Source organism: Urtica dioica, chromosome 7 (genome assembly GCF_054948205.1).
Source record: "Urtica dioica subsp. dioica isolate 48M chromosome 7, U.dioica_male_clone48M_v1_H2, whole genome shotgun sequence".
Lineage (NCBI taxonomy): Eukaryota > Viridiplantae > Streptophyta > Magnoliopsida > Rosales > Urticaceae > Urtica > Urtica dioica.
In genome coordinates this window covers 38,760,395-38,904,573 of record NC_142762.1, presented here as the reverse complement: position 1 = coordinate 38,904,573, position 144,179 = coordinate 38,760,395, and the positions used below count along the sequence as shown (strand labels likewise).

General features: G+C 33.9%; 12 protein-coding genes and 1 long non-coding RNA gene across 18 annotated transcripts; 7 read left to right on the top strand and 6 right to left on the bottom strand.

Annotated features, from left to right (window-relative positions):
- Positions 1–11,715: 11,715 nt before the first annotated feature.
- On the top strand, positions 11,716–18,076 carry AST56 (STAS domain / Sulfate transporter family). Its single transcript, XM_089619448.1, has 12 exons — positions 11,716–12,244; positions 12,327–12,375; positions 12,450–12,657; positions 12,911–13,094; positions 13,341–13,406; positions 13,530–13,760; positions 13,870–13,996; positions 15,766–16,052; positions 16,825–17,018; positions 17,127–17,212; positions 17,334–17,410; positions 17,518–18,076. Exons 1-12 carry the CDS (start codon positions 11,915–11,917, stop codon positions 17,668–17,670), a joined length of 1,992 nt encoding a protein of 663 aa, XP_089475574.1. The 5' UTR covers positions 11,716–11,914; the 3' UTR covers positions 17,671–18,076.
- Positions 18,077–19,686: 1,610 nt separating this feature from the next.
- On the top strand, positions 19,687–21,548 carry LOC149391416 (zinc finger CCCH domain protein). The gene is made up of 3 exons (XM_089620538.1): positions 19,687–19,882; positions 20,792–20,927; positions 21,264–21,548. Exons 1-2 carry the CDS (start codon positions 19,775–19,777, stop codon positions 20,924–20,926), a joined length of 243 nt encoding a protein of 80 aa, XP_089476664.1. The 5' UTR covers positions 19,687–19,774; the 3' UTR covers position 20,927; positions 21,264–21,548.
- An 8,992-nt stretch (positions 21,549–30,540) lies between these two features.
- Positions 30,541–31,373, bottom strand: LOC149391415 (uncharacterized). Its single transcript, XR_016300340.1, has 4 exons — positions 31,203–31,373; positions 31,076–31,105; positions 30,955–30,985; positions 30,541–30,831 (listed from the first exon to the last, which is right to left on the bottom strand). It is a non-coding gene; the product is annotated as an uncharacterized LOC149391415 (long non-coding RNA).
- An 11,696-nt stretch (positions 31,374–43,069) lies between these two features.
- On the bottom strand, positions 43,070–46,883 carry LOC149391414 (agamous-like MADS-box protein AGL104). Its single transcript, XM_089619987.1, has 12 exons — positions 46,699–46,883; positions 45,768–45,821; positions 45,623–45,655; positions 45,428–45,476; positions 45,264–45,325; positions 45,127–45,154; positions 44,938–44,999; positions 44,729–44,828; positions 44,579–44,629; positions 44,390–44,490; positions 43,986–44,190; positions 43,070–43,234 (listed from the first exon to the last, which is right to left on the bottom strand). The coding sequence occupies exons 1-12, from the start codon at positions 46,881–46,883 to the stop codon at positions 43,070–43,072; spliced, it is 1,095 nt and encodes a 364-aa protein (XP_089476113.1).
- A 5,299-nt stretch (positions 46,884–52,182) lies between these two features.
- Positions 52,183–53,337, bottom strand: LOC149391413 (Heavy metal transport/detoxification superfamily protein). The gene is made up of 2 exons (XM_089620306.1): positions 52,943–53,337; positions 52,183–52,852 (listed from the first exon to the last, which is right to left on the bottom strand). The coding sequence occupies exons 1-2, from the start codon at positions 53,097–53,099 to the stop codon at positions 52,557–52,559; spliced, it is 453 nt and encodes a 150-aa protein (XP_089476432.1). The 5' UTR covers positions 53,100–53,337; the 3' UTR covers positions 52,183–52,556.
- An 8,405-nt stretch (positions 53,338–61,742) lies between these two features.
- On the top strand, positions 61,743–62,917 carry LOC149391412 (large ribosomal subunit protein eL30). The gene is made up of 5 exons (XM_089619250.1): positions 61,743–61,880; positions 61,980–62,085; positions 62,208–62,309; positions 62,582–62,650; positions 62,752–62,917. The coding sequence occupies exons 1-5, from the start codon at positions 61,860–61,862 to the stop codon at positions 62,790–62,792; spliced, it is 339 nt and encodes a 112-aa protein (XP_089475376.1). The 5' UTR covers positions 61,743–61,859; the 3' UTR covers positions 62,793–62,917.
- A 5,619-nt stretch (positions 62,918–68,536) lies between these two features.
- Positions 68,537–69,806, top strand: LOC149391411 (large ribosomal subunit protein eL30). Its single transcript, XM_089619251.1, has 5 exons — positions 68,537–68,653; positions 68,753–68,858; positions 68,981–69,082; positions 69,362–69,430; positions 69,534–69,806. Exons 1-5 carry the CDS (start codon positions 68,633–68,635, stop codon positions 69,572–69,574), a joined length of 339 nt encoding a protein of 112 aa, XP_089475377.1. The 5' UTR covers positions 68,537–68,632; the 3' UTR covers positions 69,575–69,806.
- A 19,518-nt stretch (positions 69,807–89,324) lies between these two features.
- LOC149391410 (uncharacterized) lies at positions 89,325–90,038 on the top strand. The gene has a single exon (XM_089621188.1). It carries the CDS (start codon positions 89,328–89,330, stop codon positions 90,033–90,035), a length of 708 nt encoding a protein of 235 aa, XP_089477314.1. The 5' UTR covers positions 89,325–89,327; the 3' UTR covers positions 90,036–90,038.
- Positions 90,039–100,686: 10,648 nt separating this feature from the next.
- On the bottom strand, positions 100,687–105,036 carry LOC149391409 (uncharacterized). The gene is made up of 5 exons (XM_089619986.1): positions 103,969–105,036; positions 103,717–103,815; positions 103,306–103,620; positions 102,366–102,567; positions 100,687–102,254 (listed from the first exon to the last, which is right to left on the bottom strand). The coding sequence occupies exons 1-5, from the start codon at positions 105,034–105,036 to the stop codon at positions 100,687–100,689; spliced, it is 3,252 nt and encodes a 1,083-aa protein (XP_089476112.1).
- A 3,695-nt stretch (positions 105,037–108,731) lies between these two features.
- Positions 108,732–111,672, top strand: LOC149391408 (Galactose oxidase/kelch repeat superfamily protein). Of its 2 annotated transcripts, none has more exons than XM_089619161.1 (2): positions 108,732–109,025; positions 109,832–111,672. In XM_089619161.1, the coding sequence occupies exon 2, from the start codon at positions 109,944–109,946 to the stop codon at positions 111,354–111,356; it is 1,413 nt and encodes a 470-aa protein (XP_089475287.1). In that variant the 5' UTR covers positions 108,732–109,025; positions 109,832–109,943; the 3' UTR covers positions 111,357–111,672. The 2 variants fall into 2 exon arrangements, with proteins under 2 accessions (XP_089475287.1, XP_089475286.1); XM_089619160.1 differs by having other exon boundaries at positions 108,733–109,025; positions 109,866–111,672.
- Positions 111,673–115,087: 3,415 nt separating this feature from the next.
- Positions 115,088–116,732, top strand: MUB6 (membrane-anchored ubiquitin-fold protein 6 precursor). 2 transcript variants are annotated; one of them, XM_089619163.1, is made up of 4 exons: positions 115,088–115,213; positions 115,311–115,531; positions 116,146–116,313; positions 116,433–116,732. In XM_089619163.1, exons 2-4 carry the CDS (start codon positions 115,402–115,404, stop codon positions 116,462–116,464), a joined length of 330 nt encoding a protein of 109 aa, XP_089475289.1. In that variant the 5' UTR covers positions 115,088–115,213; positions 115,311–115,401; the 3' UTR covers positions 116,465–116,732. The 2 variants fall into 2 exon arrangements, with proteins under 2 accessions (XP_089475289.1, XP_089475288.1); XM_089619162.1 differs by having other exon boundaries at positions 116,429–116,730.
- Positions 116,733–117,090: 358 nt separating this feature from the next.
- Positions 117,091–126,745, bottom strand: LOC149391406 (sporulation-specific protein). 4 transcript variants are annotated; one of them, XM_089619157.1, is made up of 12 exons: positions 126,728–126,745; positions 126,463–126,516; positions 125,667–125,801; positions 124,724–124,924; positions 124,503–124,625; positions 124,302–124,339; positions 124,105–124,219; positions 118,647–123,689; positions 118,369–118,512; positions 118,098–118,199; positions 117,874–118,016; positions 117,091–117,784 (listed from the first exon to the last, which is right to left on the bottom strand). In XM_089619157.1, the coding sequence occupies exons 3-12, from the start codon at positions 125,742–125,744 to the stop codon at positions 117,502–117,504; spliced, it is 6,270 nt and encodes a 2,089-aa protein (XP_089475283.1). In that variant the 5' UTR covers positions 125,745–125,801; positions 126,463–126,516; positions 126,728–126,745; the 3' UTR covers positions 117,091–117,501. The 4 variants fall into 4 exon arrangements, with proteins under 4 accessions (XP_089475283.1, XP_089475282.1, XP_089475284.1 ...); XM_089619156.1 differs by lacking the exon at positions 126,728–126,745 and having other exon boundaries at positions 126,463–126,674; XM_089619158.1 differs by lacking the exon at positions 126,728–126,745 and having other exon boundaries at positions 125,667–125,814; positions 126,463–126,671.
- Positions 126,746–136,846: 10,101 nt separating this feature from the next.
- LOC149391405 (aminotransferase ALD1, chloroplastic-like) lies at positions 136,847–140,870 on the bottom strand. The gene is made up of 8 exons (XM_089620593.1): positions 140,811–140,870; positions 140,569–140,685; positions 140,416–140,478; positions 139,088–139,192; positions 138,861–138,911; positions 138,410–138,736; positions 137,727–137,933; positions 136,847–137,213 (listed from the first exon to the last, which is right to left on the bottom strand). The coding sequence occupies exons 1-8, from the start codon at positions 140,844–140,846 to the stop codon at positions 136,920–136,922; spliced, it is 1,200 nt and encodes a 399-aa protein (XP_089476719.1). The 5' UTR covers positions 140,847–140,870; the 3' UTR covers positions 136,847–136,919.
- Between the last annotated feature and the right edge of the window lie 3,309 nt (positions 140,871–144,179).

Below are 144,179 nucleotides of genomic sequence, written 5' to 3'. Positions count from 1 at the left end.
ATTGCAGCTGTACAAACCTGGAAGTGTATCTAGGGTTTCCTTACCCATTCTCGCAAGAATATAACGCAATAAAGTCACCAGGAAGACAATGTGGCAAAATCGGAAACTTGCCAGAAATACTGTATGCGCATAGGAGGAATGATGTCTTATCAGAAGTTGGAGCATGAAGACCGACATCTTTCCATACAACTTGCACAAAAAATAAAGCCAACTTATAACGTAACAACAATGGCATTGGCGATTATCTGATGTTTACATGGTTGTTGTAAGTATTCAATTTTGACTAGTCTTTATACAGTCGCTAACATCTTCGAGCTGAGGTTATCATACCTCAACTTATGGTCTTGTTAGTTTCTCATTCGGTATGGTGAGTAATTTTTTTTTTTTGCTCATTAACTTTCAATGATAGTTCGGTACTAAATAGGACCTTAGTCCTTGTTCATTTGGAAAAAAGCTCGGAAGACTTGTTGTCGATCCAAGAAGAACGCGAGGATCTCGAAGACTTTAAACCAACGTGCAAATTCAAATAGCGGGATTAACTGTGAGTAAATTATAATCCTTCTATTTAGAATGTTCTTATTATTTTTCATTTAGTATAGTTCATCGATTGTTTAATTAAAATAGAAACTAGATCTCCTGTTCGTGTTTCCGTAGAATCTAAATCATTTAGAATTCTTATTTTCCGCATTAGTGAAACACGATTAATTTCCAGCATAAATTTCATGTAGGTGCCTTCTACTATTCCTTATGAGTAGACACCTAATATTCAAGAAATTTCATATTTGTGTCTTTTACTTTTTAAATGTGGTAATAATACTCAATGTTTGATCAAAATATTATTTATGCACTAAAAAAAAAATTATTTGGCAAAAATACCACATATTACGTTATAATGAGTCCGTTACTACTCGGACCGTTAAGTTCAAACATAAATTTTAACGGTAAAGTACTTACATGTAACTAAATTTGAAACTTTGAGTATTTTTGCCCAAGAAAAAAAAAAGAATAAATATATATGTAGTGTTTTGTCTAAATATTGAGTATTTTTGCCACAATTTCCCCCCTTTTTAATTATGAGTAGAGACATTATATTCATGAAATTTCATCCAAGTATTTTCTATTCATACCATGTTGAAAAGAGACTTGATATACATGAAATTTCACCCAGGTGTGTTATACTCTTACCTTGTAAGTGAGACTCCATATTCATGAAATTTAGTTTACGTGCTTCTATTCATGCCTTACAACTAGAGACCTTCATAAAATTTCATCTAATTGTTTTCTACTCATACCATATCGATTAGAAACTTGATACACATGAAATTTCATCTAGGCATATTTTACTCATGTTTTACAAGTAGAGACTTTGTATTCATTTTAGGAAAAATGGTATGAAATAGCCAATTCAAACTATGACTTTTGCAAAATAGTCATAGTTTCATTAGATATAGCAAAATAGCCAATTGAGAGCACTACGACTTTTAATCCTGCCTCGATTAATTTTAATCTAGCATTCATAAAGCTTATATTTTGTTTTTATAGTTCGTTGAGATTAAATTTAATCCAGCCTAGATTAATCTTACTTTGGCTAGTTTGCTTATGGTTGACAAACTATGGCTATTTTGCAAAAGCTTAAGTTTTATTTGGCTATATAGCCGCTTGAACCTTCATTTTATTTCATGTACAATATTTTCTTATTCCTTTATGCCATACACATGCTATGTCTTGGTGCATTCTTAAGCTGACCACATACTATTTATGTGTGCTCTTTCACGTTGACCATAAAACTTAGACTCCGTTTGGAACCTGGAAAATAAGAGAAAAAGTGAAAATAATAGAGAAAATGAAAATGTGAGAGAAAATAATAGAAAAAATCAAAATTCTAATTTTGTTTGGAAGTCATGGAAAATATGAGAGAAAATTGACGGGAAAGTAACGATGAGACCAGAGACGGAGCTAACTCAGGTTCATGGTGGGCTCCAGCCCCTCAATTTTTTTTTATTTACATTTTTTGCCCATTTTTAAAAAGTTTTACATTTTTTACCCTAAAAAATTTAAATTTTGACCCATTTTTAAAAAAATTCATTTTACCATGATTTTTTTTAATTAGCCCCCCTAATTTTTTTTATTTACATTTTTTGCCAATTTTTAAAAAGTTTTACATTTTTTACCCTAAAAATTTACACTTTTGACGCCCCTCTAAATATTTTTTTTCAAATAAGCCCCCCTATTGAGCTTTTCTAGCTCGTTCCATGGACGAGACACACAAATGTGATCCTCTCGTAGACAAATTTTGAGAGATTCTCATTTTCCATTTGATTTTCGAAGGAAAATGAAATCCTCATTTTAGTTATACATATTCCCTCGCATTTTTCATCATATTTTTTTCCACCATATTTTCCTCAATCCAAACAACCTAAGTAAAATACGAAGGATTTCTATTTTCATTTCCCTCTTATTTTCCTGGTTCCAAACGGAGCCTTAGTCTTGGTGCTACGTACTTATGCCTAGCACCGATTGTATTTGTGTACTCTTTCACGCCGAGCACAAAAACTTAGTCTCGGTGATCTTTACGGAGAACACTCACTATGTCTTTGTACTACGAAGAGCACCATATTATGTCTAGTGCTCTTAGTGCTCTTTCATGTCGAGCACAAATTAAGTCATGGTGTCCTTTACGCCAAATACCGACTATGTCTTTGTACTCTATACACCGAGCACAGACTAAGTCTTTGTGCTCTAAACGCCGAAATATTGATGGAAAATTTGTGCTACAACATTTCTCTCAAAGGAATAAACTCATATATACCAGCTAGAACACGCCGACTACATAAAGATTTAGGTCTGATATTTATCCATATAAATGATATGTATCTAGTTACAAGGAGAATAATTAAATGGTGGTGATATTGATCATAGATGAGAAGCATAACAAGTGTATAATGGGTGTGTCCCATTCTCTATATTCTTGCTTGCCTTTTATATTGCTTGATTTAATAGAATATGAGGTTGATCGGATCCATGTTCACACTTATATCCTGGTACCGTTCATTTTGTGTGTATTGGAGTTATTTTGATGAATGACCGACTTTCGTGGGCTATTGACGGTTATATGATGTTCACGTTCTTGTTGTAAATATTCGATTTGACTAATCTTTTTATGAGTTGCTAATTTATTTGATAATCTCAATTCTGTCAAGACGTCAACTTATGATCTTATTCGTTTCTCATTCGGTATGATAAATATCTTTTATGCTCAATACCTTTCAATGACAATTCGATATTAAATAGGACCTATTCGACTATATCTAAGTTTTTCCCTTTATATATATATATATATATATATATATATATATATATACTAAAAAAAAGTAAGTATTGCTCCTTTTCGTTAATTTTATATATATATATATATATATGTGTGTGTGTTTGTATATATATATAGGGAAATAGAAATTATTGAATTCATAGAGTTTTTTTGTAACTATTTGTTCGTATCTATTGAATTTATAGAAATCCAATGATAGCTGATTCTTATATGAATTTATTTACAATTTATTTAAATTATTAAAATTAGAGAAACGATAAGATTAAGAAGTGAGGTCTTATTCATCAAACTTTAGGGAAATATGAATTATTTTCAGAGTTTTTTTTGTAACTTTTTGTTCGTATCTATTGAATTTATAGAAATCTGAACAATGACAGCTGATCTAATATGAATTTATTTACAAATTATTTAAATAATTAAAATTAGAGAACCGATAAGATTAAGAATTAAGTGAGGTCTTATACATCAAACTCGTATATTAATACTTCATAAAATAGTGTAATAATAGACCGACCTTCAGTATGTGTCAATGTCTATTAATTTTGATATGACAACAGAACCTTAGAAAGAGTCTAAATATCTATCTATATATATCTATACTGAGCCAAACTTTATTCATAAAAAAAAAAAAAGCGGAATTGATTTTTGTCCCGGGTCACGATGAGTGACGATCCACTCACGTGTTGACACGTGGCAACGAATTGTCACGTGTCAACACGTGAGTGGATCGTCACTCATCGTGACCCGGGACAATAGCAGTACTCTAAAAAAAGACATGACCAACTATTAAAGAAATTTCCAACTTAGAGTTGTTTGGTTTGTGATTCCAAATTTGTTTTCTATTTTTTAATTCTAAATTCTAGAAAATATTTTTAGAAAACATGTTTGGTTATAATACTTAGAAAACAAATTTAGAATCATGTTTCTTTTTCTTTGAAATTTGTTTAGAAAACAACAAACAATGAAAAAGTGTTTTTTTTTTATTTTATCTATCTCATATTTTAAATTAAACTCTAAAATAATTGAATGTAAAACATAACCAAACAACATTTTAAAATATTCTAAAACGTAATTCTAAATCTGTTTTTTAAATTTAAAATTAGAATAAAAAAATAAAATTTTAAATTTTTTTTTAGTATACTAAAACAAACAGTTCATATTGTCTTCATTAATAAAAATGCTAATATTGTCTTTAAAAGAAAATCCAATTCACAGATCTATATCTAGTCTATTAAAACGGGAATGATTTATTTTGACACGACTCACGACTCACGATTTTCCCCTAACAAAAGTGATAAACATCAAAAAATCTTTAAAATTGTTCCACTTGTCAAAAGCTGTGTTGATCGTCCAAATTCGTGAGGGCGCTGAATACCGGTTCTACTATTAAAATCATTACTCTACTACAGGACGAGCTAAGGAAATAAAGAAAAAAGTCGGTAATTTTTAGGGTCGAGCGAATGAGATCATGAGGACCTAACCCTACTACTTTTGACTTCTTCTTTTTTTTTTTTTTTTTTTTTTTTTTTTTTTTTTGTTGTTGTTGTTGTTGTTGTTGTTAATATTGCACAAGATTGCGTCCCGATTCAACTCCATCATCTAACGATACATAATAAATTTTTCTATCTAAAGGGCATGTCTCAAACTTATTTTGTCCTTTAATGTTATACTTTTTCATGAACACTAAAGGTGAACACAAGAATATATAATTAGAAAGATAATGTCACTTGCATGAGCTGACTTCTACTTATAATATGTTGCAAATATAATCAATTTCAAAGTTGGCGATTTTGAAATATTTGGGTACACTTGATTATATTGGAGAGCGTACATTCTGGATGATCATCACTCGATGTATGTCCTAAAAAATATATTGGTTACTACTTCTAATCATTCTACCTTCAAAGGCTCTACAATTATCACGAATCTGTAGCCAAAACCGAACCTTGGCTTACAACATCATAGATCATGATGTGTGTGTGTGTGTATATATATATATATATATATATATATATATATATATATATATATATATTAAAACACCAAATAATTTTGAGTCACTTAAGTGGTAACTCTTGAATTGTTCGCTTCGGAGTTCGGACTAAACTGTTTGAGCTTAGCACATACAATAAACATACGCAAGATTACGCATGCGGAATCCCATTACATTAGCAATATATGTTTGTTGATATGGAAGGAAAAGAGGGGATATACATGGACAAATTATGTTGTGGAAAATAATTTATTGTATTAATTATTAATATGAAGGATAGAGAAATAAATTGGAGGATTAAAAGACCATCCTTCCAATTTGAATTAATTGATTGATAACGACAAAAATAATTATTTGAATTAAATTACAACTATATTACATTTCCATTTATATAATAAAATAATCGATTAGACCACTTCAAATGTCAATATTGTTATTTAACCAACATTTCAAATATAGATGCTCAATCTGACGTGACAAAATTAATTTTTGGTATATTTTAGATATTTGTATACCATTAATTTACTATTTTGTAAAATTAAAAAACGTTGGTTATTTATCATGATTTAAGTTTGTACGTGCCTAATTAGCTACAGAACTCTATAATTAACTATCAAATTTATAAGTATCTAAACCACCAAAATTTGGAGATTTTCTAAATAGCAAACGTTTTGTAAAATTTAAATAAATAACCATTATAGTGATGTGGCATTGTTTAAACATATTCGCCTTTCATTTATGCCCTTGGAGTTTGATAGTTTATTTACAATTATTTACAACTATTAACATTTTTTGTTGTTTTTTTGTTAATAAAATCTCATGGCTATTTACTTCAAATTTATCAAAGATTGGTTATTTGGCAAATTTTGATTTTTCATATGACTATATATTTAGAGAGCTCATTAATTAGTATATAGAACTAATTAAGAATAATATAATAATTTTACTTTTATAAAATTTAATCATTTCTTTCTTTTCTTTCTTCATTTACTCCAAAGAACAAGTGGTTGAAATTATGATTCGTACCTCCTATTATATTAATCAATGCACTTAAATTTTGATCCCTCCGACCAAAACTAAGGGAGCCCTTACATTATTGCCTTGTCATTAAACTATGCGATCACTAAAAACCTCCAAACATCTAGCTTGCGTGACACTATAAATCCTGTCTATGAGATCTCTTCTTGCGTGAGCATATGGATTTAATCCACCGAGACAACAATTCGTCTCCATTATTTAATATTTACAATAAAATTTTGTAATATAAATTTAAATGTTCAATATAATCAAATATATGATACGTATGAATGAAAAATAATCAACAAAAAATTTTAGACAAGGTTGCAAAAAGCATATGGTTATTATCTAGAAGTTTACAATAAATTGTGGTGTGTGTGCTATATATTGGTAATCTGGTATGACAGAAATGTGATGGAGACCCAGGGGATATTTGTGATAAACTCGCAGTGTAGCAAGGAAGAATAATTGGCACTTCATTTATGAGCTATTATAGTCAATTTGATTACCCAAATGAGACTATGTGGAATATGGTCATGTTAATGTCTCTCTCCTTCTCCTTCACTAATACATATAAAAATATAGAACATTATTAGACGTATTTATATATATATATATATATATATATATATATATATATTTGAGGACCGTCTCCCACGATATATATATATATATATATATATATATATATATATATATATATATATATATATATGGAGGGGACGTTTGGACATCCTTCTCAAATCTAATCTATAGACTGATTTTGGTACATTATTCACATGACCTTACCCAAATTCATTGGTTTCGTTGGATATGAGTTCGGTATCTTCCCATTCATAAAGCTGTAGTATAAACACACTTTTCTTAAGATTCCATTTCATGTCATACTTTCTCTTAATATGTTGTCCATTGTCTGAAATAATTTCAGCATACCACGTGTCATCTAATATTTAATTATTTATAGTACAGCTTTTCAACAGTGCACATATACACGGACTCTAATTTATGTTTTTAGAATTGAATTCCCATATAGCATTTTTCATTTCAACATTATTTTATATTCGTACTACTAATTAATAATATACATATAACATCACTGGGAGGTGAGTGAAAAATCGTTATTATAGGAATCACGGATACTATGGAGAAAATTCACTATATATAAACATTATAATAAATCACAGCTCCACTACAAAAATAAGAGAAGTAAGAAACTTTGTTTACTTTGGAAATGCAATCTGCAGAATATTATTATGTACACTGAAATCGGTACGGCTATTCTAGTGGACCCCCGAATTAAAATACGATAGACTTTTAGTAGGATGTCTCATGTCTCGAGCCGAATTACGGACTCACATAGAGAGTTCCTCATATGCTATGTATGTGACGAGGCGTTCTATGGGAGGTCGCAGCCTCATGGTTCGTTTTCAAAGTATACACTGAAATCGGTACGGCTACTGTAAGGGACCCCGAATTAAAATACGATAGATTTTTAGTAGGATATCTCATGTCACGGTTTAAATTAAAATACTAATAACTGGTTCATGCATTTTTACTGCGTATGTTTTGTGAGTTATTGTTATTCTCGCTGAGCGTTAGCTCATCTATGTATATCCGTCCGTGTTGTAGGTAAAGAACATATGAACAAGTGAGGAAGATGGATTAGCGGCGGCGATAGCGAGAGAGTTGGGTTATGCTTGCCGTTTTCGAAAATTAAAGACTTCCGCTTTGCTTTCAGTTTTTAAATAATCCAAACCCAAGGTTTTATTTTTCATGGTTTTAAGTTACGCATTTCAATTCCGTTAAAGGTTATGACTTTTTTTATGGTATTATTTACAATGGTATTTCTGTGGTTTTAATTTCGATTATGCAACTTCGATTGTTTTTTGTTGTTTTAGTTCATCAAATTTTTAAATGAAAATTTATTTTTAGGTCATGAGTTTTCAAACTTTATATTTCAAGTTATGTTTTTAAAAAAAATCTTCAAATTTTCTAAAGGCTTAAAAAGTAAGATAAGTAAGACGGTTATTTATCTAAGATTTATCAAACGTTGACTATTTAGCAATGTCAAACGTTTAAGTTGGCTATTTTTCAAATTTTCTGTAAAATAAATAAAACACAAAATACATGTGGATGAATGGATGAGTAGAAGGCATTGGCAAAAGCTTCGCAAAACTCTCCTATGGTCGGGATTCTAAGAATTACGTACGATCTTCCAGTTCACTCTCTTCACTAATCACACTCACGTAATATTATTGCTAAATCTCTCTCGAGCACTTATGTCAATATCGGATTTTTATCTATATATCTCAAACCCTAAAAAGTACGATAAGCATTACAATCGGGAGTGTACACACGATTCTGTAGCAGCCTAGCTATCTCTTGTCTTAGGAATATACTACAGTGAAAATTATGCACGATTATTTATTCTCTCTCGAGCAACTAAACAATCCTAGAAAACATGTATAAGGTCGGGAATCTCACACAAGAGCATTAAGCATGAATTTAAATCAAGTGATAGAAAAGATGAACATAAAAATACTTCAATCGAAATAATGAACCCATAACCATATATAATTAAGCAAGTCATCACCCTCTCGGAAATTATATCATGGCGACGAGAGCAACTGACGAAGAAAATAAATAAACTAAAACTATGAAAACCAAACTAAAATAAAAAAAACATAAATGAGAGTTCCAGTGATAAAGATAAGAAGATGAAACGCAAAATTGTGGTGGTCGCGACGACGACGAACGGTGGTGGAACGAGTCTTCTTCGCCGTTTCTCTTTCTCTCCCAACGAGCCAAACAGAAAAACTAAAACTAAAATCAAACATAGGTTATGTTTATGAGGGTTACAATTATTATATATGGTTTTTAGGTTTATTTTTGGAGCCTTTAGGACCATTAGATTTGATCCGACGGTGTAAAAAATTTCAAAAATGTAATTTTTGTCGAGCTGAAATCGGGCCCGCGCTACGCGCAGAGATTGCAACTAATGTGCGTGTTACGCGCAATGTCTGCTGGAGAACTTGCCGGAGGCTCTACGCGACACGCAGACCTCTTTCTCTTCGTTTTGAGTTGTCTAAAATTTCATTGTTTTGATGCCCCGTTTGCTTTGTAACTTCACAATATGCACCAGTCACATATTAAACACCACAAATCGCTCTCAAACCTATAAATGACTCAAAAACTACTAAAAAAATCAAACGCACACGAGAACTCATGAGATTCAAGCCGAGAAAAAAGAGTTTGACGCATATAACATGAACTTATCACATTTGTGCTACCATGTCGAGTTACAAATCCAGAGTCCATGATATGGCTTCGTCACGCCCATTTCTTGTTGAACTACTTAATCGTATCGATCTGTGAGACTATGCTAGGTCATATCAACCACTGCCTTCACACCGCTAATGCTTGGACAGTAATCGGCAGAATTTTCCACACAACGTCAAAGCCAAGGTTTCTTGTTGTAGGCATTGAAGAAATGTAGTCTCGGTATAAATGAGTTTATCCTCAAGATGAAGATATTAAATCTAAAATGACATACATAGCTCGATTTCGACATCAACAAATACAATATATACTTTTTTTTTAATCAGTTCTTTTTTTATTACTATTTTTATACATACATGCACATACAATTTATACTTACCTAGAACATTTAAGCTCAAATTACAAAGTAATTCGTTAAACTTTAAATAATGAAATAAATTACTATATCGGGAGATTGAACATATGCCTTCATGCAGGATGAGATCTTATAGGTAAGAGGTAGTGTCACCCAACTTAGGTATGGTTGGGGCAGGGACAGAGGTAGCTTGAGCCCAATAGGGGCTCAAACCCACCTCAAAATATATATAAATGTTTTTTTATATATTTTTTTTACCTTTTTTTTTTATATTTTTACCCCATAAAATTTATAAATCAGCCCCCTAAAATAAAAAATAAGGTAAATAGCCAACTAAACGCTTGGAATTGCTATATAGTCAACGTTTCGTAAATCTTAGGTAAATAACTATAAAGATGAGGCCTAATAAATGGAAGTGGTTATTTATCTAAGATTTACGTCTGTAAATATATGAAAGTGACTATTTACATAAGATTTACGAAACGTCGGCCATTTAGCAATGTCAAACTGTAAATGTGGTTATTTACCTAATGGACCCATAAAAAATTCATTTTAGCTCCCCTAAGTTAGGAGTCTCGCTTCGTCCCTAACTTGGGGTATGATATTTTTCTTCTAGAATTTGTAATATTGAGCCGATTGGGAATCATAGACGAGTAGGAGTGTTTTGACGTAAACAAAAGTATTTGATTTTTCTAGAAAACAATTATATGAGTTTTTATAAGGAGTACGCACTGCATAAAATTGCATTTTTTTTTAAAGAATGTTCTAGATTTGGTTAAGGTTTTTCCTAGTGTTTCTTTAGCTTGGACCCCGAGATGTAACAACGGGACTGCCCACAATTTGCGTAAATGAGCTTTTCGTATGGATTTGTTCTCAAAAGGAGACTCCGGCCCTTGTCCGGAATCACATTACGGAGGAAGCCGATTAATCCGATGGGTGGGGTGTTTTTCTTTCCTCTATCGAACTTTCCAAAAAGGAATGATTCGGAGATGTTTTACTGAGGCCCATTTTTTAAATTTTTGTTGTGAAAAACATGCAGATGCATAAAAAAAGGACTCCTATAAAATATATCGAAAAATTGGCTATTTCAAGTGCCGTGGACTATCTGGTAAATACATTGGAGATCGATTTGGACTAAATTTCAAAATAAATTTTAATAAATATGTGGTCTATGGACACTAAATCTTTTCAGCTTCGAATTGATCAGCAAATTATGACATGGTCTATAAATTATTGCTAACTAACTAGATATAAATGGATGTAATAAATGGCTTGGGAGCAATTGTCTTATATATAATATATGTATCACTGCCCCTTGGATACTTCTATATTATATCCAGCCGTGTACTACCAATAACTCTTTTAGCTTCCAAACATTATAACTAATTGGCGATGACACAATATTAGATTATTATACAATTATTTTCTATTTTATGCCCTCGTGTATAAAAGACCTATAAATATAATGATAAATAATTCGGTCAATTGTGTGGGTAACGATATTAAATAAATCGGATAAATTCCGGTAGTAAAAAATGAAAAAAGAATTATATTCCTTGTATTCTATTGCTTTAAAGAGCTAGACCATGATGTCACTAACTTTAACTTTTATAAAATAAAAAATAAAAACAAAAAACATTAATGGTGCTTCAAGTTTTCAATGATTGCATTTTTTTTTGTTTTTGTTTAGTAACCACGGTTATCTATAAAGAAATATTTAAATGTCTTACACACAGCCTGGACGATCTTGCATTGTATGAATATAAATGTCAGACAGTGAATTGAAGTTGATGTCTGCCTAGAAACAAAAAACCTCACTCTCAGCTAATCTGGATTCTGGAACATCTAAGGCTATCCATATGGCGTATATATAAAGTCAGTAAATTCGAGACTTTGTTCTCCCAAACACTTCAAAACGAAAACAAAAAAGTTACAATAATTGATGGCTACACAGCTGGGCTCAGTGGAGCTTCAACAGGTCGGCGGCGTCGAAGATGGCGACCTCGATCATCACCGGCGGGCTCGCGAGCTGGTGTTGGACTCGGCGGACCCGCCGTCGATCTTCCGGGAGGTTTATTCGGCGGCGAAGAGCAAGGTTTTACCGGGGAAAACCAGCCGGGGGAAGAGCCGGAGCAAGACTCGCCGGAACCGCGTGGCTTCGTTCTTCGTCACTCTCTTCCCGATCCTTCGGTGGGGACGGAGCTACAAGGCCTCCATGTTCAGGCACGACTTGATGTCCGGTCTCACTCTCGCCAGTCTTTGCATTCCTCAGGTCATATTATTCATGATCGTCAAGTATATATACATATTTCATCTCAAAATTCTAAAAACTAATATATTTATTGTTTGTGCAGAGCATTGGGTATGCAAATCTAGCGAAGCTTGACCCCCAGTACGGTCTTTGTGAGTATTATTACCATTGCTATATCTGTAGATATACATACCTGCCTATATTGATGATCAAGTTGAATGTATAGATACGAGTGTGGTACCGCCTTTGATCTACGCTTTAATGGGAAGCTCGCGAGATTTGGCGATTGGTCCGGTGGCTGTGGTGTCGCTGCTTCTCTCTTCTATGGTCCCTGAAATTCAAGACCCAGAAACTAATCCTCTTGCCTACGCTAGAATCGTTTTCACCGTCACTTTCTTCGCCGGACTCTTCCAAGCCGCTTTCGGCTTCTTCAGGTTCTCTCTCTCTCTCTCTCTCTCTCTCTCTCTCTCTCTCTCTCTCTACATGTGTATACATATATATATGTGTGTGTGCGTGTGTGTGTTTGAATAATTTGTCATGAAATGCGATCCTTGATTTTCGGGCGGGGGGTTTAAATTATTTCGTAACATCTGGGTCCAAATAATAAATTTGTGGCGGAGTATGAGTAATATTGTACTTAAATTAGTATTATGTAAGATTAAACAAATAATGATAAAATGTGAGCAGGCTAGGGTTTCTGGTGGATTTTCTGTCGCACGCGGCGATAGTGGGATTCATGGCCGGAGCGGCCATTGTGATTGGTCTCCAGCAGCTTAAAGGTCTCATCGGAATCACCCACTTCACTACCAAAACCGACGTCGTTTCCGTCATGAAGTCCGTTTTCCATTCCATCTTCCACGATTCGGGATCGGTATTTAATTTTTCTACTTTGTCTATTATCATTATTACCATTACTAATGTTTCTATATTAATTAATTATTTCGGATATTGACGATTTACCATCTATATTAAATAATATATATATATATATATATATATATATATATATATATTGATGGTTATTGTTCGCGTTATTATTTTGGGTATTATTTTGTATCCGCTTGCTTGACGAATAATTGAGTTTATTAATTTATGCTTATTTCTCGTGATACCACAGTTACACCCTCTCAACTTCGTCATAGGCTGTTCCTTCCTAATATTCCTTCTAGTTGCCCGGCAAATTGTAAGCAATCAATCAATATTCCTGACAGTTTTTTATTTTTTTATTTCTATTCTAATTTACATTAAAATAAAAATCCACTCGTGATTATAACTTTTTTTTTATATTTAATTATGTATGTTCCAGGGAAGGAGGAACAAAAAGCTGTTCTGGTTACCAGCACTAGGGCCACTAATATCGGTGATATTATCAACACTAATCGTCTACTTAACCAAAGCCGACGAACACGGCGTCAAAATAGTAAAACACGTCCACGGAGGCCTCAACCCAAGCTCGGCGCGTGACCTACAACTCGCTGGCCCGCACGTGGCTCAGATCGCCAAGACCGGCCTCATTTGTGCCGTCATCGCTCTCACCGTAAAATAATTAACTAAAAATACAATATTAATTATTCAATACATATATATATATATATATCATATATGTGTATATGTATTGACATAAGATTGATGATGATGATGATCAGGAGGCGATCGCTGTAGGTCGGTCATTCGCTTCCATTAAAGGATACCATCTCGACGGAAACACAGAAATGGTGGCCATGGGATTCATGAACATCGCTGGCTCCCTCTCCTCGTGCTACGTGGCAACAGGTGACGCATTACACGTCATTTCTCTCTCTCTCTCTCATTTTTTTTTTCTCCTGATAAAAGTGAATCTCTATCGTGGATGGTGGTGGTAATTAATGGTGGTGGATCTCTGGCCCACTTAAATGATTTCAATATTGACGTTGAATATATCCCCACAAATGCTCTAAATTCTAATCCATACAAATTATTATAATTAGAGAAAATTGAGGTATAAATATTTAATATTTTCATAAATATAAATATGTACTTAAATAATATTTTTTTTATTCGTGGTAATAGTGGGGATCTCTGGCCCACTTAAATGATTCAATTATGAGAAATTGTCCTATTTGTCACCAATTTCATAACATTTTCTCATTTTCCACCAAAAGACTAATTTTTCTCAAAATATCATCATCTATGTCAACAATGTTGACATCTATTTTTGCCCTTCACTATGAGATGTCAAACTAGTAGCAAATGGGGCAATTTCTCTTCCATTATTGACGTAATCTCCACAAATCCTCTAAATTCCAGTCCATGCAAGCTATTATTATAATTAGAGGAAAGTGTGGTATAAATACTTAATGTTTTCGGAAATATATATTTAAATATTTTTTTTTTAATTTTCATGGTGAAAATATTCCAATTGCACATTTAAATAAAATCAGTCAAATTTGACGTGACTGCCTCAGATTAAACAAATAAATAGTTTTTTTCTCCTTAAAAGTAATTAAAACATTAATATAATTCTTATAACAAAAATATTAATTAAATATAACTTTAATATTATAATTCAGCAGTAACAATATTATTAAAAACGTTTTTAACAATAAAAAATTAATCAAGCATTTTTCTAAAAATAATATAATTAATGCTTGATTAATTTTAAGAAAAAAATATAAAATCATTTTTATAATAAAAAATTAATTGAGTATTTTTCTAAAAATGAGATTATAAAAAAATATTAAATTATTTCTAATATTAAATATATTAAGTCGTTCATTTTTATAATAATTAATACAAACATCATAATATTAATGCTTGATTAAGTTAAGTAAATAAACATTTAATTATTTTAATAATATTATTAATGGCTTCTTATATTATAAAAATATTTTTTAATTATATTTTTATTATTAAATGATATTATTAATGTTTAGCTAATTTTAAGAAGAAAAAATATTGAATCGTGTGTATTTCAGTAAAACTGAACTTACTTTTGATTAACGGTGTAACATAAATTTAACATAGGTATTTTTTCCCCAAATAATAGAATAAATATGTGAGTGTACGTTTTCGAAAAATATTAGGTATTTATGCTCTCATTTTCTACAATAATTATTATTACCGTGCGTTGCACATTATCAGATAGGAAAAAAAAAAAAAAAAAAAATTTACATATGGCTCTTCAGTAGGTAGGGGCTTCTACATATTTGTTTTGAAGCAATCTGTGTTCTCGACTTAATTATAAATATTAGCTCCCAACTAATACTAGGTATATACTAAGTTTTGGTATAATTGAATCTTTATCAACTTCAGTGAGGACTCACTATAATTAGATATATATCATATGATGACTAAAAATGTATGCCACGACACGAGTTTAAGATTATCTAATATAAGTCCATATGACAGTATGTGTTTTGCTTAACCATTACATACTATTTTTTGTAATATTTTTTCAGTCTAGGCAACAACTATTATCTAATCACGGTAATCACCAACAATGTAAATTTATAATAATGTAGCCCTCACTGATCCAGTGAAGTTTGTTGGCTTTCGTCACACAGGCTCGTTTTCGAGAACAGCGGTGAATTTCAGCGCGGGGTGTGAAACAGCGGTTTCAAACGTAGTGATGGCTTTGACTGTGTTGGTGTCTCTGGAGCTTATGACGAAGCTTTTGTACTACACTCCGATGGCGATCTTGGCCTCTGTGATCCTCTCGGCTCTTCCTGGACTGGTCAACGTAGCCGAGGCTCGCCATTTATGGAAGGTCGACAAGCTCGACTTCCTCGCCTGCGCCGGGGCTTTCTTTGGTGTCCTTTTCGTCTCTGTCGAGATCGGCCTCCTTGTCGCGGTAATTATCATATTCACTAAATACATAATTTTTATTAATTATTACGTGAAAACACACACTCCTAAATGTGGATAAGTTTAGCAACCGAAAAAATGAACATATATTATACAAGGTTTAAAAAAAATGAACATTGTCTTCAACTTGCAATAAGGAGACAGAACAATGTCACGAGCCACAAGCCATAGTCGTACCATAGTACCATACATATGTGTGTGTGTGTGTCAGTGTGTGTGTGTGTGTGTATATATATATATATATATATATATATATATATATATATATGAGCATATTATTATTATTGTGTAAATTAATTCTGTGGTTCATGGTGAGAGTAGTAATAATTCGACGCATCGTTGTCCGGTGGGTGTATGTATGGAAGGAAGGCTCCACTCTTTAGTGGATTCTCTGAGTTTTTTTTTTTTTAATATATATAACAGATGTATAGTTTTGTAATATAACCGACTTTCTGATTAGTAATAGTAATGGATCGTACACCGTTGACAGTTGACTTATAAATAGCCTAGTTATAGATCTAGACCCACACCACCCACTATACATGGATAAGAAGATATCATATATAATATTAATAATCACAACCATATATCACAATTCTGCATCGCATAATGATTTTGTCAGGTCAGGGCCAGTATGGAAGAAGAGAAAAGAAAAGAAAAGAAAAAAATCACAAATGCAATTTTCGTAGTATATATGTATATAGAATATATATATATATATGGTATAGTAATAATTGACGACGTCACGGGCATTGCAGGTGGGGATTTCGCTTGCAAAGATATTACTTCATGCAATAAGACCGGGAATAGAGGTATTAGGGATAGTTCCCGGAACAAACATATATTGTGAGGCCTCTCAATATCCCATGGCCTCTAAGCCTCACGGCGTCCTCGTCATCCGAATCGAATCCGGTTTGCTTTGTTTTGCCAACGCCAATTTTATCAGACACAGGTTAATTTCTCATATACCATGCATATTTTTACGTATACAAAATACATTACTATTAAATTTTATGTCAATTATGTCCTCGTATTTATGTTGTTTTTGTGTGGGGTTTAGGATAATGCGGTTGGTCGAAGAAGAAGAGGATTCATCGGAAGAGACTGTGAAAGCAAGTGTTAAAGTTGTGGTTCTTGACATGTCAAGTAAGTATATATATATATATATATATATATATATATATATATATATATAATATAAAATATTTAAAGTAAATAGCTGAAATAAAATACTTATTATCATGTAATTTATTTTTACCAACGACAGGCGTGACAAACATCGACACTTCTGGGATCTTTGCCCTAGAGGAAGTGCAAAAGAAGTTGCTCTTGCATGGCATAGGAGTACGTAACATTCCAAATAATAAGTTCAACACTATATATGACTTGTACATCTATAGTTTCACTGTGATACTAATATGGTTGCATGGATATCTATTATATTTTTGCAGTTAGCACTGGCAAGTCCAAAGTGGCAAGTGGTTCACAAGCTGAAGCTAGCAAATTTTGTCGACAAAATTGGAAGAGACAGAGTTTATCTCACCGTGGCCGAAGCCGTGGAAGCTTGTCTTGGGGTGAAATCAGGCCACCTTATTACCTGCTGATTATATATATATATATATGCACATAAATTACAAAATATGCCCTGATCAGCCCAAGTTGTGTAATATATTAATAACTAAGATAATAAACATCAGACCGTTGATGTGAGAGAGCGTGTAGGTCTCACTTGTCAGTGGGTCCCATCTCTACAGACTACAAGTGAGTCAGCGGCCGCTGACCGCCAGTGAGGATTAGTAATATGCTCTATTAATAATGCCTTGCTTGTTCCACGATCAGTCACACCACATTGTTTTCATCACACAAACATGTACGCCCTATGTAGTATGTAGTATCAATATGAATGTAACTTTGTTAAGTCTTTATTACAGTACGGATCTTTAACATACGTACATATTTATCAAGAACGCGGTCAAATCTGATATACGGCAAGAAATCAATGATGAAAATAAGAAAAGACACAACCGGGCGAAAAAATCACACGTGTTTATGTTCATGTTGGATATCGATCCTTTGTGGTATGGATTTAAATTTGGCAAAATAATTGTAATTTGTTCGAGATGTTCCGCAACAAGCTGTTCAAGACATCAGATTACTCAAGTCATATGTCCTTTTCGTGCGAATTGAACAATACCCGATCTACCAAATTCGCAGAAGATTTTCTTGCTAACTCTTTTAGGATTTTCTTTTGAGTCTTATTTTTGAACAATAAGTCTCTTTGCTTTTATTGGAGATCTTCACCGACAACTTGTTTGAGAAATATTTATTGTAAAGAGAAATATCTATTATTACTGATGTGTTTACTTGTTAAGAGTCTATAATGTGTGACTTGCACTTATCGATGAGACAATCTTTAGAAGAGGGAATCTCTACAAACCACTGTTTATAGTGAACTAATTTCGTCCAGCAAAGGAGGTCTTATAATCTTCTTGTTGAGGGCTTTGCATGGATACAAAATTATTCAAGATCAATGGTTTACGTGAGTTACGCATTTTTATCAAGGAACTAAATGCCGCCGGATTTCCAGCCGAAATTCCATTTCGGTGGGTCAACGGCCGACGAAGAGCAAGTTTTTCGTTTCGTTTCGTCGTTTTTCGCCGAATATCATCGTTTAATAAATAAGCAAAATTTGAGTGAGATCTGGGATTTGAACTCAGGAGCTTTGATGCATACGTCCAGACGTTTACCACCACACCAGACAACACCTTTGATTATATTATGCAGATTTAATATATAATATGTATCTCATATATATTAGAGATATATGTATAATATATATTAGAGATATATATACATATGTATATAAACATTTATATAATTATATATATATTGGTATAAATACGTTGAAATTAATATTAATGAGAGTTTTTGATATTATGTTTGTGTAAAAATATTAAATATTAAAAATTATAATGTATAGTTAGTATAAATTTTAAAATTTGATACAACTATATATATTTGATATAAATATAATTACAAATTATAGAGAGATATATATATGTATATACATATTTATACAATTATATTTATATATGTATTTGATATAAATAATTAAATATAATTACGTTGAGATTGAATTTAATAAATGTATTTGACATTATATTTGTGCAAAATAAATTAAATATTAAAGATTATAAAACATAGTTAAAAATTGAATATATGTATATATATATATATAAATAACATATTATGCAACATTATTTCCGTTCGGTTTTCCGTCGGCACGTCGGTTTTCCATGGAAAACGGCATTTGAAAACGGCATTTCACTTGCCCTTTTCCACAATTTTTCCGTTGGATTTTCCATCGGCATGACGATTTTCCGTAAATCAGGAGGGTCGAAACGGCAACGAAAACGGCATTTGATTCCTTGATTTTTATAGAGTGAGTAGAGAAAAAAAAATGAGAGAGTTGTCAACTATTTTACCAAACAAACGACCCTTTCTTACATTTTTTTTTGTTTTTTCTATCTGCCGTTACTTTAAGTTGTCGTTTCTTCTTCCAACGCCGTTTTAATTTTATTGTCGTATCCTAAGCTCTCACCGTCGTTTCTTAATATTTGTCAGAGGTCATTTTTGTCCATTTCCCTTTTGTAGCGTTTGACGCTTCATAGATACAGAAGAGAGGCGAAATTTCCAGAGAAGACGATTATGGGGGCCGAAGATGTTGAAGAAGTCAAGGAAATCAAGGCCGTTCCAAACCCTGGACCAAACTCCACCATCACCGAATCCCAGTTTCTCTCATGGAAACGCCAAAAGGTTTTTAGTTTATTTTTTATTATGCACTTGATCAACTTTAGGGATTTCATATCAATTAAAAGCTCCAATTGTTTTAAGATATCTTAGCTAGGAAATTTCCAATCCCAAATTGTGTTGAGGCGAGTGATAAATGATTGTTAAACTGTACTGATGGATAACATACTGTTTACAAATATGTTCGGTAATGAAGTAAACCATTGGGGGTTTTCGGTTTAAAATAAAAAATGTAAATAAAGCTTCGGTTTTTCGGTCGCCTCTTTTAAAGATGTGAGTGATTAAAGGCATTTAGGCCATATTGCTTGGTAATCAAATAAAACCAACATGATGAAATTGTTTATTCGTTCTTTTGGTTTTCGTCAATTGGTACGGAGAGCAAATACAAAGACCAGGTCTTGAGTTCTAGTCACACCTGAGATGAAATTCCTTCCAAAAAAAATAAATTGGTACGAATCCCAAGGAGTTCGTCTAGTGGTCGAATTTTCCATGGCCTCGTGGTCTTTAGTCCTTAACGATTGGATTTGAGATCATGGGACCGGAAAAATCTTAGCTAATTGGTTTTGCTTTCGAGATAGAACCTCGTTAACCCAATTGCGTAAACCTTAACATGGTGTGAACCCTAATGAAAACCTCGTCTGAATATGAGATCCGATCTTAGACGAGCTAGCCCAAATGAGTTTTCGTCTACCATTTAATAGGGCTATGTTAATTGATCACACATAAAAAAATGATGACATTGAAAATAATTACATTCTGTATATTGCTTTTGGCCTTCACTCGAGCTGAGTTTGGGTATTTTGACATTGTGCAACCTTGTCCCTCGAGCGTTAATAATCAGTGAGTTTTAGCTGTGGGAACATGGTAAACTTGTATTAGGACGATGTTATTGTTTACACGAATATTGTTTCGCAGGACTCAGAGGCATCGAGTAGAAGAGCCGAGGGTGCGAGGAAACGAGAGGAAGATATAGCTTCTGGGGCAGTGCAAATGAACGGCCGTGAACTTTTCCTCCACGAGCCTTGGGTTTTTGACGATTCTTGCCACTGAGGTAACTTTCCCACGTGTCTCCGCAGATTAAAAATTTGAAATTTGAGAACTTGACTGATGGCATTGTTCATCTGATGACAGAATTATCTCCGTTGTCTGTTTTAGAAATGGGAGTCATATATTGTCTTAGTTATACAACATTTGGATAGAGTCTATTTGTGTAGGTGTTTTTACATGCATCTGTACTACCTGTTTTATTCTCGATTACAAACGATGAACATGAAATTGAGGATTTTTCATATTTAATTGGAGCTTTGAGTCAAAATTTTCTTTCCGAAAGAGAAGTTTAATGAAATTACAGGCGTGTTAATTATGTTATCATGTTTGTTTATGGCAGGTGCTTTTGGCCACCAAATTCATCGACCTAGGGGCGACCATTACGGACACAAATTAGGATAAACTATCTTTTTTTTTTTTTTTTAATTATTCGTGTTATAATATTCCAAAATTCATTGCTATACTTATATTTCTACTTCTCAGATTGATGTCTTCAATCGAATATTTTCCTTCCGTTGATTTGAAGTTGAACCACTGTATTGTGCATCCATTATTACTTCCGTCTTGTGTGAGCCACACTAAATGTGTACTAATAAAAGTGATCTAATTACTTCAGTGATCATCATAGTAATATACTTCTTTTCCTTGATATTGATTCAAGCATCTCAGCCGCCATTATTCATGAAAATAGAATTGGTACTTTTTTTTTTTTCTTTTTCTTTTTTGGTAACATAACTTTTTCAGCATGGCAAACAAAAACTCAAAACTCGATCCTCTTTGCAGCATTAGGCTTAGGCCGAGACTGTGGCTGTGGATCAGGCACCCGAGCTTGGCTTGTAACTGCTCGGAGATATGTACACGATCAAGTTAGACTCGCAATAGTCAAAATTTATAATGATTTGGCTTTTTAGCGTAAATAGTATGTGAACAATTATGCGAGTGACATTTTGGTCTCATAACTGTTTTTATGGAGCGAATTGGACCTCAAGATGATGATTTTGTGAAATTTAACCCCTAAAAAACTCAAAAACATTTTACAAATTAAAATAACGTCATTGAAATAAAAATATTACACTAAAATCTATATTAAAAATAATGTTTATTTAGTACTTTTAGGGTAAAAATACAATTCAAATAATTTATTTTATAAAATAGGCCTTTAAAATTAACAATTTATTAAGTTTCTAAATATATATTTTAAGCTATCAAGGTGTTGAAATTTATTTAACGAATAAAGTTATCATTCAATAATTTGAGGATAATAATTTTAAGGGAAAATATCAAGACTATCCTTCATGTTTAATCGAAATGCGAGATTTATCCCCTCTATTTTTAGAAATATCAGACATATCCCTTCAGTTTAATATAAATGACATATACCTCCCCTAAAAAATATTATATTACAAATATCACCCTTTTCGTTTACTTTTTACAAAAAAATAATTTGAACTCCCCAAAATACCCTTAATAGAATAAATATTTATTTACTATTTTATTAAAAAAAAAAATCAAAATCTCTCATTATAAACCACAAAAAGAGCATGTGATATATTTCTACTTCTCAGATTGATGTCTTCAATCGAATATTTTCCTTCCGTTGATTTGAAGTTGAACCACTGTTATTGTGCATCCATTATTACTTCCGTCTTGTGTGAGCCACACTAAATGCGTACTAATAAAAGTGATCTAATTACTTCACTGATCATCATAGTAATATACTTCTTTTCCTTGATATTGATTCAAGCATCTCAGCCGCCATTATTCATGAAAATAGAATTGGTACTTTTTTTTTTCTTTTTCTTTTTTGGTAACATAACTTTTTCAGCATGGCAAACAAAAACTCAAAGCTCGTTCCTCTTTGCAGCATTAGGCTTAGGCCGAGACTGTGGCTGTGGATCAGGCACCCGAGCTTGGCTTGTAACTGCTCGGAGATATGTACACGATCAAGTTAGACTCGCAATAGTCAAAATTTATAATGATTTGGCTTTTTAGCGTAAATAGTATGTGAACAATTATGCGAGTGACATTTTGGTCTCATAACTGTTTTTATGGAGCGAATTGGACCTCAAGATGATGATTTTGTGAAATTTAACCCCTAAAAAACTCAAAAACATTTTACAAATTAAAATAACGTCATTGAAATAAAAATATTACACTAAAATCTATATTAAAAATAATGTTTATTTAGTACTTTTAGGGTAAAAATACAATTCAAATAATTTATTTTATAAAATAGGCCTTTAAAATTAACAATTTATTAAGTTTCTAAATATATATTTTAAGCTATCAAGGTGTTGAAATTTATTTAACGAATAAAGTTATCATTCAATAATCTGAGGATAATAATTTTAAGGGAAAATATCAAGACTATCCTTCATGTTTAATCGAAATGCGAGATTTATCCCCTCTATTTTTAGAAATATCATACATATCCCTTCAGTTTAATATAAATGACATATACCTCCCCTAAAAAATATTATATTACAAATATCACCCTTTTCGTTTACTTTTTACAAAAAAATAATTTGAACTCCCCAAAATACCCTTAATAGAATAAATATTTATTTACTATTTTATTAAAAAAAAAAATCAAAATCTCTCATTATAAACCACAAAAAGAGCATGTGATATATTTCTACTTCTCAGATTGATGTCTTCAATCGAATATTTTCCTTCCGTTGATTTGAAGTTGAACCACTGTTATTGTGCATCCATTATTACTTCCGTCTTGTGTGAGCCACACTAAATGCGTACTAATAAAAGTGATCTAATTACTTCACTGATCATCATAGTAATATACTTCTTTTCCTTGATATTGATTCAAGCATCTCAGCCGCCATTATTCATGAAAATAGAATTGGTACTTTTTTTTTTCTTTTTCTTTTTTGGTAACATAACTTTTTCAGCATGGCAAACAAAAACTCAAAGCTCGTTCCTCTTTGCAGCATTAGGCTTAGGCCGAGACTGTGGCTGTGGATCAGGCACCCGAGCTTGGCTTGTAACTGCTCGGAGATATGTACACGATCAAGTTAGACTCGCAATAGTCAAAATTTATAATGATTTGGCTTTTTAGCGTAAATAGTATGTGAACAATTATGCGAGTGACATTTTGGTCTCATAACTGTTTTTATGGAGCGAATTGGACCTCAAGATGATGATTTTGTGAAATTTAACCCCTAAAAAACTCAAAAACATTTTACAAATTAAAATAACGTCATTGAAATAAAAATATTACACTAAAATCTATATTAAAAATAATGTTTATTTAGTACTTTTAGGGTAAAAATACAATTCAAATAATTTATTTTATAAAATAGGCCTTTAAAATTAACAATTTATTAAGTTTCTAAATATATATTTTAAGCTATCAAGGTGTTGAAATTTATTTAACGAATAAAGTTATCATTCAATAATCTGAGGATAATAATTTTAAGGGAAAATATCAAGACTATCATTCATGTTTAATCGAAATGCGAGATTTATCCCCTCTATTTTTAGAAATATCAGACATATCCCTTCAGTTTAATATAAATGACATATACCTCCCCTAAAAAATATTATATTACAAATATCACCCTTTTCGTTTACTTTTTACAAAAAAATAATTTGAACTCCCCAAAATACCCTTAATAGAATAAATATTTATTTACTATTTTATTAAAAAAAAAATCAAAATCTCTCATTATAAACCACAAAAAGAGCATGTGATATATTTCTACTTCTCAGATTGATGTCTTCAATCGAATATTTTCCTTCCGTTGATTTGAAGTTGAACCACTGTTATTGTGCATCCATTATTACTTCCGTCTTGTATGAGCCACACTAAATGCGTACTAATAAAAGTGATCTAATTACTTCACTGATCATCATAGTAATATACTTCTTTTCCTTGATATTGATTCAAGCATCTCAGCCGCCATTATTCATGAAAATAGAATTAGTACTTTTTTTTTTCTTTTTCTTTTTTGGTAACATAACTTTTTCAGCATGGCAAACAAAAACTCAAAGCTCGTTCCTCTTTGCAGCATTAGGCTTAGGCCGAGACTGTGGCTGTGGATCAGGCACCCGAGCTTGGCTTGTAACTGCTCGGAGATATGTACACGATCAAGTTAGACTCGCAATAGTCAAAATTTATAATGATTTGGCTTTTTAGCGTAAATAGTATGTGAACAATTATGCGAGTGACATTTTGGTCTCATAACTGTTTTTATGGAGCGAATTGGACCTCAAGATGATGATTTTGTGAAATTCAACCCCTAAAAAACTCAAAAACATTTTACAAATTAAAATAACGTCATTGAAATAAAAATATTACACTAAAATCTATATTAAAAATAATGTTTATTTAGTACTTTTAGGGTAAAAATACAATTCAAATAATTTATTTTATAAAATAGGCCTTTAAAATTAACAATTTATTAAGTTTCTAAATATATATTTTAAGCTATCAAGGTGTTGAAATTTATTTAACGAATAAAGTTATCATTCAATAATCTGAGGATAATAATTTTAAGGGAAAATATCAAGACTATCCTTCATGTTTAATCGAAATGCGAGATTTATCCCCTCTATTTTTAGAAATATCAGACATATCCCTTCAGTTTAATATAAATGACATATACCTCCCCTAAAAAATATTATATTACAAATATCACCCTTTTCGTTTACTTTTTACAAAAAAATAATTTGAACTCCCCAAAATACCCTTAATAGAATAAATATTTATTTACTATTTTATTAAAAAAAAAAATCAAAATCTCTCATTATAAACCACAAAAAGAGCATGTGATATATTTCTACTTCTCAGATTGATGTCTTCAATCGAATATTTTCCTTCCGTTGATTTGAAGTTGAACCACTGTTATTGTGCATCCATTATTACTTCCGTCTTGTGTGAGCCACACTAAATGCGTACTAATAAAAGTGATCTAATTACTTCACTGATCATCATAGTAATATACTTCTTTTCCTTGATATTGATTCAAGCATCTCAGCCGCCATTATTCATGAAAATAGAATTGGTACTTTTTTTTTTCTTTTTCTTTTTTGGTAACATAACTTTTTCAGCATGGCAAACAAAAACTCAAAGCTCGTTCCTCTTTGCAGCATTAGGCTTAGGCCGAGACTGTGGCTGTGGATCAGGCACCCGAGCTTGGCTTGTAACTGCTCGGAGATATGTACACGATCAAGTTAGACTCGCAATAGTCAAAATTTATAATGATTTGGCTTTTTAGCGTAAATAGTATGTGAACAATTATGCGAGTGACATTTTGGTCTCATAACTGTTTTTATGGAGCGAATTGGACCTCAAGATGATGATTTTGTGAAATTCAACCCCTAAAAAACTCAAAAACATTTTACAAATTAAAATAACGTCATTGAAATAAAAATATTACACTAAAATCTATATTAAAAATAATGTTTATTTAGTACTTTTAGGGTAAAAATACAATTCAAATAATTTATTTTATAAAATAGGCCTTTAAAATTAACAATTTATTAAGTTTCTAAATATATATTTTAAGCTATCAAGGTGTTGAAATTTATTTAACGAATAAAGTTATCATTCAATAATCTGAGGATAATAATTTTAAGGGAAAATATCAAGACTATCCTTCATGTTTAATCGAAATGCGAGATTTATCCCCTCTATTTTTAGAAATATCAGACATATCCCTTCAGTTTAATATAAATGACATATACCTCCCCTAAAAAATATTATATTACAAATATCACCCTTTTCGTTTACTTTTTACAAAAAAATAATTTGAACTCCCCAAAATACCCTTAATAGAATAAATATTTATTTACTATTTTATTAAAAAAAAAAATCAAAATCTCTCATTATAAACCACAAAAAGAGCATGTGATATATTTCTACTTCTCAGATTGATGTCTTCAATCGAATATTTTCCTTCCGTTGATTTGAAGTTGAACCACTGTTATTGTGCATCCATTATTACTTCCGTCTTGTGTGAGCCACACTAAATGCGTACTAATAAAAGTGATCTAATTACTTCACTGATCATCATAGTAATATACTTCTTTTCCTTGATATTGATTCAAGCATCTCAGCCGCCATTATTCATGAAAATAGAATTGGTACTTTTTTTTTTCTTTTTCTTTTTTGGTAACATAACTTTTTCAGCATGGCAAACAAAAACTCAAAGCTCGTTCCTCTTTGCAGCATTAGGCTTAGGCCGAGACTGTGGCTGTGGATCAGGCACCCGAGCTTGGCTTGTAACTGCTCGGAGATATGTACACGATCAAGTTAGACTCGCAATAGTCAAAATTTATAATGATTTGGCTTTTTAGCGTAAATAGTATGTGAACAATTATGCGAGTGACATTTTGGTCTCATAACTGTTTTTATGGAGCGAATTGGACCTCAAGATGATGATTTTGTGAAATTCAACCCCTAAAAAACTCAAAAACATTTTACAAATTAAAATAACGTCATTGAAATAAAAATATTACACTAAAATCTATATTAAAAATAATGTTTATTTAGTACTTTTAGGGTAAAAATACAATTCAAATAATTTATTTTATAAAATAGGCCTTTAAAATTAACAATTTATTAAGTTTCTAAATATATATTTTAAGCTATCAAGGTGTTGAAATTTATTTAACGAATAAAGTTATCATTCAATAATCTGAGGATAATAATTTTAAGGGAAAATATCAAGACTATCCTTCATGTTTAATCGAAATGCGAGATTTATCCCCTCTATTTTTAGAAATATCAGACATATCCCTTCAGTTTAATATAAATGACATATACCTCCCCTAAAAAATATTATATTACAAATATCACCCTTTTCGTTTACTTTTTACAAAAAAATAATTTGAACTCCCCAAAATACCCTTAATAGAATAAATATTTATTTACTATTTTATTAAAAAAAAAAATCAAAATCTCTCATTATAAACCACAAAACGAGCATGTGATATATTTCTACTTCTCAGATTGATGTCTTCAATCGAATATTTTCCTTCCGTTGATTTGAAGTTGAACCACTGTTATTGTGCATCCATTATTACTTCCGTCTTGTGTGAGCCACACTAAATGCGTACTAATAAAAGTGATCTAATTACTTCACTGATCATCATAGTAATATACTTCTTTTCCTTGATATTGATTCAAGCATCTCAGCCGCCATTATTCATGAAAATAGAATTGGTACTTTTTTTTTTCTTTTTCTTTTTTGGTAACATAACTTTTTCAGCATGGCAAACAAAAACTCAAAGCTCGTTCCTCTTTGCAGCATTAGGCTTAGGCCGAGACTGTGGCTGTGGATCAGGCACCCGAGCTTGGCTTGTAACTGCTCGGAGATATGTACACGATCAAGTTAGACTCGCAATAGTCAAAATTTATAATGATTTGGCTTTTTAGCGTAAATAGTATGTGAACAATTATGCGAGTGACATTTTGGTCTCATAACTGTTTTTATGGAGCGAATTGGACCTCAAGATGATGATTTTGTGAAATTTAACCCCTAAAAAACTCAAAAACATTTTACAAATTAAAATAACGTCATTGAAATAAAAATATTACACTAAAATCTATATTAAAAATAATGTTTATTTAGTACTTTTAGGGTAAAAATACAATTCAAATAATTTATTTTATAAAATAGGCCTTTAAAATTAACAATTTATTAAGTTTCTAAATATATATTTTAAGCTATCAAGGTGTTGAAATTTATTTAACGAATAAAGTTATCATTCAATAATCTGAGGATAATAATTTTAAGGGAAAATATCAAGACTATCCTTCATGTTTAATCGAAATGCGAGATTTATCCCCTCTATTTTTAGAAATATCAGACATATCCCTTCAGTTTAATATAAATGACATATACCTCCCCTAAAAAATATTATATTACAAATATCACCCTTTTCGTTTACTTTTTACAAAAAAATAATTTGAACTCCCCAAAATACCCTTAATAGAATAAATATTTATTTACTATTTTATTAAAAAAAAATCAAAATCTCTCATTATAAACCACAAAAAGAGCATGTGATATATTTCTACTTCTCAGATTGATGTCTTCAATCGAATATTTTCCTTCCGTTGATTTGAAGTTGAACCACTGTTATTGTGCATCCATTATTACTTCCGTCTTGTGTGAGCCACACTAAATGCGTACTAATAAAAGTGATCTAATTACTTCACTGATCATCATAGTAATATACTTCTTTTCCTTGATATTGATTCAAGCATCTCAGCCGCCATTATTCATGAAAATAGAATTGGTACTTTTTTTTTTCTTTTTCTTTTTTGGTAACATAACTTTTTCAGCATGGCAAACAAAAACTCAAAGCTCGTTCCTCTTTGCATCATTAGGCTTAGGCCGAGACTGTGGCTGTGGATCAGGCACCCGAGCTTGGCTTGTAACTGCTCGGAGATATGTACACGATCAAGTTAGACTCGCAATAGTCAAAATTTATAATGATTTGGCTTTTTAGCGTAAATAGTATGTGAACAATTATGCGAGTGACATTTTGGTCTCATAACTGTTTTTATGGAGCGAATTGGACCTCAAGATGATGATTTTGTGAAATTTAACCCCTAAAAAACTCAAAAACATTTTACAAATTAAAATAACGTCATTGAAATAAAAATATTACACTAAAATCTATATTAAAAATAATGTTTATTTAGTACTTTTAGGGTAAAAATACAATTCAAATAATTTATTTTATAAAATAGGCCTTTAAAATTAACAATTTATTAAGTTTCTAAATATATATTTTAAGCTATCAAGGTGTTGAAATTTATTTAACGAATAAAGTTATCATTCCATAATCTGAGGATAATAATTTTAAGGGAAAATATCAAGACTATCCTTCATGTTTAATCGAAATGCGAGATTTATCCCCTCTATTTTTAGAAATATCAGACATATCCCTTCAGTTTAATATAAATGACATATACCTCCCCTAAAAAATATTATATTACAAATATCACCCTTTTCGTTTACTTTTTACAAAAAAATAATTTGAACTCCCCAAAATACCCTTAATAGAATAAATATTTATTTACTATTTTATTAAAAAAAATCAAAATCTCTCATTATAAAAAAAAATCCTTAACTTTTTATAAAGAAATTTTTTAATTTAATTTTTTTTGTATGTAGAATAGAAAATAAAAAATTATTTCATTAAGGGTATTTTGGGGAGTTCAAATTATTTTTTTGTAAAAAATAAACGAAAAGGGTGATATTTGTAATATAATATTTTTTTAGGGTATGTATATGTCATTTATATTAAACTGAAAGGATATGTCTGATATTTCTAAAATTAAGGGGATAAATCTCACATTTTGATTAAACACGAGGGATACTCTTGATATTTTATCTAATTTTAACTTCAAAAAAGAGTTTTTGACAAACTAGCATGGATTTTTGCGTTATCAAATAATAAAAAATAACACAGAATATAATGTGTATTTTTATTGAACGAGCATAGAAAGGAGAAAAGTGGGACCCGCAGAGCCGCTGCAAGTAGGACAATTGACGGCGAACTTCCTCCAGCCCGTTTAGGATCTCCTTATTACAAAAACCAATTGAATATAATCATCAGATTCCTTTCTTATTCTCTTTAAATTATACATAACATTTTTGTTAAAAAAAAAAAAAGAACATATATATAAGGACCTCATTTTGCATACCTCCATCCTGCAATAAGGAACCAGAAGCCGTGGAACTCGTGTGTATAGGTATAGCCATATATATATACACATATCATCAACAAATTAAAAAGTTAAAAAATTGCAAGCCCTTAAATTAATTATGTGTTTTACGTTGTATAGTAGTTCTAGGAGAGGTAAATTACTACCATTCAAGTATGAAGTCCATTTCATGGCTAACATACAACTCCTTAAGTTGCTTCCTCACTTGCTATCAAGAGCGAATTTCAAGCATTAACGAGACAAAAATTAAATTGATTTAGATAAAAAAAAAAAAAAAAAACAAAACAAAAAACAAAAAAAAAACTGGGCTAGTAATTACTAATAGTATTACCTGAAGTACATCAATTCCATCCTCACTGTCACTGCATGGAATGACAATATGATAATAAGTATTACTAGCTAGAGCTTTACGATTAAATCTTTTGCTATTAAAAAAAAAATTGAGATTCTACCTGTCTGATTCAGAATTCAGATTCTGGACACTGCAAGGCAAACAAAAAGATCTAAAAAAATGAGCAGAGGAATAAAAATGCAAAGAAACGTGTTTTTTTTTTCTTTCTTTTCTTTTCAAATGAAGACCTCGGTTGAGTAGGAGCGAAGTGGTTGCTGGTGGATCCCTCGTCAACGAAGGCTTCTTGTATAGGAGCTTTTCCTTTTTCCAATCTCTGATCTCTCATCATCTTCGTCGTCTCGTCCGAAGCCATAAACAATGAGCGAGCGAGAGAGAGAGAGAGAGAGAGAGAGAGAGAGAGAGAGAGAGAGAGAGAGAGAGAGAGAGAGAGAGAGATATCAAGAAGGCACGAGACCAACAATTTATACAAGTTGAGAAGCGTCAATGCCTCACAACCAGAATTGGCACATTTTGTGACACGGCTTAAATGAATCAAGCTTTTTGTTTATTTATTTATTTTTCTTGCTTTTGCTCAAATGAAAACTTAGTGTATTTTTCTACATGGCGTATTTACTCTTTAATATATGGCTTGAGTTTTGGCTGTAAAAGTGATAGTGTTCCTCATTATTAGTGCATGATTCTTTGAAATATATATATATATATATATATATATATATATATATATATATATATATATAAGATGAGCTCAACTATGTTTCATGATCATAGCTTGTTAATTCTTTGTTGAGGTAAAAATATAGAAATCATGTTGGTCTATTTGATTTATGGCACTCAAAAATCAAATTTTTAAACCTGAAAAATGAAGCTAACAAAAATTAACCGATTTTATTTTAAATAGAATAAAATTACATTTTATGCTTTTATTTTTTTGGGTAGAGAGAGCAGTTTAAACGATTTATCTAAAAGAATAGCATTGGCAGATTTAACCTTTAACCGGAAAATCTAATAAAAGGTTAACCTATGTTATCCATTTCTTCACTTTTAATCGCCATCTAAAAAAATATTACGTTCCCCTCGTACATTTTATTGGTCGTTATAGCATGGAAATGTATTCGTTGGAAAGCAAGATACGACAAGCTAATTCGTGTAAAAACAAGAAACGTCCATTCAGCCCGAAAAGCTTTCGCTTGTCGCTTTAACTTACCATGTTCTCCGATAAAAATCGAAAAAAATAAACTTTGGAATTCACATTAATTTAACTTCTATTCATTAGTAATATGTATCATATCTCAATAACATAACTCACAAATGTGTAGGATTCAAAATTATAGATTTGTGGCAAAGAAAACGAGACTAAGTAAATGTACTAACTCAAAGATCTTTAAGATTCAAAATCACGCAATCAAAAGCAAATCAGCATTTGAATAATGTGAAGAAATCACATTTAGTACGGATAAAATAAATATTTTTACTTTCACTTCTAAAATTTGAAATGGTACATTTTCGGAAATATTTACAATTTTTTTAAAATGTTTACAGTTATTAAAATGGTATACATTTATAAAAATTGTTTGCATTTTGATAACTCATGTTTCAATTATTTATAATGTGTCAAATGTAAACAGTTTCAAAAATGTAAAGAACTTCATCAGATGTTGCATCTTTACTAAAACAAAATGATAAAAGTATCAAAAAATTAAAATTAACAAACAATAAATAAAAAATAAAAATAAAAATGGTAAAATAGTCTGAAATGTTAGTGAAGCTGGTACTTTAGAATTTTAAATATTTGCCTGTATTTAAAAAAAAAAAATTAATATTCAAAACCAGTAATGATATCATTTTCCTTGGAATATCTACACCAAGAGCTTCTTCATTTTAGCCAAAGACTGCGAAACGGCCATATAAAATAAAAGTAATAAAGAGAGTAATGGAAGGATAAGAATCCAGAAAACAGAAATTAAGACGTTTTAACCGCTAAGAGTCACAGCTAAGAGAGGAGAAAGAAAGAAACATGCCAAACGAGTATCTGAAAATAGAACAAAAAAACCCAACGTTACTTGGGTGGATTGAGAGAGAGAGAGAGAGAGATTCCCAACAAAACTTGCCACGTTCTGGAGCTTTTAATTTGGTCAAACAAAAAAAAAATACACAAGATAATCAATGTTTTTATGGGTGTAACACGTTTGAGGTGTACCTCTATTTCCGTGGGCTCTTTATCTCTCTATACCATCAATATATAACGTAAATTAAAGCAATTTGTTGCTGCGGATTTCTTCTAGTTTTTTCCTTCTAGCTCTTATTTTTTTATTTTATTTGTAATCCTAAAATTTGATTAATCAACCCCTATTCGTTTTACCATATAACTACACATTTAATATCTACCAAAAAAAAACTATATATAATTTGACCAAATAACTCGTATTTCTCCATTAAAAAAAAAGAACTATAACTTACCAACAAAAGATTATAACTAAAGAATATAAAGTACCAAAAATGTTAAACCATCAGATTGTCAAATATTTGTTGAAGACTACACTAAATGCATATAGAAGGATAGAAGTACTGAGAGTTAACGCTCACTCTCGAATCTTAACAAAAACGGAAAGTCGGGAAATAAGTACAAAATTGAAATAAAAACAAAACAAAGCCATAATTCATGTTTAAAAAAAAATAGTCTTTTTCCATAGAGCCAAAAGTCGACGACTTTGGTAGTCCATGCACAATTGAGAACTAAAAGCCTTTGTCACCACAGCCTTTTTACTTCTTCTTGTTGTCCTTAATGTTCCTATGTGTCACACACACCATAAACGACAATCAAAATGACGCATTAAAGACAATATTTTTTTTTAACAAAATCACACAATATATCTATAATGTAAAAAAGAATAAAAATAAATAAATACCACTTGCTCAATACAAACATGCGGAGTAAAGGGTCAATAGGAAGTCCCATCCTCTCATACTCAGGGTCATAAACACCATTTAGATCCCTGCATAAAAATAAAAAATAAATTAAAAAAAATTAGTCAATGGACAGAGTAAAATTTTCTTGTCTAATTTATTATTGCTATTAAAAATTAGAAATGTGACTTGAATGAACCTCATTTGCTCATGAGGCTTGTTGGAACTAGCAATGGAGTAATCTCCAACTTCGTTGCTATTTTCTTCTGAAAAAGTTGCATTAATGTTCGCCGGTCCATTTTCAGTTCTTCCAGCGGCCGATGAAGCAGCTAAAACCTCGCTCCTTGCTAGAAATTCCCCGCACTATCATTCAACAATATGTACATCATAAAAAAATAATAATTAATGGACAAAATGTTACATAAGTTGAAACAAATAAAATCGAAATTAAATTTGAATTTTTTTTTCCGAGTTCGACAAAAAAAATTCATATGTACCCTAGAGCGTTTTGATGATGAGGCAGAAGACTCCACCGGGGCTTCCTGTCGACCTCGTGCAGCGGCTCTGAGCCTGTTGGCCATTTCATCCATCCTTCTTCCAACCTAATCAAGAATGATATTTTAGCCATTAAATATATATTAATCATGGTAATAATTTATCATAAAATTTTGGGATAAACGATTATGCAACCTTTTTTATTTTATTTTTAATTCTAGTGAGATTAATGAAAACTAATTTGAGTATTTTTACTAGTAAGTGTAATTATAATTTGATACTCTCCGGCAACATACCAAATCAACCCGGCCATTGATTCCCACCCCATTGCTTTGATTATACCCCCCTGCCTTTTGTTTTACAATAATAAAACATGAGATTATGTTTATTTAAATAATTAAGAAACTAGATCGTTAAGGGCTAATTCTTAATTTTCCAACTTGAGTAGTACACTTAAGCTAAAATGCTTGTAGTTAATTACCTGAGCAATGGTGTGTGTGTTCACCGTACTAGCACCCGAAGAATTAGCGTTATTATTAACAATGTTACTATTACTCGCTACGCTAACCACCGATGTTTGTAGAACACTAGTCCTTGGCCTGTAAATTTGAAATCTAATTAGACCATTGTCTAAATTACACATATTAAATAAACCCGCCGAAACATATATCATTGATAATAATTTTTTTTTAAAAAAAAGTGAATAAATGTGAAATTGGTTGAAGTATTAAAAAAAATGACTTACCTCGTTAAAATAGCGGGCCTATTCATAGAGGATCGACGGCGCCGGGGGACCAATCTGCTCACATTATTTAGAGTTATTTCAAGCTGCCGATTATCATTCAGGTGCTCATCCCTAATTTGGAGAATAAAAAATAAAATAAGATCAGAAATTAAGTCTCAAACTATAACTACCCAAATCAATGAGCATGGAGGGATTAATTAATTAATTAGTGAAATTGAAAGATTAATTAAGCAAAGTGGGACCCACATGGGGTTAATAAAAGGTTGACTAGGCATTATAAGGGGGTACTGGCCGGCTGCCGGAAGTGGGGCCGGGATTTGGTGATTGATCATATGTTGCGGAACAGCTTGATATAATGTTGTTGATGATGATGAGAAATTCATGGAACTGCAAAATTATGCCAAACAAAAAAAAAGTGTAACATGTCATTGTGAGGAACAAAATTACACCAATTTATTTGCTAAATAAAAAAATGTACCTGTTGAATGACCCATTTGGGTTATCATTATAAAAGAGATTATTATTCGCCATCACTCCAACCGAATTGTTAAGTATTTGAGCTTCATAGTTATCAGTCAACTGACTTTTGATCCTAAAATGTTCAACCATTTTGCAAATGAATTAAAAATCTATCATCATCTCCTAAATATGAATTTGATATACAATACAGAAATTCAATTATATATATTTTTTTAAAATAAATTACCAATATTCAGAGAAAGCGGAGGTCATCAAATCACACGCAGACATTAGCTGCATATAGCTTATGTTAGAGAGATTCAACCCAGCACTGGTCATGATCTGCTAATTAAGCAATACAAATTTATTAGTTGCACAAAAAAAAATCTTTAAAAAAAATGAGAAATTAATAACTTACTGTGCTCTGAGCCTGAGGCAAGATAGGTTGTTGGAGATTATAGTTGTTGCCAGGCATAATGTTAGAATTCAGCGTATTCTTTTGCATCACGAGACTGTTTTGTTTATATCCCGGCCTGATTATATATATAGCTATTATTAGCGCAAAGTAGTGATTAATTTTATGATGATATAAGTTGTTGATTAATTAGGCATATACATTGGCAATCTTTGCAGGGCTTGATTAGTGTCAGGGACATTGAAGCCGTTCTGATTGTTCCTGAACGACTCAATCAGGTCTTGCATTACAATGCCATGGTCATTTTTTCGGTGATTAATCTCTGTCCCGAGTGTTGATGTTCCCACCTGATTTTCATGGTCATATTTTAATTAGTATATTATCATGTGTTCGAAATTTGAGCACTTACCACTAATTTTTTAGTTAGTTGGCCTTTTGATAACTTATGTATGAAAAAATTACACGGCTCAATATGCGCGTTGATGATCAAAGATGTTAGCGTCAAAATTATAAATGATAAAATATATTTTGACAATTCACATTCTTAATTTAAAAGCTATGTCGTGACTAATTGGTAATGAGAGAAGTAACTCATAACTTTTATATTGACATGTCCAACTAGGAAGATTTTTTGAGAAAAGTTGAAATCGGAGGAAGAGAAAATGTAGAGAGTGAGTAAATTAATGTATCAAACAAGGTTTTTTTTATTTTTTATAAAAACAATGTTTCTGGATGCGAAAAAAATGCTACGTAAATTATTTTGAGTGTGCTAAAGTACACGTACCCAAGTCAATGGTGGCTGAGAAGCAGAGTTGAAGAAAGTATTGTTAAACCCAGGAGGAGGGTTCAACGAGGGCAAATTTTGTGGCCCCGGAAAATTAGTCGCTTCTGACCAATTATAATTTCCGGCCATATTCCTCAGCCTGTCTCCATAATTACCCTACACATGCGACGAAAAAAAAAAAAAAAAATTGAAAAGAAAGAAGGTAAAAAAAAAATCAGTGCTAGAATTCGATAATTAATAATTTTTGCCTGTGATAGTGCAGCAGCAGAAGCAAAGTTTTGCCATTGAGCTGCTTCCGAAAGCGCGGGACACATAAGCGTTCCGGAGTGATGATGATCCGGAAGATTATTTATATTATTCGGTGGACCAAAAACATTATTGTTATGATAATTATTATTATTATTGCTATGTTCTTCAGCATGATTCATCAACACATCCTGTTGGACCTCTTGGCCTACCTTTGGTTCCTCTATCACAACATTTTCCTGAATGAGGACATGCATACATAATTAATCAACTTTATTATGTCTAATAATTTTTTTGGATTAAAAGTCATATGACGAGAGAAATTACGTTGATTCTTAGCTCCGTGATGGTGCTTATATTGTCCATAGTGACCGTGTCCGGTTCAAAATCCGATGATTCTGGGCTTCGATTATTATCCGGAGCTAATTCTAAAACCATCTTCACGTTCTCTGCATGCATGCGTATATGATTATGATTTATGAACGTGATATTTTTGTAACATGACATAATATAATATGATAGTGCCTAAGAGAGTTTCCGTGGATGCATCAAATGATTAAATTTGTTACTCTCCATATACCATAGATAAATAACTTTTTTTTAAAAAAAAGTTAATAAAAGAAAAGTGAGGTGAAATCATAAAAAGAAAAGAACAATATGGCGAATTTCACTCGCCTACTGATGGTTTAGTTCATTTACACTACTTTGATATAAATTATTTAAATTCATGATTCAATCAATGAAATAATAATTGGACAAAACTTGAGCCGGAAAAAATAGTACCTAGAGCATTATATTATGAATAATAACATATAAAAATTTGGGGTCAAACAAGATCTAGAAAGGATAATGTTTATTTAGTAATTGAGTTCCTTTATTTCAAATATAAAAAGACTTTTGGTACTTGAGACACAGGTAGTTAATGCACGTTTTTGGTTTGATTCTTTAGAAGTAAATAACAAAACAAAAGAATTTGGATATGGAATCACGACCTATTTTATATTTATATGTATATAATATATAATAAAGAGCTATGATTTTTCTAATTTTGTAGCCAGGCATCGACACATGGTGGCTTTTACGTTTTATTTTTTGGCTCTCTTTATTTTTCCTTTTTCTTTTTCTTTTTTTCTTTTTCCTACATTTTCCTATTGTTTTTATTTTTCTTTCTCCCTCTCCTATCTATCTCTCTCACGCGTAGGGGCGTGGATAAAACTAGTGTATATTTAAAGGGCTAAGTCCATTGTTCTATTAGCCAGTAATAAGGCTAGTATACAAACACTTGGCACACATAATTAGGATGGATAAATATAACTGTTCGAGTCCTAGATAAAGCAAAAAGTTTCCGGTCCGGAGAAGGATTATTCTTCTAGGAAAAAAAAAATATTGTAACACGACGACATACAAAACTTCCCAAAAACACAATTAAAAAAACACAAAGTACACCGCATGAAAATCATCGGCAATGCCGTGATGAAATGGGACTACATTTCCCATTTCGATTTTTTGCACAATAGCCACTAGTATATTTCTCCTTGTAAACAAAATCTCAAGCAAGTCATCGTCATCCGTGGATTCCGATACATGAATTTAATCTATGTAAAATTCCCCCTAAAAAATCCCCTAATTTTTTTGCCTGGCTTCCGTTATTGAAAATGTCATGATTGAATTTGGGAGTATTTACGTCGTTTTTATAATAAATATTAATTTCAAAATATAAAAAACATCATAAAAACAAAGAAGACAAAGAATTTGGATTATTCACTCACTTAAGTCAACTAAATTTATAAATTAATAAAAACAAGATACATCAAAAAAAGAAATCTTGACAACAAGTAATTTAAAAAAAAATGTTCTTTTTCACTTCACATGGATGCTGCATCTTCAAAACGCGATCTCTTTCAAGATTTTATCTTCTTAAACAAAATAATATTTTTATATAGAAATATTAGATCAATAAAATAACCACAAAGGATATTTTAATCGAGATTTGTTTTAGCAAACCACTTAGAAGAATAAAATGAAAATAAAATTTTAGGAAATAGGTAGAATAGACTTACATGCTAAGTGCACAAATTTAATTGAAAGATTGTGAGCACAACTCCATCTTACTTCAAGAATCTAGATCTAAAAAAGTATAAATAAAAGTATAATTTAAAATTAGTACCTTGCTTTGCTTACACAACAATGGCGCCCTCGATTCACAGACTGTTACTCGAAAAGGCGAGAACGATTAAAGTTAGGGGAATATGAGAAATGTGTTTGGATCGATTCGAGGAGCCTTGCTATATAGAAAGAAATCGAAACTAAATGAAATCTTAGAGAGGAGTGAAAATTTTAGATGGGGGATACAAATAATGTCTTGGATTTGAAGGGTATTTATAATTAAACAAATGTCGAAGTGCGTCCCAAAATAAAATAAAATAAAATAAAAATTTCTTAATTAGGTAGAAAAAACTTTACATTGTTTCGAGACTTTCTCTTATCTCTCTTTTCCCCCTTTTTCTGTTTCGATTCCCTTTAATTATTTTATTGTTTTGAGGATCTTAATTATGAGTCTAAATACACATTAATTAAGAAAGAAATCAGAAAACCAAAAATGTTATCATGTGTCATTATCCTTCTCTCTTTAGCTAAGTTTCATATCGTTTACAATGACGCGTGTTCAAAAGGTGCGCGTAGCGAAATAACTTTCTAAAGTCAGAATTCCGTCGTGAAAACCGAGAATCTGTTCTAGTTATAGTTTAGTTAATATAATCTATATAATTTTTTTTAATCAATTATTGTTTATCTCAAAGAAGCTTATTGTTTTGATTGATTGGGTTTGTTAAGATCACTCCACTCTTCTTTTAAGCCTTCAATTGAAATAACAGAGAGAAATTGATTATAATAAATCAAACACAATCACATAGTGCAACAAAGTTTTTTCAAGTCATTTTTTTAGCGGCAATGATCCACGTTTACGCAATGGAGAACCTAGGAGTCTTGAAGCAAGAGGAACGCACCAGACGCGTCCTGGTCATCATCGTTAAATATTACATTTTTTTTATAATGACAATCGATGCATGCACGCATATTTTCTTTTTTATTTTATTGCAAATCCTGGCTCGGTCATTGCTCGCGATATTTCTATTATATATTAAAAAAAAAAGTTACCATAACGCAAACGAGTAGAAGTTCAAGAGAAAGCAGAAATGAAAAGTAAAAAAAAAAAGTTGCGAAAATACATTAGTAGAAACCAATCAGTATTATTGGTATTTGCTTAGAAATATAATATACCTACTGAAAATAAATAATTACTATAAAATTAGTTATTTATTTACAATAAGATTAAGAAAGTGAGCGACTATCTTTTACTAAAAAAATATAATTTCCTTTTATGCATTATAATCAAATTTTGGAAGCACTATTCTTCCCAAATTTTATATACAAAAGGTAATTAATTATTAGATTTACATTGAACCTATAAGAGTAATTCAAGTTTTTTTTCCCATAAAACTCGTCCACATTTTTTTTCCTATAGTACTCCCTCCAGCATTACTTATCTATGCAAGACCTTAAGAGTTCTAGATTTAAATCTTAAATCTTTTTTCCGATAAAATCGAGTTTGTTTTGGCTTCTGTTGCATCCTACATTTCCTTGCATTAGTGCATATATTTCGAGGGAAACTTGCGCATATATATAAGAGGACCTAATTCAGTGGTAAGCGACCTCGCTACCTAAACGAGAAGATGGGTTCTATTCAAATAACAACCAAAAAAATGGATATTTAAGTTAGCAATATAATATGCTTACCAGAAAAAATTACTGTAAAATTAGTTATTTATATACAATAAGATAAAGAAAAAACTCACCGTCTGTATTATACTAAAAAAAACATTTTATAATGCATACTTATCAAATTCTGGAAGCAGTATTAATTCTTCCCAAAAATAATATGGAATGATTTACATTGATCATAAAACTAAATTCAATTTTTTTTCCCCTTATAATATGTCCTTTTTTTCTCTCCTATAGGAGTACCTCTAGAAGTACATGGTATACATAAAAGGAGAAATATCATATTTATTTCCTAAGTTTTAGTTAAAAAATTCGCATATATACCTCCAGCAATACTAATCTATGACTAAAATAGGTGTAACATTTTACTAAAACTCAAGGGACATATATAAATATGTGTGTGTGTGTGTGTGTGAGATTCAGAATTTTACAAAATCACATACGCCTCGAAAAGAATCAAAATTCGATAATGTTCCGTATTAATTTTTTTATTCGAATCCTATGCATATTTCAAGTTTCAATATTCTTATAATCGAACTCAAAATGTGTTATGTTACAACGTTCGTACTTCTTTTGATTTAAATTTATGTAAAAGCATATAAATAATTTTAATAAAGAATAATTTTCATAAAAGTTATTTTTACTTCAATTAATAAATGAAATGATGTATATCTTCATATTTCCTAATGTCTACTCATTTATTTATATTCAAAATAATTTTAATAATTACATTCTAATCATTAGTGATATTAATAATATAAAAAATTTAATTTTAAAACTATTCTATTTTACGAATAATATTTTTAGAAGAAACTATATGAAATAGTCAAAAGGCTATAATAAATTAAATTATATTCAACTATTCAAATAATAAAAAAGTTAGCCCAATTCATGCATAAGTCTTTTGTAGTATGGCACGTGCGTCTTATTTTAGTTTGTGCTATTTTTTTAATTATTAGATATAGTTAGGTAATATTTTAATGTAGCTGGTATGAATGGACTATATACCTCCACATATTTTATTAAAATTTCGCATATGTATCTCCAGCTTAATTTATTTTAATTAATATGTGATAGGTATTGCTTTGTGATTCATCACAAAATTGCTTTAATAAATATCGAATGGACTAAGTCACTTAAAACGTTCAAAGACAAAAGTAGTTTATGTTTCAAAAATTTTAGCGTGGCAATTAATTTAAATTTTACATTGTGGGATCACTAGAAAACATTCTCGGTCCAAGATTTCGAAAAGCGTCCACTTTTTATTGTTTGACGTCGTGTTAGATATTGCTTTGTGATTCGTCACAAAATTCATCATCACCATGCTCTTGTTCACAACTTACATGTTATAATTAGCAGATACTATTGAACAGTTATTGAAATATTATAAACCAATACAGATATTAATCGTTGACTCATATTCATCGTTGCGAAGTTCTCTTATTTCACTACACTTTTTTTCCCAATTGATATTAAGAAATATAAATTGCTATGAACATAATTTAACCCATATTTACTTTAGAAAGTGGGGATTCAAAGTTTTGAATGAGTTAATTATTTTTTATTTGATTTAATTTGTTTCCGTATATGAATGGTTTTTCTCGATTTCTACGGGATTTTGGAGTTATGGACATAAAGGAGGCAGTTTGCTTTAAATATTTTTTTTATTGGTAAGTCCTTAAATTAATTAATGGTATTTTTTTAAGATTCTTTATAAATTTTAGGGCTATTTGTGATTATTAACCAAAAATTGGTTAATTCGCTAAACCTATGTTTTGATTTGACCCATTAGTTAGAGTGCTCATGAAACAACGGCCGTAATCACGAGATTCAACTAATGAATGAATTGTAAATATGTGTTAGAATTCTGATTGTATAAAATCGAATGTACTAATGCAGTAATTCAGTATAACACAAGGTGCAGATTCCATTTTTTCCCTTGAAAATAGATATTGTAGAAAGAACATGCATATTAAAAACAACAATAAACATTACATTGATTATGATACCGTCCATATATAATAAAGACAATGGAAAACTGCAAACTATAAAGTCTAATTCAGAGCTTTGTAATTTGGTCACAAAGAAAATACACAAAAATAAAAAATAAAAATAAAAATCATAACATTTATGGTCCTATTAAAAGAAAAAAAAAATTGTAACTTAGTTTGATAAACTACGATGTCAGTAGTAACAAGCTGCTCAAACTATACAGCAAATTAATTTGTAGAGTAGATAGTTCGAAAATATATTTTATTTTATATTTTTATGGAACACCGTTGATATTGCAGTGATCTGCCTTCAGGTGAGATATTTCAGTGCCGAAATTTGCAGCGTCAATATTATGATGACCTCCGACTCGTAGGTTTGATATCGGATCCATGTGTTGGTGTGGCATCATTTCAACCATGTCCGATGTCCCCAAGCCATGCTATTCATGTCAAACACCAAACGAGATCAACAAAATCAAAGTAAATGATTTATGCATATGATCAAAAATCATGATCGAGTGTTCGAAGCTTTGTCCCACTTTGAGATAATCCAGATATTCTCTCTTTTTTTTATATTTCTTGTTCTTCTACATGTTTTCCTAATTAATTAAGATAAATTGACATTAGTAAACAAGGACATAGTCAGCAAACAAATTTAGCAAATAAAATATTCTAATTAAATATTGAAAATAAATTAAATAGGAAAAAAATTCGATTAAAAATAAGTTTTTTTTATTTGTTTAATGTGATTTGTAACTATAAAAATTAACGTGTAATAGCGCACGAGTAGATACTAGAGGTAGAGGTCATTTCACGTATTTTTATTAGCATTCGATTATATTGTCTCTATCACGTTCATCATAAATAGTAGCAATTACTTATCATAGGGCTTAATTGAAAAAAATAAAAAAATAAAATAAAACAAACAAAAAAAACAGATAGTTTAAGGTCTAAATTCATGAAAATTAGAGTTTAGGGGCTTATGTTAAATTGTTTGTAATATTCAAGGGCCTTGGCTAACAATTTTCCATATACTAATCATGCATCACAAGAATGAGTAAATAAAACTCCTAAATGTGCCTCATCTATGATTTAAATTTATTTTTTGTGAGTTGTTTTACTATTCGAACTCAAGCTAGATGATGATTTCATAAAATGATTATTTAGTACGAATTTTTAAAAAAAAAAAACCTGAATTTGAGGGTATAGAGTGGAAGGCATTAGGGAAGCGAGGTGGGCGGTGGTGTTGGGAGTGTAAGGCTGAGGAGCCCAATGTTGAAGATCACCATCACAAACACTCGACACATTATGGCAATGATGGTCTCCCATATTCGGATCCGCGCTCGAACTATTTCCTTGCGAAAATGGATCGTACACACTACTCGATGCCAAATCTCTAAATTCCATCAAAACAAAGTGAATTTCATTCATTTAATACTTCGTAAATGAAATCAAATCTTACTCGATACTAATCTAGACCTATAAATCCAATAATGTTGAATTTTTTTTTTTTTGGTAAATTATTTTTGTTCTTCTAACCACTTGAAGACACACAAAATTAAATACATAAATAAATAAAGTAACAAGCAATGTACCTGAGGGGATCCAAAGAAGTAGGCGTGTCGAAAATTTGGGTGTTGTTGCTAGGCATCCAATTAGCTATGGCATTCTCGAACGATGATGGGAAAACTTCTTGCTGAAATAAGCGCGATTTTTGTTACATGTTTAAGGGAGTGAATAAAATAGAGGAATTTTTTGCCTAATTTTTAATTACTTAATTTTACCTGCACCGTGGACGGCTCATAAGAAGAAATCTGATGACTCAACAAGTACTCCTGGAGAATTTGAATAATAAGCGTAGAGAATATTATATATATAGCTAATTTACGAAATGTGTGACAATAATGTAATTATTTGATTACAAATTAATTAACCTTTCTCTGAATGACACTCGACAAGGTATCGATGAGATTTTTCTCGCACGAATCCATCTCCTCCATCGACGTTATCTTTAGTGGGTCCGGCTCGTACATTCTGGTTTATCCGACGTTGTCGTGATTCAAATAAAAGTTTAAATGAGCTCTAGTTTCAATAACAAAATATCATAGAAGAGTCCAATTTGTATGTGCGTTATTATATAGACCTTATCTGTTGGTCCGCCATTTGAAGCTGTTGTTGTAGCCTGCCAATTTCCTGTTGAAGTTCCTGAAAAACGACAACAATTACAACAAACCCAAGAAAAAAAATCTATGTCTGAAAAAGATGATAAGGATAGGAAAAAAAAATGGTAGGCGAGATAAATATAGTTAGACAATTTCAGCAATGTAGTTACCTCAATTTCAGAATTTACTGCAGTCGGGCTGGTTTTTTTTTTTTTTTTTGGATCATGTGAAAATGAACAAACATTAGTGTTAATTGAATTCAAGTTATGAAAACCACAAAAACGACACCTAAAAGAGGAATACAAACTTGGCAAGTTGAAGAGCGATGTCACTTTCACTCCTTAGTTGTTGTAATGTCCGAAGCAAATACTGCACCAAAAGAAGAAGGAAAAAAAGAAAGACATATTTTTCATTCATCTGAAATAAAAATTTAATACTTAAGAAGACAGCTAAAATCCAAAAATAAAAAACAAAAGGTTTGGTACGTGCCATAAGGCTAACCTCTTTGTTTTGCACATCGCTGAAAGTAAGAAAAGAAAATAGAGACCCCAAATTGTCAATAATGTTAAGAGTATAAGAAGATTAGAAAAAAATAAAGGAACAACAAAATGTAATATAAAATTTTGAAAACCCAATAAAAAAGAGAGGAAAAAAAAAACTGCATACTGGTGTTTAGTGTGGTCTGGGAAAATTATGGCACTGCAACAAAATAAGAATTCATGTGATTAATATTACTATAGCAAATTTGTAACGAAACAAAAATAAAATAGTTGGAAAAGAAATTAGTATGATTAAGAATAGAACAACGTACTGGTCTCTTTCTTGATCGGGGAGATTGATGTAACGAGTGAACACATCTTCAATCCTGATTTTCAAGTATTACAGTAAGAGCTTATTTATGCAACTCGTGAAGCATTTAATTAAAAAAAAAATTTAAATTTGTTTCCGAGAATAAGAGAGTTACAAATTTTCCTACATAAATAACAAGTCATCATAGATTCATTACAAAAAAAAAAAAAAAAAAAAAAAAAAAAAAAAAAAATCATCATAGTGGCTCATCTTTAAATGAAAATTATGATACGGTTATTTATCTTTTTTTTTTCAAAAAATTTATGGAGAAAAAGCCAAGAGAGAATCCTGTGTTATTTATTTCTACTGGTCAATTGTTATACTTACAATTAATTGGATTGAAAGATGAACTTGGACTAATTAACTAACATAGATGTTATGTGCACCAATTTTAATATCATATCTCATGAATTTTGTTTATATATTTATTTTTTTAATTTTTTTTGGTATCCGTGCACTAATTGTACGGTCAACAGATGCACCAGGTAATCTTAAAGTGATGAAGATCTCCTAAAATAACGTTACTGTTTTTATTTCTTCATTTTATTCATGAACATCATAATTAAAAAAAATTCCTGATTTGCAGTAGGGACTCGAATGAATTAGGACCACATCAAATATTCATGTGCAGATGAACCGCTCAAAACCCAAATCTAAATAACTAAATGGGACCTAATTAATTTTTTTTTTCCCTGGAAATTTTTATGATTAAAAATGATAAACATGCAATTTCGATCATACCTATCTATCTTAGCCAGTCAGAGAAGAAACGTGACAAAAACCATGCATGCATACTAATTTTTATAATGAGACATAGATATTGAAGAAGAAGAAAATATCTCAGATAAATATATTTTAGTATTATTATATAATTATAGGATATTATATTGTACCTTCTTCTGCCAGAGAAGTGGCTGAGACGACCAGAAGGAGAGAACATGATGAGAGCAATATCAATGTCGCAAAGAATCGAAAGCTCATAAGCTTTTTTAATCAATCCATTTCTACGCTTCGAAAACGTCACTTGCCTGTTTGTATTGTTCTCTATTCTCTTTATCTCTAGTTTCACACGACCCATATTTCCTTGATCAGAAAGAAGGAACGAAAAAAAAATATATATGATTACTATATCGTTTATAATGAATACAAAAAAGTTCGTCAGAATTTAAAATTTTTGTACTACTAAAAACATGGGCGAAAATGCATGGCTAAGAAGATCCTTAAATAAGAGGTTATTGGGTACTTGTGAGAGGAAGAGAAATAAATGGTTATAAACGTGTGGGAGAAAGAGACATGGCAAAGAGAGATCCAAGGAATTGAGAAGAATGAAGAGAGAACAAATACAACTAACTTTTTTTAAGGCTTAGATCAGAGAAAAAAATAATAATAATAATATGATTATTGTTTATTTTGTGTCACCAATTAATCACATGTTATTATTAATTTTAAACATGCCTTACGTGACATATATGATACGTCGCATATCTAAAACATTGAATTTAGAGGGTGTGATGATAAAATAAAAATTACAAGAAATTGCATTAATCTCCCTGAATACTAATTAATTAGTGATTTATGGTAACTATAAATATAGTGTCCTTTCTTATCTCAAAATGAGTCAAAGTTCAACTTTGTGTTATCCATACAGTCGTTGTGTTGTGTTCATTGGGGTCCGATATATACGTGCCTAATTTATGATCAAATTAGTATTTTTTTTTTAAAAAGGAAAAAAAAAAAAAAAAAAAAGAAAGAAGAAGAATAAACGATTCTCATATTATTATGAAAAAGAAATCCATCGTGGAATAACACCCTCTAGCCACAAGAGAGGAGAGCTAACTTAGCCGATAGTATCCTTTGAAAACATTAAAATCTCTTTTTTATAATCAAAACCCCATACCCCGCCTCAGTTGATTATTCCGACGAGCGTGTTCATAACGTCGCTGGATAGCCAAATATATTACAGTAATTTGTTGCAACTAGTAAGGACTCCTTTTAAAATTTTATTAATTATTTAGTAATTTAATATTGTGAGCAGATGGATTATCTTTTTAATAAAATAAAATTTGAGCTAATTTCTAAAGATGATGGCTATTGGATTACTTGTCTAATTGCAATAATATATATATATATATATATATATATATATATATATATATATATATAATGGTATCACTATGTAAAAATGAGTGTTTTAGCTAAATTTTGGTCCATATGTCAATAATTTTTTTTAGGCTGTTAGCAATTTCTTTTACAGTGGTAAATTACTTTTATACAAGGGTCAATATTTATAGGGTGTTATATCTAAATAGCCAATTTAAATTAATGAATTTTTAAAATAGTTAAAGTTTGTCAAAAATTAGTGAAATAGTCCAAATGTGCAAATATCAGGTTTCAGTAATATTTTTAACCTTGTGGATAAATTTTTTGAAAGTGATAAACTACTTATATAAATCATCAAAATTTGAATGACAATGTTTAAATTTTGACTATTTTCCTAATTAATTTTAAATGGCTATTTTGAATCATGTTGGTGTCCAAAAAAAATTGAAAGACGTAAATTTTGCTAAAAAAAATAAATAAATTTTATATATCTTACTAAGCAATTAATTTCAAATACTATTATGCATATTTTGTTATGTTTGGGGAAAAGAAGCAGTACGCCTATGTTTGGATAAACATTGAGAAATGATAGCAAAGTAGAAATTAAAAAATAAATGAAAACGACATATATGTATATGCCTAGATATACGCAAGGGCACTTTTCATGCCAGCCCCCATCAAATATTAAAATTTTATATATTTTATTGTATTTTTATTATTATTTATTTTACATTCAAATAACAAACTTTAGCCAGCGTTAGTAGAAGAAAAAAAAAATCACACTAGCCCTTAAATCTAGTTCCGTCCTTGTGTATCCAACATGTATATGTACAAAAATTGACTGTCGTTCGACAAATACAAGTTCATTGTATAATTATATATAAAGGGCATGGCAAGTAAGTGCAACATAAATCCAAATATAAAACCTTCCCCAAAAGGAAATTGACAAGGATGCTAAAATCTATGAAAAGTTGTAACTTGGTTTGCTTTTGGACGCTCCAAAAAATACCAAATTGTTGATTTGACTCGTGTAGTTTTGCGACTACTAAAAAACATCAAATCGAGTCGGCTAGTTTATTAAGAACCACATATACAAACCTGATCTGACCCTTTGGGACGCCAAGTATCGTAATCGCATATACCCAAATGTATATACATAAATGTTCACGGCAAAGTAATTCTGGGTAGATATTTGTTAAATTTTTGTCTTCGTGTTCAAAATACAAGAACATTTTCATAATGTAAACCTTGTAAATTAGAAAATATCAAGAATATATTTTTTACATATAAAATATTTAAAAATGAACATTTGAACCAAAATCAGATAAATTTACCATTTAAGACATTTAACCTTAATTTTAAAAACAAATCATTTTAAACTATATTATTAGCAACAAATATTTGATTTCATCGCAATTTATCATAAATTATCAGATCTTAATCAAAATTAAGATAAATTGACGAAACAACAACTCTTTTTGGCAACACCGACTACAAAAAAAGTTGCTTTTGCTTTTAATTGAAATTAAATTAGACAATTCTCGATTAATTACGATGATATTCATAGGTCATCATAAGTCATCTGAAATCATCGTAATTTATCGGTATTTATGAAGAAAAAAAAATATTAATTGAAACCAATAATAACTCTTTTTGAAGTCGTTGTTGCCAAAAAGAGTTGTTGTTTACTTAATTCCGATAATTTCGAGAAATTACGATAAAATTTAATATTTTTTCAATGATAGTTTTTAAAATAAATTTTTTATTTTAATTAAGTTCAAATATTTTGAAATGACATTTTTGTCCGTTTTGTGTCAAAAATCCATTCTTGAATATTTTGCAAGTAAAAGGTCCATTCTTAATATGTCATAACTTAGGAGGTCTATATTATGTAAACTTTCAAATACAAAGCCTAGTTCTATTAGTCCATAATATATACTTATTTGTACCCCTTAACATGTATTTACGCATATCGTTACCATAGTCTTTTTCCATTATCTAGTAACATTATGGAATTGTTTTAATTAGAGTTTTTTTTTCTTCATAATTTGCATAAATTTTCACACACATAAATTTAAAGAGAGTTATAAAGGAACTTGAGATAACAAGAGAAATATTGCATGAGTTTTTTTTTTTTTTCATTTACAAAATATTAGGCGTCTACGACCAGATTATCTAGAGAAATGTAACGTTGAGAAATGAATTTATATTAAAGACAAGAAAATTTATTAAAAGGGGTTTCAGTATAAGATAATTTTACTTATTTATATATAACAAATATATTTAAGCCATCTCAAACTTATTAATTCCTAAACAGCTAATATTTCAATTTATCACGGGAAATAGCCATTTGGCTTACGCGGAAATTACATTCCAACCGATTCAAAATTCCTTTTCTAGTCTTTAATTGTTTTTAACACGGTTAAAATTTAAAAATCAAAATGTTAGATTGATTCGGCAACCTGGGTGTTCGTGTGTCTCTCCTCTTGTTCGCTGACGATAGCATGGTGTTTGTGAAGGCGGAGGACAACATTTAAAGATATATAAAGAGATGCTTATCTTTGTACGAGAGAGCTTCCGGCCAATTGGTGAACTATGACAAATTAATCAGCCATGTGCTTTGGGCTGAAGACGGAGGAAGAGGATCAGCAACGATTAGCGAGGATCAGCGATCAACAATTGAGTGCTCGTTGAACTCAAAAGCAGAGGAACGGTTGTGGAGGGATCTCTGGAAAATGAACGTCCCCTTCTATAAAGTCAAGATGTTTGCTCGGAAACTTTGCAATAATTGGATTCCGACAAATGTCAACCTTCAAAGCAAGAATGTCTTATCCGATGATCGTTGCCACCGCTGCTCGAGAGGTGTCATGATTGTTTCATGGTTGTACTGACAATATTTTTGGTTGATTCATATTTATTTTAAAAAATTACTTGGAGCGGTATAACCAAAACATGTATATATATTTTGTAATTTTTTTTTATTGCCCTATCAAGAACGTGTGGACATTTTGCATGTTTGTCTCCAGAAAAACAACTTCATTCACGTGTTCACAACATTAATTATAATATGCAAAATTAATTACATTTTGCTTACAGTCTTAAAAATTTACACATATTTACGGAACTTATTACCTCTTGGTTATCAAATATGTGGCTTAGTAGTTCTTCATAACTTGGGCTACAAGAGAACGACCACTTCAGCATCCGAGGTGTGCTAATCCTTGTGTTCTGAGTTGTGAATCCTTTGGATTCGAAATCTGGAATCATTTCGAAAGCCCATGCAAGAAATGGATGTAGAAATCCATCAATATTGAATCCCATTTTCTTCTCCAAAAAGTTTGGACTTCTTCAACGATGCGCATAGTTTATCGTAGTTGATTCTGCCCCATGGATAATTCGCGAAGAGAACCATATCAGTTGTCATTCGGAGGTGCTCGTCGTCGATAACGCTTAAGTATTGCCCTAGTAGAACTTTTGTTCCCGGATAGCCACATTCATCAGATCAACTCTCTCCTCGTTGGGTCTGCCAAATTTGCTGCTTAAGATGCCAAGTAGATACTTAGATCGTTATGTCCCTTAACTTTGAATGGACAGTCCCAATTATCCAGCTCGACAACAAACTCACCATTCTAAAGTTCAGTATATACAATGTAAATAACTCAACAAACCAAATTTGTGTAAATACAATAAAATTAATAAGCCCCCCATGGTTGTACTCTCTGTTAGAGAGGCAGATTTGCCCTGTTAATGAAAGCTGCCGGCAATTATTACTCAAAATAAAAAGTTTCTAATTAAAAAAAAAAAACTCGGCCAAAAAATTGAGCGAGAAGTTTAATGGGATTTTTTTTAAATAAATTTATTACCTGATTATTTATCAAAAAATTACGAAATAATTGATTAAGTTAAAGTTTCATATGATCATATATCCACTAGATCCATATATATATATATGCCTATTTAAATGGTTGTACATCGTGATCTTAAGACATAATACTCATATATAACTGATTATGACCGGGCCTAACATGTCTTGACTGTATTGATCACCTTTTCTCTCAAGTCTGTGCCTAGCTCAACTTCGCATCCATTTCTTGAATTTAATATTATAAATGACCCACATATATACGTCATTGTTTTTGTCCCGAATTATATATACTTTTTTTAATACATACATGAATTATAGTTGATAACCTGAGAAAGCGTACTTTACGTGGGTAACAGTTTTCAACACGCCATGATCAATTAAAGCTGGATGATAAAGTACTTGGGTTGTGTGAGGTATCAAGATGTTCAAACTTCAATAATCTAACATATTATAATCAAGTAAGAATCTAGATTGTAATATGATTGAAACCAAAAAAAAGAAAAAAGGAAAAAGAAAAAAAAAACATATTGTATTGTATTTCTGAATAATAACGCTATATTATTATCTCATTCTCTCGTGTGGTGTGTGTGTGTATATATATATATACGTATGTATATATATACTGCAAAAAGATAGTTGTAATAGTAACTCTGTACATACAAAATACAAACCCAAATATCAGACACTTAACGGAGTAATATACTAGGTGAAAACAAGAACATAAAGTATATTATATACTAGTAAAAATAATATACGAAAGTACTGATAGACGACAAAAGTGAAACCCTACATAAGGGAGCAGGAATTAGGGTTTTCGTCGCTGAACATTTCGGTGTAACGGTCGTCGACGGTGCTCTCAGACACGGTGGCAGTGTTGGGGACACGTCGGACCATATTGGGCGGGGCTTTCTTGTCGTACGCCTGAGACACGTACGGATTTGCCACGAGCGTGTACGGCACGTACGGCCATAGCTCAACCTTCTTCCTCGTCGACTGTGCCGCTTTCAACACTTTCTTGGCATCCACGTAACCCGTCACCGTCGCCTTTTGCTGCTTCAAGTCCACCTCCACCGATTTAGCCCCTTCATTTTCCAAATAAATAAACAACAAAATATATATATATATATATATATTATAGTATAGTAATAGTATTATGTATGTGTAGTGTGTACCTTTGACCCCGGAAAGGACGCTTTTGACCTTGCGAACACAGCCCTCACAGTCCATTCTGATCTTAAGCGCCACGGTTTGCATTTGCTTCTTCTTTTTCTTGCTTCTCACGCTACTTAGTAGATCGGATATGAACTCCATAGTACCTTGAACTCCCATTTTTGCTCCTGATCGAATTCACTTCTATTGATGAAGAAAGAAAAAGTGAGCTGTGTATATTTTTTTATTTTATTTTTATGACTTAATTATGAGTCCTTGAGATGAGGATGAGAAGTTCATCAAAGCTGGATTGGTTGTTCTTTTGTTTGGAATAATTGGAAGAGATGCTGTACGTAACGTACGTGTGGCGTGGGAGAGATATATACGCTACAATAGTCTTCTTCCTATTATTGCTAAGCGCTGCTCATTTGGATTTTATAATACCACAAAGTTAGCTATGACAAAATAAGTAAATAAAATAAAATAAACTTTTGAATATTTTGCATTATGCATAAAGTGGTGGGGTGTGGTCTAGAAAGTGAGGGAACCTTCTTCCAAAACCCAGTGAGGATTCCTTTCTTTCAAAAGCTTTTGGATACATGTACACTAAAGGAATGGACTATATATCTATGTCCTCCATTATTTGGGGATTATTACACAATTGACCATGCAATAATGCAACAATTGAGCATAATATTTTATATATGAACGTTTTGGAGGTTTAGTTTAATGAATTAATGTAAATTTTTTACCTCCAATTACGCGTTAATTTGTTGACAAGGAAAAATAAAAAGCGATGGAAATGGAATAGAGAATTGAAGATGATAAATAGATAAGAGTCCAATGCTTAGGGTACACGGAAGTGTAGAAAGCAATATTAAACATTACCGGTAAAGCTAATTGAGGGCAACAATAGTGGACAAAGACAATTCCAAAGCTTTGAAAAAATATCCAACGACATAACAATCATGAACAAATAAACAAGTCATGTGCCTTGTGACGTGGATAAATATGTCGTCAAAAGATGCCACGTATCAGAAGATCAACGGGGCACACTTGGTTCTCAAGGGATGACGAAGGGCTGATGTGTGTGCCACGTAATTCACAGACTTCAAATGAATGAGACGGTCATCACGGAGTAGATTCTTCAATATCCTTTTTTTTAGTTGTCAGAGATAAATTTTGTACACATTAAGACCGACTGCATAAAATTTGGTTTTTGTTCAAAAAAATGCATAAGTTCAAAAATAACAAGGCTTGACTAATTGAGAAAATTATGATTCTATACTACCGCATTCGCATGTAAAAAAAAAAATAATTGATGTACTAATTATTTAGCTATTAAGGGTATATATATAGTCTAACGACCCTCTTTTTAATTTTTAACATTTTGGGGATAAAATTTAAATCTAGTGTTTTTTTAAGGAGTCTAGTGTTTTATTTTATTTCATAAAATTTGACAAGTAGAATTGCTTAGATTTTTTTTTCTCGAGAACTGCTTAGTTAATTGGGTTATCTTATATTAAAGCAGTTCTTTATTAATAAATTATGTCAAAATAAAAATAAAATACGAATAAAGGAAAAAACAAATGTGGCAGTGTCTGATTTACCAAGCAGCAAACATCAATCCAGGAAATGAGTATTCTATATTTAAGTATATACCAACTTTTCGGATGCACATATTTAAACTTAAAAAAGTCCTTGGCTCTTTCCCTGGATCTCCATGGAAATGAAATTTCTATATACTTTAATAATTCTTTAAAGCTATAGTTAGCAAATGTATGGTTGAGATCTTCTTCAATAAAATTTGATGGCGTATAAAGTAATGATATGCAACATTAATGTTGAGCGACTAACGTGTACAATGATACAAAGAATGCAAATATATATATATATATATATAATAAATATATACATAGAGTGTGTGTGTGTGTTTATCCTTCAGTAATGGACTTACTTTAGCATATAGTTTTATTTAGATTGAAATAATCTCCATATATAATACGAAACATATGACTGACCATGAACATACACACACGGACACAAACACACATACACACAGCAGGGACGAAGCCAAAAATTCAAGTTAAGGAGAGCTAATATGCGAAAAAAAAAATAGAGAAAGAAAAAAAAAGGTTGAAAAATGCCTAATTTATAAATATTTGGAGTAAATTTTTTTAAAAAAAATTAAACTGTAAAAAAAGTACAATTTTTTTTTTAGGGGACGTTATAACATCCCTTGAGCACTATGTGACTTCGTGCCTGCATACACATACTTAGCTCAAGAATAATTGAATATTTAACAAGGGAAATAGTAACTAAGATATTTTAATTTAATTATATTCTATGGCGTGACGTTTTATTTTATGAATTTGTTGCAATTAGTCATTTTCTAACCCATTTTAACTTTTAAGATTTTAGACAAAGTTTCATTTTATTAAAAAAAATAGTTTAACAGATTCGCAGTAAATTAATTAATTAAAAAATAAATTTAATCTTTAGCTAATTAATTTACTATGTGTCTGGTAGACTATTTTTTTTATAAAATAAAGCTTTAACATTTTTAAAAGGAGAATGACTTAGTTGTTGTTGCAACTAGCTATTTTCCTAACTCATTTAAGATTATAGTCAAAGTTTTATTTTATTATAAAAGTACTCACCGGACCTGCTGTAACTAATTAACTAAAGAACAAATATAAGAGTCCATTAGATATATAGTCATATTTACACTTTTAGATTGCTATTTAACCAATTTTTAGTAAATATTTGATATATAACCACGATGATTTAAATTTATATGTATATTTACATTTTGAATTTGAAAATCTGTGGCTATTTGCATCTTGTCACGTAATCATTGTGACTATTTACTAAATATTTATTAAAGGTTGATTAAATAGCAATCTAAAAGCGTAAATATGACTAATTTATTCATTATTTTAGAATTTAATTTACTATTTAATTAACTAATTTACTATGAGACTGGTGGACTATGTTTTTTAATAAAATTAAATTTGTGTTTCTTTAAAAAAAAAAAGGTAGACTATTAGCTGCAGACTTAATTATCCATATATATTTTGGTGTATCTTACACTTCTAATGCGTTTTTGTCTTGATTAATGAAGACAAAAGTTTATTAAAAAACGACACACCTGATCATAATCATTTTTTCTTCTTCTCTTTTTTTTTTTTAATCAATCTTTTTATCTGCTTCTTTTTTTTTAGTTTCCCTTTAGCAATGTAGGGGGGTTAAAATCCAATCATTTTTCTTCTTCTGACCTTTACACACTTCTTTGATATGTCATGACCTACCATCTCTTTATCTTTGGTGTCATAGATTTGTATTGGGTATTTTCATTTTCTAGTGCGTTGGAAAAAAATTAAAATTATATTTTTAAAGAGTAAACGATATAGATTTAATATATATATATATATATATATATATATATATATATATTGAATTAAATACCTTAAGACATACTTTTTTTATAAAAGAATTTAACCTTAAAATTTTCAAATTGATTTCAATCAACCGCAGCGTTATTTGGCCGCAGTTGACTATGATCAACCGTGGTCAACAACATCGCGGCTTTTTTTCATATATTTTTAACTTTGTATTTTTAAGGCCAAGTAAAAAAAAATTACAATAAAATAAAATCAAGTCATAAGTAGTTAGGCTAGGACGACAATTTAAGGGCATCACTCCGAGGACACAACTATATGTGAATTTGACCATAAGTCGCTGACATGCTTCCACGTGTCCCTTACGCATCACAACAACAATCACCATTGCCCGAGTGGTCTCATAATTTTCTCCTATAATATCATTACTGTTTCCACAGTTTCATGCATCAAGTCTCGTAGTGTCATTATATAGTGCAGTCCAAGTCAAAGTATTTAAATAGCTACGAAGTTTTCATGTGATGAATTTAGGCCTTGTATTCTTAGCTTGTCAAAAAAAATTAGTTACCAATCCCAACTACAATAATGAACATGTATCTTAGGTCAACGAAGTTTTAAAGGGTGGGTCTAAAATAAAACATATGATAGCGATGCTAGCTGATTCAAGACTCAAGAAGATTTGGTTAACCTACCTTGGACTTTTTTAATAAATAAATTGTTCAAATTATTATATTTTTTTTAATATCAATTTATTAGTCGAGGTTAATCAAATTTTAACCGATTGAGTTGATCCCCCGAGTAATTTAAACAAATTAAAGAATTCAAATATTTCATTTAACTGAATGATTTTTAACATATAATGCTGGTTAACAATATTGATATAAGATGTTATCTATTATGCAGTGTTAGATAAAACTAAAATTAAAAAAAGCTCACGAGTCAATAAAGATTTTAAATTGTTGATCATGACAAAGTAGATGAATTCAATCAAATCTCGTTTCACAAAATTGAAGAATATACCCTGCCATGTTGGTCTATAGGTCAGGTCTTCCTCCTAAGGGGCTTGAAGAGAGTGCCTGTGGGTGGAAATAACTTCAATAATTGCACTCGAGACCTCAAGAGATAGGCTCTAATAATGTAACGATACTGTGGCTCTTGTTTTTCTTCTTTTTAAGTGGCTCTTGTTTTTCTTCTTTTTAAGTGGCTCTTGATTTTTTTTTTTTTTCCCTCTTGCTGATAACTAAAGAGAAGTGAAAAGACCACACAAGAACAATTATATGTCACTACTGTTCATATGCCTTAAAGTACCCATGCCTCTTTTCCAGAACAAATATTATATCGGCTTTTTGCAATGATTTTGAAATTTGTCTGGTCGTTGCACTTTGGTTTTAACATTTAGTTCATATCACTGAGCTTTTGATTTTTGTGTAGTTTTACTTTTATCGAACTCTAATAAAATAAAGGATTAGTGAAATTAGTGATATTAAATAACGCATTGAAAATTAAATATGTGCTCGATATTATTTTTTACATTTTTATTAAAATATCATGAATGAATTTTTTTTAAACCCCAAACATCATTATCTCTTACATGTGAAGTCTTCTCTTGCGTGAGGACATGAATTCAATCATCCGAAACAACAATTTGCATACACCATATAATATTTATAAGATTTTTTTTTTATAATTTGAGCTTAAATGTTTAATGTAATTAAATATATCAATTGTATAAATGAAATAATTGTAAAAAAAAAAAGAATTTTTAGAGGAACTCAAATTTTCCAAATTCAAACATTCAATAGGTTTTTTTTTTTTTTTTGAGTAAGGCACTATCGGTCAGGATTACATGATATATTAGCAGTGCAAAGCGCAGGTGGCACTAACGGCCAAGATTACATACTTATTAGAATAAATTCTAGGAGCATGCATTTCTGCATCCCATGGGGGCTTGAACCCATGACCTCTCCGTCGAGGTGAGTGTGGGATTACCGCTAGACCAAGCTAGCTACCACAAACATTCAATAGTTTATATTCCCTAAAAAAAGTAAAATTCAAATGCAACAGGGCAAAAACAAAAAAATCAGATCTACTTTCTCTCTCTTCTTCTTTTTCATTTTTTCTCTACAAAAGAAATTTAGAGTTTCTTGGTTTCCACCACCACCCTCCCTCTAGGGGGTGAGACACCTTTCACCGGTGTTCTCCGACTTAGGGGGAGATGGGAGTTTCCGCTCTCACCGAATTTTGCCTCCTCACTTTGCCGGATTTCGCCTCCATCATCGATTCTCCTGACGGTGTTTGTTGTTATTTTGATACTTTGTCCATTATACTGTGGTGGTTTTTGTGTTCCAAAGATGACTTAGTCATATCTGTTGAGTTCTTAGTTCGAGTTTTTTGTTAGCCTTTTTTGCGGTGCAAATACTTGAACGTCTTTTACCACGGTTGATGGTCATCGAGCAGTTTTATTCATTCACTAACCTTTGAGAGTTTTTTTTTAAAGAGCCAATAAGTTGTTCGAATTTTAGTGTGGTCTATATTTCGGACGTCGGAAGTTCCCTCACAACTTGCTATCATACGATTCTATAATTGAATCATTGTTGTTTTAAAGTCTCATTTCATCTTGTTAAGAGATGTAAGATGTTTCTACACTTGGATTTCATACCCATTATCTATTGAAAGACTTGAGCAACTTTTATATATATAAAAAAAAAAAAAACAAAAAAACTACAACTGTGCAACAAGTTTAGACATCGTTTCAAAAGTCTTTTTATAATTTCTCTCAAATATATCATTTACTGCATGCTATCGTACAAAATGTGGTATCATTGGCTTCCTTTAATTTTTGTACCATTTTACAAAATGGTGAATTATTGACGAAATTTTGAATTTGTTTATAGATTTTAACTACAAAAAATATCTCGGTAAAAAAACTAACTAAATAACATACCGCTTAATAACATAATGGTTGATGCAGTGGATCTAATTAGAAAAATCAAGCACAAAATTTTGGTATCTTGGTTAGATGCAATTTAGAAAAAACCGGGCATTATAGTGCATTACGATTTACCGGTGCGATCTTCAAGAGATAATAAAAAATCAAGTACAAACCCAAGCTCTCTCGCGTCTGTTTGAGAGAGAGAGAGAGAGAGAGAGAGACTCTTTTCCCGTCCCCTCTGCCGCGCGTGTGGTGTTCGTTGTCAATTATATCAGTTCACGCCGGCTCAGTGAGTTATTGTTGATTGATTTTTAATGGTTTGTGAAATCTTTTTGGTTGAGATAGAGGTTTGTAGTGCATGACAAAGGAAAGCAGGATGAACGTCAAATTGATTTATTATTGCATGTGTTATTTATCAACTGTAAAGTAGGTTTGAGCTTTAATTTATTATTATTACTTATCATTTGTATCTCTGTTTCAATAACTAAATATTTTTTAGACAGATATAGCTAAGCAATGCATAGAATTTGCTTAATCATTTGTATCTCTTTTTCCATCCTTTCTCCATCATTGTCACGATATTGTAATGGTGGGATTTTCATTTATTGAAAATATCTCCTCCGCGTATTATTTATTGATTTACAACGTCTTTATTTTCTCAAAGTAAAAAAAATTACCGTGGAAAAATAAATTATGTTGCTCGTCATAGAAACAAAAACAAATCATACTACATAGTTTAAACGTGGAATTTATATGTGGAGTCCAGATATGTGCACTTTAATCTAGTTTATTTGTGAAGCTTAATATCTTGTTTTCATTTATATGCTATTCTTTTTTAATGGATAATGCTTTATATATTCATATGTTTTGGTGAATCATATTGTGTATTTGTATTTTCAAATTGACATTTTTATAGTTGAAGCTTAAACTCTTGTTCTTATTTATTTGAATAATATTAGTTTCCGGTAAGTTGATTTCGTAATCTTGCTGTCTTTATAAAATGGTGCCCTTTTTGTTTGTTCTCAAGTAATCCAATTTAGATACTAATATTCCATTATATATTGAGTTATGTTTTATCTTGTATCTTTTCATACGTATTGGCTTCCTATAGTAAATATAATTTATAAATAGTGTAATTCAGATGTGATATATATTGAGTATTTATGTAGTCTATCTCCCTTTGAATGGTGAATTCCCTTACTTACTTAAAGTGATAGATAAAGATTAAAGATAGAAGAGACTTAGAACTTATAAAGAGTTTACCTTTTTATGTATGCACACCATTCAATTGTTAGGTTTCTAACTCCGACTCGACTGTTATGTGAGAATGCCCTTAAAGCCGTAGTCCACACTGTCTATTATCACACCAAAATTTGAATATATCATCTTGCATGTATTCATAACACCAATTTAAAACATATTTAAATTATTCTTTAATTTTAAAACAAAAAAATCTAGAACCACTAAATTTGGCCGATTTAATAAAAATAAATGTATTATGATATTTGTATATTTTCTGAATCTTACAAAAATTTAAATCTATTTTTTATTATAATTATTACTAATAGATTATTATATGAGCTTTCTAAAAATATGGTCAAAAGCAAACCTCATTTTTTGGTTTTAGCCCATGTTTGTCAAATTTCAGGAATATAACCAAATGGTAAGAAAAAAAAAGTCTGATTTACCCTTATCTATTAACAAATTCGTCACTTTCTCTCTCCTATTTTTTTTCCTAAACTTTTTTTTTTCCATAAAAACTTCAAAAAACCATATTTATCTCATATGAACTCGAAATTGAGTGATTCCAAATCTTACAGATTCGTGATATCGAGATCTTCAAAAATAGATCCATTTGTGTTTGATGAAAAATCATGCTCAATATTATAGATGTAAAAAAAGAACGTTATTGCCTTAAACATGAAAATAACTGAAAATTTTCGGAAATCATTTGGAAATAAATGGAAACGTAAACATGATGCATTAAACATGATTTTTCATCAAACACAATGGGTCTATTTTTGAATATCTCAGCGCCATGAATCTATCCGAATTGGAATCACTCAATTTCGAGTTCGTATGAGATAGATATGAATTTTTGAAGTTTTGATGAAAAAAAAATGTTTAAAAAATAGTAGGAGAGAGAAAGTTACGAATTACAAAACAATAGAGATAAAGTGATGAATATAGAAAAAAAACAGTTATATTTATTTACGGACAAATATGAAATTTTAACCCATTACATCTAGTACCACTTAATATAATTGGTTATTTTTCTAAAACTCTCTAAACGTGAGCTAAATCCCAAACTTTGAGTTTAACGTGGTCTAATTAGTTACAAAATTCTCATTATATATATTAATATGCATATCATTTTGATAAAAAGCAAAATATAATTTTTTTAATTTTCCAAAAGTTTAAAATTTAGAGAGTTACAATAAGAAAATGAATGAGTTGGGCCAGACTTCTTTACAAATAAAATTTATTGGACCACATATGATAAAAATAAATGGCCCAGACTAGTTTCAGGGGCTAATATGAAACCCTAAAACCATTTCTCAGAGACAGAAGCAGAGCCTCTCGACTTTGAAGCTTTCATCGGCGACAATGGTGTCTGTCAAGAAGACGGTAAAACTCTTCACAAGGCTCACAGTTAATACGTTGACATAAACACGCATATGTGTATAATGTATTTAATATCAATTCGTGGGATCCCAAAATATGCAGAAGAAGACTCACGAGAGCATCAACAGCAGGCTCGCCCTTGTGGTCAAGAGTGGAAAGTACTCGCTCGGTTACAAGACGGTCCTTCGCTCTCTCCGCAGCTCCAAAGGTACGTCTTTCTTTATTTTTCTTCTTCTTTCGAAGTTTTGGTTCTGTTCTAGGGTTTTGTTTAGGATAATCGATTGCTTAGGACTTAGGAGTAATAACGTGTGAACGCGATTGAAATGGCAGGGAAGCTAATTATCATCTCCAACAACTGTCCTCCTCTCCGCAAGTCGGAGATCGAGTACTACGCCATGCTTTCTAAGATCGGAGTTCACCACTACAATGGAAGTGAGTCTTCGATTTCTCTACTCTTGAACACTGTATCGCTGTTTGTCTGTCCTTTAGGAACTTCATTTCAGTCTGTGAATCTGTGATTGATTGTATATAGATGTCTATTTATTTTCTGCCGAGTCGAATTTTCATACCATTTGCTATGATTTTTAATTAGGTTAAACCTTATTCTAGAAATCTCAGAGGCCGTAGATTAAACGTGTGTTATATTGAAATCTAATTCCTGATTCTCTGTGACAATAATATTTTTATGACTTTTGATAATTCAGATAATGTCGACCTTGGAACGGCTTGTGGAAAGTACTTCCGAGTTTCATGTCTCAGCATTATCGATGCAGGTCGGTCTATAATTTCCTTTTTGTCCCTACGCTGTTTCTTGGCCTTGAATTATATGGTGAATGAATTTGGTTTTTGACATTTTCTTTGTTTGTTGCTTTAGGCGATTCCGACATTATCAAGTCTTTGCCCGCAGATCAGTGAGAAACCCCGCCTCAAATTAGTACTATCTAACCTTTTTTTGGGAACAGTTTCATTTCTTTTTCATTATATATGCCTTTTTTATGACAATTTATTTTTATTATTATTGGAAGATTAATTTCTGTTGAGTTCCTTGCATTTCTCTCTTTCTTTCTTTCTGCTTTGTTCTATTTGTTAGATAATCAATGGTAGCTTTATTTTTGGGAGTTGAAATTTAAGGAAACAGTCCCACACTGAAAATTTATTGTTAGAATCTTGAATAAATGGAAGATTTTGGAAAAAAAAAAAAAAAAATCCTACACTTCCGCTTAAAAAATGTGTTATAGAGCTAAATAGCTGAAAGCATATTAAGCGAGATAGCCAGGTTTTTCCTCTGCTTCATGACCAGAGAAAGGTGAAGGGAGATTAGCTGAACAAGTCTTAAAAAAAAAAAAAAAAAAACAAGTCTCATCTTCAACTCTTATACATCTAACCTATTGGAAAAGTGAATCACAACTGCTGAATCAAATAAAATCAATTGTTCAGATTGGATGTCTACTACAATCTCGTAAACTGAACTCAGCCTAGTGTGGCTTGGGCATCGGCAAAGTTTGCTGGTATAACAGCCATTTATGCAAACGTAAACGACGTTCTTCCTCATTCAATTTTGGATCTTTCTCCAGACTCATGAAATATCAGTTTCCTCTCAGTGTTCTTGTTTCCTTGATTCCGAAACTCACCGGAAGTCTAACCATGATATCTTTTCTATGTTAACAATCATCATGCTTGTCCGAGGTCTCGTAGGTTTTTAATCCGTCTATCAAAACTATATCTTCAAATAATGCAGATACCTAAACTTATGGTTGATTTTCCACGTCATGAAATAAAACCAGAGTTTTTTTTAGATTTTGAGCTTTGTAAATTACAATTATAGATTCGGTCACTTGGATTCGTGTGGATCAAGCTCCAATTATGTGACATTTATCCTCAATCCATGCTTGGGTCTAATTTTAAAAGCCTCTTCAGTAGAATGACAAAGGTTATTATGGGAAAATAACTTCTAGCATAGTTGGTATTAATATTATTGACGGTGGAGGAGGATAGCATACAATTATTATAGTAACTATACGCAAATATGTATTCTCAGACGGAAATTAGAAGAGAAACCATCTTGAACGAATGGAGTAAAATTAAGAAAAAGTGTTGTACTAAATTACTCAAGCTACAAGGCCATTAAACAACTTAAGTTGATGAGGGTAATTATGTTTGGAGAAGGATTGCTGAGAACTAAATGCAACGGTTAGACCTGGAGGTTGAACGTCAATTGTATTGAAGTCAACCATGAGGTAGCTTAGACTGGCGGTTAGGCTCGAAGCCGGTTGCCGAGTACTTTTGCCGCAAGGGCATTTGCAAATAGGCACAAGTATGAAAAAACAAAAAATATGGGCAGCTAGACTCGAAATCAATTTGTAGAGCCCTTGTGGGAAATGAAGGATAAAATAAAACAATATAAATTTGCTTTGATTACATTAGCCTTCAGGCCGCGTGCAACGAAATGCGAAATTTATTTGTCTCGATTGTTACGTGAAAAGTCACCTCAAAGCAGTCTCGACTATTCATAACGAAAGTAGGTCGATTTATATGTATAAAAATGGCCTCAGAATTTCGTAACGATATCAAATCCAATTGCTAAATAATGAATGAAAAAGACGATAATTGAATGCTTGAAATTAAATAAACGAAAGATGGGTTTGGGCCTTTTATTGAATATGAAAAAATATGAACAATTAAATTGATCGATGAAAACAATGATGGGTGAGCTTGATAGCAAAAGTAAACTATAGAGGTTGATAGTCGATTGTAACGTGTAGAAATCTTCTCCTAAGTCTTGTATTTATAGCCATAGGAGATGATCGGCGAGCTCCGGTTCTTTAGGACCACGTTTTGCATCAGAATAGGAACCCGCTGCCAACCTAAGGGGCACGTATTGCTTTTGATCCGGTCTCGGGGATACGGTTGAGAGGTTATGCTGCGAATGGTATGCGTTGTCCAGGGCTTCAAGAAAGCGGTTGAAGATTTCGTTGAGCGAGCTGACCTTCGTCAAGTTGAGCTCGTGGATGCGGGACCTAGCAGACCTTTGTCGAGTTAAGCCCTGCAAATTGAATGCTCTAGGACATCAAGCTGACCATACACGATGTCTAGCTCGATTTCTTTCACAGTTTAATTTCTTGGCGTGGGCCACATTAATTTTAATTTGGGCCTAATCAAATACGTATTAATGAAGTACGAAGTCCAACATCAACATCGACAATCTTTTCTGAGGCAGGGTGCAATGGAACTCGGAAGTACAATTATTTGGCATAGACAACTATATTAAAGAGAAGTGGAAGAAGAGAGTGGTAATGTTTTTTTATTTTTTATTTTTTGTTTGACAATCTGCTACCTTTAATTACTATTATATTATACTTTAAAAGTTTAAATTCTGTTGGAAAAAGATTCACCAATTTTTTTTTCTCTTTCTACTCCCACAAACTCACATACCACATAATAATTTTTGCCCAAATTATATTTCATCATCTCTCAATCCCGCCTTAAATATTAATCGAAGCATAATTTTTTTTTCCTCTGTAAAGCTTATAATAATTTAGTACAACAACATGAAAATCTAAAATATATGGACACATGATAACTCGCACACAAAACTGACATCATATATTATTAAATCTTACTCTACAATTATAAACATTATACCTCTAAAAAAAAGACATTATATCAAAGTGTTATTAATTTTGAACAGTAGTTATTACTTATTATTTACATTCATTTGGACAAATATATAAGACAAAGTTTGATGAAAAGAAGAAAATCAACGCAAGCACACGTTTTTCAAGAAGCAGCCAAGTATATTTGCTGAAATGAAAATTTGGTCGAATGACTTTAGTAATTACATTTATAGATTAGCTATTAGTTCGTTTAATATATTATTCAACTATTTAAAATGAGTAACTTTTGCATTAATTTGTAAAAAATCATGGAATAAAATATTTTTTTATTATGAGATAAATAGATAGTAAGGGTCCCTTAGGGAAGTATTTTGTTTTTTCTCCATAAAAAAACATGTTTATATTTTTACATAGATAAAGAAGAAAAAAATAAAGTTGAGGGGACGCCTTAATTATATATACTCTATAAATAAAAAACAAAATGGTTGTGTATATATATATATATATATATATATATATATATATATATATATATATATATTGACGTTCGTTAAGGTTAGATAATTATTGTTTGCTTCATTATTATGGATTGCTTGATATGAATTATGCTTAATGCTTCACCACTAGGATTGTTTCGCTACTCAAGAGAGAGTCAAGAATTGTGCTTTTGTTCATATCTTCATCGTTGGTCTAAGTTAGTAGAAAACTCGAAGCAATTGTGTAATCATTTGAGCTCTTGTGTAAGGTTTTCGATGATCTTCGAGGACCTTTTTATCGAGGGCATATTCAAGAAATACCAAAAGCATGTCTCTCTGAACAACTCCATTTTAGAGGTCGAGATATCTACGATATCCTTAAACGTCTCCAGGTTCCCGTGGAAGTTAAAGTTTATCTGAGTGATTGCTTCCTCTGGAACATACCTCTTCCAACACTGCACATTAATCCACCAATCAATTAGTTACGTATTTCAACAATGAATTAGTTACAATTTAGTAACTAATACCCAATTAGTTACAACAGTGACACTAAACTCAGAACTTGGTTCAAAGATTTTGGGACTAAATTTTCACTAATACTTCTAACATTTAAATGTTTTGGTTACATAAGACGAACTAAATGATGCAAACCTATCAATGTTTTATGACCCAAGACGGACTAATCCTGGAAAACTCCTAACATTTCCTAACACCAAACACATAAGAATCATCACAACCAAACCTAAAAAGTTGTCATTCTCAAGCCCACAAATCAGATTTGCTTAACCCTAATTGCAAATAACACCAGAAGAACAAAATAGCTTACTGAGGGTAGCTGTTTTGGGCGAGGAACAAGATAGCTTGCTGCGGGGCTATTTTGGGCAAGGAACAAAATAGCTTACTAATGGCGGCTGTTTTGGGCGAGGCTTGATGGTATAGGCGTCAACATCCCCATCCGAGCTATCCCCATTGACACTAGTTGTTTAAGAACGCTTTTCACCGTAATTCTTCAAGGAAGGAGGCTTGCGCTTGGTTTGGGCACTTTTGAGAGTTTCTACTACAAGTTTCTTCGACATTTCAGGCTTGTTTGGAAAAGACAGAACCCTAGAACTCCGCCGTGGACTTGAAACGTCAGTGGATGGCAATTTTTCTTCTTTTCTAATGTTTGCATGCAATTTCCAAGGGCTTCTCTTCCTCATTTATTTTTAGAGTTTGGAAGTGTTGCTGGTTCCATAATCGCGACGAAAGGCATCGTCTTTGCCGGCGTGATTTCTGTCGGTTCCCTCGGGGTTAGCAAATGACACCAACAGAAGAGAATGGGAAGAGAATATACGTGCAAATAAGAAGAAGGAAATACCTTAGGGCTAGTGGTCATCGGAGTTGATTTTTGGTGGTCCTAGGGGTTCTCTGGTGGAAGAGATCGCGTCTCTGGTCGGCATGAAGAGAGAATAAAAGAGAGAACAGACCGAAATTGAGTGTAAAAAAAAGATGGAGAAGATGAAAGGACGTGTGTGTAAGAGGGTATAAGAGGTTTGGTCACAAAAAGAGAGGAAATTAAGCTGATAGAAGTAATTAGGTAATATTGCATGAGACTTTGAAATGACAAGTTATAACTTATAATATGGTAAATGTTTGAGTTTTATAGATTTTTGTAAAGAGAAATTTCATTTTCTAGACCTAGTAGTTATGAAAATATCTCAATTAGATCCATTAGTTTAAAAATATTCAAAATTAGACGTTTGTATCAATTTCGGACGGAAATACCCTTGCAAGACCATATAACCCCTTTTGAAAAAAGTTCATTCACTACTTATTTTCAAATCTCTCATTCTTTCTCATTTTATCATCATTTCGAGTATCCAATTGGTTGAATTCCGCAAAAAAAAAAAATCAACTAATTCATTAGTTTATTTATCATAAACACACACCAAATTATCTTAAATTAAAAAATAATTCATTCTTCAAGAACAAATCGGATTTGGTCGGATTTTATCAAGGAGGTTGGAAATTGTCAGATTCGGTCAGAGTGTCGGAGACCATCGGAATTGGTCGGATTGGGTCGGAACCCATCGGAAATTTTTTATGAATATCATCGGATTCCATCGGATTCGGTCGGATCCGATATCCAATGGAATCTGATGATCATCATCAAAACTTTCAAGAATTTTTAAGAACCCTTAAACCTATTTTTTCGTCCAAATGCCATTCAAATCAACCTAAAATCTCATGTAAGTCGGATTTTGATGGAGAAGGTCGGATTTAGGGAGAGAAAGAGAGAGAAAGTGAGAGAGTGAGAGTGAAAGAGATGAAGTGCGAGAGAGAGGGTGGATATATTTGAACTGAGGGTATTTTTGTCCAAAATTGATACAAAAATCCAATTTTGAATATTTTTTAATTAGTGGGTCTAATTGAGATATTTTCATTACTTTAGGGTCTAGAAAATGAAATTTCTCAATGTAAACTCCCCCAAAAGCACATAGTTTGGGCAAATTCTCAATAAGAAACTGAATGAGTTGGGCCAGGCTTCTTTCAAATAACATTTATTGGGCCCCATATGACAAAGATGTTCGGACCAGACTAGTTTCAGGGGCTAATATAAAACCCTAAAACCATTTCTCAGATACAGAAGCAGAGCCTCTCGACTTTGAAGCTTTCATCGGCGACAATGGTGTCTGTCAAGAAGACGGTAAAACTCTTCACAAGGCTCACAGTTAATACGTTGACATAAACACGCATATGTGTATAATGTATTTAATATCAATTCGTGGGATCCCAAAATATGCAGAAGAAGACTCACGAGAGCATCAACAGCAGGCTCGCCCTTGTGGTCAAGAGTGGAAAGTACTCGCTCGGTTACAAGACGGTCCTTCGCTCTCTCCGCAGCTCCAAAGGTACGTCTTTCTTTATTTTTCTTCTTCTTTCGAAGTTTTGGTTCTGTTCTAGGGTTTTGTTTAGGATAATCGATTGCTTAGGACTTAGGAGTAATAACGTGTGAACGCGATTGAAATGGCAGGGAAGCTAATTATCATCTCCAACAACTGTCCTCCTCTCCGCAAGTCGGAGATCGAGTACTACGCCATGCTTTCTAAGATCGGAGTTCACCACTACAATGGAAGTGAGTCTTCGATTTCTCTACTCTTGAACACTGTATCGCTGTTTGTCTATTCTTGATTGATTCATTGTGTGGCGTTGGGAACTTCGTTTCAGTCTCTAATTGATTAGATGTCTATATATTTGCTTCCGAGTCGAATTTTCATAGCATTTGCTATGATTTTTAATCAGGTTAAACCTTGTTCTAGAAATCTCACATAGACCTTAGATTAAACATGTATTATATTGAAATCTAATTATTGATTCTCTGACAATAATATTTTTATGACTTTTGATAATTCAGATAATGTCGACCTTGGAACGGCTTGTGGAAAGTACTTCCGTGTTTCATGTCTTAGCATTATCGATGCAGGTCGGTCTAAAATTTCCATTTTTTTCCCCTACGCTGTTTCTTGGCCTTGAATTATATGGTTAATGAATTTGGTTTTTGACATTTTCTTTGTTTGTTGCTTTAGGCGATTCCGACATTATCAAGTCTTTGCCCGCAGATCAGTGAGAAACCCCGCCTCGAATTAGTACTTTACTTTCTGAGCTTTTTTTTGGGAACGGTTCATTTCTTTTTCATTTTATACCTTTTTATGACAGTTTATTTTTATTATTATTGATAGATTTATGTCCGTTGAGTTCCTTGCATTTCTCTTTTTCTTTCTTTCTCTATAGTTCAACTCTGGTGATGTTTTGTTCTATTTGTTAGATATCAATGGAAGCTTTTTTTTTGGGAGTTGAAATTTAAGGAAACAGTCCCACACTTAAATTTATAGCTAGAATCTTGAATAGATGGAATTAAATTTGTAGAAAAAGTTCATATACTTCCGCTCCAAAAATGTGACATAGAGCTTGCCAGATTTAACTTAAAGAGTATAACACACTTGTCATTAATTTAAACAAAATGTTATGGTGATTAATCATATGCGTGACCTGCTTGTTCCACAAAATAATGATGTTGTATACGGCCAGGTTTGAATAATTTATGTAGTTACTTTTGGCCTATTCTTAACCATTTTGGTGGGGAAGAACTAAACCACTGAAAGTATACTAAGCTAGAGAGCCAGGTTTTTCCTGTACTAAATCACCCTCGGATCGTAAACCCTTGCAGAGAAAGGTGAAATGAGATTAGTCTTAAAAAAAAAAAAACAGGTCTCATCTTCAAATCTTATACATGTAACTATTGGAGAAGTGAATCACAACCTCTAAATCAGACAAAATCAATGGTACGGATTGGATGTCTGCTACAATCTCATTAATGACATAGCGAGACCCTAAAATAATACTCAGCCGAGTGTGACTTTGGCACTGGCAAAGTTCGCTGGGGTTTGATCCAACGAGTTTCTCTCTCTCTCTCTCTCTCTCTCTCTCTGCTACAATTCAATTAGGTATACTGGCCATTAACACAAGCGTAAACGAGGTTCTTCCTCATTTAATTTTGTATTTTTCTTAAGACTCGTGAAATATCAGTTTCCTCTCAGCATTGTTCTTCTTTCCTTGCTTCTGAAACTCATCGGAACCCTGTTATCTTTTCTACTGTTTAACAATAACCCTGCTTGTCAGAGGGCTCGTAGGTTATTTAACCTGCGAACGAAACCGGAGTTTTTGGATTTCGAGCTTTGCAAATTGCAATTATAGATTAGGGCACTTGGATTTGTGTCGATCAATCTCCAATGGTGTGGCATTATGCTCCTCTTGAGTGGAATGACAAAGGTTATTATTGGAAAATAACTTCTAGTATAGTTGGTAATAATATTATTGACTATAGAGGAGGATAGTATACAATTATTATAGTAAACCATATGCTAATATGTATCCTCAAAACGGAGATTCGAAGAAAAACCATCTTGAGCAAATGGAGCAATATTAAGAAAAAGTAATATACTAAATTAATCAAGCTACAAGGCCATTAAACAACTTTAGTTGACGAGGATAATTATGTTCGGAGAAGGATTGTTGAGAACTATATGCAACAGTTAGACCTGGAATGTTCATCGTCAATTGTGTTGAAGTCAACCACGAGGTAGCTTAGTCCGGCGGTTAACCATGAGGCAGCTTAGTCTGGCAGCTAGGCTCGAAACGGCGGCGAGTTCTTTTGCCGCAATGGCATTTGCAAATAGAAACAAAAAAAGAATGAAAAAAACAAAAAAAATATTGGTGGCTAGACTCAAAATCATTTTGTGGAGAATTGCGCTCCTTGCGAAAAATGAAAAATAAAATAAAACAATATAAATTTGCTTCGATTAAGACAGCGTGCAACGAAATGCAAAATTTATTTGTCACGACAATCTTCTTTAAGGCAGGGTGCAATGGAACTCAAAAGTAATATTATGTAGCATAGACAATTATATTGAAGAGAAGTGGAAGAAGAGAATGGTAATGCTTTTTTTTAGAGGGGGAATAAACTAGGTTTAAGATCTAAGGTATGATTAAACTAAATACTTTGTTAGTACAGTATGAAAATTGGTAAGATAAATACTATTAGGCTCCGTTTGGAACCCGAAAAATAAGAGGGAAATGAAAATGAAAATCCCTCATATTTTATTAGATTGTTTGGATTGATGAAAATAGGGTGGAAAAAAAAATATGATGAAAAATGCGAGGGAAAGTGTATAACTAAAATGAGGATTTCATTTTCCTTCGAAAATCAAATGAAAAATGAGAATCTCTCCAAATTTGTCAATGAGGGGATCACATTTGTGTGTCTCGTCCAGGGACCGAACCAGAAAAGCTCAATAGGGGGCTTATTTGAAAAAAAAATATTTAGAGGGGCTAATTAAAAAAAATTTATGGTAAAAAAGAATTAAAAAAAAAATGAATAAAAAATGTAAATTTATAAGGTAAAAAATGTAAATTTTTTTAAAAATGGTCAAAGAATGTAAATAAAAAATATTTGGGGGGGGGGGGGGGGGGGGGGGGGCGGGGGGCTAATAAAAAAAATACATGGTAAAGATGAATTTTTTTTAAAAAAATGGGTTAAAAGTGTAAATCTTTTAGGGTAAAAAATGTAAAACTTTTTTAAAATGTGAAAAAAATGTAAATAAAAAAAATTATGGGGGCTAATTAAAAAAAATTCGTGGTAAAAATGAATTTTTTTTTTTTAAAATGGGTCAAAAGTGTAAATTTTTTAGGGTAAAAAGTGTAAAACTTTTTTTTAAAAATCGACAAAAAATGTAAATAAAAAAATTTGGGAGGGGACTGGAGCCCACCCTGGACCTGAGTTAGCTCTGTCCCTGGTCTCATCGTTACTTTCCCGTCAATTTTCTCTCATATTTTTCATGACTTCCAAACACAATTAGGATTTTGAATTTTTCTATTATTTTCTCTTACATTTTCATTTTTTTTTATTATTTTCACTTTCTCTCTTATTTTCCGGGTTCCAAACGGAGGCATTAATATGTGGGGGTGATACTTATAACACTATTACAATTTACAAGGACTAAAAGAATAAATGACAAAGAAATAAGAGAAGATAACACTTCTTATAGTAATATTAAACTAAAATGCACAAAGCTTGTGTACTTGAGCTTCATTTACACATCTAATATGCGAAATAAGCATCCATGACAGGCAATTGTTACATTCGTGGAATGAGAGTTTGCAAAAAACCAGACCTCTTTGGCATATGCCTAAACGATCATGTTTGACAATGAACTTTTTTTGCACATTCTCAGTGCCAAAAGGCATGATTCAGCTCTTGTCTTGTCAGCTTAAAGCGCAGGATATATGACCTCAACTTCTTCTTTAATATCAGGAATGAGAAAAGAGCAACAAAAATTTCATTTATTGGGATTAATAAGCCATTAAATATCAAGATTAAACCCTAATGTTTAAAAATATCTGAATATGGACTTTTGGCCCAAAATCGGACAAAAATATCATTGATTCAAAAAACCCATATTTTTCTCTCATTTTCAAATGATTTTCATCACAATTCTTTTTCATGTTCGAATTGGTTTCGATTTTGAGGTTTTCACATTGTATTTCATCGTACAGCATCGTATCGCATCGTACGGCATCGTACAGCATCGTACGACATCGTACGATATCGTATGTGTTCAGTTTCGATTTTGAGGGTTTCACATTGTATTTCATCGTACGGCATCCACTACTACAAATAAGCTTTTCTGGTGCGGAGGGGCATTAGGTGTGACAAGTCGCACCTAATTGGGCATCAGGTGCGACTTGTCGCACCCAAAGGGCTCCAGAAAAGAAAAAAATTTCGCTGATTTTAAGTGGTATTGGGTGCGACTAGTCGCACCCAATAGTTTTGAAAACTTTCAGGTGCGACAAGTCGCACCTGAAAGTCCAAAAAAAATTCGGCGCTCAACTTCTCCCCCTCATTTTTTTCATTTGTCTGACGTGGAATTAATTTTTAAGTTTTTTTTTTTTACTATCAGGTGCGACTCGCACCTGATAGTTTTTTTAGGTGCGACTAGTCGCACCTATTTGAGTATCAGGTGCGACATGTCGCACCTGATTACTAGGGTTAGTTTATAAACTCAACTTCGTCTTCTTCACTTCTCCAGCCTCTTTCTCTCTCTCAAACTCCGACTTTCCCTCCCTCTCTCCCTCCCTCTGCGAGCCACCACCAAATATCTCACTCCCTCTCTCTTCTCCAAGCCACCACCATCCCTCCCTCTCTCTTCATCTTCATCATCTTCAACAACAACAACAAGAACGACCACGACCACGACCACCGTCATCTTCTTCTCCTCCTTCTCTCCAGCTCGCCAACAACCCGAGCTCCGCCGCGCGCGCTATTGGCCGAGAGAGGAAGTCGCCGCAAGTCACCGGAGATGACGGACCAAAAGCGAACACCGGGAAAAGAAAGAGGGAGCACCGGGAAGTGTGAAAATCATGGAATCAAGGTAAGCAAATTTATTACCCGGATTGAATTTGAAAATTAGGGTTTGAGATTAAAATTGGGGATTTTTGATTCCATGATGATTTTCGTGAAATTGATTTGATTGGGTTGTTGATTGAGCTCGGTTTGTGATTTGTTGTTTGGATTTGAAGTTGATTTCTTCGGATTTTCATGATTTTGGCCGAAAATTAAAACCTAGGGTTTATGTTCAAAATTTGAAGATTTTGGATTTGTGATGTTTTTGAGGTTGGTTGGTCTGATTCTATGCTTGAAATCGTGTTTTAAATTTATTGTTCGGGTTGGTTTTGAATTGAGAGTGATTTGGAATTTCGTCGGGTTTTTACGGTTTGAACAGCTTCTGTAAATTGACGTGGACAGTTTAGTACCAGTTAAGTTTGGATTTGTTGATATTTTTCCTAGATAATAGACGTTATGGGGTTTCTAAAACATCCAAGAACGTGTAAATCCGTAAAGAATTGAATAAGATATGAATTTTTGAAATTGGTGTTTCAAAGCTGGAAAACTGGAATACCGAATTTGTAAACTGATTTTGCGGGATGATTTTGAGATAGTTGTTTAAGTTCAAAGTTGTCTTGTAATATCTTGTTAGAAAGGTGTGGATGTTAATTTTATTATGAAATTGGAATTGTTGGATTTCGAATTGTGTAGCCGAAGTTATGGTACGTTCTTTGCCTAGTGCAAATCTGGAATTTTAATTTTGAATGGATTTGATTTGTGGAATTGTTTTGGCCGTGAACTAGCTTGGCCGTGGTTTTTTTTTTTCTGGCCGTGTGTGTGTGTGTCTGTGAATGTTGTTGTTTGATGATTCGATGATGATTTGAAAGGTTAGTGCGGTTTTCCGAGTTTCGTTGTGCTCGGCCGGGGGATTTTGTGACAAGTTTAATGACTTTGTGATATGTTGGTTCATTGATATTCTTGGCTTGTTTGATGTGTTTGGTCATGTTGGCTCGACCATATTGGGGTTTGATTTGGTTGACTTGAGTTTCATATTCGATGTTCGGTTTGGAAATTGCTCGGATTATCTCAAAGATTTAAGGCTTCGGCTGTTTTTCCTGAAAACTTTGCTCGGGTTCGCCCGATAAGTTCAAACATAAGATTTGTATGCTTAGGTTAAGAAAAAAAACTTTAGTATGCTTAAGTGGTTTGTATGCTTAATTGTAATTGTATGTAATTGAAATTAAATGGTTTAGTATGCTTAGGTTAATGGTTTAGTATGCTTAGGTTAAGGAAAAAAAACTTTAGTATGCTTAAGTGGTTTGTTTGAGCAGGTTTTGTTATAAAGAGGCGTTGGACCCAAAGAAGGTGAAAGGGAAGGTGGTATTTTGGCAGCAAGGGAATCCGGGCACGGACGCGGCGATCAAAGAGATCGGAGGAGTTGGGACCATTCTTCAAAGCTATCAATATCTCGATATCTTTTATTTTAATTTACTGTATTAGTGCTGCTTGTTTATTTGTAGGTTGACATCATGATTTTTTTTTTAGAGTTTAGGTTGTTAGGCCGGCTCGTGTGTTTAGACTTTTGTTTTTTTTAGAGTTTAGGTTGTTGGGGGGAGCCTAATAAACATATTTTCTTTTAAAATTATATGCATTATTTATTTTTTTTTGCTGGAATTATGTTTTGATTAAATCTTGGCTGATTGTTTTTTTCAAAAACGAAATAAGAAATGAAGTCACTTTTAAATAAACTGACATCCAAAAAACTGCTCTTTTAAAAGATTTGACGTCGCTTTTTTAAAAATCAACGTCTAAACCACTGTTTGGTGTTTTGGTGGGAAGACTATTGGGTGCGACATGTCGCACCCAATATGGTGGCGGGAAGACTATTGGGTGCGACATGTCGCACCCAAAAGTCAAATTCCCGCTTTATTCTTGATTTCCCACGGAAAAATAGGTGCGATAAGTCGCACCCAATAGTGTCGCACCTAATAGTATATATTATTGGGTGCGACATGTCGCACCCAATAGTATTAGCTGCGGACTATTAGGTGCGACTTAGTCGCACCTAAAGTCGCACCCGATAGTACTATCGGGTGCGACTTTGTGGGCATCAGGTGCGACTTTTGTCGCACCTGATGCCCATATTTGTAGTAGTGATCGTATCGCATCGTACGACATCGTACAGCATCGTACGACATCGTACGATATCGCCTGGAGGTCGAGCCTGCCTGGAGATCGAGCTCGCCTGGGGGTCGAGATCGCCTGGAGGTCGAGCTCGCCTGGGGGTCGAGATCGCCTAGAGATCCAGGCAGGCTCGACCTCCAGCCAGGGTCGACGTCCAGGCCAGGCTCGACCTCCAGGCGAGCTCGACCTCCAGGCGATCTCGACCCCCAGGCGAGCTCGATCTCCAGGCAGGCTCGACCTCCAGGCGATATCGTACGATGCTGTACGATGTCGTACGATGCGATACGATGCCGTACGATGAAATACAATGTGAAACCCTCAAAATCGAAACTGAACACATACGATATCGTACGATGCTGTACGATACCGTACGATGCGATACGATGCTGTACGATGAAATACAATGTGAAACCCTCAAAATCGACCACCGAAAATTCTAATCCCAGCGCAACCAATTCGAACATGAAAAAGAATTGTGATGAAAATCATTTGAAAATGAGAGAAAAATATGGGTTTTTTGAATCAAGGGTATTTTTGTCCGATTTTGGGCCAAAAGTCCATATTCAGATATTTTTAAACATTAGGGTCTAATCTTGATATTTAATGGCTTATTAAGCCCAATAAATGAAATTTACTCTACTTCCATAATGTTCATATATATATATATATATACTAGCTTGTACCACGTGCTAACGCACGTGTTTAACTAAGTATTAATTTATATGTATTGAGTTCTGATTTCAAGTTTAAAAGATATTTAATTCATTTTGAAAAATTCATAGACGAAAACGCACATGTGTCTGATAACCGATTACTGTCCGGGCGGAGAGCTGTTCTTGCTTCTTGACCGACAACCAACAAAAGTCCTCAAGGAAGATGCTGTGAGGTAATAGAGATAATAATCCCTAATTAAATTAAAATGTTTTGATTGATTTATTATTCATTTATAAAATCTATCACAATTTGTGGATGATGTTATTGTAGATTTTATGCTTATGAGGTACTTGTTGCACTGGAGTACCTTCACTGCCAAGGTATTTCAATCACGCACAGTGCAAAAAGCAACAATTGAGAACCTCTCATAATTTTATTTTTTTGTTTCGTCTCAGTTCGTCAACTCGTCTCACCATCATCACGTCAGCTCGTCTCATCATCAGTTCGTCAACTCATCTCACCATCAGTTCGCCAGCTCGTCTCACCATCATCACGTCAACTCGTTTCACCATCATCACGTCAGCTCGTCTCATCATCAGTTCGTCAACTCATCTCACCATCAGTTCGTCAGCTCGTCTCACCATCATCACGTCAGCTCGTCTCACCATCATCACGTCAGCTCGTCTCATCATCATCACGTCAGCTCGTCTCACCATCATCACGTCAGCTCGTCTCATCATCAGTTCGTCAACTCATCTCACCATCAGTTCGTCAGCTCATCTCACCATCAGTTCGTCAGCTCGTCTCACCATCATCACGTCAGCTCGTCTCACCATCATCACGTCAGCTCGTCTCATCATCAGTTCGTCGACTCATCTCACCATCAGTTCGTCAGCTCATCTCACCATCAGTTCGTCAGCTCGTCTCACCATCATCACGTCAGCTCGTCTCACCATCATCACGTCAGCTCGTCTCATCATCAGTTCGTCAACTCATCTCACCATCAGTTCGTCAGCTCATCTCACCATCAATGACTATCCAAGTGACGAGACTCTTCGAACAGTGCAATTCAAGCTCGATTTCTTCATCATACCAAATCAAGCTTGAGGGGGGTTGTTCCACGCAGGAACGTTTCTTCTAAAGTGATCTCGGAATTGTAAGGAACACAATTGTAGAAACGAAGTTCACTTTTTTTTTTAATTATACAAGTGGTTTTCAGCTAATTAGAATAGCAAACAAGTATAATCCTTCAAATAAAAATAATCACTACGAACCTCTGGACGACGACTCAATCGAATAGAATCAATACACGCACCCAAGACTGTGTCTGACACTATTGAACCTTTAGGGGCCTGAAGAAAAAGAGAGGAAAATTTTTAATCGTGCCCGAATGTCTTTAGTAGCAACTACATAACTTACCGTTGTCAACCATTGTATCTTTGAGGCAGTTGTATTGACACTCGAGCACCTCGGCTAAAATGAAAACGACAATTAGCTTATTTAATACCATATAACTTCTAGCTCCTTTCAATTATATACAAAAAAATACAACAACAAAAGATTTAAACTCTACTTTCTTTTTGGCTGGCTTTTAATTATCAATGACCACCTAGACAATTACGGTCATCATTAACGGAATCAGGAAAAATATACCAAATACTGAAACAGTCCAATATCTACCAGAATAAAACAATTGATTAGCAAGCTGGTAAGTGGCTACGATTCATATTAAAGCCAAACAAAGTATGACAGCTTCCACAATTTAATAACAAAATTCACACACACACATAATCTTAGGTTCCAATCCTGATGAAATGATAACAGTATAAAAAAAAGTGGATTATGTTTTGAAGTTCAAACTTCAAAAATAGCTAAAAAAAAACTACACACATATATGTAAATCCCGAATTACGGTGTGTAAACAAAAACAAACAAGAATGTTCAGCTGCGTTAAAATCGGAAATCACCAAATACCGTTTAGATTGAAAAACAAAAAAGAACCCGTATATAACGGTATGGTAATAGAATATAAGAAAATGCACGTTGTACAGAAACACAAATGCACAGAATCTAGCTACCAAAGCATAACAGAATTTGGCTCGTCTCAGTTCGTCATCTCGTCTCACCATCAGTTCGTCAACTCATCTCACCATCAGTTCGTCAGCTCATCTCACCATCAGTTCGTCAGCTCATCTCACCATCAGTTCGTCAGCTCGTCTCACCATCATCACGTCTGCTCGTCTCATCATCAGTTCGTCAACTCATCTCACCATCAGTTCGTCAGCTCATCTCACCATCAGTTCGTCAGCTCGTCTCACCATCATCACGTCAGCTCGTCTCATCATCAGTTCGTCAACTCGTCTCACTATCATCACGTCAGCTCGTCTCATCATCAGTTCGTCAACTCATCTCACCATCAGTTCGTCAGCTCATCTCACCATCAGTTCGTCAGATCGTCTCACCATCATCACGTCAGCTCGTCTCACCATCATCACGTCAGCTCGTCTCATCATCAGTTCGTCAACTCGTCTCACCATCATCACGTCAGCTCGTCTCATCATCAGTTCGTCAACTCATCTCACCATCAGTTCGTCAGCTCATCTCACCATCAGTTCGTCAGATCGTCTCACCATCATCACGTCAGCTCGTCTCACCATCATCACGTCAGTTCGTCTCATCATCCGTTCGTCAACTCATCTCACCATCAATTCGTCAGCTCATCTCACCATCAATGACTATCCTAGTGACGAGCCTCTTCGAATTGTGCAATCCAAGCTCGATTTCTTCATTATACCAAATCAAGCTTGAGGGGGGTTGTTCCACGCAGGAACGTTTCTTCTAAAGTGATCTCGGAATTGTAAGGAACACAATTGTAGAAACGAAGTTCACTTTTTTTTTTTAACTATGCAAGTGGTTTTCAGCTAATTAGAATAGCAAACAAGTATAATCCTTCAAATAAAAATAATCACTACGAACCTCTGGACGACGACTCAATGGAACAGAATCAATACACGCACCCAAGACTGTGTCTGACACTATTGAACCTTTATGGCCTGAAGAAAAAGAGAGGAAAATTTTTAATCGTGCCCGAATGTCTTTAGTAGCAACTACATAACTTACCGTTGTCAACCATTGTATCTTTGAGGCAGTTGTATTGACACTCGTGCACCTCGGCTAAAATGAAAACGGCAATTAGCTTATTTAATACCATATAACTTCTAGCTCCTTTCAATTATATACAAAAAATACAACAACAAAAGATTTAAACTCTACTTTCTTTTTGACTGGCTTTTAATTATCAATGACCACCTAGACAATTACGGTCATCATTAACGGAATCAGGAAAAATATACCAAATACTGAAACAGTCCAATATCTACCAGAATAAAACAATTGATTAGCAAGCTGGTAAGTGGCTACGATTCATATTAAAGCCAAACAAAGTATGACAGCTTCCACAATTTAATAACAAAATTCACACGCACACATAATCTTGGGTTCCAATCCTGATGAAATGATAACAGTATAAACAAAAAAGTGGATTATGTTTTGAAGTTCAAACTTCAAAAATAGCTAAAAAAAACTACACACATATATGTAAATCCGGAATTATGGTGTGTAAATAAAAACAAACAAGAATGTTCAGCTGCGTTAAAATCGGAAATTACCAAATACCGTTTAGATTGAAAAACAAAAATGAACCCGTATATAACGGTACGGTAATAGAATATAAGAAAATGCACGTTGTACAGAAACACAGATGCACAGAATCTAGCTACCAAAGCATAACAGAATTTGGCTTAAGAATAAAAATATGCAAAGTAATAAGTTTCATGATCAGTATATCATAAAACACATGGTCCATAAAATTTTCGAACATTTTGATATAACTTCTAAACTTTCTAATGAAATCTAGTACTGGAAAAATTCAAAACATAGTTGTCAACTGAAGTAGCTTATTAATTTTCTAAAAAAAAAAATTACCAAAAGCTTTTGAATAACAAACCAATGTCAAAGTAATTATAATGAAAAGGAATATTTACCTGTGAAAAGGTTTTTTTTTTTCAGGGGATGCCTACTTGTTCGCCAGTCTTTTTTTCACGATGACCCGAGTCAATTTGCGGATGTTGGAGGCGGCGTGTTAGGCTGCAGAGGATTCCACTCGAGCTTTAGAGTGGCCCAAGAAGGGTTGTCTCTGGACATTGGTAACTGTTGTGTTTTCGATTCAAACCAAACCAATCTGCGCACAAGGTTGACGAACACAGAGATAACTTGAATCGCAAGCAACACACGCAAACACAAATAATGACAGAAAAACAAGCGGAAAGGATGAGGACTCAGCGATTTTATCCTGGTTCGGTCTTGAATTGACCTACGTCCAGCCTTGGGGTTTCTTCACTATCAATGAGATCAATCGTCTCTTGCAGATATTACAGATTACAAGTACATTGAGAAATCTCACAACTGTTCTTGATCTAACAGTCTTTCTCTCTCTCTCTCTCTATACTTTCTCTCACTACAATATGTCTCTCAGAAAACAGAATGAAAAAGTTTCTTTGATGAAGCCAAGTCTAACTCTATTTAAAGACGCCAAGCGAGATAACTTCCTGTGCACGTCATCAAGATCCAACGGTAGAATTTGCAGCAGATGTGCTAAAACCGATGCAGAACCTTCTCTTGAGCAGCTCGTTTTGTTTACAGCCTTTTAAGAAACAGTTTAAAACAAAACGTGCAAATCACGCAAGCACCAAACCAGCTCGCTCAACTCCTCAGCTCGCAGCTCGCTCAACTCCTCAGCTCGCTCAACTCTTGAGCTCGCAGATCGCTCAGCTCCTCAGCTCGCTAGGATTAGATCACTTCATAACAGTAACGATATTTACTTTGATTCATTCAATTAGTTTTGGTAAATTGCTAAAATTTAGTTTGTATATAATTTTTGTCCTTCAGATGTATCCACAACGATGATTGTCCAACCTGGACCTGTGGTCGACTTCTTGATTGCTGACCAAAGGGTGCAAGATCCCTACAACATTGACTGGGCAAAGGTAATCGGAGTTTGTATGTAATCCTACGGCCGAGTTAATTAGATTTTCTCTTGACATGCCTCTTTTAACAGGCCAAGAGATCTCTCAAGAACCTGAGGGTTAGAGTTAGCCCTTCCAATTTGGAGTACAAGATAACAGGGCTGAGTGACTTACCCTGCAACCAACAAACGTATTTTCTTTTAGTTTTTCTTCAATCAGAAAACTTCTTTTAGTTTCCCTCTTATTGTGTTTGTTTAATTTTTTTTTCTTCTAATTGATTGGGCCAACTCTTGTGTATGCTTGTTATCAGTTTTTTGCTGAAGCAGAAAAACGGAGACAGCGATGCTGAACCTAAGGAAGTGACAGTAACTGATTATTATAGAAATGTCCGAGATACAAGTCTGCAATATTCTGACAATTGTCCTTGCATCAATGTTGGGAAGCCCTAAAGGCCAACCTACTTTCCTATAGAGATGATTTGATTTGATTTGTTGTTACTAAGTCAACTTTGCATCCTGATGATTTCTTGTAATTGAGGTTTTTTTTTGTGTGTGTGTACAGATGTGCAGTCTGGTTTCACTCCCTTGTTAAACAATTGTCACGTGGATTCACTCCCTATCATATGTAAAACTAATGCTTTAAAAAGAGAACTAAAATCAACCCTTGTTAAAATATTAAAATCACAGTACAAACAACAGCACTTGATACAACTCGGGTTCTCATCAAAATATATTTTTTTTATCTCACCTGCTTGGCTATCTTACAGACCTGGCATTTCAAGTTTGTAGCGCTTCGGCGATCGATCCCGCGAGGCTCAGAACTTCGAACGGAGCTCTGTTAGCCAATTCCTTAACCGTAACAGGGCATGAATTTGTGGTCCAAAAGTGCGTAAACGCATTCTCTGATGGTTCTAAACAAAAGCATAAACGAAACGTCACAGAGCTACACACGAAGCCACAGACTCAGACCTGGCATAATCATTAAAGAAATCTAGAACTGCTAAAACACAATTGGATACCAGAAGCATTAACCATTTGTTAAATCAATCTGTGGGAATTTATTTTAAGTTAAAGCAACAATAGACAAAGGCAATTGAATGACCACTAACAATCCTCACAAAATCAGACTTACAAGCTTCAATTTAAATTCAATCAATAATATACAACGAAATCAATCGAAACAAGCACGATTTCGGAATCCCCAAATCAGATGCCAATTTCAAACCCTAGAAATAACAATTAAAAAAACCCTAATTTACAAACCTAAAACTCTGGAGGCCGACGACGAAGAGAGCGGAATCGGGCGACCGAGATTCTTCGGAAGCGTCGTTGCCAGCGAGGAAAGAGCAGAGGTCGGCGCGGCGGAGGAGGAAGAGTCCTGTCAAGTCGTGCAGAAGACTCGGAGCTCGTCGGCACTCGCGATGTGCTCACGTCGGAAGCGCGTGTCGGGTGAGCGCGGGGACAGAGAGACAACAGGCGAGAGATAGAGATGGCGGCGCCTGGTCGCTGGTCGCGCGGTCGGCAGAGGCGCGCGCGCAGTCGGGGTTGGCGCTCGCGCGGGAGAGAGGGAGCGGGTGAGAGAGAGGAAGACGGGGAAAGGGTGGTGGCGTTGTTCAGGAGATGGGGGGCGAGAATCAGTGAGAGAAGAAGGAAGAGAAAGAGAGCGGTGAGGTGAGGTGAGGAAGAATGGAGAAGAAGAAATTGAGGAAGCAATTGAGAACGTGGTAAGGATAAAACTTATATACGTGTAAAATTATAATTGGTTTATGTTATGAACAGTAAATGAACAGTAAACCATCATTTTGATTTCTAAGTATAAAGTAGATATATATTTATCGGTTTTCAGCTTCACGGAACGTCTGTATCATTAAGAATATGATATATTATTTTGAAATTAAGCATAACATATAGAAGATTGGGTAGTTGAACTTCGGATCTTCAAGCATGCTAGAATCCGGTTTATTATGGTTTTACAAGAGAGACGAGAAATCCACTATGAAGGTTGACTTATTCCTTTCCATCATAGCAATGTGTAATGTTAATGCGGTTTTGTGGATCAACTTTCAAGAGCAGACATGATAATACAAGAGGTGGACCCGAGGTGTCATGTGCATTAAGGAAGTCCTTAGAGTCACTTTTTTGTTGGGCTTGAGAGGACTTTGACTATAGAAGTGGTGACTTAACCGCGATGGAGTTGGTCGTCAGTTTTGATCTTGGTGTTTTCTTAAAAAATTTGGTTTTTCTTGTCTTTCTCACTTGAATAAGACAATGAAAGTCCGCTAAGAGGGCGCATGGAGATTTCTCCCAGCACACACTCTAACACTTAATGATTGCTATGTGAGATAGGGGCCCAAGTCTCACTCGTTGAGCTAGGGAAAGGTTGTGAGGAGAGAGATTATGTGGGGGCAGATATAGAGAGATTTGGAAGAATATGCCCAAGTAAGAATGAACTTACCGTGCACATAAATGGCAGGAGTATTTCAAGATTAGAGACTTGGGAGGGCCTAGATATGGCCGTTGTAAAGTTTAAAATGAGAAAAAGTTCCTTGGGCGAGAGTACATCTAGAGACTTGATTTGGAAAACGGTAAGAAGGATCCTATATAGGTGAGAGACGAAAGCAATTCACAATTCGCTAAGGGGTTGAATGATGAGCTAATGGATTTAAGAGTATGGGCGTTCCACAAAGGGGCATAAGATTGGAAAATTATGTTGTAGGTGGCTTGGGAGACGAGTGGTCTTTGTTCGAAACCGACTTCAATTTGAAAGAATATTGGGCTAGAAGCCCGATCTTGTGAGAGTTCGTTTGGCGAGAGGGAGGCTTTTTGTGATTGCGAGATGAGTTGGTGAACGCTCGTAGCCCGTAGAGGGGACACCGTGTAGGCATTTGTGGTCAAAGAAAGAAACATCGTGCATTGTTTGTGGTCGATGATGGGACAATTGCGAACAACTTCAATAAATAGAAAACTGAACAATGTCTACACCAACACTTATCAATTCATGTCATATGGGTTTGCAATCTCCCTTAATAATTTTAAAAACTAGTTAAATGTAGTTATAAAAATAAAGAAAAAAATAATAAATATGAAGGTATATATGATAAATAAAAATGAAGGGTAGTGTCAGAACATTACTCACGAAAGCTCCCGCCTCCAAACCTCTCTCCCATGCTCTCTCTTTATATCATCTAAATATGACAACTAGGTTGAAACTTGGAATGATCCCTTAAAAACAAACATAATATTCGGGTCCTAGAATGCACACTTAACCTTGCACTACAACAAATACGACATTTACCGACGATTTTTTTTGTCGCTAAAAACCCCGTAATCGTCGCTAAATCTCTTTAGCGACGATTTTAGCGACGATAATAATCGTCGCTAAATATGCGTGCCTAAATATATTTAGCGACGATTTTTTCGTCGCTAAATATTTACCGACGATATGAGCGACGATAATGTCGTCCCTAAATGTCGTGACGAGAAGTTTTTTTCCATTTTGAAACAGGAAATTAGCGACGACTTTGTCGTCGCTAATTCACGCGCGAAAATTTCCCTCGTGAATTAGCGACGACAAAGTCGTCGCTAATTACTTTTGTGTAATAATATTTAGCGACGACTTTGTCGTCGCTAATTATTATTATTATTATTTTTTTTTTCGTCGTTAATTATTTATTTTTTATGGTTTTTTGTTTATGAAATTCTAAAATGAAAAATCAAATAAAAACTAAATTATATTGTCCAAATCAAGAAATATATAAAATCCGATTACGTACGTTTTCGATTATCGAGAAATATGTAAATAATAATCTACTATACACAAAATTTCTAATAAAACACTACTCGCGACGTTTGCTTTGTCGTCCCGCCGCTCGTTTTCCTCCTCCTCGACGTGAAACGCTCTTTTGCTGGCGCTGAAGTTCTGCAGGTTGCGGCGTCGGAGTAGACTGACTTGGTCCGCCGGGCGTCGTCTGCTGGCTGGCGTCGGGAGTCCTCTGTTGGCCGCCCGTCGGAGTGTGGACGTCGGGCGTCGGAGTGTGGACGCCGGCCGTCGGAGTCTGCTGGCTGTGGGATGACGGAGCCTGCTGCGAACTCTGCGGAAATTGGGACATGAACGAGCTAAGGTTGATGCCGGGCACCTGACTCTGTATTGTCTCGGCGAACGCGGCGAGGGTCGATGTCAACACCTCATGCGAGACATATCCTGGTTGCGACGTCCCAGCCTCCGAACCGTAGACTTCGGCGACTTCAGCCGCCATCCGTGCTCCCTGTGGCACCAAACGTCCGACGCCGGTCAAGTGATCAGTCCGCGAACCCATAATATCGCGGATCGCCTGCTGCTCTAGAACGGAAATATGAACGCCGGTCAAGTCATCCCCGCCTCCGCTGCCTCCAGCTCCTGTAGCCGCAGCCATCTGAAATTCAAAACAAAATACGATCCTACCGAAATTTCGGCAGAACCTCCCCTATAAACTTAACAACCCGGCATCAGCCTTTAACTTTAAAACCTGCATAGAAACATCCTAAAACTAAAAATAAATCCAACCTCAGTGGTTCGATCATTTTTAAATCTATAAACAACTAATTAATTTCACATTTCTAGTAGTGTTGATCAACCAATGCTTTGAATTTCCCAATATGCTCGTCGAAAAATTGGTTTTGAATCTGGTAAAAAATAATTATCCTTTTAACCATCTTGAATGGATGTCCGATTTTTTATAACAAACATGCGTTAGAAATTCAGTGCAAATCCTTATTTGATGGTGATGAAGTTAGCCAAACTCTTCCATTTAGAATTTCAAAATAAACAAGGACCGCACATATCGTTTTGTTTCTCTCTCACTAATTTGTCTAAAACACATGTGACGCGTAAAACACTATGATTGAGCTTGTGGTATTGAAAAATATGAACTAAATGCGATGAAAAACGATGTCATACGTATGAACGTATGCACTTATCACGTAGCAAAGTCCTAATATGGGTGGGAATCTTTTCGGTCAAGAGGATATTCGAGCGAGCGCCCTTAGGCGAGGCTCTTTTGGGCAGAAGCCCATTTTTACGAGAGTTTGTCTCTCACAAGGGGTGAATTGGCAATTCGGAGAGGGCCAAGGAAAATGGCTAACATCGAGGGCTCAACGAGAGGCCAATCAATTGTGAGAAACGAATATCGGTTTGGTGAAAGGACGCTAGGGCAAAAGGGTGGTGAGGCGCTCATTCGGGCTGGGCGAGGCGATAGGGACTTGTGCACATGAGCGTTTACGAGAAGGCGAGGGCGAGAGTGTTTGCAAAAAATTCAACAGTCAAGTGCATGCATCGTTTCCAAATAATGTAGCTTTTTATGTTAGGATATCAACCCTTAAGAATTAAATTTATTACTCGAGAACGATTCTAGAAAGTTTATGAAAATATTGAGATAAATATCAATTTCAAAACAGAGCAAACGCGCGAGTAAATAAAACGAGATTCTAAAACGAGGAAAACAAGGTCACAATTTAAAGATATTGACTAAGAAGTTATCCCTTGCCTCGTTTTCGTACGTTGCTAACAAATTCTTAAAAAAAAAATCATTAACCTAATAAAATTAAATGACACTAAACATTAAGTTAGGGGGCCACACTTTTCATGTTGGTAAAAATATTATAATAACATGTCATTTTGGATCCATAACGGATAGTAGTGGTGGATATTGGTGGCCCATTGTTTTACACCCTGCGATTTTACGTTTTGCATTATATTCTACCATACGATTTCCAACAGTAACAGCTAAAATAGGACTCTCTTTTTTTTTTGTCTGTATTATTAAATAAAAAAGGAATATATTTTTTTCAACTCAAATTCATTTCACTAGCCTGTTAATAATTAATAATATCATTGAAAGGAAATGAAATATTATTGGTGATGAGGGTGTATCCCATATTTGCATGCCTGCATTTATTTATATCAGATATTCATCATTATATAAAACAAACCTTACCCAAAAAAAAAAAATTAAACTGGTCAGTTGAACCGGGTTCGTGACCCTTAACTCCATCTACAAATAGGCTGATCAATGAATATTTACAAGAGATATGTTAGCGAAGGAAAGAGAGAGGGAGAGAGATTCAAATCTCTTTCTCTCTCGCGCTTAAGCTTTTTGCTTTTGCTTAATCTCTCAACCTAGAAAGCCTAATAAGCCTGTCGTTGTTTTTTTTATTGTTTGTTTAAACACAATCTTATTCACTAAGCCAAACAAGACTTGGCGTTCTCTCATTTTTTCTCCTCCGTCGGTATGTTTTTCTCTTTTTCATCCACTCGTATTCTATTATTATTATTCTTTTATGTAATTGTTAAACCCCCCATTTATGCAAATACGAAGCTTTTCTTCTCGAGCAAATACAATGATTATATTGGGTTTTTTTTTTTTTTTTGAAGCAAAATGTCTTGGGGTTCTGGTTTTTTGTTTTTCGTTTATTACGGTATATATGAAACTCTTAAACCATGCAAATACGATATTGATTCACGGAAACCAAGTCAACGTTTTCTTTTTCTTATTAATCATGTATTGTTTATCTTTTAATGGAAGAATATGTACGCTATTGGAATTAAATCATGAACTATTGATTTCAACATTCCTAGAATTTTGGCTGCTTTAAGGATAATCCGCTTTTAACGTCGCTCTAGAATTATATTATTCGGGTTTCTGTTTTGTTAGAGTATTTTTCGAATGATGAAAAGTGGACTTTATTGTCTTATACATGCATGTATATATTTGTGTAAATTAATCCTCCAAAGTAATTGAGATAATTTGTTGATTACATGTGAAAAATAGGATATATATATATATATATATATATATATATATATATATTGAATCGTGTACTTTTATTTTCCACGTAGATAATGTTAAATCTGTATTTAAAAGCTAGATACAGATAAGATTAATATGGATTTTGTAGATGATATTGGTCCCTTGATTTTCGCAGTCAATAGACCTTAAAATATGTAACCATATGTTAACTCTTGAAATATATTATAATTATTATCATTCTATTTTGAAAAGGCAATAATTTCACCACTTTTCAAGAAAATACGTGGCTAATCGTTATCGAAATTAAAAAAAAAAAAATGAGATGGCTGTGTAGATTTAAATGCACTGACTTAGGTTTGCTGGTGCCAGCAAACGCTAGTAATAAGGATGATTAAGTAAAGAAATCACACCAAAACAAAGAAGGAACGGTCAAACAAACAGTTTGACCTTGCCATATAAGAATCCGACGTGGCATCCACACGTGTTCTACCCCCCCGGACCCACACCCCTCCTTGCCACTTATACTCTATATTATATTGTAACTTTTTAACAATGAAATAACGCTTCTTCTCTTTTGTTTTTTTTTGTTCCACATGTCACAGGTAAAAAAAAAAACAAAAACCCCCCAAGCGTCGACGTCACCACATAATAGCTGGCTTTTGCTCTCTCTCTCTCTCTCTCTCTCTGTCCTCTCTATCATCAAACACAAAAACACAATCTCTCTCTCTCTCTCTCTATAAATACAAACTCTCTTCCAATTTTCCATGCACAAGAAGACAAGACCCAACACAAAATGCAAAGCTACAAGAAGCAGACGAGAGAGATAGAGCGAGAGATCGAGTCACTGTCGATATTCTCCGATCATCAGGAGCCGAAGCAGGTAGACATTTGCCGGATAAACCCGTGCCTGAACAGCATAATCACGTCGGACTCGCTCTTCTCCTCAACCTTCACCTCTCCCTGCACCTCCTCCTTCTTCGGCGACTCCATCGGAATGGAGAGCTGCGTCGACGTCCTCGCCGACGAGGACTTCCACCTCCTCATCACCCCAAACCCTAGGCCTCCCATGCCGCCCGCCCACGGCCGCGACCGCCGATCCGCGACCTCGCCCATTCCGCCGCCGATCCCCTCCCTCGCCCGGACCGAGAACCTCGCGCCCAGGATGCCCTGGACTCTCCGGCGGGACTACACCTCCGACGGCCGCCTCGTCCTCACCGAGGAGCCCGCCGACCGGCACGAGTACTTCCGCGCCGATCGCTCCAACGGAAGGCTCACTCTCCACCTCGTCGACGCCACCAGATCGTCGTTCTCCTCCGGCGAGGATGATGACGTGGAGGACGAGGAAGAGGAGGTTGTGGTTTCCGATGGGAGTGCGATGGACGGTGGAGATTCGGCGGCGGCGGCGATGAAGAGATTGGAGGTGAGGAGGATCATAGGTGGGCCCAGGTGTGTGGGGGTCGGGATTGGGCTTCCGGCGGCTGTGAGGCCTGTTCACAGCTAAATCATCATCATGAGATTATTATCTGTATTTTTTTTTATAAAAAAAAAAATTGTTATACATTGGATTGTTATGTGAGGGGAAGAGCGAATTTGAGTTGTCGAAAAGATCGGCGTTTTTGTTTAAATTCAAGGTTTTAAAAAAAAAAAAAAAAAATCAATTATTTGACAGAATATGATAAGATTAGGAGGGGTAGGGTTTTTTTATTTTTTATTTTCTTTTGTTTTCTGTATGCCTGTTATCGATCGTTAACTGAACTAGAAGAGTTTATATATTTGAATTAATGAAGATAAAGATATTAGACCATATCCAAACCACTTCATAACAGAGAATAGAGTAAAGTGAGAAGTGACAAAATGAGGTTGGAAAGATTTGAAATTACGAAGGTTTTGGACGAAACCGGATCGGAATTTTTTTTTTTTAGAATCTCGGCACTAGACTCACAAAATCGGAGTTTTCTTTGGATATGGTCTAGTTCGAAAATCGGTCTAGTTCAGTTTAAAAACCACGGTATAAAAGACGGAATCCTCCCGAAAATCACAAATTCGACGGAAAATTTTAGGGTATTTTTCGCGACCCAAACTTGAATTCTTCATCCGATTCCGTCGTTTCCCAAGGAATCCTTCCACTTTTCGACTAGCTTCAGGCAAACTCTCACTACATTTCGACGGAAACTTCACGTGGATTTGGGTAATTGGTCATTATACAGTGAGTGAGTGAAAAAAGGAACTCCAAATGTGAGGTTTCACTATTCATTTCAATCCATTTTAGAGTATGATTTTAACAATATTAATTTTTTTTACTAATTGCAAAACAACCCCAAAACTTATTGTATTTTAATATTTATTATGTTATTATATTAATTATCACAAAATTCTTTTATATTATTCAAATTTGGTAGTATCATCGATCAAAAGTCATTAAATTACATGGCATATATACAAATTAAAATCTTAAAAAATAAATTGCTAAACATTATACATAACGAAGTCAATTGAAAACAATATGATAGACATATTACATTAAAAAAGTCAAAGAGCAAACGCATTTAAAGATCATGTAGGAAAAGTATATTAACGAATAATACTAAATAATAAACAAAAAAAATTACGTAAATAGCCAATTAAAATGTCAATATTTCGTAAATCTTAGGTAAATAGCTATAAAGATGACGTGTCATTCATGATTTGCCCTTTCATTGAAATAAAATGGTGGGATATTTACATCAATTTTATAGGTGTAAATACATGGACGCAACTATTTAGCTAAGATTTACGAAATGTTGGATATATAACAATGTGAAACCGTAGATATGGTATACCTAATTGGTATTTCAATATGATGCACTTCATTTTATAATTGTTTGTCAAATATTTATATGTTATATATATGTAATGTGTGTGTTTATTTTATTAAAAAAAATATTATATAATATGTAAAAAGTTATATAGTATGGTTGGATACAAAAGATACAAGTTAAATATATTTGGATTATAATGTAATAACTATAAAGTTAAAATTATTAAAATATTAGAGAAAATATGGAATATATTTTTGGTGTCAAAAATAAAGTATCGGGTTGGAGATGAAATACTGTCTGAAGTGATTAAATTGCATTTTGGAATATAAAAACTATATTTATAGAGTTTTGTGTTAAATATGCTCTTAAGAAATAATGATAATATTTATTGGTATACTGAATTTGTGGAAAGATCAAGTGGGCACTCCTAATATATATGTATATTGTATATTGTATATATAGTATTGTATACATATATATTGTATCGACTCATCTCTCGTGGGATAAGTACGTCTTTAATGTATAGTATCGCGTAGTTTATGAGCCTAATCTTTGAAATTTGGTTATTTAATTAATCTGAGTAATATCCGTCGAATCCTCTCTATATATGGAAGGAAAAGAAAATGCAAGTACAGATAATCTCAATCTCTTTATAATATATATTTTAAGTTATGATATATCTATACTATATTACGTATTTATATATATATATATATATATATATATATATAAATATATTTGCAAGCGTAGTATGCTACTATTGTTATTATTTAGGGCATTGTAGCAAAATAGTCAGTTTGAAACTATAGATTTTGTTTTTAGTCTATGTTTCATAACTTTTAGGGAAACAGCTAACGTGCTTAGGTGTCAATAATTAATAGACTAATTTTCCCTTTTACTCAATCAAATGGAAATAATGAATATAATTATATTAAATAATAGGCAATAACGATATAAAATAACAGACAATTTCAAAATTGTTATACATAGCCTTTAACCTCTAACAAATCTCAACAAAATATTTTATCAAAGATATCATTAATCACACGGCGCGCTAATCTAGAACGGCTTCACCAAGACTGACGTTACTGTGTAAGAACCTGTCAACACAAATAATAAACATAAATTACTGGAAATTATCTCATTCTCCACATTTAAGTAATTTGAATGGAAATAAATGGAAATAACTGTAAATAAATAATCTGTACCTCTACATTTTTCCAAAAACTAACATTAAAAAATCTTCACTGTTAAAAAAAAATTAACAGTGAGAGTTGGGCCACCTCTAACCAAGCTTCGATCGTCTCTCCCGCCAATCACCACCGCGAGGCTCGTCGAGACCCCGTCTCCAAGCTCTCCCTCCCCTACGCTCTCGTCAAACGCCTCCTGTGGGTGTTGATTTGGCTCCGACGAGCTTTCGCCGACCTCCTCCGCCGCCTCCGGCCGATCTGCGTCATCGGCGACAACTTCTTCGGCTGAACTGCCCCCTTGGCCCGCGACCTCGGCGTCTTCCTCGTCATCTTGGCATGTTGAAGGTTTAAAAAAAAACTCAAATCTGATTTTGTGGAGAGAGAGAGAGAGAGAGAGAGAGAGAGAGAACGTGGTTAAAAAAAAACCAGATCTGATTTTGTGGAGAGAGAGAGAGAGAGAGAACGTGGAAGATAGAGAGAGAACGTGGATTCTAAAATCTGGTAACTATCTTCTACAAAATTAGAATTTAACATGCACAAAAAAAGGAAAAAAAAATAATGTGATTTTAAAAAACTGCTTTAATTGTTGAAGGACAAAAAAGTAAAAAATATTTTGCCACATATTATGGCTATTTCCCTAAAAAACTCCAAACATAAACTAAATCACAAACCTAATGTTATAGGTGGCCTAGTTACTTAGAAAACTCTATTATTTATTGCATCTAACAGATCTGTTTATTGTTATTATTCCATACGATGGTCTGCTTCAGTTGAGACCACAATAGATAAGATTTCGTTTGATATTTACATAGCCATCCTTCTTGATGAGGATAGAATTTTCAGAATAAAACCATCTTATCAAAAAAAAAAAAATCATAAAACCACGATATTTTCTGGAATCTATGTTTTTCAGTAATAATTTACTGTAATATTACACTTGATTTTATTTTTAGAATACGAATATTTCTACTCGCTAAATCGGTATCTTCCTTTGAGTAAAAAAAACGTATAAAGGACATTGTTTGAGTACATTCAAACATGGAAATAATATATATATATATATATATATATATATATATATATATATATATATACATATATTTGTAGGCCGGTGTCCAATAAATAAAAACTCTCCTCTCGCGATTAGAAAGAAAAAAAATATAAAAGGTTCCTAGTTCTTTATTACTATTCTATTTATTGTATTCGTTTTGTTTTTATTATTTCTTCTATCTTTTGTGTTGTCAAATATATTTTAAATGAAATAAAAATTCAAACTAGTCATGCATTTTCAAAAATTGAAATATCAAACAAAATTCCAACTGATTGTTTTTCTTATATGTATTTCCTATTAATATACCTACAAAATAATTCCATACACACACTACACAAGTCACAACGCTGCTCAAGAAAATATAGTGATTGTCTGATTGATAATAAAAATATCAGTTGCAGTTGCAGAGTGCATAAGTACTAAATAAAAGGCACAATTCACGAGGACATATTTCGATATGTTAATTTTGTTTTTAGTGGGCTATAAATGATATAATCATCATTATCATCACATCATGTAGTACAGCTACGTATAAAACCCCAGTCTCATGTCAGACCTTATGATTGGCCTGCATTGTTTCAAAATATAGAATTCTCGCCCATGTTTTAAAGGGGAAATCAGATTTTTATTCATTAATGATTAAATAAGTTACAAATTTTTTCCAGTCCAATAAATATATTATCATGTTTATACTTTTATATTATTATATTGTTAACGTTTCGTATATTTACACGTCAATTTATTACACCTTTTTATTTTAATGAAAAGCCAAATAAAAAATATCACATCATTTTTATATTTATTTATTTAAAATTTACGAAACGTTAATTATATAGCAATTTCAAACGTTTTAGTTGATTGATTACTCAATTTTTTTTATACATAATTTTTTTAATAAGAAATACTACTATTACTTACAGCACTCATTCCCTTATCATCATGATCTCTTCTTTAATATGTTGAAGACTCGCAGAACATTGCCGAAACATCAGTAGTGTTGCACTCTATCGAGGATAGAGTATAGAGTCAGATTAAGTGTTAGAAAAACCACAATATTATTGCAGTTCATGTTCATTACAACTTTTTTTCTTTTAGAAATAGATTCCGATTTCATAACAGATGTTAATCGTTTGAGATTTCAACTTTTCATGACATTCCAAAACTGAAATATTTAGATTCAGAGCAAAGTAATCTTTTATTACATTCCGTGTATTCAAACTGAAAGTAATGTGCGAGTTTTGGTAATTAATATGCTGTCCTATAAATGCAATAGTGTGAAAGTACCTATATATATATATATATATATATATATATATATATATATATATATATATATATATCACATTTTTTAAATGTAGCTTCACATTAGAGTAGACTATCATATTTGCAAGAGATATGAGATGATTGGTAATTCTAGCTCCGTTCAAAGTTGAAGTGTCAATATATTCTTCCGGATATAAAGAAAATATGGAGATAAAGGGCAACCTTATGGCATGCCTCGTGTAGGAAAGATGTATCATATACTATTTCCATTTATCATGAATGAAAAAGATACTTTTTGTTACATATTTGAGTAATAAATCCACTCATAGTTGACTAAAACTCATTTTAACCATAACTTTTTTTTTTTTTACGGATGTCCATTCTACGCGATCAAAAGCCCTTTTCATATCCAGTTTAATTGCAGGATAGCCACTTTTCTATTCCTTCTATTTTCACATAATGAACGGTCTCCAACACAATGAGAACGCTATTAGTGATTGATTGATTAGCAAGTTAAGTAAATTAACTTTCATAAATTGCCATAGGAGAGCATTCTTGAATCTTGAAGACAAAACCTTAGCAATAACGTTATACAATATATTACATAAAGAGATCGGCCCTAACTCAATTACAATGATAGGCTGTTTGATTTTAGGAATTAGAGTGACGAGTGGGTACGTAGTTTGTGGCTCGGTCATCTTTCCCATCAAGACAGTCTGTCTAATGATATATCAATATCGGTGATAAACATAACAAGGAGACCACAATTCTCGAGCTTTTGTCTACAGTCATTGATATCATTTTTTTTTTGCTATTTATTAATGTCCGATCTCAAACTTTTCCGAACCCATTTAAAAATCTGGTCTTAACCAAATCGTGCATACCCCTTATTACCTATAAATTAAGTGTATATATATACTATATTTGTCCCCAATATGTGTCTAGATTTGGTGCTATACATCGGCCGATGTACATACATAGATAATGACTTCTCCTAACATTTTGTGTGTGTGTTTTAGTCATTTCACGTTTTAATAATCGTCCTTATAACTCTGAAAAACTTATTCCAAACTCTTTCCAAATGTAACTTTTGGACCTCATTACATGTAGTTTTAACCTTTACCCAAATTTGTGCCATAGTCTAATATACTCTACAATGTAAGCTAAATACAGTGATGACATGGCGATCATTATATAGACATATTGACGCGCGCGCACACACACTGAGTAATTACACACTCTCTCTCTCTCTGATCTATTTATAGCTAGTGGCTTGACCACGTATGGTTGGTTCGAAGTGCGGGCTGTTATGTCGCTCTCATTTGGGATAGTCCACGACTCATTTTCCATGCAGAGAAGATGCCAATTTTAAATCCATTGCATGCACTGTGATGATTGGCATTCGTTTTTTAGTCTAATAATTTCTAGGCTATTCTGTTTTGGATTACAGCTCGAGATTCTTTTGGATCTTATGGTTATTGGTACACCAGGATTTCCTTTCTGCCTGGTAAATTTATTATCGTCCAGCGGTGAACCAGTTTGTATTTATTTACCCTTTTTTGTTCTTTTGCGCTTAGTAATATATATCAAAGAAAGAAGAGAAATTCACAACAATAATATCATTTGTTTGAATATTACCCAAAAATCAACTAAAATAAAAATATTGATACATATGGGAATGAGACCGGAAATCTAGAATAGGGAGACTAATTTACAAAAAACAATTCGAGGGGGGTTGATTTGTAAATTTTGAAGATAAAAAATGTAAAAATAAAATGAAAATGGGTTTAAACTGCAAAAAAAATGAGGGGGATAAAGCCCACCCTAAGCTGGTATAGTTTCGTGTTTAGACATATTTAGTACCAAATCAATCACGAATTAGTTGATTTCGTGACACATTTGATCACGAATTGATTGATTTTTTTACACCATTTGATACTAAACATATTAATATTTGAGTTTTTGTTGATTTTTGGTAGGCGATAAATAATTGATATTATTGTTGTAAATTTTCTATAAAAAAATGTAAATATATATTGTTGTTTTTTAAAAAGAGTGTGCGAATCGGCTTTAAATGATGGGGATTGCTTGAATAGTATTGTGTGTGTGTGTGTATATATATATATATATATATATATATATATATATATATATATATATATATTAATAAAATAGTATTGTATTTTGTATACATTTAATTATATTTACTGCTACATATTTATATAATAGTACAATCTTAATTAAAGCACATTTTTTTAACGCTTGATAGTTTTGCCACGTGAACGAACTTCGAGAAGTTGTGATTTCAGATTTAAGAAAACAAGGAGACGTAAAATCGTTGAAGGGTATTTTAAGAAGAAAAAATATAGGGAAATTTGCGTCAATGTCACAAATTCGTCGGGTTTTTACATTTGTGTTACAAAGTTGTCAAAATTGCATTTGTGTCACGTATTTACATTCGTGTCACATGTGCAAATTTCAAATTACTCTCTCTCATCATTTAATCTTTTATTAGTTACTCCATGTATTCTGAATTTTTACAATATCTCATTAAAAATCACTTCATTTTCCTCTAAAACTTTCTAAAATTTTTACGTGTGACTTATTTGCAATTTAATTGCCAATTTGTGACATAAAATGCAAATACCACAAAAATATATATACGGGAAAATGACATAATTTATTCTTCATTCAAAATTCAGATTTTGCTAGATTTTAGGCAAGTTTGGTAATATTTTTGGAAAGAGACTTCTAAAAAAAAAAAAAAAAAATAAAGACAGGAATCCAAAGGCCAAAACTCGCTACGCATGATCGACTCATTTGTCGCCTTTCCTGTCATTTTCGTCTCAGTACGAAAAGGAATAACAATTTATAATTTTAATAAACTCTGGAAACAATAAACGAGGAACAGGAAGTGAAAGTCACTGGATCTTCATTGTTCATTCAATATATAATTTTTTCAAAATCATATAATAAATAAAAAGGCTTCTTTTAACCTAATCAATGAACTCTGGTCTTGATACATATTTTGCCAAGTTTCCGTCAACATTACCTTGTTATTTTAGGTAATTTAATTTGTTTGGGTAGTTGGGGGATTATTACAAAACTTTAAAATTTTGACCAAAATCTGTTATCGCTTCTAATTTCAAAATCATAATCAAGTTTATTTTGTCAATAAAATAAGAGAAATTACACGAATTAAATCACGTGAAAAGAATTAAGTCACGTGAAAAGTTAGAATTTCAAACTAGCCAATGTTTTGATATTTTTGTTTAAATAGTCAATTATGATGGTGTGATAATTAAACCAAGTATTTGCTTCCAATTTTCTCTTTTTATTTAAAATAAAAAATTAATAAAAAATCAATTATTGATTGTCCATTAAAACCCTAAACGTAAATAGACAATCATATCTCATTCTCTCTCTCTGAATAAAATGTTCTTCTTCCAAAAGCTTCATATTGAGATCACTATATTTGTTGCTCATCCACATCAATCGCCTCTGTAATTGAATTATTGTTTTAATCCTCCATCTGAATGAATTTACATTTTATTCAGAGAATTTCGCTAAATCAAAAATTAGGTCATTGGTTATTACCTGACATTAGATTCAAGACAGAGACTTTTTCGACGCAGCGGGAGTTTCCGGCGACAACGGCACAATTGCTGGTCCAGACGCTGATAGAGGTCTCGGCGAGCGTTTTGAGCGCCGCGAGAGCTTCTGCGACCTTTGCCGTGACAGAGTTCCGCCTGATGGTCGGCTTTCCAAGGCGAAGCTCCGACACGTCAAGATTCAGGATATTAGTAGCCTGTTTTTTCAAATCTAAGATTGGCGCTACTGATCAGTCCTCCGACAAGGCGTAGAAGGGTGGAGTTCGTCGTGGCGTGGTGTGTGACATAGATTCATTGTGGGTGGGGTGCTTTACCATCGCACATAGATAGGTGGTGGTGGTGAGAGATGAAGAATATGAGAGCAAGTTATATGTGTCTATTTGTGATAATGCCGATATATGCATGTAAATTTGTGTTAATGTCGGTATATTTGTGTTAATGTGGTAAATTTGTTAGAAACGCCGTCTTAATAAATTTGAGATCTCTTTTTTCGTAACCCGTCATTTGTTTATTTTGGTCAATTTGACACGATATATTTGTAATATATTGAAACTAACCATATTTACTAAAATTTACATATATTAACAATACTACCAAATTTTTAGTCCGACTCGTCAATGGTGTTATTCGCGTCAAGGATCTCTGTGGGGTATTCGTCATGTGTAGGGATTGCAATTTGACCCGTTACCCGCATTCCAACCTGTTACCCGATTTATTCGGGTCGGGTAATACCCGTTCTTTTTGGTAAACGGGTAATACCCGTTAGGGTTTTAACGGGTCCGGGTACGGGTAACAGAATAGTCATCCCGTACCCGGTTACCCGGGACCCGACCCGTTAACTTTTAAATATTTAAAAAGATAACAAATTTTAATATGTTGCAATGAAGATGACCAAATTTACAATGAAAATGATCAATTTGCAATGAAGACTTCTTTTGTATTTTTATTTATTTATTTTGAATTTTAATGTTCTTTATATTGTAGTAGCATTTTGATATTTTTCACCTAAATTTTATTATTTTTAAACTTTATATTGTTGATGGATTTTTATTTTATAAACGAGTAAACGGGTAAGCGGGTCTACCCGACCCGCTACCCTTTTTTAAACCGGGTAAACGGGTAACGTGTCCAATATTTTTAACCCGCTTACCCGGCGGGTATCCCCGTTATCCGGCCCGTCTTAAAATCCGGGTAAACGGGTCTGGGTAATGGGTAAAAAATTATAGCGGGTACGGGTAACGGAATAGGTATACCCGGCTTTACCCGTACCCGTTGCCATCCCTAGTCATGTGGTTGCGGAAATATGGTCTTATGAGAGAGAGAGAGAGAAAATGACCATTAAATGTGGTTATGGTCAATTCATTTAATGTCTCATTTTTTTATTTTAGTTATGAAATGTTTAATGAAGAATATTTTAGATATTAGATCTTCTTCAACTTCTATTAATAGCTATTTTACTAAATTAATAAAACTTTAACTATTTAGCAAAACTTAAATTTGTTATTAACTAGTTAGCTATAGAGTCCATAAGATAATTATAATTTTAGAATTAAAAGAAATTAATAGATTTTGGTCGAAATAAATTAAAATGATCATGGGGATAATCCTTTGATTAGTATCAAGGATAGTCCCACATCGATTGGGTATTACGATCCTGGGCTCTTTATAAGGCTTGTGGGTTACTCCTCTAATTACCAAGCTTGGTTTTAGATGGAACCCCACACCTTTAAGATGGTATCAGAGCGGGGCCCATTCTCGGTTGTGGGCTACCTTATCGGGCCTATACTTCACGCTTCCAGTGCCTGTGCCAATGTGTGCCTGTGCCAATGTGTGCCTGTGCCTGTGCGCGTGAGGGGGTGTATCAAGGATAGTCCCACATCGATTGGGTATTACGATCCTGGGCTCTTTATAAGGCTTGTGGGTTACTCCTCTAATTACCAAGCTTGGTTTTAGATGGAACCCCATACCTTTAAGATGGTTTCAGAGCTCTGATACCATATTGCGACCCTAACTACTTTGAAGAAGAAGAAGAAGAAGAAAAGCTAAGAGAGGGAAATAGAGAGAAAAGAACTCTGAGTAAATGAATTGAATTAATTTGAAAAGAAGAGTACAAAAGCTTTTATACATGAGCTACCGTGTACAAGTCAACAGGATAACTATGAGACTGACACGTGGACAACTAATCAACTAATCAACACGTAAGCAAGAATAAAACAAATAACAATCTTGATACTCCCCCTCAAGCTTTACTGTAGATATTCTTTAAGTAAAGCTTGGCAAGAATAGACTTCAACGCAGGAGCTGGCAAGGGCTTCGTGAACACATCTGCAAGCTGATGATGAGTTCTAACTGGAAGCAGCTTGATGACTCCTGAATTTAGACGCTCCCTTACAAAATTGAGATCTATTTCGATGTGCTTCGTTCTTTCATGAAAAGTCGGATTAGAAGCAATGTGTACATCTTCTTTATTGTCACGGAATAACAAAGCACTGGAAGATGATTCAACTTTAAAATCCTTCAAAAGCTGTTGAATCCAAATGATCTCACTTGTAGCAGAAGCCAACGCTCTATACTCTGATTCAGCTGATGATTTTGACACTGTAGGTTGCTTCTTTGATCGCCAAGAAACCAGTGAATCTCCAATGAACACACAAAAGCCTGTCACAGACCTCCTATTGTCTGGACATGTGGCCCAATCAGCATCAGAGAATCCCCTGATCTGTGTACTAGACTTCGACGAGAAAAACAAACCCATTCCTGGAGAAGCTTTGATGTACCTCAAGAGATGATGTGCAGCTTGCAAATGAGTCACTTTTGGAGCATGTAAAAACTGACTTAATGCATGAACCGCATAAGTTATATCTGGCCTTGTGATGGTCAAATATAGCAGTCTTCCAATAAGACTCCTGTAATGAGTAGAGTCCGGCAAATGATCACCATCGTCAATGGATAAGGTATGTCTCGGATTCATTGGAGTAGACCCTGGTTTTGACTCCATAAAACCAAAATCTTGAAGGAGTTGCAAGGCATATTGTCTTTGACTGACAACTATACCTGTACTCGACCTCGCAATTTCCAAACCTAGGAAATATTTAAGCACTCCTAAATCCTTGAGCTTGAACCTCGAACTGAGAAAATCCCTCACTGCACCAATCTCTTTCATGGAAGGACCCGCCAAGATGATATCATCCACGTAGAGGACAATAGCCACAAAACTGTCTCTAACTCCTCTAGTGAAAAGCGAGTAGTCTGACTTGGATTGCACGAAACCAGCAGTAACAATGGAATCTGTGAATTTCAAATTCCATTGCCTTGACGCCTGTTTCAACCCGTAAATTGACTTATGCAATTTACAGACAAGTCTTGGCTCAGATTTTCTAAGCTCCCCCTGAATCTTGAATCCTTGTGGCACCTCCATGTAGACTTCTTCCTCTAGGTCTCCATTGAGGAACGCGTTGTTTATGTCAAGCTGTGCCAAATTCCACTTCTGAGATGCCGCCAAAGCTAATAGTAACTTGACTGTTACTAGCTTTGCTACCGGAGAGAATGTGTTGAAGAAATCCACTCCTTCTTTTTGGCTATATCCTTTGGCAACAAGCCTTGCTTTGTGCCTTGCAAGGGTTCCATCAGAGTGATACTTATTGGTGTAGACCCATCTACATCCAATTGGCCTTTTTCCTGTAGGAAGGGGTACTATGCTCCATGTCTTGTTTTCTGTCATAGCCTTCAGCTCTTCATCCATAGCCTTTATCCACTCAGTATGTTGAGATGCTTGATTGTAGTGGTGTGGTTCTGAATTGCTTGAAACTGAAAGGGAATATGTACGATATGAAGAAGACAAGTTGTCATAGTTTAAAACATTTGAAATAATGTGAGGAGATGAAACATGTACACCTAATTGATCTTGAAGTAGACTACAATGATAGTCCTGTAGATATTTTGGTGCATGTTTGATCCTCTGTGGTCTTGAATAATCAATATGATTATCATTGTCTTGAACAGGCTGTGGAGACTGTGATTGTGTTGTGATTTTTGACTCTATTTTCCCATCTATCTCAGATGATTCCTCTATGGCCTCGCTGAATTGTTTTGGCTGAACACTGTGATTCTCATCTTGTTCCTGTATGGTTAGTGGAACAACATGCATAGGACTAATAGGCAAAACAATATCAGGAAAATTATCAAGAGGCTTAGATCTATCAGAAATATTATGAAAGGGAAAAATATTCTCATGAAACACAACATCACGAGAGATAAGGATTTCTCTGGTTTGAATATCCAGTAACCTATATCCTTTGATACCATGTGGATATCCAATAAAAACACATTTTTTGGCACGTGGTTCAAACTTGGTCCTGTGAGCTCTTAGTGTAGAAGCAAAAACAAGACAACCAAAAACCCTTAAAGAATTGTAATCAACAGGAGACTTATACAAGAGTTCATAGGGTGACTTGTTCCCTAATAAAGGGGAAGGAGTTCTATTTATCACATAAGTAGTAGTAAGAATACATTCAGACAAAAAACATATAGGTAATTTTGATTGAAAATAAAGGGCACGAGCAACATTTAATAGGTGCTGGTGTTTGCGCTCCACAACAGAATTTTGTTGTGGAGTTTCTACACAAGAGAATTGATGATCTATTCCATGCTTACCAAAAAAATCATGGAACACCAATTCCTTTGCATTATCAGACCTGAAAACTTTGATAGGCATTGAAAATTGTGTCTTAATCATAACGCAAAACCGAGGAACAACAACATGAACATCTGATTTATTTATGAGCATATAAACCCAACAGAATCTAGTACAATCATCAACCAATGTTAAGAAAAATCTATGACCACTATGAGAACTTACAGAGTATGGACCCCATATATCAATGTGGATAAGATCAAAGGGTTGATCACTGAATTTGTTCTGAGATTGGAAAGGAAGTCTTTTCTGCTTAGCTAATGGACAGACATAACAGGGAAGATCCTTATTGCAAACTGAAAAATCAAGATTAGCTTTCAAAAAATCTAAACGCTTCATAGAAATGTGCCCTAGTCTTCGATGCCACACTTCTGCTGTGACCTTGTTGATCACTGCATCTTGATGACTATCACGACCATTGAGCACATATAGATCAGCCTTCTTATTACCCCTGCCAATCATCCTCTGGTGAGTAGAATCCTGTATCAAGAAACCATTATCAGTGAAGGTCACTTCAACAGATAGATCATGTGTTAGTGTACCAATTCAAATGAGGTTGAATTTGAAACTAGGAACCAAGAGAACATCTCTTAAAAACAGATCATCATTGATCTTAACATCACCGAAAAAATGAACAGGTATGGATGAGTGGTCTGGTAATGTGACTCTAGAATGCTGTAAAGATTTTAGACTACAAAACAAAGATTTTTCAGAACAAATGTGTTTGGTTGCACCAGTATCTAGAATCCACATGTTAGTTCTAATGCTAAGAGGTAATTTTGAACACATGTGAATCAAAGAACCTATGGTGTATGAAGCCATGTTCACATCACCATGTTGAGGTTGCTCCGATGTTGTTGAGGTGATCTTGTTGGACAGCAGGTTGATGAGCTGATGGCACTGGTCGCTGGTGAGGTTTCCCATGGCATTTACTGCTCCAGAGATGCTTTCATGAACCTGACCACTTGCCTCTGCCGTGTTAGCTTGTCCCTTCGCTCTTGGCTTGTAACCAGGTGGATAGCCGTGCAATTTATAGCACTTGTCGACGGTGTGTCCGAGCATTTTGCAATGTGTGCAAAGAGGATGATCTTTATCCTTCTTGGTCATCTTTTTCTGGTCCTGACTGATTGTCATAGCCATGGTGTTGGTGTCGACAGTGTTGACCATGTCAGATTGCACCATTCTTTGCTTCTCCTCTTGTGTTATCATTGCGAACACTTTGTTCATCGGTGGAGTTGGATCCATCAGCAGTACTTGTCCTCTTGCTTGGGAGAAAGACTCGTTTAGTCCCATGAGGAATTGCATGACGTATTCTGAATGTAGAAAAGCACTCAGCTCCTTTGCTCCTCCACATTTGCATTCACACGAACAGGATCGACGAAAATTGCTCAATTCTTCCCAGATTGACTTGAGCTTGGTGAAGTAAAGACTCACACTCTTCTGATCTTGAATGCAATGCACAAAATCTCTGCGCAATTGGAAGATTCTTGGAGCATTGCTCTGAGAAAATCTTTCTTCAAGATCTTTCCATATCTCCGCCGCGGTTTCGCCGAAGAGAAGGCTTGCTGCGATGTCTTTTGACACTGAATTGAGAATCCAGGACAATACAATGCTGTTGTTGCGACTCCATCGTCTGAATTCCTTTGGATCTTGATTCGAAGGTTTTTCGATTGAACCGTCAACAAAACCTAGTTTATTCTTGACATCGAGAGCAATCTTCATTGATTTGCTCCAAGACATGTAATTATCGCCGGTGAGAACGGTTGAAACAATCACTTGTCCCGGAGTATCAGAGTGATGCAGATAGAACGGATCTAGAAGCTCATCGTCATTCGATCGCCGAGTGACGATGTTAGCAGAAAGGTCTCCGATCGGTGTTGGCTCGTCTTTCGTCATCGGAGATGGCTAACTGGAATGAACCTTGCGACCGAGAAATGGAGAAAAAAGCAGTCTAGGGTTTCAGAATAGCGCAGATCGCTTTGATACCATCTTAAAGGTGTGAGGTTCCATCTAAAACCAAACTTGGTAATTAGAGGAGTAACCCACAAGCCTTATAAAGAGCCCAGGATCGTAATACCCAATCGATGTGGGACTATCCTTGATAATTAGTTGGCGAAACAATACCGATAACATCTAAGCTTCAAGGAAGATAACCGGCTGGACCTCAGAATTTAGGAGGCCCAAAGTTAGGTATCTTTCTCGTGGAACTAACCTTTAGTTCTTCTATTCGAACTTAATCTTACAGATACCTCATTTTTACTTTTATTTCGTATCTTTTTCATAGCATCTTCCATGTCGTTTACCGTTTTATCAAACATTGCTTTTTTTTTTTTTTTTTTAAATTATAATTGTGTTCCGATGTCCACATATTAATTTAAAATAAGGGGAAGAAACAATGTGTAATATGTTTGAAACTTTGAAATATTCAAGAAATTAGCATCTTCAAATGAGCTATTTGTGTACTCTAGAGTCACTACTAAAAATGGCCTTTTAGCTCAAATACTGAGCATTTGACACTGACATTGGATGATGCAAAGTTAAAAGTTTTTTCACCTCATGACGTCACACACAATATGTTTTTGTCATACAGCTGTTCATCTTGTTTTTCTAAATACGCATTCAAAATGCATAACCAAGCGTAAATTGACAACAATCAAAATCACATTTTCAAAAACCGAAAGATTTTAGGAAAATATCACAAAAATAATCCGAATCCCAAAATCTCACAAATTCAAGAACATATCACACCCACTAATCAAAATCCCATATCTTCAAAACCCCCCAAATAATATCTCAAACAGAGGGATATATAGTTATAGTGCTCTGCCTATGAGTGAGAGTGCAATTCCTTGCTTGAGGTTTGATTGTATGAATAAATAGTAAAAGTGGTATGGGTGAGAGATCAGAGATTTCACGTAGAGCCATTATCTCTTGCTTGGTTTTGGATATTTTGATTCGTTTCATGATGTAGTTTGAAGTGTGTTGAGTCGATTTTGACTGAGTTGAAGAAGCTGACCTTTTCCACTGCCAACTTGCAGTAGACTTTGTACATATATTCTCACACTAACTCAAAATATTACCAACTTTTTATTTATTTTTAGATTGAGAAAAACCCTGCACTTGACACTTTTGAGTATGGTCAATTTACTATACTTATATAACCAACACGCAACGTCATTCTCTTTCAAGTTTCAACAAAGGGCTATAAAGAAGTGTTCTCTTCAACAAGGGCTCCAATAAAATATAAAAATATATGTGTGAATGTATGAATGAAAACTAATTTTTTTTTTTCCCCATTATCATCAAGCTTAAATACTATGTTTTAGCTAGTTAAGTTTGTGGTGACTTCTGACTTGCCTGCTATTTAATTGGACTTTGGTGTATTAGTTTAATTTCTAACCACCAATAGTTAACGTCTGAGAAAGCGAACCCTTGTCTTGTTCTGTGCTTTTTTGTTTATTTATTTGTATTTATGTATAATAGTTTGTGGTGATATTTTCATATCCATGCATATTTTCTTGGTTGTTCTTTTTCCTGGTACTACCACGAGAACGTTACATTAAAACAAGTAAAGAGTTTTTTTAATCAAATTTGGCGGTTATACCTGTTAAAATAAAGGAAATGTTTTTTAATCACCACTTGCGATTTTATTATTCATTTTATATTGACATTGCTATTTGTTTGTAATGAGACATGCAATTTGATCAAGATATACTATATTTCATGGACAAATGAGTATTCTCTAAGCGTGTATATGTGATTTTCATCATTTATCATTTTTTTAAATTTTTTATTATATATATTTGCTATGATAGTGTATGAAAGAATGCAATCCAATATGTCATTTAGTTGCATCCAGAAAGGATATTAAAAAGAGCAAAACTTAAAATAAAAAAAATAAATAAAAAAGAAGAGAGAAAGCCCTGAATGAAGAACACAGTATAGTAACGCGAATCTGGAAAGAAAAAAAAAGTTTTAAGTATAGAAATTTCAAATATATTAGCTAACTCTCGAAAATCTAAATCTGTCAATTTTGATTAAAATTCTGTCAATTTTCTTCTTGATATTTCTTCATGTGGATATTATTGACTTACTCGAGCAAGATCTAGAACAACTTATTTATCACCAGACAAGTTCTAAACTATAATCTACGGAAGAAACTTGAAATTGAGGATGTAACGAAGATTAAGATAAGAATTATTGTTTGCATTTTTAATTTGAAAATTATTCGTGAAAATATTTAGAAGTTGGTATCTTTGAATAGCAACGAGGAAAAACAAAACCATGAAATTTATGTGATAGTGATTTAAAAAAAAAAAAAAAAAAAAAAAACTTATCACATAAATACCATGTCTAAAATTTCATCACGAAAATAGTTTTCTCTAACTTGTAAACAATTGTTCTACTTGATATTTACATTTTTTTTTATAATTATTTACTAATTTATGCTTCATTTAACTTTATTTACAGTTTTATTTATCAAGAAAATAAATATTTATAGATTAAAATAATATCATTCTTGGAAGGATTCAAAGCACCCACTATTTTAAAAAATGCACTGTAGTTTATTAGTCAACAAAAATATTCATGTTTTGGAAATAACCAACGTTTACAAACTTTTGGAAAAATAGTCAAACAGCCTATGTGACATAAGTGATAGCTAATAAAAATTATTTTTATGACATTAGCTTTTTAAATTCGTCATTTTCTCTCTCATGGTTTTGAATTCGTCACTTTCACTCTCCTACTTTCTTTTTTACATTTTTTTTTCTTCATAAAAACTTCAAAAATCCATATCTATCTCATATGAACTCGAAATTGAGTGATTTCAAATCCTACGGATTCGTGGCGCCGAGATCTTCATAAATAGATAAATTGTGTTTGATGAAAAATCATGTTTAATGCGTTATGTTTACGTGTGTTTGTAATGATTTTTCCAGAAATATTCAATAAATTTTCATTTATTCCCAGATGATTTCCGAATTTTTTTAGTTATTTCCATATCTAAGGCAGTAACATGATTTTTCTACATCTATGGCATTAAAAATTATTTTCATTCAACACGATGGGTCTATTTGTGAAGATCTCGACGCCACAAATCCGTAGGATTTGGAATTACTCATTTTCGAGTCCATATGAGATAAATATGGATTTTTGAAGTTTGGATGAAAAAAAATGTTTGAAAAAAAAAATGGAAGAGAGAAAGTGCGAATTCAAACCAAAAGAGAGAGAAAGTGACGAATCTATGGGAAAAAAACCGCTACATTGATTTAATGACACTTTTAGAATTTTAACTCATTACTCAAACTGCCACCTCATACATTTGGTTATTTTCCCATCACTTTCTAAACGTTGGATAAATCTCAAACATTAAGATTAAGATGGCTTATTTAGTTATACATTTCTTTTAAAAATGTTACCCTTTTTAAACACAGTTTTCTAAAAAAAGTAATTAAAAAAATGTGACCGGGCTAGGCCCATGTTTTGGAGAGCATGACTCAAGCCCAACCCAATAACACAGTCCAAGTCCACGTCTTCGCCTAATTCCACGTATGCGAACTAGTGAGCAATGTGGATGACGTCATTCGTATTTGCGATTGCCATTTAACTTTCTTTCTTCTTCTTCCTTCTCTCTAATCTGACATCTAGTTGCTTTGCTACTAATTTTACTAATTATCTATATATTTATGATTTTATATATTCTCTTTCCGACTCTCTATCTTCCTCTCATCTCTCTCTCTCTCGCCCCTGAAATTAGACCGCGATTTCGAGCTTTCACGCCAACAAATTTAACGCATAATTTGATTATACGTTCATCAAGGGGCTTTTTCTTATAATTTATTAATCCCAGACATGGCCGTTGCTTTTTGCCTATCAAATTACAGGTCAATTTTTAATTTATCCGTGTCACTAATTTCTTTTACTTTTTGTTTTTCGTGATTTGTTTGTTACAAGATCTATGGAATGTGCAGTGTAGTGTTTGACTTTCGGAACCCTACGAATCTGTCTATGATTGTTCCTAAATTGTGCTGGTATCGGCGGTGTAGTTATATTTTTGCATAATTTCGCTTGGTTAGTTCAAACATATACGGAGTCCAATTAATTGTTCCAGTTCTGGCTTAGTTAATTTGTTTTTGTTTTTGTTTTTGTTTTTGTTTTTGTTTTTGTTTTTGTTTTTGTTTTTGTTTTTGTTTTTGTTTTTGTTTATCTATTATATATAATTAAATTGTGTGTAGAAGTTGAATTTAGATTCGTAACTCCTAATCGAACTTGTGATCTTTGACATTGGTGGTGAGCTGCTAAAACTCTGGGTTCTTTGGATATTACATAATTAAAAAAAAAAAAGGAAATGATAGGAAATAAGGTTATGAAACTGGTTATTAAGTCATGAGTTTGTGATACGGTTTTCTGACCAATTTCATGCGGTATTGACGGAAAATGATGTAATTTTTACCCTTTTGTTGTATAGTTCCTACTGTGAACGAAGAAGTTTATCTTACTCTTTGACTACGCAAAGTATCAGCTTTATACTTTTTTCATATACATTTATTTGTTCTTTTGGTTATAATATGGCTTTACTCTTTTGTATGCACATGAGCTTATACTAATGTTAAATTACTAGAAATCATGATGGAAGCTTTTGTTTATCGTCTGCTTAGTGATGGATGACTTTCAGTTTTGGTTTGATCAGGTTAACTTACACTTGTCCTCTCCATTTCATGTAGCATCATGCCATAAAAGGGCTCTGGAATTTCGAGTACACCGAGCATTTCTTTGTGGCTGGATTTGGTTTGATATAATTAATGGGTGGCCTTTTAAGTTTGGGGTGTCCAAAGTCAAGGGCTACGGAGAATCACGAGGCATCCCCGTACGAAGCGTGCAAAAGGCGAAGAATGTCGCCGCCGAACGAATGCGAGGACAGCCCTAGACTCATCCCGAGCCTCCCCGACGAGCTCTCGGTACAAATCATCGCGAGGCTCCCCAAGATCTGCTACCTAAACGCGAAGCGGGTATCACGAAAATGGAGGTCCACGATCACGAGCCCGGAGCTGTACAAGCTGAGGAAAGAGCTCGGGACGAGCGAGGAGTGGCTGTACCTTCTGACGAAGCTCGAGGAGGAGAAGCTCGTGTGGAACGCCCTCGACCCGGAGACGAAGCGGTGGCAGAGATTGCCTCCGATGCCGGAAGTCCCCTGCGAAGAGGAAGCCGAGCCGGGGCGGGTTGCGTTTCCGGTGATGTGGGTCCGGAGCGTTCTGGGTCCGAGTATGAGGATCGCGGATTTCATCCGGGGCTGGCTCGGCCACAGGAGCTCGTTCGATCGGATGCCTTTTTGCGGCTGCGCGGTCGGGGCCGTGGGCGGGTCCCTCTACGTGCTCGGCGGGTTCTCCCGAGCCTCGGCCGTGAAATCCGTCTGGAGATACGACCCGGTCGCGAACGCGTGGAGCGAATCGCCGGCCATGTCCACGGGCCGGGCGTACGGAAAAACGGGCGTTCTGAACGAGAAGCTGTACGTGGTCGGAGGCGTGAGCCAAGGCCGGGCCGGGCTCGCTCCGTTGCAGTCCGCCGAGGTTTTCGACCCGGAGGCGGGCTCGTGGGCCCCGCTCCCGAGCATGCCGTTCTCCAAGGCTCAGGTTTTGCCGACGGCTTTCTTGGCCGACATGCTTAAGCCCATCGCGACGGGGCTGACCTCTTACATGGGAAGGCTCTGCGTGCCTCAGAGCCTCTACTCATGGCCGTTCTTTGTCGACGTCGGAGGGGAAATCTACGACCCGGAGGCGGATTCGTGGGCCGAAATGCCGACCGGGATGGGCGAGGGCTGGCCCGCCCGACAGGCTGGCACGAAGCTGAGCGTGGTCGTGGACGGTGAGCTTTACGCTTTCGACCCTTCGAGCTCCCTCGACAGCGGTAAGATCAAGGTGTACGACCAGAGAGAGGACGCGTGGAAGGTCGTTATTGGGAAAGTCCCGATCTACGATTTCGCCGGCTCCGAGTCTCCGTACCTTTTGGCGGGTTTCCACGGGAAGCTCCACGTCATCACGAGAGACGTGGATCATGACATATCGATCTTGCGGGCCGACTTGCAGGACAAGGCACAGGCCGCGCCGTCGGGCTCGTCCGATTCGCTTCCGGAGTCGGACGCGGTGATTTGGAAGGTGATCGCCAAAAAGGACTTTGGATCGGCCGAGCTTGTTAGCTGTCAGGTTCTCGACGTTTAGGCGGCGGATTATTTTTCAGAAACTCCTCTCCGTGAAGCTCTCTGCGACTATCAGGTGATTTGTCCACGACTCTGTTGATTTACTAAAACGTGTGCTTTTCTCTTTTGTGAGGTATATTGTATAGCATATTATACGTATAGAAGTTTGTGTATGAGTTATTACCAGGAAATGTAACGATATAGTGTCCCAAAGTTATAATTGTGTTTCTCTCAGTGATACTCTTGCCTCAGTTATATCTCTCCCTGTGTGTATTCTCTCCCTGATAAATCGAAGCAAAAACAATAAAAAGTCCACACCATAGAGTGGTTTTCACAAATACTAGTGCTTCAATGATCCGACTATTTTGCACTTTACCTTTGAGGATTTTATTTTCATATATACATGGATTAAAGAAAAACTCTGAGAAGGAGACAGTGAAGTAAGTTGTACCTTCTGCTCTGTGTCTCCGACAAATTCAGATTTCTCTCCCGTTTTTGTAGCTACTTTTTGCAGAGCTGATTTGAGTTCACCATTTTCTTAAAAGAAGTATACAATGGAAACTTGGGTTGGGAAAATGGGTGGGTTTATTGTCTGAAGTCTTTGAATTAGTGTATATGTTAAGTTTTGACTAGTATTACCATGTGGCCATGAAGACAAGTTTGTTTTTGATGTTGGAGCTGTACTTACTAGATTTAGAAGATTTTCATTTTCTACGTGAAGGTCATTCCTTCCTTGTCATGTCGGTGTGTTTGTGGTCGAAACCATTAATTGAAACATGACAGGCTAGTTGATCCCCAGAAACAAGCAATGCAAGTTTATTCAACAACGGTGGATTCTAGAACATTTAGTTCATATATACGTATATATACACACACACACACATATATATCTATATATATATATATATATATATATATATATATATATATATATATATATATATCTTTGACGTTTAAATTCTTAGAACTGAAACTCAAACGTTTATTTCCCTTCTCCTTCTGATGTTTTAGTCTTTACCTAAACTATGACTTTCTACCAATGAAAATCGTGAAACCGACGAGGTCGAAAATACTTTTAATATTTATTTATTTTATTTTATTTTGCGGTATAGACATAGTTATAGAAATGAACATAATTGTTATGGGGAATTTTGTCGCAATTGTTACTCGAACTTACGACGTCAAACTGTGTAACCCTGTGGGTGGTAGTACTCAAGAAGAGTAACTCCATTTAGTCTGAAATGAACATAATTAGAGTGCGGATAGGTTATAAGAAGTTGAATTGGAAGCATAATTTGGAGCTGTTGTTTTATTATTACATCAAACACCACAAATATTGTTATTATTTTTATTGCTTCTATCACTTTTTTGTAGCACATCACTCTTTTTTCTTCTTCGTCTTATGGGATAGCACACCACTCTTTGATCCTTGTGGAATAGGTGTAAGAGTGATTCTTTCCTTGTAGCAAAGACAAACTTGGCAATTTGGGTTCTCAAGCCTGAACACTTTTTTCAGGTTTATTTGCTCTACTAGTGGCCTTTGCTGTTAGGGTTGCTGGGTATTTTAAATATTCCTTGATCCGTTTATATTAATTGGAGTTACATGTAATGTATATACACCTGTCGTATGTATGTGACGATTGTTCGAGAATTACGACGTCTATTACAATAATTATTACTATGCTCATTTTAAATGGGAAAAATTGTACAAAATAGCCATTTGAAATTTATTGATTCGCAAAATAGCAAAAGTTTCAACTTTTCAGCAAAATAATCAAATTTACGTTTTCAAAATTTTTATAACAGGCAGGATTAAAATTTTTTACGATTATTATGATCAATTTATCACTTTAAAAAAAAATTAATTTTGGGGTCAAATTTTTTTTTTTAAACCAGATTGGTGCACATTTTGGTTATTTCACTAATTTAAGACAAGCTTTGACTATTTTGCAAATTCATAACATTAAATTGGCTATTTAGTTACATCATATCATCGGTCACTTATTATCGATCACTGATTGTCTAATATAAGTGGGACTCACTCTCTCTCTCTCTCTCTCTCTCTCTCTCTCTCTCATGCATCATCGCTGATCATTTTCGTTAAAATAATGTTTGAGAATTTGTATGAACTTCAAGATGTTACAAGTTTTGAAGAAAACAAATGGAAGAATTTTGGTGGGCACAGCCAAGTGTGTATGTGTGGTTTCTCAAAAGCCAGCCTCTCTCCCACTTTGTTAGATAAGGAACATGCAATGCAAAGAAAGAGAAAGGAATCTGTATAATGGAAGCTAAAGATGTCACTGCTTTGTGTGCGTATAATGGTTCTGAGTTTGACACCAAACGAGAATCCACAAAGTTATTGCTTTTCATATTAGATATATATATATATATATATATATATATATATATATATCCTCAAATTGCTTATTATATATTTAGACTTATTATGCTATATCCCTTTCACCTCGTTTACTTTTGATTCTCTCCGATACATATTTGGTACCCCAAAAAACCTTAATAATATTGTGCTTTGTTAGTTAGTGGTGGCACATTTTGTAAGTACACAAACGTGTCGTCATGAGCAATATAACAATACTATTTTATTAATATTTTTTTTTTTTATCACCCAACTCGTTATTTTTGTGAGGCCTACTAGTTATTAGTTTATATTAATCTTATTTGTCTCTCTGCCTAATACTTGTGAGTTGTGACTTGTTTTAAGCTCCATGGCATATATAATTCATATAATAACGATCAAATGCAACATATATAGTGCATGCACGTCACGACTAACTAGTTTGTTGAGAGAAAACAATCAAAGCATTAAACAAAGTTGTAAGTAGACTCTTCATTCCCTTTTCTCCTAATTTGTGGTGGCATGTTTTTATTTAATTTAGTAAAACTTTATGTAACTACTCTCATGTTTTTAGTTTCGGCATATTTAAAGATATGATTAGATTTAACTTCTTGATCTACTGATTCACGAAATAACACCATTCGCACTTGGGCTTACCTTGGATTCATGCTTATATATATGTCCATTTAAAACATCAAATAAATCATAAGAAAGTTTGGTACCCACGCAAAAGACTAACAACCAACAGGGTGATAAATATATTATATTAAGAAAGACAAAAGCTTACATTACTTCCATTTAAAAAATTAAAAAATCTCATACAAAAAAATATAGGGTGATAAATTTGACTCTATCCATAATAATAATAATAAAATTGAAAGTTACATTTAGATTTCTCACGTCACCGTGTGCTTTCAACTTGCACACAGCTCAAATAGATGACTTGTCAATTATTTGAATTTCATGAACAAATATCTGGGTGATAGATAAATATATTAATAAATGTTAATTGCGTTTTTTTAGAAAGAGGAATAAATGAGAGTTATGGACATGATTGTCCTATTTTTTCTGAACAGTAGGTATGTATGTTTTGTTTTTATCTAAATCAATATCTATTTTTAGTGAAATTATATATAGATGCGAGACATTATAATAATAAATATGAAAAGGCAAAGGACCTTGTCATTTTTAAAGTAGGGACTCATTTTTACCCAAAAACAAATAAAATAAAAAGTGGACCAGCCATTGTGTAAATAATTGGGGAAAAATGGACAATTATGGAAAATCATCACATGCAATACAATAATTAAGTAATTTTCTGTTAATTCAGGTAGAAAATCCAACTCAGAAAGTGGCACTGTCTTGTACCTTCTTTATTTATTTATTTATTTATCAAACTATCCTCAAAAAGGATTAAATCTTCTCTTCTTCTTATTCCTCTTTCTTGTTTGTTCATTCCTGGATATTACAAATTTCTCACAAGCCTCTTCTTTTTGGTTTAGGCTGATCTTCACGTTAACAAGGTAATCATTGCTCTCAAATTTCAATAAACCAAAATTTGCATCACTCGTTATAGGCCTCAAGCTAATTGTTTATCTTTCTTGTTTCATTTATTTACAGATTCGACACCTCAATTTCACAAGTTGGAGGGATATAAGAATTTGAGGTGGGAAGGAAGATCATTAGTCCATCACTATAATTATATTAAATAATGGCTGATCAAGATTTAATAGAAGTGAAATTTAGGCTCTTTGATGGCACTGATATTGGACCGAGCAAGTATAGTCCTTCCGTTTCCGTGGCCTCTCTCAAAGAGAAGATACTTTCACATTGGCCTAAAGGTTTGTTTTTCTCTTTGATGAATAGTTGACTTTCTGTTCAAGCTTTCATTTTTTCTTTGCCATTTCTCACTTTGATTTATATTAAAAAAAAAATGGTTTGAAGAGAACTCGAATTTTTCTTCTTCTTTTACTTTTATTTTTCTCGTGAAGTTGAAGAGCTGTTTATGGCCTTTGACGCTGCAACACGTTGAGTTGATGTTTAATCCGACTCTTTAATCTCATCGTTAACGCCGTTATTACTTTTGCTACTCTAATAAATAAATCCTTATATATGTATTACATAAACTAAAAGTAATAATCTATAGTTTAATTGAACTCCGTAAATATTTGAAAATGACATAAAGAAACTTCATTATTAGAAGTACTTAATCTTAATACTGGGTTGTTTCTTTTGGCCTTTGATGTTGTAGCAGCTTTAATCTTGTTTCAATGGAATTAAGTTCAATTCTAAAAAATCAGACTTAGTCCCTTTTAACACTCATTGTTCCTCAATTTCTTGCACAAGCTCTTATAGATCAGTGAGATGATTTGCTTGATGATCAAGAAATTAACGGCGCTTGAGACTATAGATTTGCTTTTTGAACAACTTCTGAAATTGATTTTTTTCTCCGCAGATACAGAAATCTGTCCGAGGACTATAAGTGATTTGAAGCTTATAAACGCGGGAAAGATTTTGGAAAATAACAGGACGCTCGGCGAGTCAAGGCTTCCCACTGAGCTCCTCGAGGGCGTCATCACTATGCACGTTGTCGTTCGGCTTCCTATATCACACAAAAGCGCCGGTAATTTCATCTTCTATGTAACTAATTTTTTTTTAGTTACAAGGGTTTTTTTTTTTTTTTGCAAAAGGGTATTGGATTCAGGTTACGTGTTTTTTTTTTCTTTTTTTTTTTCCAGACAGATCAGAGAGCGATTCTCCGAGGAAGAGCATGAGTCGTTGTTTGTGCACGATATTGTAGCTTCAATTTTAACACTTATTGGTGTTGTTTTCTCTTCATGTTGTGGAATGTAATTGCTTGTGACATCTATGATCTTCTGATTCCTTCATGGAGAAAAAGGATATTTGCTTGTTTGGTTGCTCTAAATGAGAGCATTAATTGGATTTGTAACCGTAGTTATCACAGAGGCACCGGTTATTGGGCCTAATTTTAAAAGCCCATAATGTTCACCATATACCTTTCGATAAATCTGATATTAGTTTACCATGTCGGTAACAGTAAATTCATCGATACCGTTTACCCTTATTCCGGATATTCCGATAAACCATTGATATCTACTGGGATATCAGTAAAATCTGGATTAAGGTACGGTATCAGTATTTCAATCGTTGTTTGAAAAGAAGAAGCGTAAAAAAGATGGTGACTAAGGAAGACGAGTCAAAAAGTATTTTCTCTTTTGTGTTGGCTGTATCTTTTTTCTTTAATTTACTTGTGACGTGCACAACTCTTCTTTTATCTGGCTATTAACGAGCCGTAAGTTGATTTGTTTTTTATTATAATTATTATTATTATTTTTTTAAAACACCCCTTTCATAATAAAGCGAAATTGAGACAACCACCGGCAAAGAACAGAGTTAATAGTGTTTAATTTGCAAAATATAACCCTGTTGAGCGTTTTTCAACAAGTCATACAATGAATGTAAAATTGTACTAAATGATTAGCTATGTCTATTAAGAGATGTTCTATACAAAAAGGGCACTTCTACACCACCACCCGAAACTATCAAAACTCCCATCCTTCTTCAACGGAAGTACAAATAAAATAGACATATTAAAAAAGGGCTTGTAGTAGCAAATCTGGCATTATTATTATTTTTTTAAAAATTATTTACACCAATATATTGAACCTCTGACCCTTCATTTTGTATTCCTGTTGATCTACTTTTATTGACACAGAGCCAAAACAAATCCTATAGAAGTACCTTTTCGGACCTCTGTTCAAACGAGAAGCCTCTCGACCCTTTTAGGCCATCACGTCAATGGCCCGCCAAGAGGGGCCGTGGAGGAGCGATTTAAGAGCGGAACTCTCTTGGAGGCTCGGACATTCTTGAGGGTCATCATGAGCTTTTGCCTCTCTCCTTCGACCTCCGCGAATTGAAGGCTGAGTTCAGAGTATCGGTTATGCATCTCCTTCAGCTCTGTCTCCAAGCCTGAATATCTCCCCTTCATTTCCAACGTGTCCTTGATCAGCTCGTTTATGTCCCTAAAGCTTTTGAACACCGCTTCCTCGTCGCTGTGCTGCTTCAAGAACGAACTGAAACACGCACGTATGGGCATTTGGCTGGTTAAAATTTATGAATTAAAAGAAAGGAGAGATTTGAAGTTGATCGCATTGTAGTGCACCTCTGAAAATGAAGAGATGACTTTTTCTTTTCCTGTAATGCCTCGGCGAGCTCAATTTCCAATGCCAATACCCTCTCCAATGCATTTCCTTTACAGGGAAACTCTTTAAACGTTGGGAAAATACATCCCAGTTCTTCATTTACCTATACATAGAGGGAAGAAATAAAAACGGATTCGAGCGGCACTGAATTTTCTTTAGTGGTTACCAAGTTATTATGATATACCTTGTTTAACTGCATCAGTTCTCTTTGTAAACTTGGCGAATATCGATCGAGTTCATGATCATCTTCTGAATGAAGAAAATTTTCATATTTCATCTTCTCCAACTGCACAATTACGAGCAAAAATAAACATGGATCTCAGATCCTATACATAGAGGGCACTTATATATAAAAAAAAAAATATATATATATATATATAAAAAAAAAAACCTTAAAATCTAAGTTGTAATAAATCCATCCTCACATTTTTTTCTGGTCTACAAATTACACGTACCTCTTTGCTTAAGTGCTCCATGCTAGACCTTATGCTTTGACCTTTAAATTGGTCGCTCACAACGGCTAAATGCTTGGTGTTGCCATTTAGCACATCTTCTTTACACACAGCTTCTGTGAAAGAATTTACAGACCCAGTTGTATCCTGAAAAGTACACATTAATTGTTAGTGCACATTAAGCTTATGATAAACTAATAATATTATTAGTTTGCCTATAGACAAGCTATATATGTACTATATTACTACTGTACAAACCTAATCTAAATTTGGAAAATTACCTGCTTTTGCTGGTTGGTGACAAGTGCATTCGACTGGTCTGCCTCATTAATGGGTGTAGGAAGAAATCCAGCTCCAGCTACTTCACACTCCTTTATATTGCCTGACACTACTGAGTCACGGGTTATGCACTCAGATTCGTCATTTGCAGCAAATTTGGAGCTCTCTAGAGAATCTTTCATCAAGGCGAGTTCAACAGAAATTTTAGACTTTTCCTCGTAGCATTTGTGCAAAGAGGCTTCAAGCTCTTGTTTCTCTTCCTTACAGCAGTCGAGGCTTATAAGCGAGCATTCTTTTTCAGCCTTCATACGATCATAGTCGTTCATCATTTCCCGTTTCTCAGAAATTGTAGACTGCAAGTCAGATTCCAATTCCAAGATTCTCTTTCCCAGCTCTTCATTTCGTTTCAAATTCGAAGCTTCGGATTTCTTCCGGTTCTCCACTTCATTCACCGCATCTTGCAATTTCCAAAGCATTTCATCGCTGTGCTGTTTGGAGATAGAAAGCTGCTGCTTCAGTTCTTGCAGCTTGGTCTCGTATTGTTCTTTGACGAACACCATTCTCAAAGATTCATGCACAGCTGGCGGTGGTCCTTCTTCTCTTTTTTCTCGACTCTGGAGACTTTCTTCGTCCGCCTTGTCTTTGAGCTCCTTCAAATGGATCGACAGATTCTTAAACTCCTCCGTTTTCAAAACCTGTTCTGAGAGATTCTGGGTAATCTCATCACACTTGCTCTGTAACATCATCACTTCATGCTTGTATTCCTCCAGCAAGGCAGCCTGAGGTTTCTGTTCGTCCAACTTGTATGTGAGCACTAAAAGTTGGATTTCTTGTTCCTCCCGTACGAGAGCGAGCTTTTCAATCTCTTCCTCGTATTTCAACAACCTTTGCTCAAATCCTTCACTCTCAACCGCGTGCTTTCTTGTATTTACATGAGAATTAGCTTCAGTACCTTCCACCATTTTCTTTGCTTCATCGAATTCAGCCCTCAAGCAGACAAGCGTTCCATTTTGAGCAACACAAGAGTCCAGTGCGGACTTGAGCACCAAAAGTTTGACTTCAAGTTCTTCCTTTATGGCAATCAAGTTTTCAATCTCTTTCTCGTATTTAACCCGCATATCCTCCAAACTCTCAACCTCGAGAGCATGTTTTCTAGTATTTAGAAGCGAAGCGGCCTCCGTACTTTCAGCATCTTTCTTCAGTTCATCGAGTTTGGTCACTAAGCCGCTGTTTGTATTGAGAAGTTCACTGTTTTGGGCAATGGTAGCGTTCAACTCAGACCTAAGAAGACTGAGACTTGACACCAATTTAGCATTTTCTTCAACGTAGCGAGCTTCTGTTTCAAGACTTCTGTTGAGCTTAGTCTCCACACTACAATACTTATTCTGAAGTTCCTCGAGGAAAGATTCATATTGAGCTTGAGCAAAAGTATGCCTCACGTCTGACGCTATGAAGCACTCTTGCATTTCAAATATCTGTGCCTCCAAAAAAGAAATTGCAGAGCACTCTTCGCGAGCAGCTTTTAAACTCTTTTCGGAATCAGACAAAGTACGAGAGAAACTTGATTTTTCTACTTCTAGTTCTGCCACTAATTGCCTGAGACTCTCCAACTCCTCATTCTCATGTTCAAACTTAAGCAGCACAGACTTCTTGTCATTTAACTGAGAATTTAAATCAGTAAGTGAATCCTGTAACTTACTCTTAACGCTTCTTTCGTTATCCAATTCGGCTTGCAGTGAGTGCAAATCTAATCTCAAGCTCTTAAGCTCCATTTCCAGCTTGGAATATTCGTCATTCTTGTCCCTCAAGGTCGATGCTAGAGATTCCTTTTCCCCCGATAAAGCTGCCATAGCCAACTTCAAGCTCCCAAGCTCTCCACTTTTGCTCTCTAATGCCGCTATCTCTTGACCAAGGCCTTCGTTTTGGGCCGTAAGTTGCTGCAGTTCAACCTCCAATTGACCAAAAACAGATAGAAGTTCTCTGTGCTGTTGTACATAAGTCTCTTCAGCCTCGGAGCTAATCTTCAGTCTGTTAGTTATAGCCCCAACTTCTTCCTGAAGCTTCTGCACTAGGATACTAGACGTATTGAGTTTGTCAATCACACTTCGTTGTTTTTCTTCAAACTTCTGCTTCAGAATAAGATTATCTGACTCTGCCGTGCTCAAGGACAGTTTCGCCTCATCTCTCTCCTGTGCTAGCACTTGCTTCTCCTCAATGAGCTGGAAAATCTTCTCACAAGAGCTACGCTGAAGTTCTTCAAAGTGTGTCATCGCACCTGCTAAGTCCTGGGATCTCAAATCCACGTCAACATTTTGATAGCATATGGATAGCCCATTGTGTTTTTCACGATAATTTGCCAGCAGATTCTGAAGCTTAGAATGCATTAAGCTTACTGAAGTCTGCAAATTCTCCCTCGTGGAAGCTACCTCGTCAAATTCGGTTGTGACAGATTTCATCTCTTCCTGCAAAGAGGCAATCTTAATTTGAAGATCTCCATTTTCTAGCATCTCCTTCTTCAGCAAATTTTCCAACTCTAATTTTTCCATGGAACATGCTTGGAGTTTATTCTGCAAACTCTCCTTCACAGAACTTATCTCATTAAATTCAGTTGCAACAGCTTTCATCTCCTCCTGCAAAGAGCTAATCTTATTTCGAAGATCGCCATTTTCTAGCATCTCCTTCTTCAGTAAATTTTCCAACTCTAATTTTTCCATAGAGCATGATTTGAGTTTATTCTGCAAACTCTCCTTCACAGAACCTATCTCATCAAATTCAGTTGCAACAGCTTTCATCTCTTCCTGCAAAGAGGCAATCTTATTTCGAAGATCACCATTTTCTAGCATCTCCTTCTTCAACAAATTTTCCAATTCCAATTTTTCCACAGAAGATGTTTGGAGTTTATTCTGCAAACTCTCCTTTACAGAACCTATCTCATCAAATTCAGTTGCAACAGCTTTCAACTCATCCTGTAAAGAGGCAATCTTATGTTGTAGATCTCCATTTTCTAGCATATTCTTCTTCAACAATTTCTCCAGCTCTACTTTTTCCATAGAACATGCTTGGAGTTTATTCTTGTACATTCCCAATTCTTCAATCACTGCTTCGCATTCAGCAATCTTTTCGGAGAGAAGGAATTTCTCTTGATTTAAAGTTTGAACTTTTGTTTCTAAATCGTGGCTCTGAAGAGCCAGGTCATTGCACTTTGAATCAGAAACTTCTTTGTATTCGCTCAATCGGTGAATCTCATCCATGGCAACTTGAAGCCTCTGCAACAGTAATACCTTGGATTCAGTTGTAATCTCTAGATCCCGCGTTAGTTCATGAACTCTCTCCTTCAGTATCCGGAAGTCAGCACTTGCCTCGACTAGAGATTCTTGTAGAGTCTTGGAGAATATATCTAAATGTACATTCACCAGATGAACTTCATAGACTTCTTCTTCAACTTTTTGGTAGAGTCCCTTTTGCAAGAGAAGAGATCTTTTTAAGTCCTCTGAAATAATCTCGCCTTCCGATTGTTGCTTCGTATCCCCCTCAAACTGACTCTGACGCCGAACAAGTTTCGAAGCCTGAATTTCCCTGGACTCCAACTTTATGCTCTTGGCCACATCTTCACACCCCAAAACACTTGCTGGTGAAGAATCTGAAAAGGCTTGCTGAATTAGATTCTCACTTGTTTCGTGCATAGACAGAACCTGCACAGAAAGCAATTGAAGATCTTTCTGTAACTGGTTTACTGCAATAGAGTAATTCAATCGTGCCCTTTTTAAAGCTGCTTCTGCAGCAACAGCTCTTCTTTCAAGATCTTTGTTGAGAGCATCCAAATCACACTTTTCTTCAGAAAATCTTGTGAGTTGCTTGTTCATCTCTTGGTGCATGCTCTCCATCTCGGTTTTGGTAGCGGAAATGGTGTACAGACTAGTGGAATGCTCACTTCTAAGATTCTGCAACTCCACCATCATCCGCCTCTGAGTTTCTTCAAGCTCCTGGACAAGAGCTTCATAATAGCACTCCATCTGATCCATTTTTCGTGTAAGGGCTTCCCGTTCAGCTTTCAACTCATCCACTTCCTTTAGGAGTTCAAATCCCTTCACAGCACCATGACCTTCTGGAGAATCAATATCTTGAGGCACCAGAGCAGCGATATCGAGAGAATGAAGTATGCCATCTGGCGGGTAAATATCTGCTCCAAACCTGGGTCCTGGTAACATTGGCTCAGCCTTCATATTCCTTAAGTTCCACCCTGAAATCGCATGTCCACTTCCTTGTTTGAGATCACGAAGAATGCCCTGCAATGTCTCCAAGTCCAAGTTGAATGACCTTAAGTCCTTTTCATGTAATCCAAAAGATGTCTTGCTTTGGATCTCTTTAACCTTGTCCTCGACTTCCAGAAGCCCCTTGCGCCACCGGCATTGTAACTCTTGTAAGAAGGCATCCTGGGATGTGGTTTCTCTGGTGCTGAAGGGAGTTTTCGATTTGGTATCTCTTAGCCGCGCAACATCAGCTTTAAGATTTGCACACTCTAGTCTCAATACAGAAACTTCGCTGGCTAATCGTTCTCCAGAAGCTATTTCCGTAGCAAGTACCATGGAAAACCTCTGTGCTTCAGTTCCTATTTCATCAGCATGACTTTGTAATGAATTCATTTCCAGCTTAAGCTCAAGAACAGATGATTCTGCTGTCTCCAAGCTTCTTCGAAGCCTGTTATTCTCCTCGTATATAGTTGCAACGTCATTGTCCGCCGAGTAATCAGAACCCCAGCTATGAGCCCAGTCATTGCCTCCCATGGGCAGAAAACGAGGATCGGAGGGATCTACTTTTTCTGGCTGAGGACTTTGACTAAGGGAAGGCCCTACCAAGTCACCAGAGGTCGTACTCTTAAGGCTGTCAATTTCATGGGTGCTTGATGTATCATGTTTATCGACATATAAACCTTCTGAAGCAGTGGAAGAGTCATCCAATCCAGTGGCTGAGTTTGCATACTCTTCACTGACACCTGCTTCTTCTAGTGGAGACAATTCTTCTTTAAATCGGACTCTTGTGTTGGTCTATTTGCAATAAAAAAAATATAAACATGTCAAAACACTATGCAATGGTTTTGATTTAAAAAATAAATCAACCAGAAAATAATAAATTTAACCCCGTAATTTTCTGTTGAATGTATACACTAGTCAGTTTCAGATCACGGACATTAGCTGTACTATGATCATACAGAATGAAGAGATTTCTAGCAGCCAATCAATAGGTGAGAGCTACTTGACTAACAGAAGTGCCTTCAACTTAAAAATCGGCATACTTTCTACAGGACCAAGAAAATTCAGAGTTGATGACATCTACTGTATAGCAGTTAATATATTATTCTAGTGGTGAACAGAGTATCAGTTATACGAAGAGTATCAGAAAAAATACAAATATTTCAAACCTATGAATTAATAATGTAACATGAAAATGAAAGCAACCAACCTTTTCTATCTGATCATTGATGCTATCTTCAGAAGACGACATTTTTCTAGCAGTAGCTTCATCAGGGGTTGACTGTAAACCTTTCTCCCGGAGCTCTCTCTGTAGCTCGAACTCTCTGAAAATAATAACTGCAACATAAGGAACCAAAAAAGTACTAAAAAAAATAAAGAAGCTGTGCAAGATGATTGATACTGCACCTGAACCCGGTTTTGGAAGTTAGCAGCTGTATTGTGATCTGCATGAAAATAGAAGGAAGAACTTTGGTTAGTAGGGGCTAAAAAAATAATCTCAACCAAAGACATAATATCATCCATGAGTTTCATTCAATCAAGAGTCCTTTGACTGACCCACCTAAACAGAAGATACAAAACAAAAATGGTACATATCAAGAACCTCACATGTAAAGTTGTTCCAGGATCGCATCCTTGAAGAGGAAGTTGAATAGCATAGGGCTTCAAAGCATCAGCATAATGAGCAAGGTTGATGTTGGCCTCACCAAGGACACTAGACCTCGAGGAACCCTGATGCCATTAAGATTTAGTCCACAGTTAACTTAAAAAAATATGAGTTGTATCATTTAGGACATTAAGTATATACGAATAGTATCATTAGCACCTACCATTCCTATGACAAGTTTATAGAACTTGTCTTCATATTGCTTTGTTTTAATATCTTGGAGAAGTCTTGTGGTCTCATAGATAGGGTCTCCCCATTTACAGGCTCCGCTTCTCACAATTGCTTTGGTTGTCTTTGCCGTTGCCTTTCCAGTATCAGCGGGAACCAGAGAGATAAATAACTTGTCCCATCCAGGTTGTGGAATCTGAATCACAGAAGAAGAAATGTTTGCCTTCAGCACTTTTGCATGATTTTTGAATGCCAATACACTTTCCCTCGATGAATGAGACAAAAGTAGATATCCGTTTGAGTTCTTTAATTCCAGTCTCCAATGTTGGACATGACACTAAATACTAATAAAATGACATGAAGAATACCCGATCATCAGACATAGTTATTTCTATCCAATGTTGCCTTAATCAAAGATACCTAGGCGAAGCACAAGCATTCAACAACAATGTCGTATGACCCAAAGCACTGAAATGAAAGAAATTAAACAAACTGGATCGACCAGATCATATGATAACAAATACGATTCTTTCTTCCTTTCAATTTTCTTCCTCATCATGCGCTAGAAATTTGAATTTCATCGTCCCTACACTAAAAACGATTTTAACTGTATTCGGGAAGATCTGGAACCTGTATCATCTACCTAAACACATGGTGTGGCAGCTAGAAAAATGAAAACTACGCAAGATATTCCACGTGCAGACGGTACCGTTGATGGGATTGTGTGTCTACCAAATTATCTAACCTTAACGAAAAATACCAACTGAAACTACACATGTTATCCATTCCAACCAGTAACTTCAATTGTAGAATCGAGCTCAGACGGATATAAATTCACCAAGTAAAAATATATATAAACAGTGCAAAAATGACAACTTTTACTTTGTAATGAAACTTCTCTTTCGTTCTTTTTTTTTTTAAAAGGCAAGTAAACTTACATGAGTAGCATGGAATTGGAGCCTGAAAACCACCTTCACTTTCGTTTTCTCAACCTTCCACCTAGTGACCCTTGACATCACTGCATAAAGTGTCCACCTTTAACAGCGTACGATTAAAGTTTCATTTCCATCCTCCTGCACAGACGCACTAAGTTAGAGTTTTCAATTAGCTAAATCAACTCTACTATGAACAGAACAAGACCAATAAATTTCCATGTGGTATGGTTTACATGAGCTTGAATGGAAATTCAACCATGTTTCGTAACAGTCCACAGCATGTAGTCGGTGAAAGCAATTCGAAGTCATAATAATTATAACATACTTCAGTCATTGGAAGTCAAATGATTTCAAGATTGAATTGACTCAAATCGTTGAACACTAAAAACTCAATGCCGTTGCCACAAGAAATTGATAAGCTACACAGAGTCGTAAGAGAACATACATTTGATCAAACGCCCACGAAAAATACTAAACTGAATATAGTAGGCAGATCCAAAGTTGAGACAGAATTACTAGAGCTAACTATCACAATTGAAGTCAGGAATCAATCGACCAGAAAACGATTTTGAATTGATACGTACTGGAACACCACAGATCTCGAACTACGTTAACGAACTTCAAAAAGCTCGCGCTTCATTATTTCAACTTCAGACAAAAGAACTTCGAGTTCGCTACTTGGTAAATAGTCAAGCAAGAATCGCTTATTTTTCAGCCATTTCATCTCAACAATACTATCAGGAGAAAGAAACGCGTTAATGAATGGGCAGAAAAAAAAAATGAAGCAAGGCTTCATTACCTTAGATAGTTCCAGACAGAGAAAAGAGGCGGAGATTCCGCGATAGAAAATATTCTGCGGATCCAAGTCAAAGGAAAATTAACGCCACGGATTTTGCAGAGAAAATCGATCGAGGAAAAACAAAATGCTCAGAACTAAGAGCAGCGAACGCGAAAAAGCAAATGCCAGAGCTTCACTGAACCCAAAGACTGACACAAACACGAGAGAGAGAGAGAGAGAGAGAGAGACCTAAAAATATGTAAATGTGAAAGAAAAAAAAAATTACCACTATCTAACACAGCGACGAAAAAATAGGGAAGAAAAAAGAAACACTGTTCTTGTTTATAGTATAAAACGTCAAAACTTCAGATTTATTTTTCGAGTGGTGTGTGTGACTCGAATGTTGAAATTATTTCAACAGCAAAAAAACTATTGGAAACGCCAAAATAGAAACCCAAAAATGTTTAATTTTTTATTTTTTTACACAGAAGTGGTCGGCACTTAATAAACAAACGTAAAAAATAAAAAAGGAAATTGTTGGATTAAAATAATGAGGCCTATCTGCGGATCTGCAGGTGCGTAGTGTGGAAGAAAGAAGAGAGCGTCGAATCTTTATACTCAAGGCTTCTTACTTCTGATATTCGACAGCACGAGAGATTTCAGAAAGACAAGTGTTCAGATTATTAGAAGGTTAATTAGAAAAATATAAGAGTTTAACGACATTAACGAGGTGAGACAGAGCTGTGTGTTTTAGTTCACACATCATTTTCGAAAACTCTTTTTAATTAATTAGAAGAATTCGTTGAACTAGCTAATTTCTACAGTTAAAATTTCATATTATTAAAAAAAATTCATTTGACCGAAGTAAATTAAATTAACTATTTTAATTTACTTCAATTTAAATTAAATTAATTAAAATAATTAATTTAATTTACTTTTGTTTGATAAGTTATAATTTTAATAAAATAAATTTTTTATTTTTTTAAAAGAAAAATAAACTATTGACCTACTAAACTAATTGTCCCTTTTTAATTAAAATAAGAACGCAAATAGTCTCTTAATAAGTACTCAATTTTTTGGTGTATAAACTAATTTAATAAATAAAGCAGTCGCCATATTAACAATTTTCCAGTGTTCAATTATTTTTCTAAGAATATAGAAATTCAACCCCTAAAAAACTTTAAAAAAATCTACAATATTGATTAATTCATTTATAATTTCAAAACATCGCATAAAAATTAGATTTGAAAACTTTGCTATAAAGATCTTAAAGTTCAAAATATGTTATTTGTAAACTAAAATATTACTATCATAATAATTGAATAATCATTTAAGTTAAGATTAGAAACCCGCCAAAACTAAAATTTTAATTGCCTACGACTACGAATCTCTCTCTCTCTCTCTCCAGTCTTGTCTTGGGCGATGCAGCTTTATTACTTATATGCCCTTGAATGTATTTTTGGCTTATATCAGGGAGAAATATCCAGAATTAAATTGTCCAACCAAAGCTTATTGAATGAAGCAACAGTGTCCCAAAAAGAGCATTTATGGACATGTTCTCTACATAGTTGAACTATTACTGCCTAGTGATAGTGCCACGACATGTTTTGGAAACATAAAAATCTCCATCCGTCTTGTTGGGAACCATTACGTAATAAATCAAAGCCTTATAGTGATTAGTTTACCAAGGCCTGTATAAAATGTAAATTTGGGTTTATTTTTGTTAAAATTTGAAGAGAAAAAATGGTGAACTTCTATTAGAAAGCACATAAAAAAAATTTAGAATTAATTCCTTTTTTACCCCCTGGACTCATACCCCGATTACATTTCACCCCCTGAACTCCGAAATGTTGCAAAATTAATCTCAGAACTTAGACACGTGTTACAACGTGGCACTTCCGTCAGTATTTGGACGTTAAATTTAACTTTTTGATGACGTGGCAATATTTTAAATGATATAAGAGTATTTTCTATTATTTTAAATACTTTTAATATTTAAATATTGTAATTAGATATATTAATTATTAAAAAACAAATATTTCATTTCTCTCTCTCTCTCTCTCTCTCTCTCTCTCTCTCTCTCTCTCTCTCTCTCTCTCTCTCTCTCTCTCTTTTCTTCGCTAGGCATCGATTGATGAACCCCGATCAATATCCCAATTCATAAAACGAGGCCGCAATAGTCCGCCGTGGCCGCCACGTCGCTCTCTCCGCCGCCTCCGAGCGTGGAAGCCGCTTCGTCGGCGTTGGAGCTCTCGATTTGATCGGAGGAGGATGGGTTCTTGCCGATCTCTCTTCGGCTGTTGAAGCTTTCGCCGCCGCTATTGATGGAGGAGAAATCTGCAGTGAAAGGAGTGAGTGTGAGATCGAGTTTCAGTCAATGGTGATGAGGTTCGAGCGAATCGAGAACCTTCGCGGACGCTGTAGAAATCGTCGTCCAACTCGGATTCAACGACTGAAGTGCAATCCAACCACGAAAATTCCGTACTTGCTCTTGCTGTTCATAATCATAAAAAAAAAAGCGAGAAGGGTAAACGAGAGATTAGGAGAGCTCTGACAACAAGGAAAAGCTTTCGGCTTTCCTTCTCCTAAATCCATTTTCAATTTTTTCTCCATTCCGGAGTCAAATCATATTAAAAACCCAATTTTTGAGCTTGGTTTGAAAAAAAAAACCCTCGGCGAAGCTCTGGTGCGGCGGTGGCTGATCTTCCTGGGAGAGGAACGTTCTGCGAGGATATCTAACGGCGGCAAGGCAGAGGATTAGGGATCGAGGGAATGAGCCGCTTCTTATACGATTCTTTTTATTTTCTTGTGTCAGGTAAGATTGAATAAGAAGAAGGAGAGAGAGAGAGAGAGAAATGAAATATTTGTTTTTTAATAATTAATATATCTAATTACAATATTTAAATATTAAAAGTATTTAAAATAATAGAAAATACTCTTATATCATTTAAAATATTGTCACGTCATCAAAAAGTTAAATTTAACGTCCAAATACTGACGGAAGTGCCACGTTGTAACACGTGTCTAAGTTATGAGATTAATTCTGCAACATTTCGGAGTTCAGGGGGTGAAATGTAATCGGGGTATGAGTCCAGGGGGTAAAAAAGGAATTAATCCAAAAATTTAAGATCGAATTTTGAAGTTGTGCCAGCTTATTTTTAATTAGATTAACATATTGTGACAGCTTCTTGAAAACCGAAAATAATAACAAAAAATTGGCTACATAAACCACCTAAACTATAAGAATTGTAAATTAACCAACATTTCGTAAATACTTTGTAAATAGCCAACTTGCATACGTGGCAGCCTATTAACTACCTTTTTTTACATGTTTGACTGGATTAAATAAGTCTTTTATTAATATGTTAATAAGTTAACTTGGCTATTTACAAGAAATTAACGAAAGGTGGGCTATATCCCAATTCACTATAACCGTGTGGCTATATAACTTAATAACCCAAATAATAATGAACACTTATCGCAGACCTAAGCATCGTGTGTCGTGAATTTATGGCTGACGATGATCATATGAGGTGCGCCGATGACTTTTCGTGTTGCATGGGATGGATCTTTTTGAAGATGATGCTATGTCGTGGATGCATCATGTTGTGGATTGCTTCGCGGCGAGCATTTGATGGTACGGATGTGCTTTTCTTGTTTTTTTCTCAGTCATAAACTATGTGTTTTAACTTGTAACCTTGCTCTCGGTCCACCACTTTGACTCTATGGGCCCGGCTCATTGACTTTGGGGCCTCTATTGTAGTTTTTGAATAGGAGTTCAATTTTCCTCGATGAAAAAATGACGCAATAACAACCATTATTGCTTGATTGAAAAATCAAACGCAAAGTTGACCGACCATATAAAATTGTATCGTGTAATGAAAAGCTTCTTGCATTCTACCGTGATCGAGAACTGAATATGTGGCAAAGACTCTTTTCTTCATACAACTCATTTATAGTATAAGAAGTAACCATTAAAATTATACTGTTTCCGTAATATAATAAATAGACAGTTTAGACATTGTTGAACTTCTTATTTTCAAGATTTATGCAAAAATACTATTTTTTTTATTATTATTATTATTATTTCGTCGTAATTCAAGTTCATTTATAGTATAAGAAGTAACCATTAGAATTGGACTATTTTTTCTGTAATATAATAAATGGTAAGTTCGGACATTGTTGAACTTTTTATTTTCAAGATTTGTGTAAAAATACTATTTATTATTATTATTATTATTACTATTATTATTATTATTATTATTATTATTATTATTATTATTATTATTTGGCCGTAATTCAAATTCAATATTGTGATATCTCAGTAAAATTCTCATAATTAAAAATAAAAAGGCTACATGCATGCTACTGGAATATAATAGATTAGTGGGTACATTTATCTATCAGAAGGTTCTTATAAGAAACCGGTAATGTATACAATTTACAAAAGAAAAAAAAAATGTGTTAAATAGCATGTTAGGGGTCAATTTTCACCAAATAATTGTAATTAATTAAAAAATACTATGGTTTGGGAAATAATATTTTATTTTTGTTTTTATCTTGTTATCATCGACTTTTACTCCTTAAAACATTAGGTAGAATATTTACATTCACAAGTATACCCTAATCAATGATTATTCGTAGTCCTATTGTCACGTTTAGGATAGGTGGTATTAGTTTCACCTAATATTAAAGTAGGCAAATCCATCCTATGGTCATGATTCATAACACTAATATCTAATAAGCGTAATAGAAGAGGAATCTATTACTTTGGTTACTTTGTAATATATAACATTAAAAATCTAATGTCTACCATATAACACTAATAGTCTAATTATATAAATTAATTATACTAAATCGCTAAACCTTTTATATTATGATGGCATTGACCGAATTCGAAACACTAATTATCCTATTATTACTCTTTTTTTTATACAAAAGCTCAGCGAGTATTATAGTCAAGCGGGCGCGTCAGGACTAGCAACCTGTCCCAGTGAAATGATCAAGACCAACGGGAGATCGACCAGCCATAGGTTATTCTCTATATTGTCCACATACATGTCCCAATGGAATGCTCAAGACCAATGGGACATCGACCGACCATAGACTGTTCTTTATTTTTCCACATTCTAGTAGCGAGATGGGGAGATAAGATCAACAATTCTCAGCGAGCGTGTCTCGTTACTCGGAGTTGTATTGGTTTGAGCGACGATGTATTCGGGAGCCATTTATCTTCAAAAACTCTCATCGTCACTCCATCCCCAATTCTCCATCTTATACCCTTCAAGAGAATTTATCGCCCCCAAAAAAATGATTTCCATAGAAAGGAAGAATAAGATTTGGGCGGGGTATCTAGAAAACTCACCTCAAGGTGATAATTGGCTTTTAAACCTTTGCTGCAAGCGAATTTGGCCGAGACACTAGCCGTCAGCCTTGTTTTGCAAGCATGGCCTTGTTGAATTGAGAGAGGTGACAGAATGCCAAGCCCTCGTCTCGTTTCGACTTGTATAGAGTGTCCCAACTTTTCCAATGGAGTTTCATTTTTGCGCATCACCACCCCACTAACAATGAGCGATGTCGGGAAGGCATTGTCTTCGCCAATCGCCCAACTCCTCTTTATTACCTCTGCACACTCCATGTCTCCCAGCCACCAAGGTTTGAATCTGAATTGCTTGCGCGAAATAGATTAGGGCCCTAGGTTTGGGTCAAGAAGAAGGTGCAATGCGCGATGATCCGATCCCCAGAACATGGAGTGAACCACAACAAAATGAGGAAAGAGGCTCAACCAAGATGGAGACGCCACTTCGTGGTCGAGACGTGAACAAACGCAGAACCTTAGTGCCCATTCTCCCTAGTAAAAACAACTTCCACTAAATGATAAATCTCGTAAGTCGCACTTCTCGAGGCACTCGCGGAAAAGCCCGCATACTTCATCTCGTCATTTCCTAACCATCATCATTATCTCTTTCCTCCCGTATTTCATTGAAATTGCCCAGACAACACTAAGAAGGTCCGACAGGTCTCTCAGCCTACGTAAAATATTCCACGAGTGGTACTTTTGACTTTTCGCTCGGTTGACCGTAAAAGCCAATGAAGCGCCACCTTCGCGAGTGCTCATCTACCGCAACTGCGTCGATGTGGCCCAGAGAGAAACTTCGCACCACCACATTCCAATCTGATCGCCACAAGAGCATAAGGCCATCACTCCGTCCCCGACAATCCACCACTAAGAAATTCTCAAAGCCGACACGACAGTCAATATCACTTGCCTTTTGGCCATACATAGGAGTCTCGCTAATGCACACAAGACTCGGGCAGTGGTTCCGGATAAGGTTCCGGGGTTCTAGGAATGCGTCGAGATTTCGCAATCCCCGAGCATTCCAAGCAACACAACTCATTGGACCCGAAGGGGCTGTTGAGCAACCGTCGTTGATCCTGGTGCGGAGATGATTGTATCATTCGTTCATCTTTTGTTTGTGCCGGATCTGAAATAGCCATCAGGTCACCGTAGATCGTCGTTTATGCCTTCTTTCCAATATTTTTCCTCGCTAACTTCTTCCATGTTGTTTTCCCAGTTTTTTTGCTAGGATGAGATGACCCCACAGAGAAGACCAGGGTTGTTAGAGCCCCTTCATAACCCACCACATGACTGGGAAAGAGTAGTGTAGATATAAGATTATCTCTAGATGCATGTGTAGAAAGCTGGGCGAAACCTAGTGGCGAGCACTTCTCCGAAAGACGAGGCAAATTTGACTGGGAAATTTCAGGCCGAGGGGATTCGGGGCGTGTCAGATCCCGCACTGTTTGGATCGAAGCCAGCTCAACATGAAGTTTTAATATCCCATTAATTGCATCGAAGTTAAATGCAAGCGGGGAAAATAATAGGGATTTTATTCAATTTCGATATTGAATTAATTTATTTAAAAAAAAAATCTTTTTCTACAATTTGAATTTCGAACCAAGCAATACGTGTACGACGAGGCCATCAATTTGAGCTTATTGAATTGCGTAACTAGTAAAAGTAACAAAAATCAAGAGCAAAAAGGTAAGCAAAACATTCCATGTACTAATTAGACTAGGCGGGGTTTACACACACATACTGACATGGCGTGTATACTTTATTATTTATTTATTTATTTTTTGGGTGGGAAGCAAAGAAGACAATGGAATATGGCCAAATGCACAAATGTGGTAGCAAGTTCGACATGATTGCTAGTTACTGGGTCTATGAAATTTGTGCACTTATGGGGCCCACAATTGCTGGGCCGAAATGGGCATCTCTTGCACATGGGTTTGGTTTCGTGGAGAGGCTATTTTCATCCAATCACATAATCAAGCAAAGTCATGTTATGTATATTGTCACACAGCTAAGCTAGGGTTCCATTATTGTTATTAGTATGTCACGCTCTATGCTTTTTATCATTCACATATTTCATCTCCCACGTGACTCCCCCCCGGCAGCACGTGCATGAAGGACGCTCTTGTTTTTCTTTCTTAAATAGAATTATGTATATAGTGAAAAGATAGATAATTGAGTGAAAAGTCAGATGCATAATGAGAGCATCATTGTTAATTACGAGTAATGAAACAAGTTCATTGCAATGGCCGATTAATGATGGCAAGAAAGTTCAGAAGAAGTAAATATAAACAGTATAACTAGAACCTCTTCGTGGTACTAGTAGTAATACTAATACAAGGTTCGAGTTATATATATATACATATATATATATATATATATATATATATATATATATATATATATATATCAGACGTATGTGAATGTGCTTTGAATATTGCATGACACAACTTGTTAATTCTTTGCAGCAAATGTTATTTTCTTAGCCATTTATTCTTACTTCATATCATAAGTTATAATACGAAAACTTAATTAATTATGTTTACAGAAATAATCATAATCTGAAACGGGAAAATTAGTCAAGTAGAGAAGTACTCTAATCTAGAATAGCTCATCATTGTTGATTCATTCTAGTCATTATTTTATACGATCGAATTTGTACATGGAAATTACTTCCAGTATTTTCTTTCCAAATTTGGTCACTCTTTTACATACATATTTTACAGTTTTATTTGATTTTTTTTTTTTTTTCGTTTGCCTTTTATATGTCTATTTACAATTTCATTTTTAATAAAGGGAAAGATCATAAAAAATTCAGTGAAAAAAAGAGAGATATTGATGGTAGGTTTGAAATGTGAGATATACTAAGAATTATCATCTTGAATGATATTTGTGTAATTTCCTCAATTTATTTTTAAATAATTAAAAAAAGCTTGGCCAAGTTGGTGGGGTAGGCTCTGATATCTTGGGCCTTTAATTAAGCCCATTATGTAAACGAGCAAAGAGTCGGAGACGAAGCACGCTCAAATATCGCTATCCAAATTCCAAAAGGGAAATGGTCTTAGCAATTTTGATAATTATGAAAGTAGTAATAATTATGTTTTTGAACATTTTACCATAGAGATAATAGTATATAGTTACCATAAATTATAGATTTACAAATCTATAATTAATAAAAAATTGTGGATATATAAATTCACAGTTACTAATAAAAATATTTAAAAATATAATTGTTATTATTTTACTCCAAAATATCAAAGTTGATCAAAGTTGATACTAGTTACTATTCCTAGTTCCAAAACCCACGAGGATTCGACAATTTCATTAGATAAAGTTTTTTTTTTTCAAGAAATAATTTCATTAGATAAAGTGAACAAACAAATAAACAACACAATACAGCTAGTTAGGCAGTTAAACATTAACTTAAACAAGAAAATTTTGTAACAAAAAAAAAAAATAAATAAACGCCCAACATTTTGAAACGCTATCATGAAAAAGCCTCTTCAGAAACCGAGCTCTTCTTGTGGTGTTGATGAATATGACTATTAGACTCTCTGGGGTGGATTTTCTTGAACATACCAAAACAACCCACAGAACCTGTTTGTTTCACATGTGAGTCCACAGAGCCATTCGAAGTCTTTGACGTGTCTCTTTGGGCTTCTTCTTCTTCCTCCAATTTCTTTATCTTCTCTTTGTACAGCTTTCGCATCACGTGAGCTTCGGCCAAATGATAACTACCTGTGGCCATGATTAATAATTCTCGCTAATGAATTAATTTATATTTTTGGGAATTTTTTTTTTTGTCGAGGCTCGAATGAGTTTGTGAGGAAATGGGTTGAATTGCGTGTGGTATTTATAGTCTTTACCGGAGGGATAGTATCTATTAAAATTAATTTAAAACGTAGTCTTAAGTCGTTGTCTTTTAGGCGACAGTTGACTGATTCTTCCGTGATGGCCACGAAATTTTGACGATAATATATTGATATATCTGCCAATATTTTTGTAACGGAAAAAAAACAAAAGAAAATTGACGCAACGAAAGATCGAAGAAGCTCTCGTTTGAAAGATATGTTTGCAATTGCGTGGGCATGAAGTACCAATAAAATCCCTGGGGTTTATGTAACTGAGTATTATATTCTATTTTTGTCGTTACGTGATAATTACCTATACGTTGAAAATTCTTTGGTGGTTGTGTTGTGGTGTTTACCTGGATCATCGATTCATCGATCAACACTTCACTCTTGCCATTTAAAGTTTAAACGTAATTACATGAAAAATAATAAAATAAAATAATACACGCGGAAGCTATGAATTCTTAGTGCTTGCTGACTTTTATAAAACGCACTTTAGATTATCACATATATTTTAGTTCATTTTCCGCTCTCTATAAACCCTGAAATAATTAATAATAGATATGGTTTAATATTGGGGTGTGGAATTACCGAATATTGCTTGTATAATTAATTTATTGGTTAATTGCCACAAATCCATAGAGAGGGCAGCAGATCTTGAAAAGAAATTTAATATATATATATATATATATAAAGTATTTAAAGGCAATATATATATATATATATATAAAGTATTTAAAGGCAATATATATATATATATATATATATAAAGTATTTAAAGGCAATATATATATATATATATATATATATAAATATATATAAAGTATTTAAAGGCACTTTATACTTTTGAGCAATGAGTATATTTTTATTTATTGAGAGTTTGAGACTACTAGTTATCAAATATTAATATTACTTATCAAAAGAAGTAAGGTGTCCGATATTTATAGTTAGTATTATTTTTCATCGGCCAAAATTAATATACATGATGACTTATAATGAAAAACTTACGGTAACATTTTTATTAATATTTCCGTTCTCAACGGTATAGTACAATGGCTCAATTTATTTGCCAAACATAATTAAAGCAACAAATTAACATATAAAGCCTCTATTAACAAAAAAAATCAAACATGGTCGACTAGATCATAGCTATATATTAGTGAATAAAATAGCATAAATTATTAGTGATCATATTCCCTTCACGAGTCTTCTGATAATTTTTTTTCTTATAAATTATATATATATATATATATATATATATATATATATATTTATTTGTAAAGCTTTTGCAACCTATTGCAGGCTTCAAGAATGTTTTCTCTGCGCCCGAAAGCACTAAATCTAATGTACTCTTCGCCTCCGGGACCGAATCCGCTGCCCGGAATGGTCAAAATGTGCGTCTTTTCGAGAATTTCATTAAAAACGTCCCAAGATCTCTGCCCCGGAAAGTGTGCCCAAATATAAGGTGCATTTTCGCCACCGTACACCTTCAGTCCAAGACATCTTAATGTATTTGCTATTATTTTCGCATTCTCTTTGTAATAGCTAACCACTTCCCTAGTCATCTACAAGTAAACACATATGTTTATATAATAATGTCAAGCTACCTTATTTAAAGATGTATAGAATAAATGATAAAATCTAGTAGTTTTTTCTAGTAAAAAAAAAAACTTCAATTTACGAGTTTAATAATCTTAGCAATCTTTTTTTTTTTCCTTCTTGCAAAAAATTGGCGAGTTCAAATAATAGATAAAGAAGATTGTATAAATTCGGACATGCATGATACCTAAGACCTCAAGCCTAGCCCTGGCGCGCTTGAGAGGAGTCCAAAAGGTTAGATCATATATATATTTTTTTTGTATAAAATATTTTATTCTGTATAAGATAATTTATAATTTGATATAAAATATAGTAACAAAATATTATTTATATAATGACCATAGCCGCTCGGTCCAATTGATATGCTTATTATATGTTGATATAAACATAACTTTTCTCAAAATCAAGTAAAAATTTAAAGGAAAATAAAAAGTTAGACATGCAATTTCCTCAATAAAAATGATCAAATGAATATTTACCATGTAACCTTGTGGAGAAAGACATGCAAGCCCTCCGGCTTGAGAAATACTCGGAGCGCCATTGAAGCACGTACACACAATGCGATCGTAGTCTTTTATCATCGGGAATCCGTTTGCGTATCTCAACTCCTCCGGTACAACCGTCCAACCAAGGCGGACCCCGGTGAACCCCGCAAATTTCGAAAATGAAGACACCTCGATTGCGACCTAGATATATTTGTACATACAAACTTGTTATAAAGAAAAAAAAATTATAATAAAATATAAATCTAAGTATTATTATTTTTTTTTTTTGCAAATGTAGCTTTAAAAATTGCCCTTTAATTTCATGGAACTATGAGGGCGTATGCCCCTTGTTTAGTATAAAATTAACTTAAATGTTACTTATATGCCCCCCTGAATTTTTTATTTTCTTACATCCCCCTTTAAAAAATCAAATTATATTTATTATTGGGTAAAACGAGCATATATCACCACTCTGTTGTGTTATCTTTTATTAGACTCAACTCAAAATTGCAAGTGAATCCAAATGTACTTGGCACCTTAGGCATATACCGAGTCTTAGTAACGAGTAGAATTTCCAATGTCACGTAATTTGAGGCTTGAGCTATCAAACATATAATATGTATAATGAGCGATCATTTAGGGTATAGCATATTAATGAATAGTAAATATTAATATACCTCTTTTGCCCCGGGAATTTCATAGATAGATCTAGGGCTATCGTCAGAGATATAAGCCGCGTAAGAAGAGTCGAAGATTATGATTGAACCGTTGGCCTTCGCAAACTCTATGAGCTTCTTTAGTTGCTCGTGAGACGCTGCGTTCCCGGTTGGGTTATTCGGTGAGCAAAAGAAGATTAAATCCGGTGAGTACGAATAAATTTGACCCAAATCGGGGAAAAATCCATTCTCGGCGCTGCACTTCATGTACACAATGTTCCCGTACTTTCCCGTTCCCTCTTTGAACTCCCCAGCTCGACCAAAAATCACACTTGAGTCTATGTAGGCCTAATTGAAAAAAAAAATGGTTAAATTATTTTTGTATAGGTCACCAAGATCAAATTTTATGGTATACTTGCAAATAAATAATTGGTGAAAAAAATAAAAACATGCTAGGGTGCAATTAATTTACCGGAAAAGAAGGGTCTTGAACAGCCACGGTTACATTTGGTCCGAAAAGCATCTAGATAAAAATAAAATAAAAAAAAATTCCATGAAAAAATTCAGGATCTAGAAATAGAACATAACCCTATTTTTTTTAGAAGATTATGGCTAAATAATTATATTTAGTGATGATCAATATTCTTCGTATGATGGGTACATATGTATATTATATTATATTATATTATATGTCTAGACCTGAAGACGAGAAATGTCACATTGTGCACCGTCTGATACAAAGACCTCATGGCCTTTGATTCCCATATTTTTGTACAACGTTTCTGCAATTGCCACTCTTAATGCCTGCCACAAAATTTCATTTTTTGAAGTCAAATTAAGAACGACATAGTGCTTGGATTATTATTTGGAGAGGTCATGTTTACTAGGATAAATAAAATATATTAAGGAAATGAAGAGCAAGCAGTAAGTATATACGATACATGATTATAATAGAAAATGTTTTGGCAAAAAAAAAAAAAAAAAAAAAAGAACGCCACGCCCACGCAGCTACACTTTTATTTTTCTCAATAAATTTCAACAAGTTTTCACTTGTTTGACCATAATAAATCTGGAGTAGTGCTATTTGGAAATGTTTTTTGATAAGGAAACTATATTAAGGAGCCAAAAGCACGCATATAGTTGAATTAAATAATAGACATGTGACGCGGTGTATTGATGACAGATATATATATATATATGCAAATTGTTTGAGTTTGAAAAGTCAATTATTTTTCCTTTTCTTTTTAACTTGAAAGCGCAGTTCCTAAGATCCATATCGAGCTTTACTTTGAAAGTTGAATGAAACAAGAAAGTCCTATATTTCAGTCTGGAAGAAATTGTCGTTGACTTTGTCAAACAACCAAATAGGCAAAATATCAAGAGCTAGCATTATTATAAATGGAATTGATGGCTAGAATCTTAGTAGTCCTCCAACTCAGCTTGCGGAGCCAAGAGATTTACAGTCAAGGGTAAATTTAATATAAAAAAAATTCAAATTTTGTAAGGAAAAAAGTACTATTCAGGAGAGACGAGTATACGAAAAATCATATGATTTAAGGTTAAAAAGTATAAAAATGTAAACATTAAGAGTGCGAATTTCAATTTTTTATATATGTTCATACACACAATGACGAGTTCTATTCAGTACCATACATGGTTACACATATGTGTGAAAATAAAACTGTTAGTGACCGCAGTAACTTCTAAACGATACAACTTTTTTACTTTACATGGCGCTTTGACATATTCAAACAAGAATAAAACGGTGAGTGAACAGGACTTTTAGAATACATACATACATACATATATATATATATATATATATATATATATATATATATATTCAAGGCCTTAACTTGAAAGATAAGACTCTTGAAACCGCGTCTTAATAGTTAATACGGCCAGTAGCTATTGTTATAGTAATCATATTGCTTTATTGAAATGAAAGTTCATAGCTAGGCGTGATATGAACATATACACATTGGGATATAGAAGTACCGAAAATAAGTTCCAAATGATATGTTTACCTTGTTGCCTTGCTCATCGCCGTACCCTTTGTAACCTTCAACCGTAGATAGTGCGATAGAATACTGCAACATATATATGTATAAACATGTATACACTCATTAAGCTGTTTATCATTTAATATTCTTCTTAATTATACTAATAATAATAATTACCTCAGCCATGGCAGATGTTATGATATTTGGAATGGGCTCCGTGGTATCACCAATACCAAGCTTTATCAGCTTCGCATTTGGGTGCTTCTCTCTGTGTTCTAGCTCGCGCTTTGATATCTACACACACACACACACACACACACACATATATATATATATATATATATATATATATCAAGTTAGATAAACATATTGAATGACGATGTTGAGGTACGTATATAATACTGTGTATACTATATTACCTCAGGAAAGAGGTAGCCATTGCGCAGACTCTCCATGTTGACACTACGTGACACTTTTGTACAAAACCCTGCATATTATATATATACGTAGTAGATAATATCATTACTAAGTTGTACGTAAAACTTGTAAGATTCTCAATATCAGTAGAGATATTACAGTCAGTTGCTACATGTATATCTCATGAATGCATTAAACTTATTTGGAAATTAATTAATTTACTTACCTAATTTCATCTTCTCGTTATCGGAACAAGTCGAACTGAGGATAACACACACAAACAGATAAATCAACAATATCAGTAACGGACGAATATAGATCATGCAAGCTTACAGGTGTTAGGGTATGGACGTATTAATTAATATATGTTTGTGTGAATAATTTTTTGAAATATTAATTATAATTATTTAGAAACTGAAGGTTTTAGGTTGTAATGAAACTGAACAAGACACTGATCGGCGAAGGCCAAACGGCAATTGAGAATAATATGGCACAGAATTCATACTTACTGCAATTTTCTTTTACCTCGAAACTTAGCGAAATAATGAATCCCTAAAAGTAATTTTTACTCGGAGAGATTGTATACACCAGGTGTTTATGAGAAAATGAATATTTTTAGTATGAGATTTGGTCTATTTATAGTAATTGGTACGATAGTTGGGATGTGTTAATTATTAGTTTTAGAGGTGGCTCGAGACCAATAATCAACATGTGATAAATATGCCGCCACTTGGTTTGATATTTAAAATTAATATAACAGAGAAAAAAATAATATTATCCTTTTTTTTTTGTTAAGCAAGAATATTATTCTGATGGAAGCACATACAGATCAAACCACATGACCATTTTTTTTGTTTTACGTATTTAACTTATTCTTGCTCGTAAAACTTGCGTACATGGCTCAGTTTGGTAGGGCTTTAAAATATATATATATATACATATCGTTTATTTTTATACATTGATTATAGACGGCAGTTAGTTAGACATGTGTTTCATTACATTATATTTGACTCAATTTTATTTTTGTTGCAAAGGAAAATATTTAGTGTAACAACAAATTCAGATAAAAGTTATATTTATACACAGAGGCGGAGCAAGAATTTTAAATAAGGAGGCAATATGATAACGAAACTTCAGGGGCTTATATAATTTAAAAAAAAAAAAAAAAAAAAAAAAAACCACCTCATGTAACTTTTTATCAAAGTGAAAAATTGTATTATAAAATAATTAACTACAAAATTTAAAATTTAATATTTTAGGGGAGAGACATATGTCCCTACGGAATTCACCCTGCTCGACGAGCTCGGCTAGATATTTAATTTCAGACCGGTTGTCGAGATAAGGGTAGTCTAAGTCCAAATAACAAATTATGCGAAACAACATGTTTTTAGCAAAAACCATTTCCTCAAATATGGCCGTTTCTTTGTTTATCGCAGGATTATAAATTGGTGTTTAAATCTCGAAAATGGAAATATTATCCATATTCACACATTCTTATCGCCTTCTCTATGCTATGCTCACGAGCTCATTTCTCCAATATATTGTGTGTTTCGAACTTAATAAAATATTCCTTCATTGGCTCCGCCAATGTTTTTACATTAACTTATCAACAAATTATTACAAATTATTCTTTCAAGATTATAGTTATAAAATAATTTGGTGTGTTGATAACATCGTATATAAATCCAATTTTGATCTCTTCAATGGATAGATCTGACAGTTATCTTCTTCAAAATTCAAATATACTAAATTTTACCTTTGTCACCTCTAAGATTTTGGGCACGTGGCCGTGGAACAAACTATCATAATTCATCTTTATGAAAGTAACACGGGGTTTCATCAAAAAATCAATTGACAATAAGAGAAGTAACACTTTGTTAGTTTTTATTATCTTTTTCCACGTAGGATTCGTAACAATATCTAAGGATCTTAAGATTTTTTTTCCCTTAAATTTCTCTCCATCCAAACAATATTCAAAGAAAATATTAGAAATTACGTCTTCATTTCAAACATATTTTTCAGGTTCTATACATAGCCACATATTGGTCAAGTCTTAGTATGTATTTTAATATTATTTCACGAGACCATATGTTCAAATTATAAAGTTGTTGACCTATAAATTTAGTACAACAATATCTTACGAAAATACACAGGTTCCGAGTGCGCAGACTCCGAGTACCAATATGATTTAGGCAAGACTTTCCCTTTATATCGACGAATCTAATACAAGAGAGCAATGTTTAAAATGGGTTTTAAGTAGAAGAAAGCAAAAAGGCGTCAAAAAATCCGTCTCCCTCTCTTTGTCTTCGAATCTCCTATTTATACCCATTTGGGGTCACTCTCTTCACCATGTAGTCGTGGGTTCAGACGGTTATTCTTGTGAACGTGGGGTGATCAATCCCACGTTTTCGGTAGTTTTTTTTTTGGTAACTGCCATCTTTCTTTTGCTGAGGTGGACGGTTATTATTCCTTTTGAAAGCGTTGAAGTGCGCGTTTTTAGAAGTTGAAACATTTTTTCTTTTGGTTTGACTAGTCTTTGACCTACGGTCTTCTCTTCTCTCCGAAGTTTTGATCGGTAGGTTTCGTTCTTACCTTATGAACGGATCGTTCCTTTTCAATGGTCAGCTCTTGGGTCTATTTTACCTGAGCTCGATGCTGGATTTTACCTACTGCTCGGGATTCCGACTAATCTACTCGGTGCTTGGCTAAATTATCTCTTAACAGCAACCTTGCAGTTTCTTAGTATTTTTAGCAAAAATGGTAAGGAACTATTTCGGTTGAATAAATAGCTGTGTTCATCTTTGCTTTCCTGCTTGTCTCGGTGTGTTTCGAGTAAGAGCTTTACACTCTTTTTTGTTCGAGGTATCGTGCGACGTCGTTTGGTTTTGATCGTACTGAATCATTACGTCGCTTCGCTTCGACGGTCAGATCTGAGCGGCTTCTTAGGCACGCTTAATCTGAGCCGTTCGCGCTGTCTTTATATAAGGCTTTTCCGAGATTTTGGATTCATTTCACATTTCCTCTCAAATTTTGCTCTCGACGCGTTCTCGGTTTGATCTGCCTATTCGGACTGTGCTCAACCTTCCAAGTCTGTTATCCGAGTTTTCCGACCTTCAACCTCTCGGGTAAGATTTTTTTGATTTTACTCTGATATTTTCCCTGTCAATGGTTGTTGCTCTGTGGTCTATGCTTGTCTTTATATTATTTCTCGTATTCGGACCCTCCGGATTTTGGGGATCATAGTTTCTCAACTTACTTAGGGACATGAGAGGACTTGCACATCTTAACCTGAGTTACGACCCTCGTGTCGTTCGGCGATCGGAGCCTGACCCCGACTATGTTGTCCTGTCGGATGGGACTAAATTTCCCTT

Excerpts from the sequence above, each read along its gene's own strand:
- AST56 (XM_089619448.1), top strand. The coding sequence starts at position 11,915 with ATGGCTACACAGCTGGGCTCAGTGGAGCTTCAACAGGTCGGCGGCGTC. Across the intron at positions 13,407-13,529 it reads TTCTAGTTGCCCGGCAAATT|GGAAGGAGGAACAAAAAGCT; the intron begins GTAAGCAATCAA and ends TGTATGTTCCAG. Across the intron at positions 13,997-15,765 it reads CTCGTGCTACGTGGCAACAG|GCTCGTTTTCGAGAACAGCG; the intron begins GTGACGCATTAC and ends TTCGTCACACAG.
- LOC149391416 (XM_089620538.1), top strand. The coding sequence starts at position 19,775 with ATGGGGGCCGAAGATGTTGAAGAAGTCAAGGAAATCAAGGCCGTTCCA. Across the intron at positions 19,883-20,791 it reads TCTCATGGAAACGCCAAAAG|GACTCAGAGGCATCGAGTAG; the intron begins GTTTTTAGTTTA and ends ATTGTTTCGCAG.
- LOC149391414 (XM_089619987.1), bottom strand. The coding sequence starts at position 46,883 with ATGGGTCGTGTGAAACTAGAGATAAAGAGAATAGAGAACAATACAAAC. Across the intron at positions 45,822-46,698 it reads CACTTCTCTGGCAGAAGAAG|GATTGAAGATGTGTTCACTC; the intron begins GTACAATATAAT and ends CTTGAAAATCAG. Across the intron at positions 45,155-45,263 it reads ATCGCTCTTCAACTTGCCAA|CCCGACTGCAGTAAATTCTG; the intron begins GTTTGTATTCCT and ends AAAAAAAACCAG.
- LOC149391413 (XM_089620306.1), bottom strand. The coding sequence starts at position 53,099 with ATGGGAGTTCAAGGTACTATGGAGTTCATATCCGATCTACTAAGTAGC. Across the intron at positions 52,853-52,942 it reads CGTCCTTTCCGGGGTCAAAG|GGGCTAAATCGGTGGAGGTG; the intron begins GTACACACTACA and ends TGGAAAATGAAG.
- LOC149391412 (XM_089619250.1), top strand. The coding sequence starts at position 61,860 with ATGGTGTCTGTCAAGAAGACG. Across the intron at positions 61,881-61,979 it reads TGGTGTCTGTCAAGAAGACG|AAGAAGACTCACGAGAGCAT; the intron begins GTAAAACTCTTC and ends CAAAATATGCAG. Across the intron at positions 62,651-62,751 it reads TCTCAGCATTATCGATGCAG|GCGATTCCGACATTATCAAG; the intron begins GTCGGTCTATAA and ends TTGTTGCTTTAG.
- LOC149391411 (XM_089619251.1), top strand. The coding sequence starts at position 68,633 with ATGGTGTCTGTCAAGAAGACG. Across the intron at positions 68,654-68,752 it reads TGGTGTCTGTCAAGAAGACG|AAGAAGACTCACGAGAGCAT; the intron begins GTAAAACTCTTC and ends CAAAATATGCAG. Across the intron at positions 68,859-68,980 it reads CTCTCTCCGCAGCTCCAAAG|GGAAGCTAATTATCATCTCC; the intron begins GTACGTCTTTCT and ends TTGAAATGGCAG.
- LOC149391410 (XM_089621188.1), top strand. The coding sequence starts at position 89,328 with ATGCAAAGCTACAAGAAGCAGACGAGAGAGATAGAGCGAGAGATCGAG.
- LOC149391409 (XM_089619986.1), bottom strand. The coding sequence starts at position 105,036 with ATGACGAAAGACGAGCCAACACCGATCGGAGACCTTTCTGCTAACATC. Across the intron at positions 103,621-103,716 it reads TTTTAAGAGATGTTCTCTTG|GATTCTACTCACCAGAGGAT; the intron begins GTTCCTAGTTTC and ends TTCTTGATACAG. Across the intron at positions 102,568-103,305 it reads ATATATGGGGTCCATACTCT|GAACAAGATGAGAATCACAG; the intron begins GTAAGTTCTCAT and ends CTAACCATACAG.
- LOC149391408 (XM_089619161.1), top strand. The coding sequence starts at position 109,944 with ATGGGTGGCCTTTTAAGTTTGGGGTGTCCAAAGTCAAGGGCTACGGAG.
- MUB6 (XM_089619162.1), top strand. The coding sequence starts at position 115,402 with ATGGCTGATCAAGATTTAATAGAAGTGAAATTTAGGCTCTTTGATGGC. Across the intron at positions 115,532-116,145 it reads ACTTTCACATTGGCCTAAAG|ATACAGAAATCTGTCCGAGG; the intron begins GTTTGTTTTTCT and ends TTTTCTCCGCAG. Across the intron at positions 116,314-116,428 it reads TATATCACACAAAAGCGCCG|ACAGATCAGAGAGCGATTCT; the intron begins GTAATTTCATCT and ends TTTTTTTTCCAG.
- LOC149391406 (XM_089619157.1), bottom strand. The coding sequence starts at position 125,744 with ATGTCAAGGGTCACTAGGTGGAAGGTTGAGAAAACGAAAGTGAAGGTG. Across the intron at positions 124,340-124,502 it reads ATCCTGGAACAACTTTACAT|ATCACAATACAGCTGCTAAC; the intron begins GTGAGGTTCTTG and ends ATTTTCATGCAG. Across the intron at positions 123,690-124,104 it reads TCAATGATCAGATAGAAAAG|ACCAACACAAGAGTCCGATT; the intron begins GTTGGTTGCTTT and ends TATTGCAAATAG.
- LOC149391405 (XM_089620593.1), bottom strand. The coding sequence starts at position 140,846 with ATGGAGAGTCTGCGCAATGGCTACCTCTTTCCTGAG. Across the intron at positions 139,193-140,415 it reads GCGATGAGCAAGGCAACAAG|GCATTAAGAGTGGCAATTGC; the intron begins GTAAACATATCA and ends ATTTTGTGGCAG. Across the intron at positions 138,912-139,087 it reads GTGACATTTCTCGTCTTCAG|ATGCTTTTCGGACCAAATGT; the intron begins GTCTAGACATAT and ends ATTTTTATCTAG.